Here is a 121,896-nt window from a genome sequence, read left to right on the forward strand (position 1 = left end):
AGCAGTCATAAGAAGGAAGTATATAGCAATGCAGGTCTACCTCAAGAAGCAAGAAAAGTCTCAAATACACACTTAACCTTACACCTAAAGGAGCTAGAAAAAGAACAGCAAATGAAGCCGAAAGCTACCAGAAGAAGGGAAATTATCGATAAAGATTAGAGCAGAAATAAATGATATAGAAACAAAGAAAACCCCCAATAGAACAGGTCCATGAAACTAGGAGTTGTTTCTTTGAAAGAATTCATAAGATTGATAAACCCCTAGCCAGACTTACCAAAAAAAAAAAAAAAAAAAAAAAAGGAAAAGGACCCAAATAAATAAAACTACTAATGAGAGAGGACAGATGACAACCAACACCACAAAAATACAATTATAAGAGAATATTATGAAAAAATTATATGTCAACAAATTGGGCAATCTAGAAGAAATGGATAAATTCCTAGACACATAAAAACTACCAATACTGAAACAGGAAGACATAGAAAACTTGAATAGACCTATAGCCAGATAAGAAATTGAATCGCTAATGAAAAAAGTCCCAATAAACAAAAGTCCAGGACCAGATGGATTCCCAGGAGGATTCTGCCAATAATTTATCTTTTTAAAGCTTATTAATTTTTTTTTTGAGAGAGCATGAGCAGAGAAAGAGGGAGAGAGAGAATCCCAAGCAGGCTCTGTGCTGTTAGCCTGATGCAGGGCTTGATCCTATGAACTATGGGATCATGAACTGAGTCAAAACCCAGACGCCCCTCTACCAAACATTACAGAAGAGTTAATACCTGTTCTTCTCAAACTATTCCAAAAAAATAGAAGTGGAAGGGAAACTTTCAAATTCATTCTATGGCTAGCATTACCTTGATTCCAAAACCAGACAAAGACTTCACCAAAAAGGAGAACTACAAGCCAATGTCCCTGATGAACATGGATGCAAAAATTCTCAACAAAATAATAGCAAATCCAATCCAACGGTACCTTAAAAGAATCATTCAGCATGATCAAATGGGATTTATTCCTGGGCTGCAAGAGTGGTTCCATATTCACAAATTAATCAACATGATGTACCACATCAATGAAAGAAAGGATAAGTACCACATGATCCTCTCAATAGATCAGAAAAAGCATTTGACAAAATACAGCATCCATTCTCAATAAAAATCCTCAACAAAGTAGGGATTGAGGGAACATACCTCAAAATCATAAAGGTCATATATGAAAGACCCACAACTAATGTCATCCTCTATTTTTTTTCTATTTTTTTTTGAGAGAGAATACAAACAGGGGAGGGGCAAAGAGGGAGAGAGAATTCCAAGCAAGCTCCACGCTGTCAGCATGGAACCTGGTGTGGGGCTTAATCCCACAAACCATGACATCATGACCTGAGCCAAAATCAAGTGACAGACACTCAACTGACTGAGCTATCCAAGCACCCCTCTGGGTGTTATGTAAGTGATGAATCACTAAATTCTACTCCTAAAACTAAAAAAGAAATTTTTGTGCAGTGAAAATAATGTGTACGACCATGAGAAATAGTTTAATAGTAGATCAACTATCAGATTTAATGACAATGAATTTATTTGCAAATGAGTTATCCGATTGGGATGCAGTTGCAACAGGTTGGCTACAGATACAAGAATTTGGCAAAGGTGAATGAAAGAATGTCATTCTTTCAGATAATGAATTGGCTATACAATATTTACAATGAAGAGTATTGTATATTTAATAATCCACCATAATATGAGTGCTACAATCCTTTATATTGGCAAAATGTATAATAAGCTCAGATCTATAATATACTTTTCCCTGGAGAGCTGGTTGTTAAATATCTTCCAGCACACACACACACACACACACACACACACACACACACACAGCTCCTGTCATTATTCCTACAGAACTGGCTGCAGCCCCTGAGCCCATGGAGTCTTTTTGTGCCCCCAGGACCCAGCTTCTCCCCTGTGAACACCATCCCTCACATGTCCTATGACCACTTACTGTGCCCACTCAGCCTGGCCCATGCCTCTCCCACTGCATAGAGCCTGTTTGCGATTCTCTCCCCCTCTTTGCACCTCCACACACTCGATGTTCCAACCCCTAGGCGAATTCCTAATTTGGGGGCCCATTTCTCCAAGTCTTCAAACTACCCAGGACAAGGGATTTATCTTATTACCCTCCCAAACCATCAACTTGCTCTGATCATGTGGGGTGGAGTCGCTAAAATGGTGTCCCCCCAGGCCCCAAGTTTTGTAAAAGATGAAGAATGATGTATAGCAAGTAGCAGGACACATTTCAGTGACATTTTCAAAGTAAACTTTATATATTTAAAAAAAATTTTTTAATGTTTATTTATTTTTGAGAGAGACAGAGATAGAGCATGAGCAGGGGAGGGGGAGGGAGAGAGGGAGACACAGAATCCAAAGCAGGCTCCAGGTTCTGAGCCGTCAGCACAGAGCCTTATGCGGGGCTCGAACCCACAAGCTGTGAGATCATGACCTGAGCTGAAGTTGGACGCTTAACCGACTGAGCCACCCAGGCGCCCCAAGGTAAACTTTATATTAAGAAAACACACAGTAAAGTGCACAAATCCTAATCCCAGTGAGACTTGACAAATGTATTCACTTATGTAACAAGCACCGACAAGACACAGACATTTTTAGCCACCCCGGAAAGCTCCCTCATGCCCCTATGAATGCAAGAAAGCCTTCGCAGGAAATCAGAACTCACCATTCCTCAGAGGATTCATACTTGTGAGAAGCTCTATGAATGTAATGAATGCAAGGAAGCCTTCTCCTGTAACACATCCTTTATGAGACATCAAAGAATTCGTGCTGGGCAGAAATGCTATGAATGTACTGAATGTGGCCAAGCCTTCTTCTGGAAGTCAGAACTAATTGTACACTCTAGAACTCACACAAGGAAGAAATCTTATAAATGTACAGAATGTGGGGACGTTTTTGGCACAAAGTCACATCTCATCATATATCACAGAACTCATACTGGGGAGAAGCCCTGTGTATGTCCTGAATGTGGGAATTACTTAAGTCCTGACTCCAGACTTCTGAAGCATCAGAGAATTCCCTCACAGGAGAAATCATCAATTTTAGGAGTTTAGGAAAGCATTTGTATTTTTAAAATATAATATAAGGGGCCACCTGGCTGGCTCAGTCAGTGGAACATGCAACTCTTGATCTTGGGGTTGTGAGTTTGAGGCTCACGTTGGGTGTAGAGATGACATAATGAAATTTTTTTTGAGTTTATTTATTTATTTTGAGAGGAGGGGAGGGACAGAGAGAGAGGGAGACACAGAATCCGAAGCAGGCTCCAGGCTCCGAGCTGTCAGCACAGAGCTCGATGCAGGGGTTGAACCCACGAACCGCGAGATCATGACCTGAGCCGAAGTCAGACACTTAACCGACTGAGCCACCCAGGCGCCCCCCAGAGACAGATTTTATAAGAGTGTTGTTTACCTAAAATATGCAAAAGTGGAAACTTCTATTCACAAGGCAAGAGTGGGCGAAAGAATGAAGATATGGGCTGTCTTTCTCCAAGTAGTAATCATATGACAACAGCAACAAAAATAGTCTTATAAAACGTCCAGTAATTCTACTACTGAGTATTTACCCAAAGAATATGAAAACACTAATTCTAAAAGATATATGTCCCCCTAAGTTTATTGAAACATTATTTACAATAGCCAATATATGGGAGCAACCCAAGTATCCATCCATAGATGAATGGATAAAGAAGATGTATATGTGTATATACACAATGGAATATTATTCAGCCATAAAGAGTGAAATCTTGCCATTTGCAATAACGTGGGTGGTTCTAGAGAATATAATGCTAAGTGAAATAAGCCAGTCAGAGAAAGATAAATCCCATACGATTCCACTCATATGTGGAATTTAAGAAACAAAACAAATGAACAAAGAAAAACAGAGACAAACAAAAAAAACCCCGACTCTTAACTATAGAGAACAAACTGATAGTTACCAGAAGGGAGGTAGGTGGGGGGTGGGGGGTGGGAATGGCTGAAATAGATTATGTGGATTAACCAGTATATTTATCATGGTGAGCACTGTATAACGTACAGAATCAGGGGCACCTGGGTGGCTCAGTCTATTAAGGACCACTATCCCTTCTATTTAACATGACCCTGAGATGAAGAGTTGCATGCTCGACCAATTGAGCCAGCTAGGTGCCCCTATTTAACAGTTTGGGTAGGGAGTTAGCCAATACAATTAGATAAGAAAAAGCCATCAGAGGCATAAAAATTGAAAATGAAGGGATGAAACTAAATCTATGTGCTGATGACATAATTATACAATCATATCTTTTTTTATTAAATTTTTTTAATGTTTATTTATTTTTGAGACAGAGAGAGACAGAGCATGAACGGGAGAGGGTCAGAGAGAGAGACACAGAATCTGGAACAGGCTCCAGGCTCTGAGCTGTCAGCACAGAGCCCGACGTGGGGCTTGAACTCACAAACCGCGAGCTCATGACCTGAGCCGAAGTCAGACGCTTAACCGACTGAGCCACCCAGGCGCCCCTACAATCATATCTTTAAAAAAGAATCAATGGAAAAATATTACTACTATAAAAAGAAAACTTGGTAAGGGTACCTGGGTGGTTTAGTCGGTTAAGCGTCTGACTCTTGGTTTCAGCTCAGGTCCTGATCTCATGGTTTGTGAGTTCAAGCCCCACGTCAGGCTCCATGCTGATAGTGTAGAGCCTGCTTAGGATTCTCTCTCCCTCTCTCTGCCCCTCTTCTGCTCTCTCTCTCTCTCTCTCTTTTGCTCTCTTTCAAAATAAATAAATAAACTTTTAAAACAAAAGAGAACTTTGTGAAGCAGCAGAATAAAAAATTAACATGCAAAACCCAGTAACTTTCATATATAGAGACAAAACCAGTTAGAAGATATAATGGAAGCAAAACCTCCATACACAACAAAAAAACAAAACTAACATGAAAATAAAATGCTAGGCATATATTTAATAAGAAAACTACAAAACACTCCTGAAAAACACACAACACAGACTTGAACAAATGAAAATACAAATGAAAAGAATGAGTAACATCATAAGGATTTCATTGTCTTTGACATCATTTTATTTAATTTTTGAAGATTTTATCTTTAAGTAATGTCTACACCTAATGTGGGGCTTGAACTCACAACTCTGGAATCAAGAGTTGCACTTTCTATGCCTCCTGGGTGGCTCCGTTGGTTGAGCTTCTGGCTCTTGATTTTGGCTCAGGTCATGATCCCAGGGTCATGGGATCGAGCCCCACATCGGGCTCTGTGCTGAGTGTGGAGCCTGCTTGAGATTCTCTCTCTCTTCCTCTGCCTCTCTCCCCGACTTTCTCTCTGTCCCCAAGAAAAAAAAAATAGAGTCACATGCTGTACCAACTGAGCCAGCTGGGCACTCTTCTTTGGGTTCATTTTATTTATTTATTTGTTTATTTATTTATTTATTTATTTTTAAACATTTTTTTTTTAACATTTTATTTCTTTTTGAGACAGAGACAGAGCGTGAACAGGGGAGGGGCAGAGAGAGAGGGAGACACAGAATCGGAAGCAGGCTCCAGGCTCTGAGCCATCAGCCCAGAGCCCAACGCGGGGCTCGAACTCACAAACCGCGAGATCGTGACCTGAGCTGAAGTCGGACGCTTAAACGACTGAGCCACTCAGGTGCCCCTTTGGGTTCATTTTAAATTTAAGATGATCCCAATTAAATATTTCTTTATATATTTCTTTATTTATTTGTAAAATGTTTACTTATTTTTGAGAGAGAAAGAGAGCGCAGGGTGGGAGGGGCAGAGAGACAGGGACAAAGGATCTGAAACGGGCTCTGGGCTGACAGCAGCGAGCCCAATGTAGGTCTCGAACTCACCAACCTCAAGATCATGACCTGGGCCAAAGTTGGATGCTCAACCGAGCCAGACATCCAGGCGTTCCATAAGGTGATCCCAATTAAAGTATTATCGTATGTTTTTCTGGAGCTAGATAAGTTGATTATAAAGTTAATATAAAAGAATATATAAATGGGGTGCCTGGGTGGCTCTGTCGGTTAAGCGTCCAACTTCAGCTCAGGTCATGATTTCACAGTTCGTGTGTCTGAGCCTCGCATCGGGCTCTGTGCTGACAGCTCAGAGCCTGGAGCCTGTTTCAGATTCTGTGTCTCCCTCTCTCTCTGCCCCTCTCCTGCTCATGCTCTCTCTCTCTCTCTCTCAAAAATAAACATTTTAAAAAAGGAAAAAGAAAATCTAGAAATAGACCCAAGCGCACTAGAGAAATTTAGTACAGTAGAACTATTACCTTAAATTAGTGGTGAAAAAGATGAACACTGTTGAAAAATGATATTAGGCAAAAGATAGCAAAATGGAAATGAAAATTAAACTAGACCTATTATTCATATTGTATATTAATACAGATCCTATAAGGATCAAAGATTTAAATGTATAAAATAAAATCATACACACGCACACATGCAGAAGGCGGTGAATTCCTTTATAACCTGGGAGTTGGGAAAACTTTCTTAACAGTGACTCAAAATCTAGAAACAGTATAGAGAAAGACATATTCAGCTACATATAAGAATTTATTTTTTTTTTAACTTTTTTAACGTTTGCTTATTTTTGAGAGACGGAGAGAGAAAGAGGGAAATGGTGGATACAAAGCAAGCTCTGCGCTGTGAGCACAGAGCGTGATGTGGGGCTTGAACTCACGAACTGTGAGATCATGACCCGAGCCGAAACCAAGAGTCGCCCATTTAACTGACTGAGCCACCCAGGTTCCCCACTACATAAAAGAATTTAATGGTATATGGTAGAAACACCATAGCAAAGACACAGTCCTCAAGGATGAGGAGAAGAGAGAAAAGAGGAAGAAAAACAAAGTTGGGGGACTTACATTACTGGATTTCAAGACTTGTTATACAGCCACCATATCTAATGCAATGTGGCATAGGTGTAAGGATAAACAAGTAGACTAAAGAACAGAATGGAGAGGGGCGCCTGGGTGGCTCAGTTGGTTGAGCGGCCGACTTCAGCTCAGGTCATGATCTCACGGTCCGTGAGTTCGAGCCCCGCGTCAGGCTCTGTGCTGACAGCTCAGAGCCTGGGGCCTGTTTCAGATTCTGTGTCTCCCTCTCTCTGACCCTCCCCCGTTCATGCTCTGTCTCAAAAATAAATAAACGTTAAAAAAAATTGAAAAAAAAAGAACAGAATGGAGAGTCCAGAAACACACACACACACACACACACACACACACACCTGATCAATGTCAACGGTCACAGTACAGTATGGTGGGAAAGGTTAGTGTTTCAATCAGTGTAGCTGCCTCAATTAAATAGCCAATATGGAGAGTTCCACTTCTGAGATGGTAGGGTGAGCTGTTCCATAGAACCACAACCCAACAAAACTAACAAACCTGGAAAAAACTTTTTTTTTTTTTTTTTAAAGCAACCAGTTGAAGTCCCTGGAGATTGTCCAGGCAAACTTTCCATACAGCAAATGTAGAAATATTCATTCAAGAAAATCTAATAAAACTGAGTAAGAACAGTGAGAGTCTGTGATATTCAAGCTAAGATCTATCCCCTTCCTCTGCCCCTTTCCAGCTCAGAGAGATGAAAGCTCCACTCTGGGCAAGTGTGGCCAAGAAAATGGGGGTCCTTCCCCCTCACTAGGAAAGGCAGGTCGCCAGCATTTCCCATTTTCTCCAACTCTCAAGCTGAAGAGGCTGAATTCCTGGTGAGTGCAGCCAAGAGGTCAGGGGCACCCTTCCTTTGCCCACGCCCTACCTGTAGGACAGAGGCTCTACCCCAGGTGTGGCAGGCCAAAGATACCGGTGCCCAAGTGGCTCATTCCTGTTCGTAGCTCTGAAGTTCCAAGCCAGGAGAGGCAAGCTCAGAAGACCAGAGGCTACCACCCCATCCAGGGGGAGACAGTCCATAAGACAAAAAAAAAAAAAAAAAAAAAAATGCTCCAGGGGCGCCTGGGTGGCTCATCGGTTAAGCATCCAACTCTCGATCTCAGGTCATGATCTTGCGGTTCGTGAGATCGAGCCCCTGGTTGGGCTACACGCTGTGAGCGTGAAGGTTCTCTTGGGAACCTTGGGAACCCCTGCTTAAGGTTCTCCCACTCCCTCTGTCTCTGCCCCTCCCTCGAGCACACTTGGCACAACGTGCTCTCTCTCTCTCTCTCTCATAAATAAATAAATGAATAAATACAAAAGGAAAGGGAAAAAAAAGAGCCCCTAAGCTCTCTCCAAACAAACTGACTTTATTTGCAATAAAGGGTGGAGAAAGTCAGGCTTCAGGATGCTCTCAAAAACCACAGCTCACGTGAAGTTAGGAAAAGGTCCACAAGACTGTCTTCACTTCTAACATCAACTGCAGAGTTCATGGGTCCCCAAGACCAACCTCAGGCTCTATAATTCACTAGAAGGACTCACAGAACACACTGCAAGCTGTTACACTCAGGATGAAGGCTTATTACAAAGAAAGGATACAAATTAAAATCAGCCAAGGGAAGAGAAACACAGGGCAGCGACTAGGAGGGTGCCAACTACAGAGTTTCAGTTGTCCTCTTTCTTTTCCTTTTGTAAGTTTATTTATTTATTTTGAGAGAGAGAGAGAGAGCAAACAGGGGAGGGGTGGAGAGAGAGGGAAATAGAGAACCCCAAGCAGGCTCCATGCTGTCAGCACAGAGCCCGATGCGGGACTCGATCTCACGCACCACGAGATCATGACCTGAGCCAAAATCAAGAGTTGGATGCTTAACCGATGAGCCACCCAGGTGCCCTCAATGGAGTCACGGACAGGCCTACTTTTCCCAGCAACAATGTGTGACAATATGCACTGTGTTGCCACCCCAGAAAGTTGAGCTGGGCCTTGATGCCCAGAGTTTCTAAAGGGGGTTGGTCATGGTTGGCCGCATACCTGGCTGCCCTCAGTCTCTAGGCCTTCCAAAGTTTGAGCTGGCACCACATGATCCGAATGTCCCATCCTAAATCACACCAGGTACCCAAAGAGACTCTTATGAGGCATGACGATTCAAGGGCTTAAAGATTACTTCCCAAAAACCAAGAGCAAAGGCCAGACCTCTCTTCAAGCCACCTGGGTGGCTCAGTCAAGTGTCCGACTTCAGCTCAGGTCATGATCTCACGGTTCATGAGTTCGAGCCCCTCGTCAAGCTCTGTGCTGACAGCTTGGAGCCTGGAGCCTGCTTCAGATTCTCTCTCTCTCTCTCTCTCTCTCTCTCTCTCTCTCTCTCTCCCTCCCCTATTCACATTCTGTCTCTCTCTGAAAAATAAATAAACATTAAAAAAATTGTAAAAACCCCGTAAGACAGGCTTCAAAAACCATTCCTGCCTAAGCTTAATTCGATCAAGCTGCTGAGCAATTTATGCCCCAGGGCATTGTCAAAAACAATAGAGCAATCGATGGGTAATTAGTGGAACCTATTGGTCTAGGAGTAACAGCAGATGAGGAAGACAGTTCAATCCAGGGATCAGGGAAAGAGTCTAAGAGCGCCCTGGTAAAACCATTGCCATGCAACGTGACTCTGTGCATACCCAAGGCTGCCCGAGCAACACCAAAAGCTTTATGCAGCAGCGAAAACAAACTCCACCGAAATATCTACACGGAAAAGTATTCAACTGGACCCTCATTTCTCATCAAATGCAATAATCAATTTCAGGTTCTTACATACCTAAATATGAAAGGCAAATAAAATTAACATTTTTAGAAGATAACCCAAGAGAATATTTTAATGACTTTGGGAGAGGTGGTTTCTTTTTTAAAAATTTTTTTCATGTTTATTTATTTTTGAACAAGAGAAAGAGAGACAGGGAGCGCCCATGAGTGGGGCAAGGGCAGGGAGAGAGGGGACAGAGGATCCGAAGCAGGCCCTGTGCTGACAGAGCCCGACGTCGGGCTCGAACTCGCAAACCGTGAGATCATGACCTGAGCCCAAGTCGGGCGCTTAACTGACTGAGCCACCCAGGCATGCCAGGTGAGGGTTTCTTAAACAAGAATGTACACACACAAACATACACAAATTAACCATAAAAGAAATATTGGTAAGTTTGACTAAATTAAATTAAGAACTTTCTTGCATGGGGCGCCTGGGTGTCTCAGTCGGTTAAGTGTCCGACTTCGGCTCAGGTCATGATCTTGTGGTTCACGAGTTCGAGCCCCACATCGGGCTCTGTGCTGACAGCTCGGAGCCTGGAGCCTGCTTCTGATTCTGTGTCTCCCTCTCTCTCTGACCCTCCCCCCATTCATGCTCTGTCTCTCTCTGTCTCAAAAATAAATGAACGTTAAAAAAAAATTAAAAAAAAAAGAACTTTCTTGCATCAAAGGACACCATTTAAAAATTTTTTTAATGTTTATTTATTTTTGAGAGAGAGACAGAATGCAAGTGGGGGAGGGGCAGACAGGGAGGGAGCTGCCAGCACGGAGTCCATGCAGGGCTCGAACCCATGAACTGTGAGATCATGACCTGAGCCGAAGTTGGATGCTTAACCGACCGAGCCACCCAGGAGCCCCTCAAAGGACACCATTTAAAGAGTGCAAAGGCAAGTCACAGACTGGGAGACTATACTAAACCATAGATAGATGATAGATAGATAGATAGATAGATAGATGATAGATTGATCAATAGATAGGTTGATCAATTGATAGATGAGAGACAGACACAGGGCTCATAACAAGAATATGTAAAGAACTAAAAATCAGTAAGAAAAAGACAACCCAATAGAAAAAAAATTGGCAAAAAGTCCTCAGCGTTTACTTCAAAAAAGAGGATTTCCAACCGTCCATAAACCTATGAAAAGGTGTTCAACATCATTAGTCATGAGAAAAGTACAGAATTAAACCACAGTGAGTTACCAACACACTCACTAGCATAGCTCAAAATTAAAAAGCCGGACAATGCCAAGTCATGGTGAGGATGTGGAACAACTAACTGGGTCTCTCAAACTTGCTGGACAAAATGCAAAAGGGTACAGCAACTTTGGAAAGCAGTTTGGGGATAGCTACTAAGTCTGAAATCCACCTTCGTTGCGTGACCTTTAGGGCACCAGGAGAATGACGAGCTCTGAGACACATGAGAGCAGGGCTTCCTCTTTTTTTTTTTAAATGTTTTTCAATGTTTATTTATTTTTGAGAGACAGAGCACGAGCAGGGGAAGGGCAGAGAGAGAGGGAGACACAGAGTCCGAAGCAGGCTCCAGGCTCTGAGCTGTCAGCACAGAGCCCGATGTGGGGTTCGAGCCCATGAACCGTGAGATCATGACCTGAGCCGAAGTCAGACACTTCACCCACTGAGCCACTCAGGTGCCCCGGGAGGGGGGCTTCTAAGACCTTCATTTTTTAGCCTGGATGGCGAGTCCATGGTCGTTTACGTTTTTTTAAAGTTTATTTATTTTGAGAGAGAGAGAGAGAGAGAGAGAGAGAGAGAATTCCAAGCAGGCTCTGCACTGTCAGCACAGAGCCCAATGCAGGGCTCGAACCCATGAACCGTGAGATGATGATCTGAGCTGAAACCAAGAGTCAGAAGCTTAAATGACTGAGCCACCCAGGCACCCCCACGATCGTTCACTTTATTAGACTTCTTTAAATCGTTCATAAATGTCATAGATGGTCTTCTGTGTGTACAGTACATTTTACAATAAAACTAATGAAATGATTAGTGCTCAGGTTAAGAAATTAAAATACAGGGGCACCTGGGTGACTCAGTCGGTTAAGCTTCCCACTTTGGCTCAGGTCACGATCTCACAGTTTGTGGGTTCGAGCCCTGTGTCGCGCTCTGTGCTGACAGCTCGGAGTCTGGAGCCTGCTTCGGATTCTGTGTCCGTCTCTCTCTGCTCCTCCCCCGCTCGTGCTCTGTCCCTCAAAAATTAATAAACATTTAAAAAAATAAAAAAAAAGAAATTCAAATACATAAGGGAAAATTACTAATTACCTGAAATCCCACCACTATACAATAAACACTATATATAACCACACACACACACACACACACACACACACACACACACACACTCAGTTCTACCAAATCAGATCATAATAGTTATGCTATTATACTGATTTTTTTCATATCTGTTTTAGCTTTAAAAAAAAAAAAAACCTTTCCTCCTTTCCCTTGGTAACCAGTTTCTGCATCCCGGTGTGTGTGTTTTCCATCCCTGTCTCTAAATATTGCTGACATTTATTGAACACTGCAGTGCAAGCATCAGACCTCACAAAACCCTAATAAACAGGGAAGCCAGGTACATTTCTCAAGGACACACAGCCAGTAAATATCAGAACTGGTTTTGGTTGTTTGTTTTTGCTTGTTTTACAAAGATGATATCACGTTGTACATCCTTCTCTGCACGTTGCTTTTCTCACCTCTTGAAATTTTCAAGTCACCTGGTATAGCTCTAACTCATTCTTTTTTTTTTTAATGTTTATTTGTTTTGGGAGAGAGAGAGAGAGAGAGAGTGAGAGCACGAGCAGGGGAGGTGCAAAGAGGGGGAGAGAATCGCAAGCAGGCTCTATGCTGTTGGTCCAGAATCTGGTGCAAGGCTTGAACCCATGAACCGTGAGATCATGTTGGATGCTTAACCGACTGAGCCACCCAGGCGCCCCTCTAAGTCATTCCTTTTAAAAGCTGCATACCATTCTGTGGTGTCGATCTTCCAAAACTTACTCATCCTGCAATAAACATCCTTGTGTATATTCCAGGATTTTTTTTAATGTTTATTTATTTTTGAGAGAGAGAGAGAGAGCACAAGCAGGGGAGGGGCAGAGAGGGAGACACAAAATCCGAAGCAGGCTCCAGGCTCTGAGCTGTCAGCACAGAACCTGACGCGGGGCTCGAACCCACAAACCCCGAGATCATGACCCGAGCCGAAGTTGGATGCTCAACCGACTGAGCCACCCAGGTGCCCTTCCAGGAGTTTTTAAATTGAAAGTTGTGTTTTTGCCATTGCAAATCGGGGTTAAAATTCCTATCTCTGCCAGCAGATGTCTGAGCTCCCCAGCCCCATGCATCTACCAGAGGATATTATCAGTCTTCCCAAGTTTTGCTGAGGTGATATATTAATGTTACATTATTTTGCCCTCATGTTCATAGAGAAGTGTGTGGCATAGTAAGTGGGCCTCAGTTTCCTCTCTTGTAAAGTGGGGATAATAATAGCAACTATCTGATACTATTCTTTTAAAGATTAAATGGACACGTGTCAAGTGCTGAGAAGGCAGTGTGTTATTATTTAGATACCAATGCGAGGCTGGATCCCACAACCCTGGGATCGTGACCTGAGCCAGAATCAAGAGTTGGACACTCAACCGACTCAGCCACCCAGGTGCCCCAATTTAACCATGTTCTTAAAACTAACACAACCATATTTTTAATTTTTTTTAACGTTTATTTAGTTTCGAAAGAGAGAGAGATAAGAGTGTGAGCAAGGAGGGGCAGAGAGAGAGGGAGACAGATATGAAGCAGGCTCCAGCCTCTGAGCTGCCAGCACAGAGCCCATCGTGGGACTCGAACTCATGAATCACAAGATCATGACCTGAGCCGAAGTTGGACGCTCGACCAACTGAGCCACCCAGGTGCCCCAACCTAACACAACAATCTTAATCCCTTTAGGCTCCATCTGGGAAGCTGACAGTCTTCTAGAGTCCTCACTGAGGATTTAAGGTTGTAGAAGGGTGCTTTAAACCTACAGAGCAGGCTCCATAGCTCTGCTGTGCACCGTTGAGCATCCTTTATCCCTAAACTTCAAGGAAGCAGGCTGCCCCCACTCTGCGGCTTCGACTTGGGTGCAGCCATCTTGGATTATGTGTCAGCCCTCCAGAGAGGTGGTTACATTTAGCCATGCCCACTTCAACTAAAACAAACTCCTCCTCCCCTTCTGTGTCTGAATCCCGTCTTCCTCACATCACCCTGCCAGGCCTTGGTACCAGCCCTAGTCTCCAGGACACCCCTTCTCTTCCAAGCATTCCAATCTCTGGGCATGATGTCCAGGCCTCAGTGATACTTGCCAAAAATTCCAAGGGGAGGTCCCAGGCCAGAATTACTAGTGCCCTCCCTCTAGCTAAGGGGCTAGCTTGTCACTAGGACTTTTGCTACAGCTAAATTCCAGCCTGGGGACTTGAGTTGCCTTAGGCCAAACAAGGCCGTACATCCCAGGCCTAGATGCAATGTCAGTTCCCAAACTGATCACCAAGCCCGGACTTGTGCACCTCAACCCACCAGGAGTCCACACACCAATGGGAATCTCTCACTTGACTCCACTTTCAGAGGTCAAGGTTAGTCTCAGTGTGATACTCTCCACTAAGTCCGACTCTCCATTGGCCATCTGGTCCCATTCTGAAGTGAATAGCAAGGCAACATGACACAAAAGAGTTTATTCTGGCCCCTTGCCCCCTGCTCGGTAGCTTTGTCTTGAAGCTTCCCAGGACTCCGAGCTATGTCCCTTGTCCCTGTTCCTGCATGTCAAGTCAGGTTCAGGAAGACCTTGTGGTGAGCAGTGTTGTTGTAGGAGAGGTAGGTACTGGTCTCCTCCTCTAGCCTGCCCAGACAGATTGTACACACTGAGGGGAAAGACGCAGTACCTTGGGGACAGAGAGTCGGTTGTGAGGAAGGTAGCTGGGGGCTGGCTGAGGGGGAAGGGAAAACAATATGAGGGACAGAAGGATCTGCACAGAAATGCCTTTAGGCCCTTTCCCTCAGACTGTTCCCTTCACCTTTAGACACTGTCCTTCCCTTCCTCTCCCTCCTCAGCCTCCCAGGTATCCCATCTTGCTCCTGCAGGACCCTCAGGGCACGACCTCACCAACCTGTTCTGACTGTGGTTCACATGGCGGGCCCTAGAGGGATGTGAGTTTTAGCTCTTAAACATGAACAAACACCTCTCATGGCTGGTCCAGAAATGAACGAGTAGGTCTCTGCCTGAATGGCCAGCATTCGTCACCATCACCCAGGACCTTCACAAAGACCTTGAGGCAGGAATCAGAGTTTCAGGAGGTGGGGGTCATGACCCTGGAGTCCTTGACACCCGTCCATTGATATTTGTCATTTATGAGACTGTGAACACCCACCGAGGACACAGGGAGGGAGGACTTGAGATCATCTTCCGCAGCAAGAAGTTAATTCCGGGCTAGTGGCCCATCTTGAACCCCGGAAATTCTGCTAATGCCCAAAGGAGACAAACTCCATGCCTTCCCCAAATCCTTACAGTATTTGTAATATTTGTTTTCATTTGCTAGATAAATGAATATAATATTTTGGGGTTAATTGTAATTGCTAGGCGCTGATGATACAATAGCGAAAAAGAACACACAAAAATCCTTGCCCACGTAAACATTATATTTTATTTTATTTATTTATTTACTTAATGTTTATTTATTTTTGAGAGAGAGACAGTGAGAGGGCAAGCGGGGGAGGGGGAGAGAGAGAGACAGAGAGAGAGACAGAATCCAAAGCAGGCTCCAGGCTCCGAGCTGTCAGCACAGAGCCCGACGCGGGGCTTGAACTCACGAACCGCGAGACCACGACCTGAGCCAAAGCCGGACGCTCAACCGACTGAGCCACCTAGATGCCCCTTATTTTTTAAAGTCTACTTATTTATTTTGAGAGAGACAGACTGAGTGTGAGCAGGGGAGGGGTGGACAGAGAGGGAGAGAGAATCCCAAGCAGGCTCTGAGCTGAGTGCACGAACTCATGAACTGTGAGATCTGTGACCTGAGCCAAAATCAGGAGCGGGATCCTTAACTGACTGAAAAACCCAGGTGCCCCATCAACATTATATTTTAATGGGGAAGACAAGCAAACAGATAAACAAATAAGTGGTGGACAGGAAGTAATTGAAGGATATATATATATGTGTATATATATATATATATACACACACATATATATACATATATACACATATATACATATATATACACATATATACACATATATATACATAATATGACATATATACATATATATAATACGATATATATATAGTATTTATTTTTAAAAATTTATATTTACTTACATATTTTTTATATTTATTTTTTCTATTTCTTACATATTTTTTTAAAATCCCGGATGCCGGTTTCCTGACTTGGGAAAAGAAGGCCAAGGAAGGTCTCTCCTTTGAGCAGAGCAGGGGGAAGCAGCAAGCCACGTGGGCACCTGGAGGAAGAGTGTACCAAGCAGAAGGAAAAGGAAACACAAGGCTTGAAGAGGGAAATCACCGGGTAGTAGGGGCCCATCCATGGCAAAAAGGCCAGCATGGCTTGAGAGTGAGTGGCAGTGGGGAGGGGGCAGGGATTGGAAGGAGAGATGTCAATAAGGTGACAGGGAGTCAGACCTCAGGGGCAGGGACACACACGCGGCACATCTTCTCTGTAGGCATTATCACACTCAGAGGCCCCTGTAAGGCCTGGGCCTCCTTGTAAAGCCTGACGCTTGGCCGGGCAGGGTTGCTGCCGGCAGGGCTGTGAGTGAGCCTGGCGTGACATGTGCACCTTCTGGCTGAAGGCAGGATTCAAAGTTAGAATAAAGGCTGTGTATAAAACATTAGGTCTTGGGGTGTCTGGGCGGCGCAGTCGGTTAAGCGTCCTACTCTTGACCTCGACTCGGGTCACGATCTCGCGGTTTGTGAGTTCCAGCCCCGCATCGGGCTCTGTGCTGACAGCTCGGAGCCTGGAGCCTGCTTCCGATTCTGTGTCTCCCTCTGTCTCTGCCCCTCCCCTGCTTTCTCTCTTACTCTCTCTTGCTCTCTCTCTCAAAAATAAATAAATATTAAAAAAATTATAAAACAAACAAAGAACTCTTCCAAAATGCTTGTTGCAAGTTCCAGGGAGACAAGTATGGAATAGCACCACGGGAGTGCTCTGTGTTAACATGGCAACTGAAGGCATGGAAACGATGAGATCACTACAGGGCATGTGGAATGAAAAGAAATGTTGGCTGAGGACAAACCTTGAAGGCAAAAGAAAGAACCTTTGAAAGGACACCAAGAACTAGTCAGGGCTTGTGGCTGGTTAGGCTTATCTACAATAATGCATAGTTTTCCATGATATTTCCCTCTTAATATTTTATTCTTCCAGTTGATTTTTAAACCTTTCATTGATGCTTTTATTAGAGAAACACACAAATCATCGGATGCCTGGGTGGTTCAGTCGGTTAAGCATCCGACTTCCGCTCAGGTCACGATCTCGTGGTACGTGAGTTCGAGCCCTGCATCAGGCTCTGCACTGACAGTGTGGAGCCTGCTTGGGATTCTTTCTCTCCCTCTCTCTCTGCCCCTGTCGCTCTCTCTCTCTCTCTCTCTCAAAATAAATAAATAAACTTAAAAAAAGAAAAATGCATGAATCCTAAGTACACAGCAAACTGGATTATTCCAAAGTGAATACACCACTCTGGTAATGACCCCTAGGTCAGAAAACAGAACCTTGCCAGCCCCCCAGAAACTTCCTTTGGGCCCCTCCCAAGCATCTTCTCCCATCTCCTCAAAGTAAGTAACCATTATGCTGACTTGTTATACCACACCTTAGTTTTTTTTTTAATGTTTATTTTTGAGACAGAGCATGAGCAGAGGAGGGGAGAGAGAGAGGGAGACACAGAATCCAAAGCAGGCTTCGGGCTCCGAGCTGTCAGCACAGAGCCCGACGAGGGGCTCGAGCTCACGAGCTGTGAGATCATGACCTGAGCCGAAGTCAGACGCCCAACCAACTGAGCCACCCAGGCGCCCCTATACCACACCTTAGTTTTATCCGTGTTTGAACTTTCCAAGTTGGAATCATTACAGGATGTACTGTTTGGTGTCTGGCTTCTTTCACTCAACGTCATGTTAGGAAAGTCACCTATGTTGTTGCATAGACTTGCAATTTGTTATTTTATTTTTGCTTTTTTTAAGAAATCCCTTTGCCCAGTGTGAGGCTCGAACTCCTGACCCCGAGATCAAGAGTCCCGGGCTCTATCGACTGAGCCAGCCAGGCTCAGCTTGTTCCTTTAGTGTGAATATACCACAATCTATCCATTCTGTTATTGGTAGACACTGGTGGTGTTGTTTCCGAGTTCTTACCTTAATAGGGAACATTGATACAAACATTGGCATCGTTAAGTATATTTGTAAATTTATTTGTAAAAGCGTCTTTTACATTTCTCTAAGTATTGGCAATAAACGACCCTTTCTGAAACATCAGGGGAAGTCATGGCTAGAGATTACACTTGAATGACATCATGTTTCTGTAAAAGCTGGAGGTAAAGGGGCACCTGGGTGGCTCAGTCGGTGAAGCGTCTGACTTCGGCTCAGGTCATGATCTCATGGTTCGTGAGTTCAAGCCTGCTTCAGATTCTGTGTTTCCTTCTCTCTCTGTCCCTCCCCTGCTCATGTTCTGTCTCTCTTTCAAAAATAAAATAAACATTAAAATTTTTTTTTAAAAAAGAAAAAAGCTGGAGGTAAAAAGGTGACCCCCACCCAGATCACTGTGATTCTACAGGTTTATATGGACTAAGTTTTTCATGACTGGCTTTTTTTTTTTTTAATTTACATCCAAATTAGTTAGCATATAGTGCAACAATGATTTCAGGAGTAGATTCCTTAGTGCCCCTTACCCATTTAGCCCATCCCCCCTCCCACACCCCCTCCAGTAACCCTCAGTTTGTTCTCCATATTTATGAGTCTCTTCTGTTTTGTCCCCCTCCCTGTTTTTATATTATTTTTGTTTCCCTTCCCTTATGTTCATCTGTTTTGTCTCTTAAAGTCTTCATATGAGTGAAGTCATATGATTTTTGTCTCTCTCTGACTAATTTCACTCAGCATAATACCCTCCAGTTCCATCCACGTAGCTGCACATGGCAAGATTTCATTCTTTTGGATTGCCGAGTAATACTCCATTGTATATATATATACCACATTTTCTTTATCCATTCATCCATCGATGGACATTGGGCTCTTTCCATACTTTGGCTATTGTTGATAGTGCTGCTATAAACATGGGGGTGCATGTGTCCCTTCGAAACAGCACACCTGTATCCCGTGGATAAATGCCTAGTAGTGCAATTGCTGGGTCGTAGGGTCGTTCTATTTTTAGTTTTTTGAGGAACCTCCATACTGTTTTCCAGAGTGGCTGCACCAGCTTGCATTCCCATCATTACTGGCTTTTCTTACTAATAGTGTTCATTACCCCTATAACTATCATAGACTCCTGTCTCTAAGTCAAGTCTCAGGAATAAGGCCACTGCTTCTATTTGGGGCTTTATATCACGGTATGGGAGATTCACGTGCTTTAACCCGCGTGGAAAGGGTATGATCCCCATCTACTTACCTACCCCCATTAATTGAAACTTTCGTATACATGGTTTTCCAAAACACTATTTGGCTGAAATCATATCTTACTTTTAAATATTTGACTACTGTTAAAAAAGAGACAACAGGCCCCAAATGGAGTCACTTGTGCTAAGCCCCCATCACCAAACCAAGTGTTATTATGTAACCTAATTGCAGTTTCGACCTTTCCTGGGAATGTAATCTTAAACCAATAAATCTGGAATTTCCTGGTCAGTATTAGTGAGGCAGTCTGCCTTATGGACGGCCTCTGTCCCCCAAAGAAACATGAGGTCAATTCACTCTTTCCTTGTCTCTTCAGAGCTCCTTTTTTTTCCCCTCCCAGATGGGATGCTGCCTGATTCACGGATTGCTGAATAAAGCCAATAAAATCTTTCAGGTTTACTCCGTTGAATTTTGTCTATTAACAGATTTCTACTTTGATCCCAAACATTATAGACTCTGCATATCTGATGACCCTTCAAACACAAGCAGGGTCCTGCCTGACACCGATAGGAAGAGCTTTGAACAATCTTCTTCCTGGGGCAGTAGGAGGAGGAGGTCGAGGGCTCAATGCTGACAGGACTCCAGCTTCTCTAGGAGCCTCAGTGAGAGCTGAGGCTGGTGAAGTGCAGTGTACCTCTTGTTTCAAGTTGGGCCAGACCCCAAACAAGTGCCCACCCCTATCCACCTCTCACTATTTCCCCTACAGCAGGGGAGTTTCTTTTTAATTTTTCAATTTTCAAGTGAAATATATTTGACATGTAACAGTTTGTGTCCCCTATAGTTTTATACATCAAGTTTAAACTTAAGTTGAACAGGGGCACCTGGGTGGCTCAGTCGGTTAAGCATCAGACTTCCACTCAGGTCATGATCTCATGGTTCGTGAGTTCAAGCCCCGCTTCAGATTCTGTGTCTCCCTCTCTCTCTTCCCCTTTCTGCTCACACTCTGTCTCTCAGAAATAAATGAATGTCAAAACATTTTTAAAAATAAACTTAAGGGGCGCCTGGGTGGCACAGTCGGTTAAGCGTCCGACTTCAGCCAGGTCACGATCTCGCGGTCCATGAGTTCGAGCCCCGCGTCAGGCTCTGGGCTGATGGCTCGGAGCCTGGAGCCTGTTTCCGATTCTGTGTCTCCCTCTCTCTCTGCCCCTCCCCCATTCATGCTCTGTCTCTCTGTCCCAAAAATAAATAAAAAACGTTGAAAAAAAAATTTAAAAAAATAAAATAAAATAAACTTAAGTTGAACAAAGTATCGTTACTGCTTCTTAATGTAATTCTCATAACTTCATTGTGTGTACAGGTGGTGTATTTTCAAGTTTATTTAAGAGAGAGAGAAAGAATGAGCCGGAGAGGGGCAGAGAGAGAGGGAGAGAAATACCAAGCAGGCTCCACACTCAGTGTGCAAGCCTATGTGGGGTTCAATCTCACGACCATGAGATCACGACTGGAGCTGATATCAAGAGTCAGATGCTTAACCGACTAATGAAATCTTGCCATTTGCAACTACATGGATGGAACTGGAGGGTATTATGCTGAGTGAAATTAGAGAAAGACAAAAATCATATGACTTCACTCATATGAGGACTTTAAGAGATAAAACAGATGAACATAAGGGAAGGGAAACAAAAATAATATAAAAACAGGGAGGGGGACAAAACAGAAGAGACTCATAAATATGGAGAACAAACTGAGGGTTACGGGAGGGGTTGTGGGAGGGGGGATGGGCTAAATGGGTAAGGGGCCCTAAGGAATCTACTCCTGAAATCATGGTTGCACTAGATACTAATGTGGATGTAAATTTAAAAAATAAAATATACAACAAGTTAAAAATAAATAAATAAAAACTTAAAAAAAAAGAAAAACCTTTTGCTCTTAGGCTACTCCAGACTCAGAGAAAGTTACATTCTGTGCTAAAAAATGAATAAAGAATTTAAAAGTAAAAAAAAATTTTTTTTTTAATTAAATAAAAAGTGGTTTAGGGTCGCCTGGGTGGCTCGGTTGGTTGAGCATCCAACTCTTGATTTCGGCTCAGGTCATGATCCCAAGGTTGTAGGATTAAGCCCTGAGTTGGCCTCCACACGAGGCATGGAACCTGCTTGGGACTCTCTTTCCCTCTGCCTCTGTCTCCGGTTGTCTCTCTCTCTCTCAAAAAAAAAAAAAAAAATGGCTTAGAAGGATTTATAGCATCTCATAGCCAAAAGAAAGATGTCTATAATGAATGCACACCATGCATGATATTATCTCTAGAAAGGTCTCCAGCATTTGACAATAATTTTTACAGGAAACTATATTAGTTAGGAATAAAAATTTCAATTAAAAGTATGATTTTTTTTCTTCCTGAATCTTGTAATTTTTCCAATGGTGATTTCACTATTGGAAATTACAAAGGTTAAGATTCATATAGATTAATTGTCCTAACATTTTTTGGAAATAGTAAAGTCTAGGGCCACTTGGCTGACCCAGTCAGTGGAGCATATGACTCTTGATCTCAGGGTTGTAAGCCTGAGCCTCACGTTGGATGTAGAGATTACTTAAAAATAAAATCTTAAGGGGCGCCTGGGTGGCTTGGTCGGTTGAGCATCCAACTTCGGCTCAGGTCATGATCTCACGGTCCCTTGAGTTCGAGCCCGTGTCGGGCTCTGTGCTGACAGCTCGGAGCCTGGAGCCTGTTTCAGATTCTGTGTCTCCCTCTCTCTCTGCTCCTCCCCTGTTCATGCTCTGTCTCTCTCTGTCTCAAAAATAAAATAAACGTTAAAAAAAATAAATAAATAAAAATAAAATCTTAAAAAAAAAAGAATAGTAAAGTCTAAAAAATTGGCATATTCCTTCTCAAAATATAAAAAAATAAAACACATTTCTTCTTCCTTTCTTCTTTTTACCTTTACCTTCTTCTCTCATTTTTCCCATTTACTCCCATAACATTTACCTTCCTTCTGCTTTCTGATGTATCGTTATAAGAAATTTCACTTTAAAGGGGCACCTGGGTGGCTCAGTCAGTTAAGCACCCGACTTCAGCTCAGGTCATGATCTCATGGTCAGTGAGTTCGAGCCCCGCATTAGGCTTTGTGCTGACAGCTCAGAGCCTGGAGCCTGTTTCGGATTCTGTCTCTCTCTCTCTCTCAGCCCCTCCCCCACTCACACTCTGTCTCTCTCTCTCTCTCTTTCTCAAAAATAAAATAAAAACATTAAAAAAATTTTTAAAAAAGGACTGAGCTGAGATCAAGAGTCAGATCCTTAACTGACTGAACCACCCAGGTGCCCCAAAGGACTTTTAAATTTAAATGCATAAGATTATTCTGCCCATAAGCATAAAGACTTTGTCTTAGCCTTATCCTCTTATCAGAACTCTGGAGCTAAATTTGGAGATGTTATTTAGCTTCTAATTCTGATTTTATATATTTGCTTCTACAGGGGTGCCTGGGTGGCTCAGTCGGTTGGGCGTCCGACTTCAGCTCAGGTCATGATCTCGCAGTCCATGAGTTCGAGTCCCGCGTCAGGCTCTGTGCTGACAGCTTGGAGCCTGGAGCCTGCTTCTGATTCTGTGTCTCCCTCTCTCTGACCCTCCCCTGCTCCACACTCTGTCTCTCTCTCTCAAAAATAAACACTAAAAAAATTTATATATTTGTTTCTACATTTTTATTAGGTGAATTACAAAGTTATAATAATGGCACATAAATAATAAGAAAATATTTATCTTTGCATTCTAATATTTTTAACAAAATATTTTCTATTTAAACCATATGAGCCAATATGTAATAAGACAAAATTGCAACTCATGGTACAACTTAAAATTCTCTATTCACTGATTATTCACACCGAGACTGTCATTTCCTATGAAATGCTAATAAGATTAGAAGCTACTGGGCCTGCATGATCATTTATAAATTGTAAGTGAACAGCTTCAAAACCCATCTTGCTTTTCTGGCCATCTTGCTTTTCTCCACGTAGGTCACGTAGTTGAGTTTTGACCACAGTCACCCAAGTCCTGGCAGAACACCCTGTGATCCTCCCCTGGGACATTATGGTCTTGCTTGAAGCTGTCACGTGGCCGTTTCTCATCTGCCCACCCCCATCTCCCAGAAACCGTGCTATCTTGCCAGAGGCTCTCGAGAAGCATTTTTTTTTCACCTGCATCTCTGGTTCAAGTGAGGCACGGGACTTTCTGCTTTGATGCCCCCTTTAGGGTACAGTTGCAGACGTCTGTGGAAGTCTGTAAAACTGCTTGGTCACAGTTTATAGGAGGGCTCTCAATGACATGTATGCTTTCTGCCATCTGGTTCCTCTGGTCCAGTGTCATCCTGTGGGACTAGGCACGTGGGGAGTGGCACAACACTGACCTTGTTTTTATTGGCTATCTAAACAGTAAATCCTTATGGCAGCCAAATAACACAAGATCCAGTCTCTTACAGAATAGAGGACTCTGTGTTTCTAATAAGAAACCACTACAGCATGCCAGACTTGACTTCTGGCAAAGTCTTGTTACCAAAAAGTCCCCATTACACTGGGCACTAGCCCCACTCTCTCCTCATAGATCAATATCAGATCTGTGACACCCTTTCAGGTTATCACCGGAACTCACCACAGGTTGTTGTGGTTGTAACAGATGCTGCTGAAAGTACTGGAATAACAGAGGGTTTAAGTAGGAGTAATACTTCTTCTGATTGTGAAGGATGCTTCCAGTGGAGAAACACCAACAATTAAAACAGTAGCAGTAGGATAAGATAACAGCCGGGACCCCATATGGCTTCCCCAGGCCAATCATATGGGCTAACTAAAATAACACAAGATGGGGGAGGGGTGGCTGAGCATTGTATTAAACAATAACCTAACAGAGACAGAAGGGCTTTAAAAAATATCCAGGATGTGAGGACACTCTGGCTCTGACATCTGTCACCCCATTGGTCTCCAGGGTTGATTTGGCCAATCTGGTTGGCTAGGCAGGTGCCCCCTTCCCCCATCATCACTCCATGTGTGTCCCTCCCAAAGCTCCATACTTGGTCAAAGAGGACGACCTTCCCAGATAGAGGAGGACTGTTCTTTGGTCAAGGGTATACGAGTAGCTGCGCTCCGCTGCTAAAACCTCCAAATAAGCTCTCAAGGTTCATTTGTAGGAGAACATAGGGCAGTCAAGGACTCCAGACCCATCCAAATGAGGTGCTGCATGTGGCACTCTGCCTTTCTTTAAAATAATAGTAATAGTGGTAATAATAATAATAATAAAGTAAAATAAAATGAAATTTAAAAATAGAAAAAATATCCTGCTTAGGCCAGTCAGGCCTAATAAACCTTCTGAACTACAAGTGTCAATAGCTGATGATTATGCAGACTGGAGCCTGTAGCAAAAATGAGTTGCCACTAAGGCCATAATCTCTGCTGCGGTTTTGCACGTGGCATTTGCTTTGGTACATCAAGATCCCTGAGGAGAACTGGACCTGATTCATGGACAGATCAACAAAGCTAAAGCCTGATGGGGCACTCTGGCCCACTTGCAGCAGTCCAACCACCAAAAAACAAAAGCAAACTATTTAAAGCTTTGCCTGAGTGGGGCACCTGTGCTGACAGTGTGGAGTCTGCTTGAAATTCTCTCTCTCCCCCTCTTTTTGCCTCTCTCCCACTTGAACTCTCTCAAAATAAATAAATAAACTTTAAAAAATAAGGCTTGGGGTGCCTGGGTGGCTCAGTCGGTTAAGCGTCTGACTTCAGCCTGGGTCATGATATCACGGTTCATGATTTCGAGCCCCGCATCAGGGTCTGTGCTGATGGCTCAGAGTCTGGAGCCTGCTTCAGATTCTGTGTCTCCCTCTCTCTCTACCCCTCCCCTGCTCACACTCTGTCTCTCTGTCTGTCTCTCTCTCTCTCTCTCAAATAAGTGAACATTTCAAAATAATTTCAACCAATTTGACAATAAATTACATATTAAAAAAAATTTTTTTTTCAAAAAATTAAAGCGTTGCATGGAGCATGCAGACCCAGGAGAGGGCTACACTCCTGAAGGCAGCACCAGCACAGATGGAACAGGAAGCACTGGAAAACTGAAAAAAGTGCTCCCACCTCCCAAACCCACATCTTCCATCCCACATCTACGGGCATCAGATGGGACCAGGAACCCAAGATCCACCCCTGGCACCAACAAAGACTGCGATGGTGCTCCAGTGGCACCAGGCAAATAAAGCAGACCCAAATGACGTTGCAAGGTCTGTGAAAACTAAATTGTCGTTGGAACCACATCCCCAAAACAGTCTAGACCTCCATGCTAAACCTAAACAGGATGATTGACTGCTAAAAGAGAAGACTCAACTAGCATTCAGACTCTTGTAACATAATAGACAGAATGTCTGGGATACAATAAAAATCAGATTTCATAGCAAAATCTATTTTAAAAATCATAATATGAATGAAAAGATATCAACAGAAGCCAATACCAAGATTAATTGGATGTTGGAACTGCCTGACAAGGATTTTAAAGTAATTATCATAAAAATGATTCAACATGGAATTACAAATGAACTCAAAACAAATGAAGAGAGAGACATTCTCACCAAATATAAGATACAAAAAAAAGAACCAAATGGAAATGACAGGATTGAAAAATATAAGCGAAATTTAAAACTCAGGGAAAAGATGGGGTTCTTGGGTGGCTCAGTCGGTTAAGCGTCTGACTTCGGCTCAGCTCGTGGTTTCACAGTTCTTGGGTTGGAGTCCCTTGTCGGGCTCTGTAGTGACAGCTCAGAGCCTGGAGTCTGCATCAGATACCGTATCCATGTCTTTCTGCCCCCCTCTCTCTCTCAAAAATAAATAAACATTTAAAAATTTTTAAAAACTCATGCAAAAGGATCAATGGCAGATAAATTTGACAGAGAATAAATGATCTTAAAGATAAAACAATAGGGTGCCTGGGTGGTTATGTCAGTTAAACCTCCAACTCTTGGTTTTGGCTCAGGTCATGACTTCATGGTTCATGAGTTCAAGCCCCTCATCGAGCTCTGTGCTGACAGCACAGAGCCCACTGGGGGTTCTCTGTCTCCCTCTCTCTCTGCCCCTCCCCTGCTCTCTCTCTCTCTCTCTCTCTCTCTCTCTCAAAATAAATAAATAAATAAACTTAAACAAAATAGAACAATAAAACTTACCCAATCTGAATAACAGAAAGAAAATACACTGGAAAAAAAAAAGATTAACAGAGACTCAGGGACATATAAGACAATAACGAAGATCTAAGATTCTTATCATCGGACTACCAGAAGTAGAAGGGCAAGAGAGTGGCAGTGAAAAAGTATTAAAAGAAACAGTTGTTGAAACCTCCTCAAGTTTGGAAAAGATCTAAACCTGCAGATTGAAGAAGCTGGGGAAACCCTAGTAGAATTAATCAAAAGAAATCCATGCCAATACATCATAATTAAATTTCTGAAAACTAGGGGTGCCTGGCTGGCTCAGTTGAAAGAGCATGTGACTCTTGGTCTAAAGGTCATGAGTTCAAGCCCCACGTTGGGTATAGACATCACTAAAATAAAGTAAATTTCTGAAAACTAAAAAACGAAAAGCCTTGAAAGCAGTTAGAGAAAGATGACATATTATGTATAAGGAAACACTGAAAAATGACACCTTATGTATAAGGGATCACTGATTTTTATTTTATTTTATTTTATTTTATTTTATTTTATTTTATTTTGAGAGAGAGTGAGTGTGTGTGTGTGTGCGTGCACACACGTGCTCATAAGTGGGAGGGGGGGAAGGACAGAAGGAGAGGGAGAGAGGGAGAGAATCTCAAGCAGGCTCCACACCCAACATGGAGTCCAACGCAGGGCTTGATCCCACAACCCTGGGATCATGACCTGGACTGAAACCAAGAGTCGAATGCTCAACTGACTGAGCCACCCAGGTGCCCCTAGGAAGTATGAAAACATGCAGACTAAAAGGAAGTGGCGGGGCGCCTGGTTGGCTCAGTCGGTTGGGTTTCCGACTTCGGCTCAGGTCATGATCTCACGGTTGGTGAGTTCGAGCCCCGCATCGGGCTCTGTGCTGACAGCTCGGAGCCTGGAGCCTGCTTCAGATTCTGTGTCTCCCTCTCTCTCTGCCGCTCTTCCACTTGCACTCTGTGTGTGTCTCTCTCTCAAGAATAAATAAACATTTAAAAATTTAAAAAAAAAGAATTAAGTTTTCTCCATTTCAAAGTGGCAAAACCCTGCTATAAGTAGACTGTAATAAGTTACATCTGCACGTTGTAATACTACAGCAACCACTAAGAAAACTATACAAAAAGATTGGGGCGCCCGGGTGGCTCAGTCGGTTAAGTGTCCGACTTCGGCTCAGGTCATGATCTCACGGTTCATGAGTTTGAGCCCCACATCGGGCTCTGTGCTGACAGCTCAGGGCCTGGAGCCTGCTTCAGAATCTGTGTCTCCCTCTCTCTCTGGCCCTTCCCCTCTCAAGCCCTGTCTCTCTCTCTCTCTCTCTCAAAAATAAATAAACATTTAAAAAAATTTAAAAAGAAACAAAACTAGGGGTGCCTGGGTGGCTCAGTTGGTTGAGCCACCGACTTCAACTCAGGACATGATCTCATAGTTCATGAGTTCAAGGCCCGCATTGGGCTCTGTGCTGACAGCTCAGGGCCTGGAGCCTGCTTCGGATTCTGTGTCTCCCTCTCTGCTCTTCCCCTGCTCACACTCTGTCTCTCTCTCAAAATTCAATAAAGATTTTAAAAAAACTATAGAAAAAGACATACTCAAAATTACATAAATATACAAAAATGGCATTCTAAAATTTGTTTATGGATCCAAAGGAAGGGAAAAGGAGAGGAGCAGAAGAATGAGAATTAGAGGGAATAAATAGAAAACAAATAATAAAATGGCAGACATAAGTCCAAACATATCTTAGTAATTATTTTTAGTGTAAATGGTCCAAATATGCCAATTTAAAGATGGAGATTAGCAGAGTAGATACAAAACACAATCCAACTATATATTGTCTACAAGAAATTCACTTCAAATATGGTGACATAGGTAGGTTGAAAGGAAAGGAAAGGAAAAAAGATATGCAATGAAAACATGAAATAAAAAATTTTTTAACGTTTATTCATTTTTGAGAGACGGAGATAGAGCACAAGCAGGGGAGGGGCAGAGCGAGAGGGAGACAGAATCCGAAGAAGGCTCCAGGCTCTGAGCTGTCAGCACAGAGCCCGATACGGGGCTTGAACTCACGAACAGTGAGATCGTGACCTGAGCCAAAGTCAGACGCTCAACCGACTGAGCCAATCAGGTGCCCCAACAACACATTATGTTCAAGTGCCCATGGAACATTCACAAGGTAGACAACTATCTTGGCCATAAAAAATACCTCAACAGGGGCACCTGTGTGGTTCAGTCAGTTAAGCGTCCAACTTGGCTTAACATGACTCAGTTCATGATTTTGGGGTTCGTGAGTTTGGGCCCCATGTCAGGCTCCTCACTGGTGGTGCGGAGCCTGCTTGGGTTTCTCACGCTCTCCTCTCTCTCTGCCCCTCTCCTGCTTGTGCTATCTCTCTCTCTAACTAAATAAATAAATAAAAACTTAAGAGGAAAAAAAACTCAACAAAGTCAGAAGAATTGGAATCATACAGTGTATATTCTCTGACCATATGGAATCAAACTAGACATCAATAACAGAAAGACAATAGTAAGATCCCAAGGCACTTATTTCAAAACATGCTTCTCAATAATCCATGGGTCAAGGTGGAAGTCAAAAAGAAATTTTACAAATACATAGAACTGGGAGCGCCTGGCTGGCTCAGTCGGTAGAACACGTGACTCTTGATCTTGGGGCCATAGGTTGGAACCTCACCTTGGGTGTAGAGATTAGTCAAAGAGAAATTTTTAAAGGGGAGACAAGCTAAGATGACAGAATAGTAGGGGGGCCCTAGACCTGCCTCATTCCGCGAACACAGCTAGATGAATATCAAATCATTCTGAAAACCAAAGAAACCAATCTGAGGACTGACAGAACAAACTGCACAACTAACAGGGAGAGGAGAGGCCACATCATAAAAGGTAGGAGGTGCAGAGACGTAGCTTGGGAGAGAAACAGATCGTGGGTACTATGGAGGGGAGGGAGACCTGGTGACAGAGAGAGGAGTGAGTGCACAGGGGAATCACACAAGGAAAACAGTTCCCCAAAGCCACTGACTGGGAAAATGAGGGTGGATGATTTTTTGTGAGGTTTTACAACCAGCGGAACCCAAAGACTGGAGTTTTAGAGGTGAACGGAGTGGCGGGTGTGCAGGGCTGAGTGTGGAGAAGGAGGGCAGAAGCCTGGGGGCAGACAGTACAATCTGAGAGTCCCCTGGGAGAGATGGTTCCCCCTTCTTGGAGCGCATCTGGGAGAAGCGGCATTGCCTCTCTGGGGACAAAAGAGTCAGCGGGCACCGTTACCTTCCCCTACCCCTCAACGTAGACACAGAGACACCTGCTGACGGTAGCTAACCTGGGTGCCAGCTCTTTGCTGCTCTTTACTCCTCGACTTCTTACGACTGCTCTTCTGCACAAAACTGCATCACTCCCAGTGCGGCGAGGCCGTCACCCAGAGGACCAGAACAGGTCCCCGCCATGCCGGGTTCCTAAAGCTAGGAGATTTAAAACTCAGCCAGCCTGCCTGGGGTAGAGGCCAAGGTGCACTGCACTGCTGGGTGGGGAGACAGCGGGGACACAGACAGGGACACCTGAGACACATGAGGGGAGATCGCTTGCTCTTCTGGGGGGGCTTCCCAGACAGCGGCAGATGCAAAATCCCCTCTCCAAGGATGAAAGACCTGTCTGGATCCATTTCCCTTCCCCACCCCTCAGCATAAACTGACTTCAGTAAGCAGCCCAGCACCGACACTTGTGGCCTAAGCCGTTTGCACCAAGCCCCACCACCTTGCGACCTGCAGGTGCTGCTTTTCTGGGGCAAGTGTGACTGGGAATCAGTGCACTGGGCCACTGCCCCCAGAAGACTAGCACAATCCCCACCCCACCCACCACTGCCCCCTCCACATCCACTGACCATGGGATGCCGCAAAGCTTCAGCACCAGCGGAAATGCTATCAGGTCTCTTTTAACAAGCAGACCAGAGCGCACCTAGTTGAAACCACACTCTGGCCAAGGCCCAAACACTCCACACTGCAGGCAAGGAGAAATCCTGCAGAGGACTGACCTGAGGGAAAGAGTAGCCCAAACACAGCAGCAGAGTGCACACACCATACACCAGGAACACTTCCTAAAGCTTCAGGCCCTGGACAGTATATGACCTCTTCTTAATAAAGCCAGTACTCTCGGGAGCAGGAAACATAACAGGCTTTCCTAACACACAGAAGACAGAGACCTAGACAAACGCCAAGACGAAGGAATTCATCCCAGAAGAAAGAACAAGAAAAGGTCACGGCCAGGGATCCAATCGAAACAGACATTAGTTACGTGCCTGATTCAGAATTTAAAGCAGCAATCGTAAGGATACTCAATGGGCTAGAGAAAAGTATAGGAGACGCCAGGGAATCCCTTAAATGAAAAATGCTATAAAGGAGATGTGAAACCAACTGCATGTAATGACCACAAGGATGGAAGAAACAGAGGAATGAATAAGTTATATAGAAGATAAAAGTACAGGAAAAAATGAAACCAAAGAGAAGATGAAAAGGAAAATATGGGATCATGAGCCGAGCCTTAGGGTACTAAAGGATTCATACAGCATAATAACATATGTATCATAGGAGTCCCAGAAGAAAAAGAGAGGGAAAAGGGAGCAGAAGGTTTATTTGAGGAAATTATAACTAAAAAGTTCCATAATATGGGGGAGGAAACAGATATTCAAATCCAGGAGGCACAGAGACTTCCCATGAAAAACAGCAAAAGCAGGCCAACACCAAGACATATTGTAGTTAAATTTGCAAAATACAGAGATAAGAACAAAAAATTCTAAAAGCAGCAAGAAAAAAGAAGTCCCTAACTTACAAGAGAAGACAAATAAGGTTAGCAGCAGAAACTTGGCAGGCCAGAAGAGAATGGCATGATACTTTCAATGTGCTGAATGGGAAAAACTTGCAGCCAAGAATACTCTATCCAGCAAAGCTATCATTCAAAATACAAGGAGAGATGAAGAGCTTCCCAGAAAAACAAAATCTAAAGGACTTCAGGACCACTAAACCATCCCTGCAAGAAATGTTAAAGGGAGTGGGAAAGACTAAACGCAACAAAGACTAAAAAGGAACAAAGAAAATCTCCAGAAAAATATGACAAAACAAGGAATAAAATGGCACTAAATTAATCTATCAATAATTAGCACCTGGCTGTCTCAGTTGATGGAGCACATGACTCTTGATCGCAGGATTGTAAATTTGAGCCCCACATTTGGTATAGAGATTACTTAAAAATAAAATCTTAGGGGCACCTGGGTGGCTCTGTCATTTGAGCATCTGACGTTGGCTCAGATCATGATCTCATGGTTCGTGAGTTCGAGCCCCACATCAGGGCTCTCTTCTGTCAATGCTGAGCCTGCTTCAGATCCTCTGTCCTCCTTTCTCTCTGCCCCTACTCCTGCTCATGCTCCCCCCCCCCTCAAAAATAAACATTAAAAAATAAAATAAAATTTTTAAAACAATTGCTCTGAATGTAAATGGTCTACAAGCTTCAATCAAAAGACATAGGGTGTCAGAATGGATTAAAAAAAAAAACAAGACCTATCAATATGTTTCCTACAAGAAACTCCTGTGACCTAAAGACACCTGTAGAATGAAAGTGAGGGAATGGAGAAATATTTATCATGCAAATGGATGTCAAAAGAAAACAGGACTAGCAATACTTCTATCAGACAAATTAGATTTTAAACCAAAGACTGTAACAAGAGATGAAGAAGAGTACTACATCATAACAAAAGGGTCTATAAAACAAGAAGATCTAACAATTATAACTATGCTCTCAACTTAGAAGCACCCAAATATATAAAACAACGAATAACAAGCATAAAGAAACTCATTGATAATAATACAATAATAGTAGGGGACGATAACACTCCACTTATAGCAATGGACAGATCATCTAAGCAGAAAACCAACAAGGAAATAATGGCTTTGAATGACACACTGGACCAGATGGACTTAACATATATTCAGAACATTTCATGCTCAAGCAGCAGAATACACATTGTTTTCAATTGCACGTGGGACATTCTCCAGAATAGATTACATACAAGGTCACAAATCAGGCCTCAACAAGTACAAAAAGTTTGGGATCATACCATGTGTATTTTCTGACCATGATGCTATGAAACTTGAAGTCAATCACAAGAAAAAAATTTAGAAAGATCACAAATGCATGGAGGTTAAAGAACATCCTACTACTAAAGAATGAATGGGTCAACCAGGAAATTAAAGAAGAAATTAAAAAATACATAGAAACAAATGATAATGAAAACACAATGGTCCAAAACCTTTGGGTTGCTGCAAAAATAGTCATAAGAAGGAAGTATACAGCAATACAGCTCTACCTCAAAAAGCAAAAAAAATCTGAAACACACAGCCTAACCTTACACCTAAAGGAGCTATATAAAGAACAACAAATGAAGCCTAAAACCAGCAGAAGGAAATAAAAATAATAAAAATATTAAAGCACAAATAAATGACAGAAAAACGAACAAAACCCCCCAAAAACCCCAATAGAACAGATCCATAAAACCAGGAGCTGGTTCTTTGAAAAAAATTAATAAAATTGATAAACCCCTAGCCAGACTTATTAAAAAAAAAAACAGGAGGGGAAGGACCCAAATAAACAAAATCACGAATGAAAGAGGAGAGATCACAACCAACACCATGGAAATGCAAACAGTAATAAGAGAATATTATGAAAAATTAAATGTCAACAAATTGGGCAATCTGGAAGAAGTGGATAAATTCCTGGAAACATATAAACTACCAAAACTGAAGCAGGAAGAAATAGAAAATTTGAACAGACCCATAACTAGCAAAGAAATTGAATCAAATCAAAAATCAAAAATCTCCTAAAAAACAAAAGTCCAGGACCAGGTGACTTCCCAGGCGAATTCTACCAAACATTTAAAGAAGAGTTAATAACCCATTCTTCTCAAGCTATCTCAACAAATAGAAATGGAAGGAAAACTTTCAAACTCATTCTATGACACCAGCATTGCCTTGATTCCAAAACCAGACAAAGACCTCACTGAAAAAGAGAACTACGGGCCAATGTCCCTGATGAACATGGATGCAAAAATTCTCAACAAAATACTAGCAAATCCAATCCAGCAGTATATTAGAAGAATCACTTACCACAATCAAGTGAGATTTATTCCTGGGTTGCAAAGGTGGTTCAATATTCACAAATCAATCTACATGGCACACCACATTAATAAAAGAATGGATAAGAACCACAGGATCCTCCTAATAGATGCAGAAAAAAGCATTTGACAAAGTACAGTATCCATTCTTGATAAAAACCCTCAACAAAGTAGGGATAGTGGGAACATATCTCAACATATACGAAAGACCCACACCTAATATCATCCTCAATGGGGAAAAACTGAGAACTTTTCCTCTACAGCCAGGAACAAGACAGGGATGTCCGCTCTCACCACTGTTATTTAACATAGTACTGGAAGTCCTAGCCTCAGCAATCAGATAACAAAAAAGAAATAAAAGGCATCCAAATGGGCAAGGAAGGAGTCAAACTTTCACTGTTTGCAGACAACCTGATACTCTATGTAAAAAACCCAAAGGACTCCACCAAATAACCCAGTTAAAAAATGGGCAGAAGACCTGAACTGATACATGAATTCAGTAAAGTTGCAGGATGCAAAATCAATGTATAGAAATCTAGGTATAAGATACCTAGGAATAAATCTAACCAAAGAGGTAAAATTTCTGTACTCTGAAAACTATAGAAAGCTTATGAAAGAAACTGAAGACAACACAAAGAAATGGGAAAACATTCCCTGCTCATGGATTGGAAGAAAAATTAGTTAAAATGTCTATACTACCTGAAGCTATCTACATATTTAATGCAATCCCTCTCAAAATACCACCAGCATTTTTCATAGAGCTAGAACAAACAATCAAAATTTGTATGGAACCACAAAAGACCCTAATAGCCAAAGCAATCTTGAAAAAGAAAACCAAAGTTGGAGGTATTACAATTCCAGACTTCAAATTATATTACAAGGCTGTAGCGATCAAGACAGTATGGTACTGGCACAAAAACAGACACATAGATCAGTGGAACAGAATAGAGATCCTAGAAGTGGACCCACAACTATATGGTCAACTAATTTTCAACAAAGCAAGAAAGAATATACAATGGGAAAAAGACAGTCTCTTCAAGAAATGGACTTGGAAAAACTGGACAGCAACATGCAAAAGAATGAAACTGGACCACTTTCTTCCACCATACACAAAAGTAAAATCAAAATGGATGAAAGACCTAAATGTGAGACAGGAAACCATCAAAATCCTAGAGGAAAACACAGGCAGTAACCTCTTTGACATTGGCAATAGCAACTTCTTACTGGATACATCTCTGGAGGCAAGGGAAACAAAAACAGTAATGAGCTATTGGGACTTCATCAAGATAAAAAGCTTCTGAGCAGTGAATCAACAAAACTAAAAGGCAACCTTCAGAATGGGAGAAGATATTTACAAACGACATATCTGATAAAGGGCTAGTATCCAAAATCTATAAAGAACTTATCAAACTCAACACCCAAAGAACAAATGATCCAGTGAAGAAATGGGCAAAAGACATGAATAGACACTTCTCCAAAGAAGACATCCAGATGGCTAACAGACACATGAAAAGATGCTCAACATCATTCATCATCAGGGAAATGCAAATCAAAACTAAAATGAGTTACCACCTCACACCTGTCAGAATTCCTAAACTTACAACACAGGAAACAACAGATGTTGGCAAGGATGTAGAAAAAAAGGAATGCTCATGCACTGTTGGGGGGAATGTAAACTGTGCAGCCGCTCTGGAAAACAGAATGGAGGTTCCTCAAAAAGTTGAAAATAGAAATACCCTACCACCCAGCATTTGCACTACTAGGTATTTACCCAAAAAATACTAAAATACTAACATGAAGGGATACATGCACCCCAATGTTTATAGCAGCATTGTCCACAATAGCCAAATTATGGAAAGAGCCCACATGTCCATTGACTGATGAATGGATAGAGAAGATGTGGGGGCCCCTGGGTGGCTCAGTCAGTTGAGTGTCCAACTTTGGCTCAGGTCATGATCTCACAGCTCGTGAGTTGGAGCCCTGCGTTGAGCTCTGTGCTGACAGCTCAGAGCCTGGAGCCTGCTTTGGATTCTGTATCCTCTGTCTCTGACCCTCCCTCCCCTCTGTCAAAAATAAATAAACATTAAAAGTTTTTTAAAAAGAAGATGTGGTATATATATACATATAATGGAATATTACTCAGCCATAAAAATGAATGAAATCTTACCATTTGCAACAATGTGGATGGAGGTAGAGAGTATTATGCTAAGTGAAATAAGTCAGAGAAAGACAAATATGTGATTTCACTCATATGTGGAATTTATGAAACAAAACAGATGAACATAGGGGCGCCTGGGTGGCTCAGTCGGTTGGGCGTCCGACTTCGGCTCAGGTCATGATCTCGCGGTCCGTGGGTTCGAGCTCCGCGTCGGGCTCTGTGCTGACAGCTCAGAGCCTGGAGCCTGTTTCAGATTCTGTGTCTCCCTCTTTCTCTGACCCTCCCTTGTTCATGCTTTCTCTCTGTCTCAAAAATAAATAAATGTTAAAAAAAATAAATAAAAATAAAATAAAATAAAACAGATGAACATAGGGGAAGAAAGAGAGAGAGGAAAGCAAACCATAAGACACTCTTAATTACAGAGAACAAACTGCGGGTTGCTGGAGGGGAGGTGGGAGGGGGAAGGGCTAAACGGTAGATGGGGATTAAGGAAGGCACTTGTTGGGATGGGCACTGGGTGCTGTATGCAAGTAATGAGTGGCTAAATTCTACACCTGAATATTACACTGTATGTTAACTGGAATTTAACTAAAAATTTGAAACTACAGAAAAACGGTTTTTAATAAAAATATTTTAAAAAGCAAATACATACAAATGAAAGAAAAGAGAGAATAAATAATGTGTGCAATGCACTAGGGCAGTACCTAGAGGGAAATTTGTAGCACTAAATGCTTACATTAAAAAAGACGAGGGGCACAGTGGCTCAGTCGGTTAAGCACCTGACTTTGGCTCAGGTCATGATTTCATGGTTTACAGGTTTGAGCCCTGCGTCGGGCTCTGTGCTGACAACTCGGAGCCTGGAGGCTGCTTCAGATTCTGTGTCTCCCTCTCTCCTTGCCCCTACCTTACTCGTACTCTCTCTCTCTCTTGAAAATAAAACATTAAAAAAAAATTTTTTTTAAAGAAAAGAGGAAAGCTTGGGAGTCCTTGGTGGTCCATCAATTAAGCATCTCACTCTTGATTTTGACTCAGGTCACAATCTCAAATTTTTGAGGATTCAAGCCCATGTTAGGCTCTGTGCTGGTGACACAGAGCCTGCTTGGGATTCTCCCTCTTTCTCTGCCCCTCCCCCACTCATGCTCTCTCTGTCTCTCAAAATAAATAAGTAAAAGAAAAAGAAAAGAAGAAAGTTCTTTTAAATTCATGTAACATTGTGTGCCAACTCTACTCCAATTTAAAAAATAAATAAGAAAAAAGAAAAGAAAGAAAGAAAGTTCTCAAATCAATAATCTGGTTCCTACCCCCAAGAAACTAAGAAAAAATAGAGTGAAATAGACCCAAAGCAAGCAGAAGGAGGGAAACAATAAAAAGCAAAAACCAATAAAATGGAAAATGGAAAAACAATAGGTAAAATCAATGAAGTTAAAGGCTAAATCTTTGAAAAGATCAATAAAACTGAAAACCTCTGGCAAGACAAAGATAAAAAGAGTGAAAATACAAATCACGAACATCAGTAATGAAACATGGGATACCTCTGCAAATCCTGCAGCTATTAAAAAGATAGTAAGGGGGCGCCTGGGTGGCTCAGTCTGTTAGGCGTCCGACTTCGGCTCAGGTCATGATCTCAGGGTCTGTGGGTTCCAGCCCCGCGTTGGGCTCTGTGCTGACAGCTCGGAGCCTGGAGCCTGCTTTGGCTCCTGCGTCTGCCTCTCTCTCTGACCTTCCCCCACTTGTGCTGTGCTCTCTCTCCGCCTCTCAAAAATAAATAAATGTTAAAAAAAAATTTTTAGGGGCGCCTGGGTGGCTCAGTCGGTTAAGTGTCCGACTTCAGCTCAGGTCATGATTTCGAGGTTCATGAGTTCAAGCCCGGCATCGGGCTCTGTGCTGGCAGTGTGGAGCCTGCTTGGGATTCTTTCTCTCCCCCTCTCTCTGCTTCTGTCCTGCTGTCTCTCTGTCTCTCTCTGTCTCTCTCAAAATAAATAAATAAAGTTTAAAAAATAGGATAATACTATGAACAACTTTATGCTCATAAACTCAACAACTTAGAAGAAATCAGCCAAGTGCTCTAAAAGTACAAACTATCAAACTCATCCAAATAGCCCTGTAACGATTACAGAGATTAGATATGTTATTTTGCCCTCAAAAAAGGAATCTCCAGATCCAGATGTTTTCACTGGAGAATTCTACCAAACATTTATTTATTTATCTATTTTACACTTATTTGTTTTTGAGAAACAGAATGAGACAAAGTGGGAGTGGGGGAGGGCCAGAGAGAGGGAGACAGAATCCGAAGCAGGCTCCAGGCTCCGAGCTGTCAGCACAGAGCCCGACGCGAGGCTCGAACCCACGAGCTGTGAGATCATGACCTGAGCCAAAGTCGGACGCTCAACCGACTGAGCCACCCAGGCACCCCTCTACCAAACATTTAAAGAGAAATTAGCACCAATTTTACAGAATCTCTTCCAGATAAGAAAACATTTCCCACCTCATTTTGTGAGGCCTGTTTTGCTTTGCTACCAAAATCAGGGAAAAAGGCACAAAAAGAAAAAAAGAAAACTGCAGACTGAGAGATCTCATGACCTCAGCCACAGAAAAATTCAACACAATATTGGCAAATCAAATCCAGCAATGTTTGTTTTTTTAAGTTTGTTTATTGAACTTATTTTTGAGAGAGGACGAGCGAGCAGGGGAGGCACTGAGAGATGGAGAGAGCGAGAATCCCAAGCAGGTTCCGCACTGTGAGTGCAGAATCCGATGTAGGGCTCAATCTCACAGACCGAGAGATCATGACCCAAGCCGAAGTCCAGAGTCTGACATGTAACCAACTGAGCCACCCAGGTGCCCCGCCCCCAGCAATGTTTAAAAAGAATTATACCATAATACTTAAAAAGAAGTGTACCATAACCAAGTGGGATTTATTCTAAGTATGAAAGACCGGTTTGATATTCAAAACTCAATGTAATCCGCCATTATCAACAGAAGACAAATCATACGATCATATCAATTGATGCAAAAAAAAAAAAAAAAAACCATAAAACCCCAACATTTGACAAACTCCAACAGCCAGACTTCTGGTTCCTGGAGACGATGCAGTGGACACCCCTCTCCCTATTTCTACCACTAATTAGGGAATCCAGGGCAAAGATCAAATAAATAGTATTTCTTATTATAAATCACAATATCAGTATCATAGTAACAGACAGAAAAGCTACTTAATTCTTGGCCATGTGTGATCTTCTGTCTAAATATGTCATCCAGAGGATAAAAACATCAGTGAGATTATTTTCATTTGATTAGGAAAACTACAAGAGACATTCAGGATTCAGGCAACTTAGCCATGGGGATATGCATTAGCTTATGCGCCTGTGGCCTATGAGTAGCTATAATATTACACTTGGGAATTGTACGTTAGAAATTTTCAAAATGGAAAAGGCAGTTGATTGCCTTTTTTGTTGTTTATTTGGTAATAATGGATATTTGCCTTTGAGAGGGAACTCGGAATATTATCTGTTGTAAGTTATTTTTGTGTTCTCTTAGAATAAGGACCAGAAAACTATGGCCCATGACCAACTGTGGACCACTGTCTATTTTTGTAAGTAAAGTTTTATCGCAACACACACACAAAACCAATAGCATTTCTGCATACTAACAATCAAATGTAAAAACACAATGCCGTATAGGGGCGCCTGGGTGGCTCAGTCGGTCAAGTATCCAATTCTTGACTTCGGCTCAGGCCATGATCTCGGTTGTGGGTTCAAGTCCCGCATCAGTATCTGTGCTGACATCTCCAAGCCTGCTTAGGATTCTCTCTCTCTCCCTCTCTCTGCTTCTCCCTACCTTTCTCAAAATAAATAAATAAGCATTAAAAAAACAAAACAAAACAAAATACCATATATGATTGCTCCAAAAGAATAAAATACTTAGATATACAGGGGCACCTGGATGGCTCACTCAGTTGAGTGTCGGACTCGTGATTTCAGCTCAGGTCATGATCCCAGGGTCTTGGGATGGAGCCTCACATTGGGCTCTGTGCTGAGCGTGGAGCCTGCTTAAGATTATCTCTCTCTTGTTCTGCCCCTCTCCCCCACTTGCACTCTTTAAAACATAAAAAAAAATGGGACGCATGGGTGGCTCAGTCCGTTAAGCATCCGACTTCAGTTCAGGTCATGATCTCACGGTTCATGAGTTCGAGGCCCTCATCGAGCTCTGTGCTGACAGCTCAGAACCTGAAACCTGCTTCGGATTCTGTGTCTCCCTCTCTCTGTCATCCACTCGCGCTGTCTCTCTCTCTCTCTCTCTCTCTCACAAATAAATAAAACAAAAAAAAAATTTAAGAAAATTAAAAAGAAAAAGAAAACAGGAGAAAATCTTCAAGACACCAGGCTAGACAAAGAGTTCTTATACATGACACTGAAAGCACAATCTACAGAAGGGGGATGTGGCACATTGGGCATCATCCAAACTAAAAAATTTTGCCTTTAAAGAGATGAAAAGATGAGCTACAGACTGGGAAAAAAATTTGCAAAACATATATCCAACACAGAACTTGCATCTAAGATATATTGTTTTAATTTTTTAGAGTTTTATTTATTTATTTTGAGAGAGAGAGAGAGAGTGCAGGGGAGGAGAGAGAGGGGGGAGAGAGGATCCCAAGCAGGCTCCATACTGTCAGCACAGAGCCCCACACGGGGCTCGCTCCCACAAACCATGGGATCATGACCTGAGCCTAAACCAAGAGCCGGCCACCCGACCTACTGAGCCACCCCGGCACCCCATATCTAAAACACAATTTTAAACTCTCAGAACTCAACCACACAAGCCAATTAGAAAACCAAACAATCATCATTAGCAAATGGGGCCCGAAGACACGACAAAACATTTCACCCAAAAGATACATAGATGGCAAATAATGACGTCGACATCATTAGCCACCAGGGAAATGTATTTGAAAACCACAATGAGATATCCCTACCCGACTATCAAAATGGCTAAAATAAAAAGTAGTGACAATACTAAATGCTGGAGAGGATGCAGAGAAACTGGACCACCTCTACAGTTGACCCTTGAACAACGCAGAGCTTAGGGGCACTGACCACCCCCCTACACAGTCAAAAATCCATGTATAACTCGTGACTCCCCCAAAACTTAACTACTAATAGCCTACTGTTGACCAAAAGTCTTACTGGTAACCTAAACCGTCGATGAACACATATTTTGTCTATGTATCGTATACTGTACTCTTGCGATCAAGTAAGCGAGAGAAAAGGAAATGTTATTAAGAGAATCATAAAGCAGAGAAAATACTTTCATAGTACCCTACTGTATTTATGGGGGGGGGAATCCACCGGTAAGTGGACCCACGCAGTTCCAACCTGTGTTCTATGTTGTTCAAGGGTTAACTCTGCGTTGCTAGGGAGATTGCAAAATGATCCAGCTAGTCTGGAAAACAGTTCGGCAGTTCCTTATAAAAGTAAACACGCAACCACCATACGGTCCTGCATTGCCTTCCTGGGCATGTATCCGAGAGAAATGAAAACTCATATTCACACAGAAACCTGTACATGAGTGGTCTTAGCAGCTTTGTTCATAAGGGGCCAACAGTGGAATTAACCCAGACATCCTTCAGTGGGTGACTGGTTAAAACAAACAGCAGGCACATCCATAGGATGGGCTGCGCCCGGGGATGAAATCCAAGACCTTAGTCGGATCTCAAAGGAATCACGCTGAGTGGAAAAAGCCAATCTCAAAAGGTTTCATATTGTACGGTTCCATTTATGTAACATTCTTGAAATAACACAATTATAGAGATGGAGAATGGATTAGTGGTTGCCAAGGGGACGGGGAGGGGGGAGGGGGACTGTAAAGGCATAGTGCAGGGCTCTCTGTGCTGATGGAACAATTGTGTCTTGACTGCAGTGGCTGTTCCATGAATCCACACATGTGACAGAATTGCACAGCACGACACACACACACACACACACACACACGCGCGCACACACACAGATGAGTGCACGCAAACTGGCGAAATCTGAACAAAGTTGGTGGATGGTACCAATGTCAATTTCCTCTTTTCGATACTGGACTATAGTCACGCAAAGGCTGCATAAAGGGTCCGGGGAATCTCTTTGTATCCCTTTTGGGGGGCAACTTCGTGTGGAGTTATTATTTCAAAATGAAAAACGAAAACAAAAAACAATGGGCATGGAGAAGGGGACTGTGTTCCGCAGGCAGGGTCTGCGGCCCTGAACTCACGGACAGTAGCCTGGTGGCGAGGCCACTGGCTGATGGAGTGTCGGCCTCTGTGGGGGATTGCACAAGACCCACGGCCCCGTTTGTGACCCATGTGAACTGATGCCGCGGAACAGGACCCTTTCAGGATGTGTCAGGGGACCCTGTCCCTCCCCTGCTTGTGCTCTCTCTCTCTCCATAAATAAATAAATTTTAAAAATAATAAATAAAAAATAAGATGGATTCCTGAAAGAAAAAATTGAAGATAATAGGTCACCAAGGCACTCCTCCTAGGAGGGCACACATTAATTTTTTTTTTAATTTTAAGTAAACTCTACACCACGTGTGAGGCTCAACTCATGACCCTGAGATCAAGAGTCGCATGTTCCATGGCCTGAGCCATCCAGGTGCCCCAAAGGAGCACACATTTTAAACAGGCAGTATGGACTCGAGACATGGCAATTCTCCACAGGAGAACCCCCCATTTGAAGAAAATGTTTAACCCCAAAGTTGGGGGTAAGAGGCAGCAGCCCAGACTGGCCCTAAGAGATTCTGACCACAGGTCAACTGGTTGGCTCAGTCGGTTTTGAGCATCCAACTTAGACTCAGGTCATGATCTCAGAGTTCGTGAGTTCAAGCCCCACGTCGGGCTCTCTACTGTCAGCATAGAGGCCACTTCGGATCCTCTGTCCCCCTGCCTCTCTGCCCCTCCCCCACTCGCCATCTCCCTCAAAAATAAGTAAACACTTAAAAAAACCAAGAGACTCTGGTCCTTTTCATGTTACCTCTTCCCCTCCCACACCTACAGCAGGAAGGCAGCCATGCAACTGGACATGTTGAGTGGCTGAGAAGAGATGGGGGGTAGGAGACACTAACCTAGTGTTTCTCTTCCCATCCTGTTGGCCAGCGGGTCAGAGTGGTTATAGACTGATGGCACTGGCAATAGGTATGAGGGGATGATCCCAACTCGGCCCTGGAGGGGTACACATGTCCCTAGGAAGACACAAGCTACACAAAGACATCTCAAGATGAGTCTAGACGCCTCAGTGGGGCAGATACGGGGGGAGATGAGTAGGCGTGGGTGCTTCAGACACCGGGCATACCCATCACGTGGCCACAATAGGACGGTGATATCTTGGGCTGGTGGGGAAGGAACACCTCAGACCCAGGGGTTTGGGTGTAGAGGGGAGCGGGCGGGACCATTAGGCTTTCTTGGCTCTTGCCTGCAGGACCCTTGACTTCTCCTGTCGTCTCAGAATGCTGTGGACACCTTGTCCTGGACCCCAGGTCAACAAAATGCCGCTGCTGACATGGTTAGAAACATACCAGCAGAACCAACGGGTGCCTGGGCGGCCCAGTCGGTTAAGCGTCAGACTTTGGCTCAGGTCATGATCTCACACTTTGTGAGTTTGAGCCCCGCATCGGGCTGTCTGCTGTCAGCACAGAGCCTGTTTCAGATCCTCTGTCTGCAGCCCCCTTCTCTCTCTGCCCTTCCCTTGCTTGTGCTCTCTCTCTGTCTCCGTCTGTCTCTCTCAAAAATAAATAAACATTAAAAAAAAAAAACAAAAACAGTTCCCTGTGAGCAGGCCGTGGGCAGGGGCTGGGCCGGCTGGGGTAGCCTAATTGTTCTCTGTAGAAACACGCTGGCCTGCTTTGCGGGACATGCTGAACTCCACTCAAAGGGTTCGTCTGCATAACAGAGGCAAAGTTGGCGTTTTCCAGTTATAATGAATGTGATAAATGATTCTATCCTGCTACAGTTTCTGCCCCGGTAGGGTACGCCTTCTTTTTTTTTTTTTTTTCCATTTATTTTTTTTTATTTTGAGATAGAGCACAAGCCGAGGGACGGGCAGAGAGAGGGAGAGAGAGAATCCCAAGCAGGCTCTGAACTGTCAGCACGGAGCCTGATGCGGGGCTGGAACTCACAAACCGTGAGATCATGACCTGAGCTGAAATGGAGTCAGATGCTTAACCGACTGGCTCACCCGGGCGCCCCAAGGGTATCACTTCTAACACGGACATCAGGCCTCTACTTGCCTGCCACACACAGACCAGTCTAAGCTCGTTGGTCTGACTGGAGATACACGATCCCGTTGCCCTGGACTTCTGGCCGGCCACCATAAGGCAGAGGGTGTGCCATTGGGAAAACCTCTTGCCGAACCAGGATTAATGACATATTCAGCTGGCTCAGCTCTGGACCAGGAGCCTGGCTGTGGTCTGTCTGGGATCGTCAGACCAGGTCTGATCATTCTACCGGGAGTCAAAGCCATGGTTACCACCATCTGATTTGACTCAAGACAAATAGAAAGGATTTCGTCCAAGCCCCTATCAGTACAATTACTTGGGGCATCCGATCGGGTGGCCTGCGCTTCTAAAAAAGAGTTCTTAGCTGGGGGCGCCTGGGTGGCTCAGTCGGTTAACCGTCCAACTTCGGCTCAGGTGATGGTCTCCGTTCGTGGGTTCGAGCCCCGCATTGGGCTCTCTGCTGTCAGCACAGAACCAGAATCAGGTCTTCTGTCTTCCTCTCTCTCTCTGCCCTTCCCTGCTTCACACACCCTGCTCAAAGTAAATAAATAAACATTAAAAAAAAAAAAAAGAATTCTGAGCTGAATACATGAGGCATCGGGCAGTGCAGTTGTAGGGAAACAGCTGTGTCCGTCATGGTGGTGACTTTGCACAGCCTTACATAGGCCACCAGGGGAAGGCTTGACTCAAGTGTGACAGCGGTCTTGGCGGAAGGTCCCGCGATCTTCCCCGGGACGTGGCAAGACAAGCAGCCCGGTGGGGAGCCTGGTGAGGACTTTCCCTCACCCCCCTGGCTCTGGGGCAGATGGGACTCCCCACCATGACCACACGGAGGGTCCGGCTGCAGGCTTCCGTGTAAGTCTACAAAACTGCTTGGCTGCCCTTTTGAGTTGGCTGCTCAATGACAGAGCGACTCACTACCTGTGCCATCTGGCTTCTCTGGTTGACTGTCAGCCTGTGGCACTAGGGACGTGGCAGCTGGCAGCACGCTGGGCTTACTTTTGCCGGCTCTGTAAGAAGCATTTGGGCTTCCTGTCTCTTTCCTGGCTGAATCTGTGGACATGTGACGAGCCAGCCTAGCAACGGCCACCACAGGGCCGCTGAAGAACTGCTTGCCCGAGCGACAGGAATGTGCGGAAATGCGAGGGAGGGTAGGCTCTCTCACACTGTGGCATTTTGATGAAACACCTTCCCGGTGTCACCTTATCTTACAATTGCCCGCGTCAGCTCCCTGAGTCACATTGACCCAGATGCATTGCCACCTGTGAGGAAGGCAGAACTCTGTGGCATGTTAGCCTTTGTGAACCCCCTGGGGGCTTGGGCGTCGCTTAAGCGATTCTAAAAGGCAAGGCAGGAAACCATAACTGCCATTTTTCTAGAAGAAAACCCCAATGGAAAGAAATCAGTTCATCGGTGTAATCTTAGAACACAGATCACAGACATTTTATTTTTAAGTTTATTTATTTATTTTGAGAGGGAGAGAGCATACACACAGGAGGGGCAGAGAGAGAGAGAGAGAGAGAGAGAGAGAGAGAGAATCCCAAGCAGGCTCTGCACTGCCAGTGCAGAGCCCGACGTGGGGCTCGAACTCACAAACCGTGACATCATGACCTGAGCCAAACCCAGGCGCCCCAAGATCACAGACATTTTGCAGCAAAAAGGGTATTCGGAGATTAGTTAGACCAACAACAGCCAAAATCAAACGGGCACAGAGTTTTGAACCTGTCATACAGGTCAGAAATGGAGACACCTCAGGGCGCCTGGGTGTGGCTGGTCGGTTAAGCGTCCAACTCTTGATGTCGGCTCAGGTCATGTTCTCATGGTTCATGGGATCGAACCCCACATCAGATTCTATGCTGACAGCCAGGATCCTGCTTGGGATTCTTTCTCTTTCCCTCTCTCTCTGCCCTTGCCCTGCTCACTTGCTCTCTCACTCAAAATAAATAACAACAACAACAACAAAAAAACACTAAAAAAAAAAAAAAAAAAAGAGGGCACCTGGGTGTCTCAGTCTGTAAGTGTCCAATTTCAATTCAGCTCAGGTCATGATCTCACAGTTCATGGGTTCAAGCCCTGTGTCGGGCTCTGTGCTGACGGCTCGGAGCCTGGAGCCTGCTTCAGATTCAGTGTCTCCCTCTCTCTCTGCCCCTCCCCTGCTCCCACTCTGTCTCTCTCTGTCTCAAAAATAAACATTAAAAAAAATTTTTTTAAGTGAAAGCTGGGGCACCTGGGTGGCTCAATCAGTTAAGTGTCCAACTTCGGCTCAGGTCATGATCTCGCAGTTCATGGGTTCGAGCCCGGCGTCGGGCTCTGTGCTGATGGCTCGGAGCCTGGAGCCTGCCTCAGATTCTGTCTCCTTCTCTCTCTCTCCGCCCCTCCTACCACTCTCAAAAATAAGTAAAGTTTAAAAAAAAATTTTTTTAAGTCAAAGCTTAGGGGTGCCGTGGTGGCTCAGTCGGTTAAGTGTCAGATTCTGTGTCTCTTCTCTCTGCCCCTCCTCTGCTTGCGTTCTGTCTCTCTCTCAAAAAAAATAATAAACATTAATTTTTGTTTTAAATAAAACATTTAAAAAATGCACAGACACATAGAGGACAATTTTCACTCTTGGGGAAAATGCCCACCCAACAAAGGGTACTACATGACGTGCTCAGGTAACGTCAGCAACGCTAATCCACAGCACCAGCCTTCGGCCTGCACACTGGCGTTCCTGTGTTGCGAACGATTTCTACTTGGCACCTGGCTGCCCTCTTGATCCCAATCTCTGTTCTGAGGCTGTCGCCCCACCCCCGCCTGTTGCCTTGTGACATGTACTTTTGGGCTTGGAGGAGGGTGATTAGCAAGTGAACCAAAAGCTTGTTTGTTTCACTTGCAGCGTTTGGTCAAATGCATGAATCCAACTTATACTTGCGCCGTAGTTATACAGCTGCCCTTTAAACAAAGCAAAGGGGGGCGCCTGGGTGGCTCAGTCGGTTAAGCGTCCGACTTCGGCTCAGGTCATGATCTTGCGGTCCGTGAGTTCGAGCCCCGCTTCGGGCTCTGTGCTGACAGCTCAGAGCCGGGAGCCTGTTTCAGATTCTGTGTCTCCCTCTCTCTCTGCCCCTCCCCCGTTCATGCTCTGTCTCTCTCTGTCTCAAAAATAAATAAACGTTAAAAAAAAATTTAAACAAAGCAAAGGTTAGAAGTGCTGACCTCCACCCCATACAGTCAAACATCAGCGTGTAACTTCTGACTCCCTAAACGCCTAACTACTCATAGCCTACTGATAATCGATGGACGCATATTTCTTTCATGTTCCATCTACTATATACTGTATTCATACAATCAAGTAAGCTAGAGAAAAAGGAAAAGGTATTCAGAAAGCTATAAGAAAGAGAAGATACGTGTACCGCACTGTGCCACGTTTATAAAAACAAATCTGTGTATATAGTTCATACCTGTGTTGTTCAAGGGTTACCTGTATAACAATTCAAGTTAGTTATATAACAGGGTCTCAGATATTTTAGAAAGAAGCAAAATACTAAAAAGATCTGGCTTCTTTATCTGGCATTTTATTGCTTTTCTGAGTTTCTGTGTGGCTCTTTGAAAAATCCCAACAATAATTGTGAATTGCTTTGATTTAATTAAAGAGGCACCTGGGTGGCTCAGTCTGTTAAGTGTCCGACTTTAACACAGGTCATGATCTCATGGTACGTGGGTTCGAGCCCCAGGCAGGTCGGACTCTGTGCCGACAGCTCAGAGCTTGGAGCCTGCTTTGGATTTTGTGTCTCCCTCTGTCTCTGACCCTTCCCCGCTCACACTCTCTCTCTCTCAAAAATAAATAAACATTTAAAAAAGAATACCAATAAAAGAGTAGTGACATGTCAATTCTAACACGTTCGCTTACATCTTCCTAAATAAGATTAACTGTATTTAACAATTTATATTCTTTTTTTTTTAATTTTGTAATGTTTATTTTTATTTTTGAGAGAGAGAAACTGAGCATGAGCAGGGAAGGGGCAGGGAGAGAGGGAGACACAGAATCTGAAGCAGGTTCCAGGCTCTGAGCTGTCAGCACAGAATCCGATGTGGGGCTTGAACTCACGAACCACAAGATCATGACCTGAGCTGAAGTCGGACACTCAACCGACTGAGCCACACAGTCGCCCCCCCCCCCTTTTTATTTAAAAGTAGGCTCCACGAGCCCAATGCAGGGCTCAAACTCATGACCCTGAGATCAAGACCTGAGCTGAGGTCAAGAGTTGGACGCTTAACTAAGCCAGCCAGGTGTCCCAACAATTTATGTTCTTTTAAGAAAATTTTTTTTACATGTATTCATTTTTGAGAGACAGAGACAGAGCATGAGCAGGGAAGGGGCAGAGAGAGGAGACACGGAATCCGAAGCAGGCTCCGAGCTGTCAGCACAGAGCCCGACTCGGGGCTTGAACTCACGAACCGCGAGATCGTGGCCTGAGCCAGAGTCGGATGTTCAACCGACTGAGCCACCCAGGCGCCCCCCAACAATTTACGTTCTTAAAGGAGAATGTTAATGTGATCACAAAATTTGTTGTAAGTTATTTGGTTTCTCCCCCTTTATATACTGGGCGTCAGTACAATGAAAACTAGTCTTATTGAATTTTAGCTAAATCCTACTGTTTGTTGAAGGCTTTCAGCCCAAGGGCTGTTCTTCTGTCATCACACGTTCCAGACCGAGACACAGAAGCTGAAGGAGCCCGGGAAAGGCACTGTCTCTTTCACCTGTGATTCGCTGATATTTAACGCTGTGTCCATACTTACCACCAGTGATAAATGCACCCTGCACTTAGGACTGAACATCGTTTCATTTAACCTTCAAAATGTGCATCAGTTTAGGGGCACCTGGCTGGCTCAGTCAGTAGAGTGTGTGACTCTTGATCTCGGGGTTGTGAGTTCAAGCCCCACGTTGGGCACAGAGCTAACCTAAAGAAAAATAATAATAAAGCATTTTCAAAATGTGCGTTAGTTAAGGGAAACATAGGAAGTAAATACTGCTCATTTGGTAGTGAAGGTTGTACATGAATTACTGAAGTCGGTACTGCACCATTTTATTGTTTTTTAAATGTATTTATTTTTGAGAGACAGCATGAGCAGCGGAGGGGCAGAGAGAGAGGGAAGAGAGAGAGAGAGAGAGAGAGAGAGAGAGAGAGAGAGAGAGAGAATCCCGAGCAGCTCCACGCTGTCAGCATAGAGCCCGATGCAGGGCTCAATCCCATGAACTGTGAGATCATGACCTGAGCTAGAATCAAGAGTTGGACGTTCAATCGACTGAGCCACCCAGGAGCCCCTCAAATATCTAGTTTATATATATATATATATATATATATATATATATATATATATATCTTACATGTTTTTTTTTTTAATGTTTATTTACTTTTGAGAGAGAGAGGCAGAGTGCAAGCCGGGGAGGGGCAGAGAGAGAGGGAGACACAGGATCTGAAGCAGGCTCCAGGCTCCGAGCTGTCCGCACAGAGCCCGACGCGGGGCTTGAACTCATGAGCCATGAGATCATGACCTGAGCCAAAGTCAGACACTTAACCGACTGAGCCACCCAGGCGCCCCTATATACACCCTACATGTTAAAACTCTGGAAATTATGAAGAAAGTATCAGTCTCTGGATTTCTTTTTTTCTTCCAAAGATTCCAGTTACAGCTAGAATCTTTATGACAGACTGAATTGAGAAGTCAAGAAGAAGAATATTAGGCTATAAATGAACATATACACCGACTTCAGAGAATGGACTTCTTTGACCCTTTGCCATGGTGATTTGAGCACCACTTGATTAGTAAGCTGGACCTCAAACCAGTTCTCCTGACTCCAATGCACGACTGGTTTCTACTATGCTATGTGTGTAGCAACTGGAAAAATCATAAACAATAAGAAAAGCACATGGTAATGGCAGTGGAAATTGACACATCCCACAGTGTTCACGCAATATAAACGTGTCAAAGGAAGGACTTATTCTGAACACAGTTCCATTATTACATACTGGTACACGGTTACAGGAGAATTTTTAATTTTTAAAAAATTTAAAAATATATATTTATTTATTTTGAGTGAGAGAGGGCGCGCGTGAGCAGGGGAGGGGCAGAGAGAGGAGGGGAGAGAGAGAATCCCAAGCAGGCTCCACACTCAGCGAGGAGCCAATACACATGTCCGTCTCACAGCCATGAGATCATGATCTGAGCCCAGATCAAGAGTCAGACGCTTAACTGAGCCACCCTGGCGCCCATGGGTGAGTTTTTAATAAAGAGGCGGGCATTATGGGACATTTCGATTCAAAATATTCAAAATATTGCCTTGTAGTGTCAAAAATAGGGTGGGGGGGGTGGCTATTTCCTCTACAAAGTTTAAAAGAGATCAATCCTGTAATTGTAATGTATCCTCTGAAATCCAAATGTTCTCAAAGGCCAACCTTAAAATTTATAAGAATGTTGCAACTATACTTTAACACCCATTCCATAAATAATATTCACTCTTTGCTCAAAGCCTAGCAAATGAGGGCTGTAACCCAATTCTGCCTCCTTTCTCTGGCCACCTCTCAAGCAGCTGAATCACTCAATCTAGAAGGCAAAATAGTACTCAGAGAGAGAGAGGCTGTTTTGGCCTCGCAGCATTCTACAGAAAGCTCTTATATTTAGTAAACAGGAGAATGTTGGGATCCGGCAGTCCACTAATCTGATTAGCGAAATGCTACCCTCCATACCACACCCGGATTATTACTTTTCCAAGGAATTGGAATGCAAACCCTTTGCCACTAAATCTGAATATAAGTTACACTTCACCCATTGAGCTGCAGGGGCCCGTGTTTTATCACTCGGCTAAGAAACAAAGATACACTTTCTGTGGCACGGACTGTCCCCTGGCCATTCCACAATCTTCCTTGGAAGCATTAGGACTTTGGGGGCGATAAAATGAGAGGGTTTTTTTGTTTGCTTTTTAATCACTGTGGTCTTTACAAAAGTAGCAACTTGAAGGTACCGTGCTTCCAAAAAAAAAAAAAAAAAAGTCGCTGGGAATAACCATATAGCAGAACAAAAGCTGAAGATTATTTTCAAGGACTAAGGAAAGGAATGCGTGGTACATGCAACATGTTATCCGTTCAAATCACCAACCGTGGTGAAATATCTTTGAGAAGAAAACTAGACAGTTTTACCAATGCAGAAGAAAATGTTACTTGTCTGGGTCTAAGTAGAATAACAAAGACAAGGAGAGAAATGTCCAAACAAGCAGGAAAATCGGGTTCTATGTTTTGAGAATTGAAGCCCTTTAGGATTCTCACCAAGAGAATCACCGTAAACAAGGGGCGCCTGGGTGACTCAGTCCGTTAAGTGTCCAACGTTGGCTCATGTCATGGCCTCCCAGTTCATGGGTTCGAGCCCCATGTCGGGCTCTGTGCTGACAGCTCAGAACCTGGAGCCTGCTTCGGATTCTGTGTTTCCCTCTCTCTCTGCCCCTCCCCCACTTGTGTTCTGTCCCTCTCCCACTCAAAAATAAACGTGAAAAAAAATTTTTTTTAAAAAGAGAGAATCACGGTAAACAAGAAGCTGGCTTTGACAGCAGCCAGAAAACCAGACAGGGGATGAGAAAGACAGGAAGCAAATTCAAATAGGCACAGGAGCGGCTTTGACCGTGGGCATGGATGGGGTCGGAATTTCAGGAGGGACAGGAAAAGCAGGCAGGCAGAGATTTGCTGGAAGCTTCAAGCCATAAGCAAGAGTTCTGAATGTAATTGCTTTTGAAAAAAATTTTTTTAACGTTTATTTATTTTTGAGACAGAGAGAGACAGAGCATGAATGGGGGAGGGTCACAGAGAGAGGGAGACACAGAATCTGAAACAGGCTCCAGGCTCTGAGCTGTCAGCACAGAGCCCGACGCGGGGCTCAAACTCACGGACCGCGAGATCATGACCTGAGCCGAAGTCGGACGCTTAACCGACCGAGCCACCCAGGCGCCCCTGAATGTAATTGCTTTTGAATGTGTTAGCAGCCATAACCCTGTGTGAGAAAAAGCTCTGCTAACTTTTGAGACTGATGAAGACTGGCTGGGAAATACAGGAGGTTTAAAAATGGAAAAGCCTAGGGTTTCTTGATGGGAAGAAATCCGTGGTGGGACATTCAAATCCCAAGCCTCAGGGTCACAATGTTACACTTTGTTCAGCCATCCGGTTTAACGAGGGTGAGGAAGCACTTCCGTTTATTTTTTTTTTTTTAATGTTTATTTATTTACTTTGAGAGGGAGAGAGATAGAGCACGGGCGGGGGAGGGACAGAGACTCCCAAGCAGGCTCCACACTGTCCATACAGAGCCCGACACGGGGCTCGAACCCATGAACCGCGGTGATCATGACCTGAGCCGAAACCAAGAGTCGGACGCTTAACTGGCTGAGCCACCCAGGCTCCCCTGCTCTGAAGCACTTCTTAAATTCTCACGGGGAGACTTTACCAAATGAGGACCTCAGAGGATTGTCCCCACCAGGCATAAGACAACTTAAATGCAAAGTGTTCTCAAGTCTAGGCAGCACTTGAAAAGAAGCCCCAGCCTGACCGCCACAGCTGAAGGACAAAGTCAATGCAGAAAGACGTTACATCACTGGGAAAGGTTTCCGGGGGTGGATGGTGGCAGGAAATAGATAAAGTCATTTTTTTCTCCCCTGAAGTAATTACCTGTTTGTTTCAGAAAAGGTTAAAATGAATCATCTCTCTCCCTGTGTCTCTTCTACCCACCTCCTCCACAGCTTTTATGATTCCGGAGCAGAAATAATCACTGCACTCACAAGTAAATGATGATCACAAATGCGTGATTATGAGCAAACCAAAATCATTTCTATTTTAAAATGCGAATTACCGCAATGAGTCAAATATGCATACGCACAGTTAATGGAGGTTACCATAGAGACAGTCAGCTATATTATTCCCAATTTTGTTGTTTATCGTTGCTCGCGAATGCATCCACCATAACTATATTCTTCCTAGAGCATCATCCAACCTATTACATTTACAGATGTAGAGAATGAGGTCAAGGCCAGGGATGGGAGCTAGGAGCAGGCTTCTGACCAGACCTAGAGTAAGAAACCCTTGGAAAATGCTAACAAAGGAGGCACCTTTGGCATTATTGAATGAGGTCTATCATACCTAAAGCTGTTTTGAGGACATTGCAGAGCTCTGGAAATGTGAATTATTCCTTTATCTCACATTGTATCATCTAAAATGCTTTAAAAGTGCAAATATCAACTTTTTAAAAAATGTTTATTTTTGAGAGAGAGAGAGAGGAGTTCTAGAAGGGGCAGACAGAGACAGAGACAGAGACAGAGGATCTGAAGCGGACTCTGTGCCGACAGCAGAGAGCCTGACGCGGGGCTTGAACTCACGAACTGTGAGATCATGACCTGAGCTGAAGTCGGACGCTTCACTCACCGAACCACCCAGGCACCCAGCAACTATCACTTTTTGATGGTATACTTTCAGTGAAATTAATAAGTGACTACTGCAGTTTTAAAAATTGTACTTCCTAGGAGCTCCTGGGTGGCTCAGTCGGTTGAGCGTTCGACTCTCGGTTCCAGCTCAGGTCATGATCCCAGGGTCACGGGATCAAGTGTCGTGTTGGACTTCACACTGGGTGAGGGTTGAGATTGTCTCTCCCTCTTTCCCTGCTTGTGCACGAGTGCGTGCACACACACACACACTCACTCACTCTCTCAAAATAAAATAAAATAAAATAAAATAAAATTGTATTTCCAAAATACAGACATAACTCCTGATTTCTTGGGAATACTATCACATAAAGGACTGGCTCATAAAATTCCAACTTTAAAACAAACACAGGTTTCCCACAAATTCTACTTTAGAAAACTGTTGGAAGAAACGTGGATGAAGGAAGAAGGAGGACACACGGGGAAAAATAAGAAACAAAGAAACATCACAGCGTTCCAATTAAAATTAAAGATGTCTGGGGGCACCTGGGTGGCTCAGTCGGTTAAGCGGCCGACTTCGGCTCAGGTCATGATCTCACGGTCCGTGAGTTCGAGCCCCGCGTCGGGCTCTGTGCTGACAGCTCAGAGCCTGGAGCCTGTTTCAGATTCTGTGTCTCCCTCTCTCTGACCCTCCCCCATTCATGCTCTGTCTCTCTCTGTCTCAAAAATAAATAAACGTTAAAAAAAAAAAATTAAAGATGTCTTTTCTTCCTCCCAAAAGACCTTGGTATGTGATGTGATGGGAGTTTACTAAATTTATTGTGGTGATCATCTCAGTATACGCATACCATATTATCTGTCAGACACTGAAAACGAATACAATGTCAATTATATCTCTAGAAACTGGAAAAACAAAAAAAATGTAAAATAACTTTAAAAATAAAGATTTCAGGAGGGGGCACCTGGGTGGCTCAGTTGGTTAAGGGTCCGAGTTCAGCTCAGGTCATGATCTCGCGGTTCGTGGGTTCGAGCCCCGAGTCGGACTCTGTGCTGACAGCTCAGAGCCTGGAGCCTGCTTCGGATTCTGTGTCTCCCTCTCTCTCTGCCCCTTCCTCGCTTGCACTCTGCCCTTCTCTCTGTCTCAAAAATAAATAAATATTTTTTTTTAAAAATTTTAAATAAAGATTTCAGGAGCACACACACCCCTGTAGGATCGACATTCACTTTCCCGCTGGCTCACACCTTTTTGCTAAGAGATTTAGGGCTTCAGATGTAGTCAACAAATACCACAGGCACCTAATATATTTCCTTGTCATCGACTTAATTCAGTAAACCCAATAAAAGTTAGCTGCTTGATGTATCTAACCCTATAGGGTGGTTCCCTGACCTATTGCCAACAAAACAATTTCTGTAAGTTTTCTTTTTTAATGTTTATTTTTGAGAGAGAGACAGAGCGTGAGCAGGGGAGGGGCAGAGAGGGGGAGACACAGAATCCGAAGGAGGTCCCAAGCTCCAAGCTGTCAGCACAGAGCCCAACGCGGGGCTTGAACCCACGAACCGTGAGATCGTGACCTGAGCCGAAGTCGGATGCTTAACCGACTGAGCCACCCAGGCACCCCTCTGCTGAGTTTTAATATCAGAAAAGATGTAAGCTTTCGGCTATGATTATATTATAAACTCTTCGTTTTCCAAAACCACAAAATAATCTTCTTTATTATCTTTAACTTGTTTTCTTGTAAATAAGATTGTCTCAGCTGAGGGGCCCCTGGCTGGCTGGCTCGGTCTGAAGAGCATGTGACTCTTGATCTCAGGGTCATGAGTTCGAGCCCCAAGTTGGGTGTAGAGATTACTTAAATGAATTTTAATAGATGTTTTTAATGTTTATTTATTTTGAGAAAGAGAGAGAGAGCACAAGCAGGGAAGGTGCAGAGAGAGAAGGAGAGAGACAATCTCAAGCAGCCTCCCCGCTGTCAGCACAGAGCCCAATGTGGGGTTCAAACTCACAGACCGCAAGATCATGACCTGAGCTGATATCAAGAGTCGGACACTCAACCGACTGAGCCACCCAGGTGCCCCTTTTATATGTATATATATATATATTTTAATGTTTAATAAATATTTTTTTTAAAAAAAGATTTTTAAAATTCAACTGAATACAAGGGCACCACCTGAAGCTTCTGGTATTTCTGTGTCTTGCAAAGATAGAGAAGGAACTCTGTGCTCTTCCATTATGGGAGTTCTGAGAACATGGTGGAGATAGGCATGGAACCATGGAGGAATTTCACGGTAGCAGTCAAAGCAGGTGATGTTCTCTCTGGTTGGAAAATAACCACCTCCGCTTTTTTGACCCTGGGGTAAAACAAAGAGCTACACGAATTGCTGAAATTTGGGCAGGGGGGGTGGGGAGGGAGGGCGGGCAAATTCTTAGAGAAGGCCAGCTTTGTTAAACTGCTTCTTTTTTTTTTTTAATTTTTTTTAACGTTTATTCATTTTTGAGGGACAGAGACAGAATGCAAGTGGGGGAGGGGCAGAGAGAGAGGGAGACACAGGGTCCGAAGCAGGCTCCAGGCTCTGAGCTGTCAGCACAGAGCCCAACACGGGGCTCGAACTCACAAGCCGTGAGATCATGATCTGAGCCGAAGTCGGACGCTTAACCGACTGAGCCACACAGGCACCCCTAAGCTGCTTGTTTTCAAACCTCATGCCAGAACCGCTGAGCGCATAGCCATCCCAGAGACATCCCTCCCTCAACCATCCTGTGATGAAGAGCCTGTCACAGACTAAAACGGCATTAATCCCACCATGGCAGGGTGCAAAGAGAGAAAGCTAGGAAATGAGATGATCTAACATAATGAACTAGGGGCGCCTGGGTGGCTCAGTCGGTTAAGTGTCCGACTTCAGTTCAGGTCATGATCTCACAGTTCGTGAGTTCAAGCCCTGCGTCGGGCTCTGTGCTGACAGCTCGGAGCCTGGGGCCTGCTTTGGATTCTGTGTCTCCCTCCCTTTCTGCGCCTCCTCTGCTTGTGCTCTCTCTCAAAAATACATAAATAAACACTAAAAAAATGTTATAGGACTACATTTCCCTGTTTTTTGAGCTTACGCACGAACAAAATCAGTAGGAGGACTGAAAATGCTTTCTTTCTCTTTAAACAAATAAAATTGCGTTTTAGCACGTTAGAAGGAATAGAGTAGTAGAAAGAGTTGGGGCTTCAAAGAGAAGACCTGGCTAAAAGATACTGCTTATTTGTTACATGACCTTGGGCAAGGGCATCTGTTCATATGGCAACAATAACACCACATTCCATCGCGTTACCACGACGGCAAGTGAGAATGTATTTGGAATTTCTGAATTCCCATCTACGTTATTGTTTTCATGACAGAACAGTACAGTTTTTAATAATTATTAAAGGGTTTTTTTTGTTTCCAGGATAGATCCAAAAGCATATTTTATTTTGAAACACATGCTAACTTCACTGAAACTCACAGCCCTATTCATACGTTGCGAAAAGAAAGGGTTGACTGAAAGCCAAGGGCAGGAGCTTGGGAAAAGGCAGCAGTGTTTCCAAATGGATCTAAAACCTGCTGCTTGCAGCATGGTCTCCTTTTGGAAGGCGGATAGATCCTCTCTACCCCTGCCCCACTTCCAACTGGGCACAGAAAAGCCTACTGGCTGAGGGAGGGAGGGAGGGAAGGAGAGAAGTCCCTTAGTGAGTATCTGCTAGAGCAAACCCAAACCAAACTTTTGTTAGCATCTAGAATGGAAGGAATCAGGATTCTAGAGCTGCTCAGAGATTAGGACGTGGATCTTCTATGGGGGAGAGGGGGGAGGATGGTCCCTTAAAACCCTGGTTTCCGGGGCACCTGGGTGGCTCAGTCGATCAAGCACCTGACTCTTGGTTTCAGCTCAGGTCATGATCTCATGGTTTGTGAGATCGAGCCCCGAATCGGGCTCTGCACGGACAGCAGGGAGTCTGCTTGGAATTCTCACTCTCCCTGTCTCTCTCTGCCCCTCTCTCACTCACACTCTTTCTCTCTCTCTCAAAATAAATAAACATAGATAGATAGATGATAGATAGATACTCATGTTTATATCCATTTTTGTCCAGTTGTTAAAGAAACTTTTTTTTCTTTATGTTTATTTATTTGTTTTGAGAGAAAGAGGGAGTGTACCAGTGAGGAAGGGGCAGAGAGAGGGAGACAGAATTCCAAGCAGGCTCCACAATGTCAGTGCAAAGCCCAACACAGGGCTCGAACTCATGACCGTGAGATCATGACCTGAGCTGAAATCAAGAGTTGGACCCTTAACCAACTGAGCCACCCAAGCGCCCCAAGGAAACTTTTTTCAATACAAAGACTACGATGTATTATAATCACACAATTATATATATATATATATACACACACACACACACACACACACACACACATATATGTGTGTATATATATGTATATATAAATATATATAATAAATATATATAATATATATAAAATATATATAATATATATATATAAGCATTTCATGAATGTATCACTTTTTCTTTCAGATTTAAAGAATTTGAAGAATCCAACAGTGTTAAAAATAATAATTCAGTGTATATGAGGTTTTTACAATCCGTGTTTCCACATCTTTTAGTACCTAAGATTACAAATATATCAAGACACAAAGTTGGAATAATTAATGGGCTAAACCTCATCTCAAGAAGTGAGAAAAAAAAAAAGAGCTAAGTCGATTTAACAAAGTTGAGGAAAAGTACTTCTGCTTCCAGCCATGATGGAGCCACAGGGACAAGACTTACTTTCCTGTCCCAAACGACAATAGAATCAGAAATAGTTTTCAAAATACTGGACCTCAGGAAATGAAGGACAGTGATCCCTAAGAAGCAGGAAACGAATGAGCTGTGCCCTACGAATTTCTCAGCTTACTGCCTGGAGGGATTGTCCTCAGCTTAGGGAGGGGAACCCAGACAGAGCCCAGCAGACCCCTCGACTTGAGGAGCCAGAGCACAGAGTCCGTGGAGACCAGGATGGCTAGAGTCCATAGGCCAGAGTAGCAGAGAGGAGGGTTCTCTTCGAACAGTCAGCGAAGTATCAGTCAGAGCACGTGTGTGTGTGGAAACTGCCCGAGATGGGGGAAGGGGCCATCCAAAAGGGTTATTAGAGGGAACAGTGCCTGGCATTCACCCAGGGTGGGGAACAGTGGCTAATCCAACCAGCAAGGCTGGAAACACTCATAACGCACAGGTCATGGGCTAGAGGACTCAGTGGCGGGGAATGGAACAAACACGTCTAGAACAAACACGTCTTTGGAACTGCATAAGAGGCCATAAAAGCAAGACGTGAGACTAAGAAAATCAGATGCATTCCAGAACAAAGCTGCAGGATATTTAAAGGAAGATGAAAATATCCAGCAACTAGTGAGATAAAATTCACAATGCCTACGATCCAACCAAAGATTACCAGAAATGTCTTTGCAGGGAAAGACCCATTATAAGGACAATCCTCAACTAATCAAAACCGACTTAGAACTGGCCCTGATAAATCAGCAGAGAAAGTCATTAATGGTTATTAGTATGACTGTAGTCATATGTTCAAAAAGTTAAACAGATACACTGAGGATATAAAAAAGACCCAAACTGAGCAGGTACAATGCCCTGGTGGAAAAATCGGGGTGCCTGGGTGGCTCAGTCGGTTAAGCGTCCGACTTTGGCTCAGGTCATGAGCTCACCGGTTGTGAGTTCGAGCCCCGCATCAGGCTCTGTGCTGACAGCTCAGAGCCTGGAGCCTGTTTCAGATTCTGTGTCTCCCTCTCTCTCTGCCCCTTCCCTGCTCGTGTTCTCTCTCTCTCTCTCTCTCTCTCTCTCTCAAAAATAAAATAAACGTTAACAATTAAAAAAAAAGAAAAATACACTAAGATGGGATTAACAGCACATTAGGCATTGCAGAAGAAAATATTAATCACCTCGAAGGCACAGCAATAGAAACCACCGAAAATGAGACACATGGGTGTGCCTGGCTGGCTCAGTGGGTAGAGCACGCAACTCTTGATCTTAGGGTCATGAGTTCAAGCCCCACATCAGGCAGAGAGGTTACATACATACATACATACATACATAAGATTTTCTATATGAAAAAGGGAAAGAAAAAAGCATCCAACTTCGGCTCAGGTCATGATCTCAGGGTTCATGAGTTCGAGCCCTGTGTCGGGCTCAGTGCTGACACCTCAGAGCCTGGAGCCTGCTTCAGATTCTGTGTCTCCCTCCCTCTCTGCCCTTCCCCCACTTATGCTCTGTCTCTCTCTCAAAAATAAACAAACATTAAAAAATTTTTTTAATGAAAATTGCATCAGTGAAGGAGAAGAGAGAGGGGAACTTCAGAAAAAAACATTTGAAGAAATACTGGCCAAAATGTTTCCAGATTTGACAGGCACTAGAAATCCAGAGATCCAAGGATCTCAAAGAAACCCAAACACAAGAAACGTGAAGAAACTACGCCAAGGCCCATCATAATCAAACTGCTCCAAACCAGGGCTAAAGAGAAAATCTTCAAAGCAGCCAGGGAAAAAAAGGACATGCTAGGTACACAGGCACAAGGAAAAGGACGGCAGCAGCCGAGTAACGGCAGACAGCGGAGTAAGGTCTTTAAAGTACTGAAAGAACTAGAAACTGTACCTAGAATTCTATACCCATGAAAACCTGTTTCAAAAAAATAAGGTGAGGGGCGCCTGGGTGGCTCAGTCGGTTAGGTGAGCGTCCCACTCTTGATTTCCGCTCAGGTCATGATGTCACGGTTTGTGACATCAAGCCCTGCATCAGGCTCTGCGCTGACAGTGTGGAACCTGCTTGGGATTCTCTCTCTCTCCCTGTCTCTTTCTGCTCCTCCCCTGCTCTCTCTCTCTCTCTCTTAAAATAAACGAATAAGCATTAAAAACCAAAAAGAAAATTTAAAGGATGTCCTTCGGGCAGAAGGCAAGTAAGTGACAAGTGACAAGTGACACCAGATGGAAATCAGGACCGTCAGAAAGGAATGAAAAGCACTGGAAATGGTAACTACGGTAAGTATGGCATGGCAAATATATTCAACTCCTTTTCTTACTATTTAAATCTCTTTTTTGTTTTCAATTTTAAGTAGGCTCCATGCCCAACGTGGGACTTGAACTCACAACCCTGAGATTAAGAGTCGCATGCTCTACCGGCTGAGCCAGCCAGGCACCCCTATTTAAATCTCTTGAAGGCAACCGACTGCTTAAAGGAAAAAAACCAAGGCATCTTGGGGTGTATAACATATGCAAAAGTAAAATGCGCGGTAACAACATAAAGGCTGAGCAGGGAGAAATGGACACACTATGGAAAAGTTCTTATATTAAATGCGAAGTGGGATCCATCACTTGAGGGTAGACTTTGCTATGTTAAACATGTATACTATAAACCATATACATCAACACACACACACACACACACACACACACATACCCCAAGCAGGATTGACAGAACAAACCATGTCAGAGCTCTGGAAAACAGAGGATTCCAGGGACACTTTAACTTCTATCCGTTATATGTTCTATTTATTTAAGCTCTATGCCCATCGTGGGGCTTGAACTCACAACCCCAGCATCAAGAGTCACATGCTCTACCAACTGAGCCAGCCAGGAGCCCCTGTTTTAAACTCTATCCAATTCACCAATTCCCTCCTCGGCTACATGTAATGTGTTGTTGTTCAACTCATCCACTCGTTTCTTAAATTTAGTTATTATCTATTTCAGGCCTATCACTTCTACCTGGTTCTTTTTCAACTCGTTTTCATTTTTAAAATGTTCACATTTCTTGTTCACTTGTAATCATCTTTATTTCCATGACCAGAGTATGCACAACAGTTTTACATTGACCCCTGAGAATTCTTTTTTTTTATCAAAAAAAAATTTTTTTAATGTTTATTTTTGAGACAGAGAGAGACAGAGCATGATCAGGGGAGGGGCAGAGAAAGTGGGAGACATAGAATCGGAAGCAGGCTCCAGGCTCCGAGCTGTTAGCACAGAGCCCGACTCGGGGCTTGAACTCACAGACCATGAGATCATGACCTGAGCTGAAGTCGGACGCTCAACCGACTGAGCCACCCAGGCGCCCCTGACCCCTGACAATTCTTGATGCGAGGCATCTCTGTGAAACTGTCTGTTGTCTCTCACTTCTCCTGATTCCTTTTCTTTAAAATAATTTTTTAAATTTTACTTATTTTGAGAGAGAGAGAGAGAGCATAAGCAGGGGTGGGGCAGACAGAGAGAGACAGAGAATCCCAAGCAGACTCTGCAGGGTCAGCGCAGAGCCCAACATGGGGCTCGAACCCACAAAACCATGAGATAAGAACCGGAGCCAGAATCGACTGTTGGATGCCCAACCGCCTGAGCCACCCAGGCGCCCCTCACTTCTTCCTGATTCTTATGCATGGTGTCATTTCAAGACATTTTTGGTTAAATCTGGGAAATTATTTGAAACGGATTCACTTTAGGAGGGCTTTGTCCGGGACTGATTATGCATAGGTAAGGACGTCTTCCGGTACGGAAAGCCCATTCTGAGCTAGGTCTTTATGCCTGCTTCCTCATCTGCAAAACGGGGTCATAGTGTTCAAATCACATGGTGTCCGTGAGGATTAAATGACAACATTTTTGAGTTCCCGGATCCGGTCGTACCCAGAACTAGTTATTTGTTTTTGCCTAAGTCAGGTCGAGTCGGGTTTCTCACAGCGACTACCTTGATTCTCACCTGTGTCGACAGCGCAACTGGGAGGTCTGCGGGTGGTAATGCCGAGCGACCCTTGCCAGGGCGGGTGTTGAGGCGGTTACTGTGGGAATGGTCCATTGAGCGCCACCGTGCAGGTCCCTCCCTTGGTGTGAAGGGCTTGGGGCTTTTGTTTAAGTCCACATACCACACATCCGTCCACACCGCCCCACCCCACAGCCCAGTCCACAGCTGCTCCTTAGAGGAGCCAGTTCTTAGAGGAGATGGCGGGCGCCTGAGTGGGGGGGTCAGGTGGGGGGCATCCCGTGTTTAAGTGGTGTCTGTCCCCCAGACACGCCATGCTGCTCCCATTCTGGGGCACGGTGTTCCACTTCCCTCTTTGGGTGCAGCCGGAGGGCCCCTGCCTGGTGGGGGAGCTGCGGTCATGGTGGGGTGCGGGGAGCGGGGAGGCTGAGTGGAGGGACAACAGAGACAAGGCACGGTTGTCCTGCTGGGTTAGCTGATCTGGGTCAGGTGTGCCACCTCTGTGGTTCTCGGAAGACACTGCTGGGGGGGGGGGTCTGTGGTCTGGTCAGTATCTTTGTGTCCAGAAAGCACACAGTGGCCCACACGGATGCCCGTGTGTTCTAGGCGCGCCTTTCCCACATCGGCCGTGGGGCGGGCTGCGTCCAGAGATTTCGGTCTCGCGTCCAGAGAGGTCAAACGCCCCCCTCCAGGGACCAACACCAGCGTGACTAACCACGCGTGCCAATTCCTGACAGCCTGAACGATGACTCAAGCTGTGCCTCAGTTTCCCCATCTGAAACTGGAGACAAGCCCCGCCCACCCCGAGACCGGCGTGAGGACTGCGAGTCAGTGTGTGAAACGCCCTGGGAAACACTGGGCGTGCGGCTGGTGCTGGGAATCGTGCGTGGCGTCCAGATGGTGCCGGGAACTCCCCCAAAGTCGTTGCGCGACACGCAGTCAGAGCATCACTCGTCACACCCCCCGCACCCAGTGAGCACGCGTCAGCACACAGACACCCGGCTGGCACTTGGTACGCAGCAAAAAAAGCACATTGTCACGGAACACACTGGCACTTTATATATACACAGCGGAAGGTACAGGGTCTCGATAAGAAAATACACTCTGTGTTCAGGTGCACCCCACCACCACCCCCTCGAAACACCCCAGGTGGAGGACGGAGGGAAGGGGACAACCATAAATAGAGAATAGAAGGGAAGGTTACTGCTCTAAGGGGCAAACACAGGCGGGGGACACACGGCCGGGGCGAGACACCACCTCTTCTTCCCCGGGAGAGAGCAATATAGCGGCACAGGAGAACAGCAGCCACGACTAAAGCCTGCGACACCTGGCACGGGGCACCTAACACGGGGCTGGGGGGCAGGGGCGGGAAGGAAGAGAGCAGAGATGGCTTCCTTCCCTGTGGCGGGGCCGGGGGCCCCTCAGTTTACATCCATGAACTCAGAGTTGGGTGGGGAACCGCAGGCAGGGGACGCTGGGGAGTCACGTAAGCCGGGCTGGGGCTGCTGGCGACGTGCCACATCCTGGCGTTGGTAGAAGAGGACATAGGCTGCCTTGGACTGCGGGGAGAGGACAGGCGTCGGCACGGACCTGGGGCGCGGTGGGGGGGGGGGAGGGAGGAGCGAGGAGGGAGGGAGGGCACACCTCGATCTGATTCTCGGTTACGGGCGACACGCTGTTGTCGTCGAAGTAGTGCCACTGGCCGCTGTCCTTGTTGCAGGCAAACGTCGTGTCTGTAAGAGAGGGGCGCCGTCCGCACCTGCCCTGCCTCCCCGAAGAGCTTCCCGGGTCCACCGCCCACCCCTGCTCACTTATCTTAGTCGCACGCTGAGGACATCCTGCCCCCCGACCCCGGGCAAGCCCTGCCACAGCCCCGCACATACAGTGTCCGTCACGCAGGCCCCCGTAATGGTTGGAAACCGCGATGAGATCGTATTTGTACAGCTCCGGAGCCGACTCGTTCTGTGGCTTGATGACAAACTCGGAGAAGTCCAGGTCCCTGTGGGGGAGGACAAGGTCACTCCCAGAACGCCTCTTCCCCTCTCCCTGTGCCTCCCCCCTACACCTTCCTGCCCAGGCCAAGGCCCCAGCCCAGACCGGATGGGAAACTCCACAAGGGTATCCAGCTTCTCGCGGGAGAACTTGGTGTAAGAGAAACGCTTCAGGTGGATAATGAGAGTCTCAGGCAGCATCCACAGGTCCAGCTTCTTGGTGGCCAGCTGGTGCTGCTTGCAGGTGGGACAGTACCTACAAACACAAGAGCACGAGTAGGCACATGCGTGCGCACACACACACATGCTTAATGAGCACCTACTGCATACTCTTTTTGCACTGCGTGGCCCCCACGGGCCACGTCTGGTCCACAGAGATGTTGCCCAGCCCTTCCTTCCGGCCCGCCCGTCACTCTAGCGTGCCCTCTTCACATCTTACAATCCTGTCATTCGTCAAGTACTGTCGGGCTCTTACGCTAGTGTGCGCTTTTGTTTGGTTTCTGGTCCGTGGGACGTTCGTCTCATTCTAGAGCCTGTGTCCCTCTAACTTCTCCGAGTCACCCATTCGCTCACTCGCCAGGTGTCTGCTGACAGCCTGCTGCTGAGTCCTTTGGCCGCTACTTTGTATTTCTGTTCCCTTCCTGCTCCACCGAGATGCCGCTCTAATGTTTGAGACTGGCTTCATCTTTTTGGTTGTCCCTTTATGTTTTGTTTGCTTATTCTCTAAGGATCTACCGAGTGCCTCCTGCACCCCCCACACCATTATGATCGTGAGAACAGACACACAGCACAAACTTAAGATCAGAAATCTTCATTCTCGAGGGTCTACTCCAACGGAGAAGACAAATCATGACACAAAAGGGGATCTAGGATATGACGTCAGGTGGTGTTATGGAACCGCAAAGAAAGTGATGCTGGCCTAGGCAGAAACAGAGTGGGGAGGGAGCGGGGTGGGGGGCGGAGGCACGGGCTGGGGGGCCTGGCTCCTAACAGGGTAGTAAGAGATCTCTGATGAACTGACATTTGGTCAGAGACCTGAGCAAAGTGAAGGGGTCAGGTCCCGCAGCTATAACTGGGGGGGAGAGCATTCCCTCCCGGGAGAAGGAACAGCCAGGCAAAGGCTCTGACGTGCGACTAAGCCTGGGTATTGGGGGTCAGAGTGGCAGGAGGGCCTGAGTGAGGGGCGAAGGATGAACATTTACAGGTAGGAGGCATCTGGGCAGGTCACACCCCCCCACTACGTCCCCAGAGGCCCCGTTCTGGCCGCTCACCAGGGGTTTTCCTTCTCCAGAGTCTCCACGGTGGTGAACAGCTCAATGCACTCCTGCAGCCGCACCGGCGCCTTCTTCAGCACGTACCCCACGCAGTCGTGCTTCACGTAGCCCTGGGCCAGGGGAGCGGGCGACGGGTGAAGGGGACGGGAGGTGGAAGACACGTGCCCGTGGCTAAGGGCATGGACTCTGAGGCCCTGGGAGCTCTGTGGTCACGACTTGGAGGAATTTGGGGGGGGGGGGGAGGCGTGGGTGTGAAGGGTTGCGGGGGCACAAGTGGAAAGCGGCCCCTCCCACCCCCGGGATCTCGTTTACCTCAGCCTCCACCTCGTCATAGTAACGCTTCTTCATCTCTGGCTCCCAGTCGATGGCGATGTACGGCTGGGCTGGGGGCGAGGGGAGGTGGTCATGGGCCCTGCTGCCAAGGAAACCCCCTCCCGCATCCCCCACCCTGGCTCACAGCTGAAGGAGACACCATGGGTATCCTCGTTGAAGGTTGAGCGGTCGCTGGTCCCGTTGGAGTTCACCGTCTGCAGGGTGAACAGGTGCTTGCGCCGTGCCCTCTGGGGCCAGTGAGATGGTCCAGGGGAGTTGTCCACAGGGGCGCGGCTCCCGCCTGCCACTCCACAGCTAGGCCCTGCCTGCTCCGGCCCGGAATCCTGGGAGCTGCCCCCAGCCACACGTCCGGGCTTGGGGATGCTGTCCTTGTCCTCCATATCTGCCAGGATGGGGTAGGGCAGCAGACGGGTCCGTGTGAGCCGGGGTGCCGGAGCGGTAAGGCGCATCCAGACAGAAATACCCCAGACCCCCCAGCCGCTGACCCTCCCTCGTGCCCGGCTTGTACAGACCCTCATCCTTGTCGATGCTCTCTCCTGCCTCTTCCTCACCTTTCTCGTCCCCGTCGTCTTCGTCATCCGAGCTGGGTCTGGTCACGTAGCGCCTGCCAAGAGAGCAGAGGAGACTCTGGAGGAAGGGCACGAAGGCAGGCCAGCCAGGGCCCAGGATTCCACTTCGCTTATGATGGGAAACCACCGGCAGGCCCACACACAAGCAGTTGTTCGTGGTGAGCCCAGATGGGCTCAGGAGAGGATACAGAAACGCCCGAAGAGGCGGCTCGACAAGGTGGTTGCCTGCCTAAGGACTCTAGATTTTAGGCACAATGGCAATCCACCAGTGAGGACACAAATCACCACGCCTCTCCAAGGAGAGAGTAACGAAGTACCAAAATTGTGTGTATTTTGTCCATTTTGTTGACTCCCGTTATCTCCAACACCCAGGAAAGACTGTGGCAGAGCCAGAAGTTTAGACAAAGAGGAAAAGAAAAAAAACCTAAGAGTTGCTCTCTGGCCATGTTAAACTTAGCTGTCTCCTGCAAGTGGCAAGGGGTGGCAACTCTGAACAGCTCGACACCCGGTTCTGAGTTCAGACCCACCTTCCCCCTGCCCCCCAAAAGGCAGACTCACGAGAGGCGGTACAGCAGGATGTGATACAGGGCGTCCCAAGAGAGCCGGTCACGGGGCACCGACACCAGGAGCGGGTGCCCGAAGAGCATCAGGCCGTAGTAGGAGTTGTTGTAATCCCGGGCTGGCGTGCGCTCCCGCAGGTAGATGGGGAGCACCACGTCCTCTCTCGAGTTGTCACCAATAGCAGACCTGCCCGACACCTCGTATCTGTGGGGGGGGTGAACATGAGGCCACACCTGCTCAGGACACTCAAGAGGGGCCCGTGGGGGTGCCTGGGTGGCTCAGGTGGTTGAGCGTCTGACTTCAGCCCAGGTCATGACCTCACGGTTCATGGGTTCGAGCCCTGCGGTGGGCTCTGGGCTGACAGCTTGGAGCCTGGAGCCTGTTTCAGCTTCTGTGTCTCCCTCTCTCTCTGCCCCTCCTCTGCATTCATGTGTGCTCGCTCTCTCTCAAAAATAAACATTAAAAAAAAAAAAAAGAGGGGCCTGGGGACTCTGCCCCACGTGCTCCCACCACTCACCCCTAATAGCCTGAAAATATTTTTTTTAAAGAGCCACCCAGTGTTTTGTGCTTTACAAACTGTTAGATGACACAGCACTTTGTTGGTGAGACGGTTCATAAAGCACTCTGGCGTTCTGAAAGTGCTGAGGAGACTAACAAAATTTTAGCAACAAAGGGATCTAAAATCGTTTTTTGTTGGCAAACACTCTTTGGTTAAAAAACACCTTTTCTACTCATGACCCCCTTTCTCTTTCAGTAACCCAGAGATTTCAGATTTGTTCTGAGTGCTCTTATGCTCAGAAAGTGTCTTAGGTGCTCCCTGTTTCAAGCATCGCTTGTGGCTTCCGAGGACCGCAATGTGACTGCAGTGTAAGAAACGCAGACCAAGCGTGAGGTACTACTCAGTGACTGCTGAACAGAACACAGAATAAAGAAGAAACAGGAACCTCCATCACATCACAAGGAAGAAAATACCCAAGAACAACCCGGATAAGGACCTGTCGTTCACCCTGCTGACGGCCCAAGCCTCCCGGCCTGCTAAGGCACGTGGCCAAAGCCCTGCACAAGGCAGGTGCCCTGCAAGTCAGGCCAATGGGGGACAGGGAAGTTGGTTAAAGAGGAGATTCCTGGGGAACCCCTAGCTCCCCTGGTGCCCTCACTCACATGAAGATATCATCTCGGTCCAAGATGCTGCTCAGAGACTCCTCCAGCTGGTAGATCTTATAGAAACGGTGACTGAAGACATCGGCCACCATCATCTGGGAATGGAAATGCAGACAGGAGGCCGGGCAGCCGACAAGGTCATCCCAGGCCCTCACCTCCCTGCCCCTAAATCCCACCCTCCCTGCGCCTGCAGAGCCTCACCCTTTCTGGCGACACGCCGGTGTGTTTGGCCAGAGCCACACACAGATCCGAGATCTTGCCTTTCTTGGGGACCACGAGCCGATGCTGAGGGAGAAACGGTACCCACAAAAGAGCAGAAAGGCGTGTGGGGAGTTAGTGAGGGCAGCGTCAAGGTGTGGCGGGGTCATCAAACAAACTGGCTACTCGGCCCGTTATGTCCCCGCATCACCATTACCCCGTACCTGCTCTGGCTTGCGGCGAGGGTCCATGGAGACAAAGAAGACCTCCATGACCCTCTTGTGGCTGACAGGCAGAGGGACACTGAGGTAGCAGAAGGGGTCGAAGGTCACAGACACATTGCCACAATCGGGGCACACCAGCGTGGACTTGAAGAGACCGTGGAAGGTGTCCACAATCACAGAATCGTTCCGCCGTTTGTGGTTCTGCCAGGCCTCCTGAGCCACCTCCTGTTGACAGTGTCATGGAGGGTGGCAAGGTTTGCCCGGGGCAGGGGAAACCATAGTTTGGGGTGGATGTGCATGTGGGTGAGGTCAAGGTTAGCGCCATGGCGAAGTCCAGAGACAGAGTTACAGCTAGAGCTATCTGGAGGCTGTGCCCAGTCAGGCTGCAGCTTATATAGGCTTATTTAACTCTGGGCTGGAGCCAAGGCTGGGAATGGGCTTGGAGAGGAGGTCGGCGGGGGGGGGGGGGGGATCCCCCAGGGAGGCCAGAGAATCCCTGAAGCAGAGGCCCTGGAGGTTTTAACGGGGCTCTCAGGATGGGGGTCTCTGACGACTGCCTACCTGATCTGGCCGGCCAGCCGCGTCGCACAGCTCCACATATTCCTTCTTCTTGACACGATTGAGGTCCTCATGCAGCCCATCCAGGAGGAATGACAGCAGCTCCTGTGAGTCATGCTGCTGGTAGCCCAGAAACTGGGACGCGAAGTGGCCGACCTTGGTCTGAGAAGATGGGGCAGGGCCGTCAGAGCGAGAGGGAGTCAGGAGCGGGGGTTGGGAGGGCGGGCAGGGGCAGCCTGGGGCCGAGTCATACCTTGAACACATGGGGCACGATGGACCGGTGGTGGCCGGACCAGGCCTGCTTCACCAGGTCTGCGTAGGCCTCTGCGATCTCCCCCTTCATGCCCAGTGGGTTGCAGAAGTTGAGTTCCTCCAGGTAGCGGTTTTTGAGGAAGTAGTCGGTGAGCTGCGGCACGTTGCTGAGGCACTGTAGGACACAGGGCCCGGGAGAAAGAGGCAGAGAAAAGGAGGGAGGAGTGACCACGGTGGAGACAGAGAGAAGGAAGAGAGGAGGAAGGAGAGAGAAGGGCCAGGGAGGTGGGGAAGAGAAGGTAGCAGCATTTCAAGAGGAAAGAATATGGCGACAAAGGAGGGAAGATCCAGCAAAGTAGGGGCCAGCGGAGGGAGAGGGTACTAATGCTTGGGGGAGGGCTGTGGGCACGTCAAGTCAGACTTGTGGGGCCCCAGCTTGCAACCTGACCCATTGCCCTGCAGCCTCCCCCCCCCGCCCCCCGACAAATCCTGGTCACTTGCAGCCCACCCCTGTGGCTCTGCCAGACACAGGCCTAATCGCCCAACCTGCAGGGCCGAGTTCATGAAGCACGTGTTGCCCAGGTTGGTGAGACCACAGATGCCTGGCTGGCCCTGGAATTCTTCATCCTCCTCCGATGCAGTGCTCCTGGGGTGGGTGAGAATCTCTTATCAGCCAAGGGCCAATGACGTGCAGGTGAAATGGGCTCATGAGCTCAGCCATTCTACCTGCCGTGGGACCCCACCCCGGGCCAGACCCCCCGCTGGGCTTACACAGCCTGTTGCTGGGCACTGGGCCAAGTGCCGTCCTTGTTTCGGGTCTCCATGATGATCAACTGGGTTGAGAAAGAGAAAGAAAAGCAGGACAGGCCTTCACGGAGGGCCTGCGGGCACCGAGCCCTCACTTGCCCCAACCCGAGCACAGCCGGTGAGCAGAAAGGCCCTCCCCACCCTTACCTGCCCAGTCTGAAGGGCAGCCTCGAGCAGTGTGACGCGGGTGTTGCACAACCTCTCAAAAGAGCCCTCCGCGTTCTTGATCCACAGCCTTGTCTCTTCCTGGGGATTCACCAGAAATTGCTCTCGGGCGGTGCGCAAAACTAGGTCTGTGGAGGGTAATGGAGCACGTTCGAGGTCTTCCTGGAACCCCGAATGACCCATCTCAGCATCACACCCTGACTCCTCCTCACAGACCCTGCACACTCGGTCAATACCTTGTGTCCTCGAGGGGTCTCCAAATGACTGATCCACACTCAGGACTTGAGACCCCCAGCCAGTATCATCTGGCGTACCATCTAAGTCACTGGGACGCGGCTCGCATACCCTGAGGACTCCAGGGCACTCGCTCAGGGCCTCTGCCCAACTTGACGGATACCTTCTTGGTCCTCCGAAGTCTGACCAATGCCTTCTCAGTCTGTCACAGCCAAACCCCACACATTCTTAGATCCCTGACCTGTGGGCACGCCCACTCACGCCGCAGCCCTCAGACTCACCAACGGAATCTGTATGGCTGAATTGAGCCGTGTAAGGTGTGTCCATATCACTGTGCCGGACAAGCAGCAGTTCTACTGGATACACCTCGATCTTCTGGACGCCGAGCAGCTCCACGACCTGGAAGGTGGAAAGGTGCAGACACAGGTGTCCCCACACAGCACACACACACAGACACAGGCACGGTGACCTCGGAGATGGGAGGAGCGTGCCCAACAGACGAGTGCACGCTTGGGACACACTGAGATACCTGAGGGCAGAGGAGTGCAGACAAGGTGTGTCCACACAGTGCGTACGCGCGCACACGCGCAGACACACGCGCACACACACACACACACACACACACACACACACGGGTCTAGACCCCTCTTGGGTCTACAAGGACTTTCTCCTACCCTGACCCCCAAGAATCTCCCCTGAGCACCTCCCCATCCGCCGTACCTTGCGTTCAATGGGGGGCTGGCCATGCTCTAGACCATACCAGTTGACCAGGCAATGCCAAGCATCCGCTGGGAGCAGCACATAGTCCTCACTTTCCACTAGTCCCCTCTTGAGGCGCCAGTTTACCTGGTCTGCAGGGGGCGGGGTGTCAGGGGGAGGCGGCAAAGGAAGAACCAGGGAAGGAAAGTGGTAAGTCACTCTGGCCATCTCACCAGTGACGTCCCTCGGACGGAGAGTTTTCTGATTATTGGCAGGGACAGAGGGGACAAGAAACTTGTTTCCCAGCCCAGGGCTGGGCTGCAGGGGGGAGGAAGGAGGGAGGGGCCTGGTACCTTCAAAGAGGTCAGCATTATTGATGCAGCCAGGGAAGGCGGTGGAGTCCTTGTCTCCTCCCTGCACATACACTTCCCACTGCTTGTACCAGTGCTGCTCCACGAGGAACCTGCACAAGACATGGAACACGAGTGATGCACGTTTACCCGGGCTTAGCGGTACCAGGTCCCATGGATATTAGACCAGAAAGATCAACACATCGGAAGTCAAGATGCCAAGTTTCACGTACACCTACAACTGATACGTCGTGTGTTGATTCTATCTCAACAGAAAAAGGAAATTCCTCCCAGAATTCAACATGAAAGATAAAAGTTTCACCATCATGTAAAAATAATTAGAAGCAAAATTTATTCAGTGAAACCCAGATTTGGATAGATTACCTACCTGCTTAGGATACTAAAAGATTCCATTAAAAACAGAAAAGGGCAAAAATAAATAAATAAATTAATTAATTAAAAAAAAAAAACCAGAAAAGGGCAAAACCCAAAACAAACCACAAATCCATACTCAGTGCCAGGAAATATGAGGTTTTATTATAGAATAATTAGGCTGAATATTATGTTATTTACAGCTAATTTTATAAGGCTTTAGCCATTCATTAAGTGTGGAGTGTTTGTAAAGGACAGATAAATAGAGGATAAGAAATAATCACTAAATTCTGGAAACCTGCTCAGAAATTAAGAAGAATCTAAAATGTTAAAAGAATCAGGTTTTCCTTCAAAAACTACATATCACCATTTTTCATCATTTTTGTGTTTAGGATTTATTTTGGCTTTATAATAGATTTCTTTGTTTTAACGTTTATTTATTTTTGAGAGAGAGAGCGAGAGCGAGTGCACGAGCAGGGGAGGGGCAGAGAGAGGGGGGGAAGAGAGGATCCAAAGCGGGCGCAGCACTGACAGTAGAGTCCGAAGTGGGGCTTGAACTCACAAACTGCAAGATCATGACCTGAGCCAAAGTCAGGTACTTAACTGACAGAGCCACCCAGGCACCCCTGTAATAGATTTCTAAGCTTACAGTGACTAGCTTGTCCTTTTTTAAAAATTGTGGCAAGTGTACAGCTGGGCCAGCTCTCTTTTTAAAAGAGAAACTGTTATATCACTACACCTATGATAAACATTTAGGACTGCTGAAGCCTGCCTGTGTAAAATGTCATGAGCGATTCTCAAGTCTGGAAAAGACAACCTAGAGTAAATGCTAACTGAATGTTTAGCAGTTAACTGTTCCGACCCCAGGGCTTGGACCTCAAAGCTTACATACACTGACACACAACCCTGGTCCCACGCTCACCCACAAACCCACGCTGCTATGGGATTTTTGACACATTAAAAAGGCTGTCTCAAATAGGTACTTTTTAAAATATTACAAAATTGATGAAAAACATCTAACACTGTATTGATTCGTTTTCCAGCAATTTAACCCTATACACGGGATTCTTTAAAATGGCAACTTTCCTGCGCTTATGAAAGGATGAGGGAGGTGGGAAAATGGAGGGCTACCAAAACCTTGCAATGGTCACAAGTCACCCGAATAGGCACACATTTCTGTGCGATTTCACTGTTTTTGCTACACCGACCCCCACAGACCTGCACATCTCACTCATGCCAGGAACACGCACCCCCCACCCCCGCCCCAGTGGCTCATGCCACAAACCTCCCACTGCTATTCTGGAATACCCCATCACTGGCCCTACCCCTCCACCACTCATACCTGTAAACCCGCCGCCCCCCAACCCCCGTGGCTTTCACTGCCTCCACAGACGGTCTATGAGGTTAATTTCTTTGGAAAAGATCCATGCAAAGGGAGGCACCCCTTGACTGTTCTTTAAGAGCTCTTTAAGGAGAATTAACATTAAAATTGCTCTGTGCATACACCTGAAACTAACATAACACTGTGTACCAACTGTACTTCTATTAAAAAAAATCACTCTGCAGTGGTAAGCAAAACCCCCATACCTGACAACATCCTTGATTTCTAAAGGTTTCACAGAAGACCGAAGCTTTATGCCAATTTTAACAAAATAAGACTATCTCGCTTCTTCAATTCAAGGACACTTTACAAATGTTTAACATCTCTGAAACTGGGATGCCTCATAATCTGTCAGCCCAGATGGCAGTCATGACAGAGTTGCCACTGTCTGATGGGAAGGCACCCACAATGTTATATTCACCCCTAGGTAGTGGATTCAGGAGGATGCTATACGTGTTGGAAATTTCAATTCTCTAATTTCTTGTTGCTAGTATCTAGAAATACAACCCATCTTGCTAAAGTCACATGTATTTGTGTTTCCTCACATTTTTTGAAGTGATTATGAAATAGATGCTTATGGGAAAAAATTTAGTTACGAAACAGTATTTTCTGTCCTCTGGTTTTCTCGCGTCTGGAGAAAAGGAAATTAGTCATTTTGGTTAAGATAGCAATTTACCTAACAGGTTAATTACACTAGATACAATAATTACACAGAGAGGGACGCCTGGGTGGCTCCGTCGGTTAAGCGTCAGACTCTTGATTTCGGCTCAGGTGGCAATCTCTGGGTTGTGAGATGGAACCCAAAGTCGGGCTTTGCCCTGAGCATGGAGCCTGCTTAAGATTCTCTCTCTCCCCCTCCCTCTCCCCTGCTTGTGCTCGCTCTCAAAAAAATATGGATATAAATTAAGAGAGGATATCCTACCTGTTTATTAAAAGCTTTCTTATGCAGATGGAAAATGTAATACTACGTTGTTCTAAGTTTATTATTTATGTGTCTGTGCAAGCCTAAATAGATGTATATAAAGGCATATAAATTAATCCTTTAACCACACGCTGTTACATGAATGACATACCAAAGGAGAAAAATTAGAATTTGGGCCTTTTCTGTAAAATGACATTTTTTTAAATTAAAACTTTTATTTTATCTATCCTGGGGGGGAGGGGCAGAGACTCCCACGCAGGCTCTGCAATGGCAACGCAGAGTCCGATGCGGGGCTCAAACTCATGAACCGTGAGATCATGACCTGAGCCGAAACCAAGAGTCAGGTGCTTAACTGACTGAGCCACTCAGGCGCCCCTGTAAAATGACATTATTTTATGCCCAGATTAGAAGTTCCTTTTGTATCACCAAATTATTAGCTCTTGGTGTATTCTGACATTCTCTTAACTCATTTAAAAAATACTTTAGCTCATTTTTAGAAGAGATCCCTTACTTAAAAAAACGTTAAGCTTCTAATAATCTTTGTTACTTATCACTGCAGTTTTTACAAAGTTGACTGTAAGTATTTTTTTTGTCCTTACTTCAATTTATATCTTTTCTTTTCTAACAACTATTCTTGATTTGTCTTTGCCAAATTCAGAATAATAATGTTAAAATGTTCTTTTATGGCTAAACTGTCTCTGGGACACAACACAAAGATTTGCTCCTTTGCCCTATGAAAGGAATGACAACAGGTATAATTAGGTTTAATTAAAATTCTCCAAGTTTCAATGACCCTAACATTTTTATAAAAGTTCTTTCATTTTCCAAACTTAGTATTTTTTAAATTTTATTAAGTTTGTTATTTTAATTCTAGTATAGTTAACATACAGCATTATATAAGTTTCAGGTGTACAATACGGTGATTCAACAATTCTATACGACTCAGTGCTCATGATGATAAGTGTACTCTTCAGCAAAGAGTATTTTTAAAAACGACAAATCGAAAAATATATCTTCCTAGCTTATAATTATGTTAATTATAGTTAGGCCCGCTAATATACATATCTTTTGATAACTGCATACTTTTCAAGCTAAAAAGCATCCTCCTGTTCAAGCAACAAAGACTGGTACAGTAACTGTCTACCAAAAGATTCGCTACTCCAGGATTGTAAATGCACAAACCCTTTCCCCCTGGTTCATGAAAAGTCTGAACAAGTACTAGAGGCACGGACTCAATGAAAAGGGAATTACCAGAGGCCTATTGTTTATTTCAGTCTTTCATTAGCTCCAGAAGTCAAGGCACAGCCACATTGTTTAAGAGCTATAGCAGCAATCACCAACCAAACGTGTGAAGAAGCACTGATCTAGTTCGAGGGTCTTCATTAAACTTAATGGCCCCTTGGGCCGTGCAGACTTGTCCATTGACAGAAAACCCTCAACATTTCTAGGCTAAGTCCTTAACCTCTAACAGAACACTATTACTTGCCCTCCACACATCACTATCCATTCCGCAACACTCAACCCAGCCACACTCCTTCCTTTACCTGAACAAAGAGCCCATTCCTTGCCTGCTTAACTGTTAGACTACCCACACCCTGCACAGACCTTCTAGAGACTCTCTCAGCTCTCCCTGATTTAATTATGTTTGCAGATGGTTCGTCCTCAAAAAGAAAGGTTGGAATTTGCCAAGGAAGCTATACTACCATAAATTTGAATTTACTCTTAGAATATAAGTTTCTATGGAGAAATCAAATCGGTTCAGATAGCCAAATTAATTAATTGCCCTTGCCCAGATCTGCCAGCTGACAAAAAGGCACAAAATATTAATAATGGTATTAGATATATGATTTGGGGATTAGTCCATGACTTTGAAATGCTTTACACATAAATTTCCTGACCACTACAGCAAATCTCTGTAAAATGAACGGCACATTAAAGAACTTTGAGATGCTTTGCTCTTACCTAAGTAGATAAACATTTAAAGAATGGAGTTAAGGAAAAATGCTTCATGATATCAGCCACAATAGCAGAGATAAACTGGCTTCAATACTGAACCACCATTTGGTGGGGGGTAATTTTTTTTTATGGACAGGATGTAATTTTTAAAATCCACATAAAATTAACCATTTTCAAGTGATCAGTTCAGTGGCATTTAGTACATACACACTATTGTCCAGCCACACCTCTACCTAGTTCCAAAACATTTTCAACACCCCAAAAGGAAACCCACACATGGGGGGGGGGGTGGAATTTAAAGGGTACTGTCAGAAGGAGGCTGTAAAGGCAGGATGCAGCAGGAACCAAAGTCCCCACGCCTTTCTGAACACATCCAAATGAACTATAAAAAACATTCCAGTTATTGTTTATTCTCAGGATGAAATGAGGCTTTTCCTTGCTGGAGAGCTACAGCGTAAGGGTTAAGAAAAAAAAAGATTTCGTCTTCTCTATTTGGGGAATCTCAACTTGTCTCTGTACTCTCCAGCAACAGGGATATACATTCACTAGCACTGTGATTAAAGAACTCTGCAAAATGAGCAAACCTCACTTAGAAAAACCCTCAGGTGTGACCATGCTTGCGATGTTTGAGGAATATCCAATATGGCCGGATGGAGAGAGTGAGGGGGTGGGGGGGGCAGGAATCAGAAGCGAAATCAGAAAAGCAATCAGAGCTGGGGACCAGCCTCACTGCAAGTCACTGTAAGAATTTCTGCATTTACACTGCAGGAGAGGGGAAGCTACTGAAACGTTTTTGAGGAATAGATGGGCATAAATAGGTTTTTAAAAGAATTACTGTGTACGGAAAGAGAAAAATAGTTCCTTCACAGCGAACAAACAAGGCAGATACCACCTTCACCGAATGATCAAGGCTAACGTCACCAATGACGTCATGTGGATACCATATACCACCTGATATGATGCGAAGGGCACAAGGTACGCATCCAGTACGATTTCATATATATCCTCCTAAAATAAAAGCTTAGACCACAAATGCGATTTAGGAATGCATACAGAAGTGGAAAACGTTGACAAATTTAAAAATTCACGATAACAGTTTCCCGTGGCACAGGAAGGGGGATTTTCATCTGGGAAGGGCACAGGATTTCTTAAGGTAACGGTCTGAATCTTAATCTGAATAGTGAATTCACAAATTTTTGTTTTATTATTCTCTATTTTTTTTTTACTTTGAAACAGACTTGAGAAAAAAAAATGCAAAAACAGTTTTTATAGAGAATTCCCATATGTCCTTCATCCAGATTCCCCAAATGTAACATTTTCACCATTTGCCCGATCATTGTTTCTTTAAATACATCTTTACATACACTAGTTTTTTCCCAGCCTTTGCGAGTAAACGGCTTACACGATGGTTCATTATCCGTAAATATTTCGATACGTATGCCCTTAAAAAAAAAAAAAGATACTCCCTTTCATAACCACAATACAATCATCCAAAGCAAGAAATGATCAGTACTAATAGCTAATCTGCAAACCTCAGTCAAATTTCACCAATTTTCCCATTAACATCTTTTACAGTAAAAAAGAGAAAATTAATTTTATGGGGAAAAAATCCCCTGATTTCTGAGTAATTTATTTTTTCTGCTCCGGGATCCAATCCAGGATCACACGTTGCATTTAGTTATCATGACTCTTTAAATCCCATTAATTCCTTCAATCTGGAACAGTTCTTCATCCTTTGTCTTTCACGACCTTGAAATTTTTTAGGACCACAGGCCGTTTACTTTTACAGAATGTCCATCAATCTGGGCTACGTAAACGCTTTCTGCAACCGTTTTAGGTCTTACGTATTTCACAATTTAACAAATGAGATGTAACTCGGCGAGCAAGAAATTAAACCCAGAAACAGTACATTACATGCACTGGTTAGCCAAGAAATCAGTAAAACAAACCGATTTATCAAGATACGCATAGACATTTTTCTAAATAGCTATTTCTCCGGATTACAAAAACAAGACAGTACTAAGACAGAAAACAAATGTAACATCGAAGGCCCCTCCCGTGCCAATCACCTGCACTTTCTCCCGTCCTGGGAAGAGGGCCTCGGCCAGAGGCAAAAACCTCGCCGCGTCACAAACTTTGCTCATTCGCAGGCGCCATTTTCTGCTTCACAGGCACCACCTCCCCTCTGCAGTCTTTCCTCGGCCTCAGGACACGCCCCTCGGCCCACGTCACAAGCCTCGTTCCCAGGCGCCAGCTCCCTCACCGCGCAGGCTCCGACTTTCTTCCCCCCGCCCACAGCCCTAAGGTTTGGATTCCGCTCTCCTGCCTGACGTCACCCGCTCTGCCTAGCTCTCAGACGCCGCCAAAAAACCGCAGGCCGCCCCAGCCGCCAGAAGCTACTTTAAGCCACGGAGACCACACACCACCCCCCCAGGCCCCCGCCGCCAACACCGCCCCCTTCCCAGGTTCCGAGTTCCACCTCGCAGGCCCGGCTCCACCCCCATGGCCGTTTCCTCTCAGGCCCCTCCCCTGCCTCCCCACAACAAACCCTCTCCTGTTCTCAGGCCTCAGGCGCCACCGTGCAGGCCCCGCCTCTTTCCCAGACAAGGCGATCCACTCTCAGGCACTTCCCCGCCCCCATGGCAATTATTCGCCACGTCCCCCACCGCCGCCAACGCCCCCCACCGTCCCTTCTGCGGAGGCTCCGCTTGCAGCCCTGCCTCACCAGCTTTCCCCGGCCCGCAGTGGACGATCTCGCCCACTCTCCTTATTCTCGATCTGGAGCCACTGGCTCTCCAGGCCCGGCACTGCTTCGTGTTGTGGCTCTTGGTCCTCGGCCGCAGCCGCTACATTCGCTGCGACCGCCGCCATCACCGTTCGCCCTCCTCTCCCAACCACCGCAGCTGAAGATAGGAAGAGGCCCCTCAATTGCCACTTCCGGATTCTGGTCCCGGAAACGGAAACAGAGCCCCCCAAATAGCCGGGGGTCTACTGCCATCTTGGAAAGGGACCCCGCGCTCGGACGCGTGGAGTGGCTAGGCGGGTATCGGGACTGAGTGGGCGGTGACCTCTGCGGCCAATAGGCGGGGTAAAACCTCCAGTTGGGAACTAATAAAGACAAAGGTGTCTTGTAGGATTCTAACGCCATGTTGAGTCGGGGCAAAAGGTTGTGTGGAAAGGTGGAGGCAGTGGTCCCCGATATGAACGAGGACATTTTGGGGAGTACTTAGGGGCGCAAAGGTTCCAGGCTTTCTCGGTCCCGTGCTCTGCTGGGGACCGCGGCCCCTACCCTGAGAGTTTTTTTTTATCCTGACCAGAATGCCCTTCTTTCATTGCACTACTCTTCCCGTCCATCAAAACCTAATGCAAGAAAGGTCACCACCCAGGCCTGCGGGCCACCTAATGCAAAAAAAAAAAAAGGTCACCACCCAGGCCTGAGGGCCGCTTCCCTGCCTGAACTAGATTTATTCTCTAGACAAACGTGTTGAAGGCAAGTCAGCCTCAGGCTCAGTGTATTTGTTGGCATTATGGCAATGATAACTAATGATAGTTGGCCCTGTTTAAGTGCTTTATTGCACGGTAAATAGTAGCGTTAGGCAACAGATAAATATCACTGTCCCCTATGGGCATCAATGGGTCAAGCTGAGGACTGGAAACGTTAATTCATTTTGCCCCAGGTAGTAAACTGCTGAGCTGTAGTTCAAACTCAGCTATGATCTTAAGCACCAGGCCAGAGATTCTCAACCTGTGGTTCTAGGATTCCTGCTGGTTCAGGAGACCTTCTCAGGGGGTTCACAAAGTCAAAACTATTTTCACAGTACTTCATTGTTGTTCTCTCTTGCGTGTGCGGTGGAATATCCTGAGAGGCTACATAAGCAAAAGCTCTTTAGAGGTCTTCAGTTTTTAAGGCTATAAAGGAATCGTGACCGCAAAGTTTAGAACCTTTGCACCAGGCCAGGGACTTCTCGATCTAGGCACTATTGACATTTCTCTGTTGTAGGAAGCATTGTACAAGGAAGCATTAGTTGCATCCTTGCCCTCTACCCACTGGATAGCAGTATCATCCCCTAATTTGTCTCATCCCCAAAAGTGTCTCCAGAGATTGCCAGTGTTCCCTGGGGGGTGGAGATGATCTCTGGTTGAGAACCACTGCACTAGGCTCTGGCATCTGCTAGGGCTCCCAGCCCTACCTCTAGATAACTTTAATATTTCACTCTCTGGCTCCCTGCATCTGCCTGCCTATTGGCTGTCTCCACCTGGCCATCCCACAAACTCCCCAAGACAGGCTCATGATTCTGGCTCTGGTTCAGCGACTTCCTTATTATCATTCATTCCCACAACCAAGACCACAGCTCGCCTCCCCCCACCTCTAGCTTGCTGCACATAGCTCACTGGGTCTGGCATGTCCAGAACACCCTTCTCCTGCACAATTGCAACCCCCACCCACCCATACACATCACAATTCACCTCTATCGTCGGTTAACCTCTACAGGGCAGGGATTGTGTCTTTATTACTGTGATTCCAGCCCCTAGCCCAGACCTGGCACAGATGAGGGTTTGCAACTCAGTTGTGCAAACTGAGGGAGAAAAGGGAGCAACCCTTTCACCTGGGGGGTGGGGGGTGTCTCTAAAATGGCATGGAGTTGGGTCCGGCACTTGGCAAGTAGCTGCTCTTCAAGCCTAGCTGAATCTTGTCAGATTCTCTGAACTGCCTCTCCTCTCCTCGTTGCCCCTCTACAGACCACCCCACCCCACCGCATTTACCAGGTAGCCTGCCCTTCCTACAATCCAACAAGAGGCCTCCCTCCCCAGGCCTAGACCGTTTGGTTTCCAAAGGCCAACCACCTCTGCACACACCAATGACCCCACCACTTCCCAGAGCAGTTGGGTGAATTCTAGTCCTTCTAAGTTTGGCCTGGCAATCCTGTCTCCTTTTGCAAGGCCCTCATCTTCCCAGCCTCCCTTGTTGCCAGAGGTGACCATATCATCTTATTCTAGCCACAGAATGGCACAGGAAGCCTGCTGAGGGGCTTGTGGAAGGTTCAGCTCTGTTACAAGGAAACAGGGAGGGTGTCCTGTTTTCCTTGCTTGCTTCCCCATCTCTGGGAACATGGAGAACCCTTACAGTTTTAAGGCTGCAAGCGGAGAGCTCACCAAAGTGCTTACAGGGACACAGTGGAATGATCCTTGGGCCACCACTGCTGAACTTCAGTAACCAGCCTCAGTTAGGCTTATTCTCTGCAGTATTTGCCTGGCCCTGCCCATGCTCCTCTCTTCTGCTTGCAGTCTATCCTTGGCTGTGCCCAGAGGTTGGGACAGAGGCTAGAGCTCCAAGGATGGAGAAAATCAAAGCCGCAACTATCCTCACACTTGAGGCCAAGTCCCACGGTGCCATTTGACCTCTGGTCTCTCACAAGCCATTGCATCCTTCTCGGGTTCTCTCACCCATGCCCATGGTTTGTTACTTCCTGGACACCAACAATCCAAACTTCCAGCTCCATCCATCCACCGATGGCCCCAATCCTGACTTTGACCCATGTATGAAGATCCCCCTACCTACTCAGCAATCCAAAATCTACCCTCCTCTCATATTCCCTCTCCAACTGGCCTGCCTCATGGTGTCCAGGTCTGACGCATGGTGGTCATACTGGGCCTGCCTCACCTCCCCACCTCCTGGTTGTATGGGGCCTTGCAAGTCTTTCAAACAAACAGCCTCTCTACATACACCTGTCTCCCATCTATCTGGCTTCCTCATATTCTTGGGTACATCTCACTCTTCCCTCTGCTTCTTAGTTCATCCTCTATTCAGCCTGCCCTGTTTCAACTTGACGTTCTACTATTGCATGTGCAGCCCCTCCAATGCCTTCCATAGTCGTGACATGTCCCTGGCGAGGTATGAATTCTCCAAAGTCCCAGGACTCACCTTGGACTGAGCCCACCCCCACCCTTGCAGGGACTTGCAATCAGGTTTTTCACTTTAGACTTTTTAATATTTCATACAGCGATTATGGTGCATTCAGGAACCCAACCCTCCAAACCCCACTAGGAGGGCCCCCACCCCAGCCCTCCCACCCCATTTGAGGGCCCCAGGGTTTAGAGTGGAGGACGGGGAGGTAACCACCCATCTGAGACTGACCCCAGAGACTGCCCCTGCCCTGCCTCACCCTCCCCAGGGGTTAGGGGCTAACACTTGGGCACAGACCCCCATGCGCCCCTCTGCCCCTGCTTGTGCACATATATACACTATGGCTCCTTGAAGAGTTGGTCAGTTCCTGGCAGGGCCCCTACTCAACAGCACCGAGTGGGATGGGGGCAGGAGGGTTGGGCTAGGGAGACCCTGAGAAGGAAGGAGGCCCCAGCTATGGGACTGTAGGAGGAAAGAGTGGGGGCCCCCCCACCTCGTCCACCTCCCAGAGAGTCTCCAGTAGTCCCCAGGTCCCCCTGCAGCTGAGGATGGCAGGCGGGGGGTAGGAAGGCGAATGGTCGAGGCATGCTTTCCCTTAGCCGACCCCAGGGTCTGGTGATGGTCAGGGTTCCAAATAGGGGCTGTGTCCCTGCCTTGGAAAGGCTGGGAGCGGGGCTTCATTGCACAAAATACTGTGGGAGGGCCACACGCAGGGGGTGGGGCCCATCCATTCTGTATACAGAGATATTGCATTTAAAAAATGAAAACCTCATTTAAAATAATTAAAAAACAACAATGAATGAAACAAACAAAAAAAGGCCCACACAACATGAGGCAGGTGGGGCAGGCAGGAAAGCAGGCAGGGGAAGCCTCAGACCCAAGGCATTGTCATGTCTTGTCTGAGTCGAGATCCCCAGCCTGGGCTAGCTCCGGACCCCTGGCTGGCCATGGGGTAGTGGTCCTGGGGGAGGGGATGATGGGAAGGGGGATAGGCCTGGCCTCAGTGTGGGAGGCTGACACGGCCATGCTGTCCGCCGGCAACTACCGAGACAGAGAGAGACAGACATACAGACAGACAGACAAACCAGGCGAAGGAGCGATGAGAGCTTTGTTAGCACCCAGCAGACAGGCCAATGGGTGGGTTGACAGGCCAATGGTCGGGTGTTTGGACAGGCAGCAGGGGACATGTGGGCAGGCGAGCATGAGTCAGGCAGGTAGGCAGGCAGCAAGCAAGGAGGATACAGTTGGGGGCTGCCCTGTGAGGGGGAGTGGCATCCCTCCAGCTGCTGCCTGCTGGGGCCTCGGTCTCTGGCTTAGAACTCGGTGTCCACCACGCGGAAAGCTGGCCTGCCTGCAGGGGAAAGCAGAGCGGATGGCTGTTGGTGGGTAAGCAGGTAGGTGGCCAGGGTGGGGAAGAGGGCAAGGGCCACACCTACCTGAGTCAGGCATTGACGAAGACCGAAGGCCGGCCTCCTTTTGTAGCTGGATCTCCTTTAGTGCAAATATGGAAGTAGCTGTGGGTGGAGGACAGACAGTGGGAAATGACCCATGGGGCCAGCCAAGGACCACCTCCCACATGGCCCCATTGGGGGAATTACAAAAAGCTGTCTTGTCTTTGAGAAGTTTGACTTTCTCATCTGTCATATAATCCTTATACACAAACCAGCTACAACTAGAGAAAATGGAATATGGGCTATTACACGAAGAAGTCAGTAATTCTGTCAAGTGTGATAATGGTATTGCAATTACCATCTGTTGAGTCTAGGTGATGGATGGTGTTTGGGATTTGATTTAGATTAATCCAGTGGGGAGATTCAGGCAGTGGGCCAACATTTTGAAGGTAGGATAATGATAGTTATTAAAAAACCTCTTAAAGATACATGCTGAAATTTATAGGTGAATGATATATCCAGGATTTGATTCAAAATAATCAGAGGGAATACAGATAAAACCAGATTGGCCCAGGTGACTCACTCAGTCGAGCGTCCGACTTTGGTTCAGGTCATGATTGCACGGTTCGTGAGTTTGAGCCCCCCATCAGGCTCGCTGCTGTCAGCACAGAGCCCACTTTGGATCCTCTGTCCCCCTCTCTGTGCCCCTGCCCTGCTTGCACGCTCTCTCTCAAAAATAAAGAAGCATTAAAAAACAAAACAAAACCAGATTGGCCACGAGTTGATGACCTGCTAGAGTGCTTAGGGACTTGTTATTGGATCTAATTTTATTTATTTAATAATTACTCATTATTGACAGCGCGCACGACCAAGTGGAGGAAGGGGCAGAGAGAGAAGGAGGGAGACAATCCCTGGGCCACTGAGGTGCCCCTATGTATTTATTTTTTAAAGTAACCTCTACACCCAATGTGGGACTCAAACTCACAACGCCAAGATCAAGAGTCCCATACTCCACCGACTGAGCCAGCCAGGCACCCCTAAACATATATAATTTTAAAGTGTCCATATGAAAAAGTTTTTTAATCAGGTATAAAAGGAGAACACCACGTGTGATTCTGTTTCTGTACAGTACAAGGATGGGGAAGACTTACCTATGCTGTGAGAAGTCAAACTAGTAGTAACCCTTGGCAAGGGGCTGGGAATAACTAAAGGAAATAAGAGGGCACTTCGGGGGAGCTTCTCTCATCCTATTTCTTGACCTGTATGCCAGTTACATGGGTGTGGTTAGTTTCTAAAAATTCACTATGCCGTACACTCATGACCTGTGCATTTCTCGGTATATATTTTACAAGGAAACGTTTGCTTTAAAAAAAAAAAAAAAGAGGAAAATGATGTTACGTCTATTTTCACGTATGTTAGAAAATTCCCGTGAAAGGTAAAAAGGAACTGAAAACTAAATAACTTGTAATACACATAACATGTCATATGTGTGAACAAGGGTGTGCCCCGCACAGCCCACCCAGCATCCTGTTCCCCACAGGTCCCGCCAGCTGCACTCACTGTCAGGAAGTTTGTGGATCCGCTCCCCCAGACTGAGGAAGAATGGATGTTTCATGGCATCCTCTGCGGAGATCCGATTGCGACCTTCAAACTGAGTGGGAGGACAGGCAGGGGTCGGGGGGGTGGGGGGGGTGTATTGACCCCTTCAACAAGTAGACCTCTCTTTTGCCCCATCCCAGACCGTACCCCAGGAGCTCCCTGTCCCCCTATACCTAGAATCCCCTAGCCCCCAAGGCTGGTCCGGGAGGGTGGTCTCACCTGCAGCAGCTTAGTGAGGAGGTCAGCCCCGTCGCTGTCAAGTCTACCGCAAGGACAAGAGGATCTGCTTTAAGTTGAGTTTGGGCACTCCGGCCCCTAACACCCACCTACCCTCCCACCCACCAGCCTCACCGGGGTGCATGGCTCAAAAGGGCCTCGGCTCGATACTTGGGGTAGTTGTATGTCTTAAATTCTTCGTTGGACAGAATGCCTGGCCACGTCTCCTCAGTTGGGGTTCCTGGCAGGGAAGGAGAATTACCCTAAGCATCCACAGGGCATCCCTAAATGTCCCCACAGTTCCTAGGGCTCGTTCCTCCTCACCTAAGATACGGAAGATGAAATGCAGCTGTTCTTCCACCGTGGAGCCTGGGAAGAGGGGCCGGCCTGTGGCCATCTCATAGAAGATGCAGCCCACACCCCTAGGCAGGGAGGGCACAGTGAATAGAGAGGCAGTTGGCTGGTTGGCCATTGTGACCAAGCCACCCGCTTCACCACATGGCTCCTGCCACACTTCCACCTGTCCTCACCACATGTCAATCTGGGTAGAGTAGTCCGTGGACCCAAGCAGGATGTCGGGGGGCCGGTACCACAGTGTCACCACCTCATTGGAGTAGGTCTTCGTTGGAATTGACTTGGCCCGGGCCAGGCCTGGTAGGTTGAGAGAAGGGGCAGCTGGAATTGAGGAGGTCCCGGGCAGCCTCGGGGAGAGCACAGCTGGGACTGAGGGTGTCCTAAGCAAAGCCTGTAGAAGCTGAAGGGGACTGAGATAAGGCGGTCATGAGGAAGGGGGAGTCTGAGAGGGTAAGGCGGGGCGATCACTGGGAAGAAGGGGGAGGCCAGGGTACCAAAGTCGGCCAGCTTGAGCTCTCCTCTCTCGTTGATGAGCAGGTTTTGGGGCTTGAGGTCTCGGTGTAGCACCTTCTGCCGGTGGCAGTAGGCCAGGCCACGAAGCAGCTGGAACAGGAACAGCTGGGGACCCAGGAAGGGCAGGCAGAGGTCAGGGAGCATCCAGCAGCCTGACCCCCAGCAGACACTGTTGCCCCTCCCAAACACAGACACTGAGCCCAGAGCTTTATCTCACAAAAGAGGACAAGGTCCCAATGCCCTCCAAGGGCTCCCAGCAAAAAAGCCAAACGGGAAAAGTCTGTTTCAGGGAGATTTGTGGGGTGGAGTGGGTGAGTGGGGGCCCCCTTGTGCCCCTGCTTCCTGCCCCACACCCACTTTCACGTTGTGCATGTTGATGACGTTCCCACAGTCATCCAGGTACTGCTTCAGGTCCTTGTCCTGAGGACAGAAGAGGAGATGGGAGGAAAGAGGGCCACATCCCGTGGCTCCTGGCCCTCTCCCCACTCCCCACCCCCACTGCCCCCCAACCTTACCAGGTACTCAAAGACAAGGGTGAGGGACTTCTCCGTGTGGATAATGTCATGTAGCGTGACGATGTTGGCATGTTTGAGGTCCTTGAGCAGGGACACTGCAGGGAGCATGGGGAGGAGGGGATGGGGGAAGAGTCAGGGCCCCACCCACCCTCAGGGTAGAGGCGAGGAGGACCAGACAGGTACAAGCCCAGGATTTCCTTCTTTCCCTGTGCAGCCTGAGGTGGTGGCTCATAGCCACTGGCTCTATCCCACCCAATGCCAGGAAGGGGTGGCTCCATGTTCCGGATGTGGACACTAAGGCTCAGAGAAGAGTATGGAGCAAGGACCTGGGATTGCCACCCCAGGCTTACAGGACACTAGATCTTCACAACCTGTTTTTGCTTTCCGGAAAGGGGTTTTGCGTCAACCCTCAGTACAGAGGCCTGCAACTTGGTGCGAAATTCACTTTGCACACATAACTTCTACACAATTCACATTCATCCCGCGTGATATTCTGACTAGAAATTGTTGTCAAGTAAACCGGTGAGCACTTTCTCGGGTGCTCTCAGACCCAAAGCGAACACCCTGCTGTCTAATTCTTGGTCTTTTCTCCAAACGGGAACAGATTCTTGGTTACCTTGATTATCATCTAGATATGTGCATGATGGGCACTTTCGCGTGAAGCCCAGAGTGTCAGGAGGGAATGCCCCAACCCCCAGTCCCTGTTCCTACTACAGAGCGTGTGTGTATGTGTCAAGAGGTGAGCCTGGGAAGCCTGGGACAGCCTTCCTGTGTGTCTGTACCTTCCCGGATGGCGGTGCAGGGTGCCCCTTCTTCATGTTCCAGTCTGATCTCCTTGAGTGCCACAAGGTTGTCCGTGAGCTTGCTTTTGCCTTTGTAGACGGTGGCATAGGTACCCTGGTGTGTGAGGACGAGTGACAGGAGAGGAAGCTGCAGGAAGTTCTCACTGACCCCCATCCCCACCATGTGCCTGACGATGGTCTCTCACCTCTCCCAGCTTGTCTAGCTTGATGTAGGTCTCCAGTTTCCCAAAGCCAATCTCAGACTGTGGGGTAAAGGGGCAGGTTGAAGAAGGCTCATAGGAGGGGACAGAGGCGGGTGGGCAGTGAAAGGAGGAGAGGACAGGCACAGAAGACACTCACCAGGCTGACACGGCGGAGGCGGCGGCTGAGGGGCTTGTCGAAGATGGGGCTATTGAGGGTCAGCTTCTCAAGGTAGCCCTCAGGCAGCCGGATGTCGGCTGGTAGTGATAGGCGCTTGTTGATGTCCTAACAGGCAAGATGGGTGAGAAACGGGACCATGAGCTCCACCTCCCCACATTTAACCCTCTTTTCTAGCCCCACCACCAGCCAGACAGGGAGTTAAGCACCTCAGTGGAGATCTTGCGTGGGGGATGGTTGCGCATGCGCACCCTCACTGGCGACTGCACCTCATCGGAGGACGTGGCTGAAGCCTGGTCACTTTCCCCATCAGACCCCATCTTCAAGTCCTCGTGTACAATTTCTGGTAGTGAGGACAGGGGGAGGGCAGACCAGTTGAGGGCTGAAGCCCCAGGACACCCCCTCCTCAACGTAACACAATCCCCTGATCACACACGTACACACAAACCCCCAGAGCAGCCTAGAGTCCCTCAGGGAGAGGGTGGCAAGGCCCAAGGAGGTTCAGACAGGTCAGGACAGGTTGAACGGGGGATGGGGGGGGGGGCAATAGTCACCCAGTGGAGCACCCTGTTTCAGGGGTGAGCTGAGACTGGGGCTGGCCCAGGACCAGGAGGCAGGCAGCGGCACAGTAGCCAAAGGCCCTGAGAAGGCAGGCCCAGGGTAGGCAGGCACCAGTAGGCCTGAGGGGGGCCATGGCAGAGCGCAGGAGAAGGGCAAAGGGAAGGTTGGGGGCAGCTGCAGCAGGCAGGGCACTCTTCCTCCCCGAGGCCTGGGCACAAAGCCAAGGAAAGGGGCACAGATAGAGAGAGTGTGTGCGGAGAGGATAGCAGGGAAGGGGGAGAAAACGGGAGAAAGGAAAATGGAAATAACACAAATCTAAGGGGAACTCGGCTGGGAGGTGGCACCGGGGACCAGTCTGGGGGCAGAAGTGGTCAGTGGACCCACCTGGTGCAGAACTGAGAGGGCCCCGTCCAGAGCGAGGTTCCCCAGGAGCGGCACGAGTGGGTACCTCTCCGAGGTCATTGCCGCCACCACCCCCACTCTCATCCAGGCCTATCTGTTCAGGGGCACCATTGGTCTTGTCCACACCTCGGCCCCCTCGGAGTGTCATCGACAGCTGCCGCTTGATCTTCTTCATCCGATCCATGGCGACCTGAGCAGGGGGTATAGATGGCAATGGATCCCACATTAGCACTTGGCCTGACCACCACAGGCCCCCTAAAACCCAAGGTTTACTGAGGTATACTGACATGAACTTGTGTCAGTATCCACCCAACCACTGTGGAGCCCTGGAACCACTCAGGATTCCTGTAAACCTGGCATAAATACGGACCTTTGTCAGTGCTTGCCCACCTACAGCCAGCCCCTGGGTACCCTCTTCCTAAGTAGCACACCTGGGTATTGAGGCCTGGGTGGCTGGCTGAGGGTAAGGGACCAACTGGTGAAGTGCTGGCCCGTATGGGGGCAGCCTCACTGTGGGAGCAGAGGCCTCCACAGCAGGCACTTGCAGGTGCGGCGGCAGAGATGTACCCATCTGTAGATGGGGCTCGGGGCTTGCCCAGGACCGCAGGGCCACTGATACGGCCCCGGGCATGCCCGTAGAATGGCATATTCCGCCGGCACCAGCCCCACATTACCCCCAACTGCCTAGGCAGAATGCTCCCCACAGCCACAAGGACCTTTGCGGCGTGCCCAGCAACCATCGTCACGGTGATTGGTGGACCACCCCACTGGTCTCCCCAAGTGAGGGGTGCAGGAGAAGGGAGTCCTACCCAGACCCAACCACTGGCTAGGGTTGTGTTTGGGGGGGGGGGGGCTCAATGCACACCAGCTGTCCTGAGGACTGCTCGCAAGGTTCGATCAGGTTGGGACCCTATGGGTCCCACCCACATTTTTACAAGCCAGGTCTCATTTCTCCTCTAGTTGAGAGTGCTCATCTCCCTTACCACCCTGAATAAATGTCCCAGTCCTCAAGGGTGGCCCATAAAGTCTTACCCTACTCATCCCTATTATCTCTCTGGCCTCATCTCCCCTTCAATCATTGCTATTTGCTGTTCTGCAACCACACCCAGCAGTCTCACCTCAGGGCCATTGCACAGGCTGTTGTTCCTGGTACCTGGAAAACCCTTCAAAATAGGTCATTCCCTCACCCTCTTCAGACCATTGCTCCAATATCACCTTTTTCATGGATAACCCTCCACAAACAACCCTATTTAAAATCTCAACCATACCGAGCTCCCTCACTTTGTCAAATCATCCCCCCAGCACTATCACCTCCTCAGAAATGACACCATCTACTTATTGGTTTCTTTATTCTTAACTGTCTGTCTCCTCACCGCCATAACTAGAAGATCAGCTCCGCCAGGGTAGATTTCTGTCTGTTTAGGTCACGGCTAGATCCTGAGGACCTGGAACAGTGACTGACACAGAGTAGATGCTCAAAAAGTGCTTATGGCAGATATTAATGAATGGGGGGCTGAGGGCCTAAGACCAATCTCTACCAGAATGGGCAGGGTAAGTCTCTGCTATTCGTGAATAACTCCAGAAAAGGTGGCCCAGGGACGCTGGCATCGGCAAGATGACCTAGATGGGGCTGCTGGAGGGAACAGGGCCACCAAAACGCTTAAGCTGGCCTTCTTCTGCTTCCTCCTGGGCTCTAGGCCAGCAAGGTGGGGGAAAGACCTGGCCTAGGAACCATCTGGACTCGCAGCAGGGCCTAAGATGGCCCTGGGCCCAAGGGAAGTGGAGCTAGATAGGAGGTGGGAGGATGAGGCTGGGGCTGGATTCGAGGAGAGAAGTGGGTCATCTGTTACCTTGAAATCAGGTGCTTACCCCAGTGGTCCCTATACCCTACTTCCACCTGCCTGACCTCACCACCACCCCCAGGAGGGGAAGAGGAACCAGTGTAGCAGAAAGACCCCAGTAAAGAGGATGAGGTCCGTTCAGAGAACCCAAGATAACAACAAAAATCCTGAACCAGTAGGCCAAACACTGGACCTGAAGCTGAAGAAGAAGCATGGCCAGCCCCCAAAGGCAGTCTTGCCTCCATGGTACAAATACCCAGTTGCTTTGCCTGTTGTGGCAGGAAATGGGGGATCTAGGGGCAGGGGTAAGCAGGACTGGACGGAAGATGAAGAGGGAGCCACAAGGAGCCATGGGTCCATGACCTCTAACTGGAAATTCCAAGGGCTGGACATGTTCCAGAGTTCAGTTGTTTTGAGGATTTGAGGAAGACAGGACACAAAGTCTGTCTATCATGCAATATTCCCATCAGGGGTGCCCTGGGCAGACCTTTGTGAACAGAGACACTTGAACGTTAATATACAGTAAAACTTTTAAAGATTATTATTTCCATTTTCTGAGCTTTTTAGATCCCAGAAGAGTGAGGGATGGAGCGAGAAACTAGACACACAAGTCCACTCAAAAAAGGGCATTTTGTCCTTCCTGACCTCCGAGGTCACACACCCATCCTCGGAATACTCTCACACCCAAGGACACTCATCAGCGCACACCACACTGACCACTGAGGACACAATCATTACACTCTACTAACTCCCACAGAAACACACCATCCTCATCTGGTTCAGACCCCCATAAGCACACACTGGACCCTCAAGAAGGCCTCTCAGCATTTTAACTATCAGCACCTGCAATTTCCCCACTCATTTCTAACCCCCATCAGCATACGAAGCCCCAACAGAGCACAAAACTCTTAGCATACGCTCAGACCCCTCTAAGTTAACTCTTACTGCCACATTCTTGGGCGCCTCCCAGGTCCAGCTGCCTGTTAGCTTCTCCAAAGCACTCACCCCCATTAACACACTGTTCCCCGTGCATGATTCTGACCCCTATTAACATGCACTTGGGACCCTCTGTGGCTGACCCACATTAGCACTCACTGGACTTTCACACTGCCCTGAATCTCATTAACACAAAGTGAAACTTGCCAATCCCTGACCTGTTTTTGCCCACACTCAGACCCCTCCACAGCTAGAACCATCATTAAACACACATTCTGGTCCTCCCACTACCCTGTGCCCACCACCTCCCATCAGCACAAGCTGGACGTTCACTTCACCCTGACCTCTATTAGCACACACTGAGCCTCACACACTGTGTGTCCCCATTAGCACACCCTAAACCCTCACTCAGCCCCATTCTCCAGGGATACACAAACACACTGCTCTATAATGGCCTGACCCTCATTAGTGCACACAGGTCTTCATTCAGCCTGGAGCCTCATTAGGACACAGCCCTACATGGTTCTAATCCACTTCAGCACACCTAGACCGTCACATATCCCTACTCATTTCTCTTTGCTTGAATTCCCGCACAGCTATAATGCCTGTTGGTTCACACTTGAATCCCTTCACAACCTTCCCTGATCCTCCTCATTGCACCCCACGGACCCTCAACACACCCCAGTCCCCTGTGGACACAAGCACACACTGTCTTCACAAGGTTCTGATGCTCACCAGCATTTTCCGGACCCCGTACTGCCCCGACTCTTCCCCCCAGTGGCACACGTTTAAGCGCCTCCAAGGCTCTAAGCCCATTTTAACGGTCACTAGAATTTCACATATACCTGTCCCTGAGCGCATCCAGTAGTCTCACATCCCCTGTCCTCACGGACATGGACACAAACACACACCCACACACACTGATCTCACACCATCTTGATCCTTAATATACTGGACCTCTTACAGTGCTAAGGCACTTCCCTCACCACCGTGCCCTCCCACCCCACATATATCCACAACTTCTGATACCCAGTAGCACGGACTCGGGTCTTCCACCACTCTGTCCCCATTAGCATATACTGGGCCTCATCCTACCCAGACCTTTATTACCACATGCATGTACCCTCTACAGCTATGATTCCCATTAGCACGTTCTCAACACTGGACTTCTTCCACTACCCTGACCTCCACGAGCGCTCTCTGGACCCTCACACACCGCAGTCCCTCATGGACAAATACACAGAATTACCACCACCCTGACGCTCATTACCACACACAGGACTTCAGAGCCCTGATCCTATGAGCACACCTCCTGCTATCTCTACCACCCTATCCCCCATTAACACACACGGGGTCTCTCCACACCTATAACCCCGTTTGCACACCTCAGCATTCCTCTGGCATGCTCTCCCCTATCACACACCCTTGGGGTCCTACACACACACACACACACACACACACACACACACACACCCCATTAGCACACGTTGGGCTTCAAGCCCTACACAGCGGTTAAGACTTATTATCACATGCTCCGACCCCTCCACAGCTCAGGCCACTAGCAAACCTCGAGCCTTTCACCACCCATTTCCACACTCTCTGGTCCCTTGATCACCCTGCTCCCAATTAGCACCCACAGGACTGCCCATCCCCAGCTCCCAGACCGGGCCCAGGGCGGGGCCAAGGTCAGGGAGGCCCAGAATGACCCCCCGCCCCGGTGCACTCTGGGAAATTCGCTGGGGGAGGGGGCACATGCCAGCGGTGCAGCCCAGACCCCTAGGCACCGCCCGGGGTCTGAGTTGGTTCTGCAGGAAAAGGGCAGCCCCCACCCCTTGTCTCGGAAACGCGCTCACCGGCGGGGGCGCGCGAGCAACCTCAGCGCCGCGGGGCCGGCGCGGCGGCGCCTGGGGCGGCGGCCCGGGCTGAGGCCGCGCGACCTCCTTCTCCTCCTGTTCGCCGCAGGCGCCCGTCCCAGTAGTCTTCGGCCATGGCTGCTGGGCCCGGGCCGCCGCCGGCTGAGGAGGAGGAGGCGGCGGCGGCGGCGGCGGTGGCTGAGGCGGAGGCGGCGTCCCGCTCAGCCGGCCATGAGCTTGGCCGCTGCGGGCGATGCCCCCGGGCTCGCTGGTGCCGGCTCGAATCCGAGAGCTCACGGCGGCTCGCGGCTCAGAGCCGACCGCTTGCGGAGACGCGGCGGATCCCAGGGCCGAACGCCCAATGGCCCAACCGCCGCGCGCGCCGCGCTCCGCGCATGCGCACGCACGCGCAGCAAAGGCTGAAGTGGGAAGGAGGGGACTCACCTCGGACTGCCTGTACCAAAAGACCCGTCCGCAGCGGGAGGGGGCGCAGCCATTGCGCGCCCACCGGGGAATGTGGCGCCAGCCCTGGAACGGCGCCAGGGGGACGTGCAGAGGTTGTTTAGTACTCAGTTCCGATCTTGCTAGAAGTTTGCTAGCGCCGAAGTGGGCAGCATTCAGTAACCAGCGTGCCGATCACCACTTGGTCCCCCTGCTTGGTCTCATTTGGTACATCCCCATGGTAGCAAACGGGACTTTTGCAAGGAAGAAAAAGACAGATGAGGCAGTCTGAGTCCCTTGAGGTGCCTCAGCAGGCAGGAATTTTAAATGCTCGCGAGAAGATGACTTTTCTAGGAGAGGCGGCCTGGAGAATCATTGGCCTTTTACCACCTTAGATAGGACACAGTCTAGCCCCGCCCAGATGTGCTCCCCCACCTCCCCGCTCCCTCCGCTAGCTCATTCTCAGTGTGAACGTGTGCGGCCCCGCCCTTTGAGGTTGTCGCACAGCCAATCAGATTTGCCCCCTGGGGTGAGGCTGAGCAAGAATGAAGGGCGTGGCCGAGCTGAAGAGGCGTGATTTCACTGTTCTCCTACCACGCCTCTGCCCGGTGTTCATTGGTTCTCACCGCAGGGGGGCGGGCACTTCTTTTTGTTCTGAGTTCCTCTCTCACTATAGGCCGAATATTCCGCAAGGTGATTGGTCAAAGGAATGTTCACTCGCCTTCGTCCCGCCTCTAGCCCCTCCCATCTCCCTCAGCAAGACTCACGGAGGTGGAGCCTAGGCTGAGAAAAGAAAGGCGGACCTTTAGAGGGAAGGGTGCATTACTGCGCATGCTTGGGACTTTGGGTCGAAGAAGATCTCTTTGCCGCCTCACGCGAGCATTTGCGTATGCATCCTGGATTGGGTTTTCTTTCTTGCCACCTCTCAACTACCTCTTGCCTGCCAGAGCCCCGCCCGTGGCTCTCCCCAGGTCTGCGGTTTTCTGTTTTATTTATTGGGCATCTGTTGTGTGTCAAGCACTGCCAACAAAACTAATCCCTCAATTCCTCTATGCCTGAAAAACTCCTACACTATCACCTGGCCCAGCTCAAATGGCGGCAGCTTTTGGCAGGCCTTTCTGGGATATCTTTACACTGCACCCCAGTCCAAAGCCAGCTTCCCCGCCTCTTCTGGGCTTCCTTTTATAGCAGCATTGGTCACACTGGTTAGAGTTTTCAGTAAGTTTCATACTAGCGAGAATTTACAAGAGCATGATGGGAGTGGAAATACTTGACAGAGGCAAAAGTGCACCTCGGGCTATAGGATCAGGTCCCTCACTTCTCTGACCTCATCCTCATCTACCCTTCTTCCTCGCACTCCACTCCAGACGTATTTCTTTCCTTCTGTTTCTGAATAAAACAGGCATAATCCAGCCTCAGGGACTTTGCACTTGTTTCCTTTGCCTGGAACATTCTTCTAGATATCCACGTTTCATCCCTTAATTCCTTCCAAGTCCCTGCTTCAGTGTCACCTTCATGAAGCCTTCCCTGACTACCCTATTTACAAATGCCTACCTGCACCCCCATCTTTCTAGATCCCCAGACCTGGCTGTACGGACCTTTTTAATGGCACGGGTCAACCTCTTACAATCTACTTGTTGGTCTATTCTGGGTCTCACCCCAGCAGAACAGAACCCCTCCCCCCACGCACATACCCACACCCCTCAAGACAGGAACTTTTAGTTTCTTAAACTTTATTTAGTTTGACAGAGAGAGAGAGCGAGCGAGCAGGGGAGGGGTAGAGAGTTAAGAGAGAAGAATCCCAAGCAGGCTCCGCACTGTCAACACAGAGCCCGATGTAGGGCTCGAACTCACAGACCGTGAGATCATGACCTGAGCCATACCAAGAGTTGGTCGCTTAACTAAGCCACCCAGGTGCCCCAAGACAGGGACGTTTTGATCCATTGCTGTCTCCAATGCCTACAATAGTGCCTGGCACACAGTAAGCACTCAACAAATGTGGCAAATGTTTGATGGCAAAGCTCTAGGCTGAGACAAGAGACAACCATGTATGTACCACTACATGGTGCCTGCTGGGTGCAGGGGACTCGATGAAGTGACCCAAACCCTGCCCACTGAACCCTGGTCTTCTGTCTTGGTGGTATTATAAAGGTAGACAAACATGACAAAAGTAAAATAGCATTTGGGGAAACGAGGATGCAACCAAGACTCATGGGTTCTTGATGAAGTGTTGCAGGGGCGAATTAAGGTAGCAAGGGATCTGGGAGCTGGGGTGGGTGGTGAAGAAAGAGACAGAAGTGTCCAGACTCAGGAGCTATAATGGGGAAGATAGCAAACAAAGAGCTGGGATAGTGGAGAAAGGGGGCAGAGGAAATTTGTGTTTAAGTCTCAGATGCTGTAACATAGCAACAGTGGACAGGAGGTATGGTGTTTGATGTACTCTTGAGCAACAATAATGGAAAAAGTATCCCTGGTGAGAAAACCTCTCTGCTTGACCTAAAACAGGTAGCATCACCATTAAATAGATGCCACAGGTAAAGCACTCAGTCCCTAATGTCCTGGAGGGAGATAAAAAGGAAGCATGGAAGGATGAGGTCACCCAAGAAGAGCAGGCCAAGAGTCACGAGACGGGGTGGACAAGGGCATACACTGTGCCTGGGGTCTGGAGCTGGCCCAGGAGGCAGCAGATGTCAGGACACTCTGTGAGGAGTGTCAGGTCCAGTTCAGGGATAGGTTGTGCTATTCCCAATACCCAGGGTTGAGGGTTGAGTGAAGGAATGAGGGGTCTGTTTCTAAGAGGGAGAGAGAAGTTGGCCTTCTGGTTGGGTGACGGAGAGGCGGGAGTGGCATCCTCACACACCAGGTGGCCAGTCTGCCTGTCCGACCAGTGCTTTCAATTGTCTACAGCGCTCAGCCATGAGCCACGGATGAGTGTGGGGAGCTTTGTGGTCCTGTGGTGAGCCTGCTATAACCAACAACCCACAGCTGGCTCTCTTCTGTAAGGTAGGAGGCCTCCTGACAAGCAGACCAGGCCCAAAGGAGAACAGGGTGGAATGGGAAAGGGACTTTTCCTCCACAGATGTTCTAAGCCAACTATTTGCATGAAAACTGCAAAGTCTGCACAGTCACGGGCATTCCTCAGTCCAACAGAGTTGTTTAGGCCCTCGTGCAGCTGGGAAGTTCAACCAGGGCACCACAGGCATTCCTGGCACTGGGAACCATGACGGTAAAGACTTGTCCAGGGTCTTGGGGCTTTGAACCAGGTGGGAAGGGATCAGCCCCAAGGACATTATCCACGTTGACCAAGCCCTGGCCGACCAGTCGCAGTAACTTTCCTCTTCACAGAGGGGGAACAAGGTTAGAGAAGTCACAGGACTTGCTCAAACACTACTCTATACTACCTCTCAAAATCAACATGGCAGGGAGTTAGGAGTTAGGAGCTGGAGCCGATGAAATCTGAACCCCCGCTCAAATATAGTCACATGGGCCTAGGTACCCACATTCTAATTTCTTCCTAAGCAGGGAGGGCAGGAGGAAGAGGTGGCAATTGCCACGTTTTCTCTGCCCAGGCAACTGGCAGCTGGGGGGGGGGGGGGGGCGGGGGCGGGCGCTGAGCCCTTTGGGCTACCACCTGAACCAGACAGCTCCAGGAAGTCTCTTCCTTCCCTGGAACCAGCAGGGCATGCCACATCTGGGTTAATTCTTTATTAGGATTCAGGTTCCAAACAAGGTAGAAAGCAGCGGCAAGAGGGGTGCAGGTAGGGGGATGAAGAGGGAACACCAAGTGTGGCTAACTGGGCCACTGCCAGAGGCCAAATGGGAGCCCTGGGCTGGAGGGGGTGGGGCTGGGGCCAGTCTACGGGCATGGACAGGGTCAGCGGATGGCGTATCGGACGTAGGGGACCTCGACGTCCTCGCCGCTCTCGTCGTTGCAGCACAGCTCAAGCACCAGCGCCCGCACGTGGCGGCCCAGCTTTCGCTTCGACACGCGGCTCACGATCTCAGTCATCCTGGGCGCGGGGGGAGGGGCAGGTCAGAGAGGCAAAAGGCGAGGAGGGGGGGCAGGGAGGCAGAAGCAGAGGGTGGTGAACAGGGGTGGAGTAGCTCCAAGTGGAGGCCCCCCGCCATCCAACTCACGGCTGATCCAACCGTTCCTTGAGCTTGGCGGCTGGCATGAAGAAGGAGTAGAGCATGGACACGCCCTGAGACAGCATGGTGATCTCCAACTTATGCTCTGTCTGGAGCAGGGAGAAGGGGACATCAGTGTCATGGGGATTGACAGACCAGTGAGTCACCTGCAGCGCTGCCGGCAGGTCGGGGGAGAGTGCGGGAGGGACCTCACCTTAAAGTAGTCGAGGAACTGTTTGAGCGTCATCTCTTCCCCGTTAGGCTGCAGTCCTTGTACCTCAAAGCGATCCCACAACGTCCACTCCTGGTTATAGTACTGCGGGACAAGGAGCGGTCCCACGGGATGGGGGCCACCAAAGGGTCAGTCCTATCTTCGGCCTCCGCCCCACTCACCACCGCTCATGCTAACACGCTAAGTCAGACTGCAAGCTTCTTTTGTCAAAAACGTGTGGCTTCCGTCAAACCCCGAGTTAAGCACGGAAACCCTTCGATGACCTATGACCCACATGGCCTAATCACTGGGATCCTGTTCTGTTCTCATCTTCTACCCCCTCAACCTCTCACTCCTGCTCTAACGACTTAGTCTTCCTCAACCGTGCCAGGCATGCTCCTACCTCAGAACCCTTGGAGACTGATCCCACTGCCCGGAATGCCCTCCCCCCAGGAGACTGCCTGGTCTCCTCTCCTCCAAGTCTGGGCTCAAATGTCATCTGTCCAGCAAGGCCTTTCCTGACCATCTCACATTTAAAATCCCTGACCCATCCCCTTGTCACCTGGTACTCAAGTCCTCCTTACCCTGCCCTTTTTTGGGGGTTCTAAAACCACTTATCATGTCATTTATACACTCTATTTCACAATAGAGTTTCTTGGCACCTATTCTGGCACACAGGTGCTCAATTAAACTTTGAAGTGAATTAATGAATGAAACATGTAAAAGTAATTAGAATAAGCACCCAATGGACGTTGGTTGCTCTTTTTGTGTCATTAATAACCTCCTTGGGTACAATTAAAATATCCCATTGGGGCACCTGGGTGGCTCAGTCCGTTAAGCGTCCGATTTCGGCTCAGGTCACGATCTCACAGCTCTGAGTTCGAGCCCTACATCAGACTCTATGCTGACAGCTTAGAGCCTGGAGCCTGCTTCAAATTCCATGTCTCCCTCTCTCTGCTCCTCCCCAACTCATGCTCTCTCTCTCCTTCAAAAATAAATAAAAACATTAAAAAAATTTTTTAAAAAATCCCATCTTTTCTAAGGGCTTCCATTGGCAGATTCAGACCAGTACTTAGCACAAAATATGGTAAGTGAATAAATGAATACGGATGCACAAAAGAAGGTACACACTGACAGAAACTCTCACCTGGTGACAAGCTATGAAGCAAACTAAAGCCAGCTCTACAGAAAAACACCCCACTCACAAACCCACCTGCCCTGACGTAGGCCCTCACCTGGTGACGGGGTGCTGCAAGGGGTTCAGAGAAGCCAAAGAAGGGCAGGGCCAAGTTGAGGAAACCATTCTTGTAGGAGTCAAGTTGTCGGTGCCCCTGCACCACCTTATACAACTCCAGACACACAAGGCCAACCACAGCTGCCGTGGTCGTGGCAATGGCTGGGATGATCTTCCCTGCAATCAGCTTGCTCTGTGAGGCAGAAGGATCAAAAAAGGTGGTAGTCAAGGTAGAAGAAGCTCAGAGCCCACACACAGTGAATGGGATGTGGAGAACTCAAGTCTGGGAGGTTTGGGGGAGGAGGCAGGAAATCAGGTCCAGACTCCCCTCACCTTGTGCCGGTCCGCAGGGGGAATGTCATAGTTCTCTGCCCGGAGGTTGGATGCAGCCACAATGAAATCCATATGGAAATTGCTGTCATCATCCTTTTACGATGGGGGGACGGAGAAGGGGAAGGGTGGGGAAATGATGAGAGGATCAGAGGAGAAAGAGGATTCCTGGACTTTAGGGACACAAGTATCCTCCACTGCAATTACCTGCTGGGCTCTCTCAGATCACAAACGCATGGCTAGGAACGTCTTTTCTTTCAGGGCCTGTGGCAGGCCCATGATCCAATCCCCATAAAGGCCTGGGGCTGCCTCCAGATCCCCACAGACCTGTTCTGTCTAGCCCATCCCCCTGCCTGCCCAGGGCCCCCACCCAGCACCTTCTCAAAGTCGATGGGGTACATCTTGAATCCAGGGAGCTTTTCTGGGCTGGGCAGTGTGGCCTTGAGCTCCTCTAGACGGCTGTCATCTGCAGGAAGAAAGGGATACCATCAGCCATTTAGATCCCAGGCCAGCGTCTGAGGGGGAAACAGGAGCCCAGGGTGGGGGGCAGGGGTGGCAAAATATGTTCAGGTAGAGAAAAGATGTGAAAAGGAAAACTATCCTGGGAGAGAGGAGGCGCAAGGGGAAGAGGTAGGGCAGGGCAAGAGAGCATAAACCTGAAGGAGACAGAAAGGGGAATGGGTATATCAAGAGGGAGATCTCCAGAGACACTAAGCTAGACATCAGGAGGAAGTGGACGTGGACAGACCCAGATGGGAGAGCTATACGTCTTGGGGAGAATGTTACAAAAGAAGTGGGGAGACATGGAGAAGACTATGGGGAGGGGACAGGGGGGCGACAAAGATATACAGAGGGAATACTGGGGGGAACATGCAGACATGGAGATAGAGAAAAGATATGGCAGAGGGGCAGAAGATATAAAAAGGGGAAAATTGGGGGCATTTGACAAGTAGGAAATTTTATGTATGTTGTATATTTCTTTTCTTTTATTTTTTTTAAGTTTATTTATTTCTGAGAGAGAGAAAGAGCATGAGTGGGGGAGGGGCAGAGAGAGAGAGGGAGACACAGAATCCAAAGCAGGCTCCAGGCTCTGAGCTGTCAGCACAGAGCCTGACGCGGGGCTCGAACCCACGGACTGTGAGATCATGACCTGAGCTGAAGTCGGTCGCTCAACCGACTGAGCCACCCAGGCGCCCCTGTATGTTGTATATTTCATACACGCCTTACATATTGCTTATATACACTTTACATATACCATATGTACATTATACAGGTGTAATATGCACTATTACATCTTGTGTCCACTTACACAACTATACATACATACCTACATATGTGTATGAGGAGAAAAATGGAGCAAATACAGGGATAAGACGAAAGGAGATGTGGAAGAAAAGATGAAAATAAACATACAGAGAGGAATATGAGGGGGTAGATATGTGGGAAGGGAGATGGGGAGATGACAGGAGAAGGGAGATCTGTGGAGAAGATGGGGGGGGTGGTGATGGTAAATGCGGGGGGGCGGGTCACAAAGCTATAGATGCAGTATCTATTCTATGGACAGGGACAGGGACAGGGACAGGTACAGAAGGAAGGAGATAAATACATAGAAACCAGGGGTCAGCAAACTATAGCCCCTGAACCAAATTCAGCCTGCCACCTGTTGTATGTGTAAAATTTTCCTGGAAAACATCCACACTCATTCATTTACATGTTGTGTATGGCTGCTTTCGTGCTTCAACTGTGACAGGTGATTAGCCACAGACACTATGTGGCCTGTAAAGCCTAAGAGTTCTTATCCGGCCCCTCACCTGATATTCAGCATGAGCTGGAGGAAAAGAGATGGAGAGACAGGGAGTTGAGGGGAAGAGACATGGAGAGGGAGACGGTGCAGGGGTGGGGGAGTGCTGAGGGGGACGAGGAAAGATATATGGAGGGCAATACTAAGATGAAGACACAGAGGAACGCAGGGGGCAGATATCAGGGAAAGAGACCATTGGTGGAGTTCATGCCCCCCAGAGAAACATAAAAAAACAGAAAAGTTTTTCTTTCCAAGGCAAATACACACGGAGCACGAGAAACAAACAGCTAGTTCTCTTAAAGGCAAAACATCGGGGAGGAGAAGGAAGGAGGGAGAGAGAGGGGGGGGGAGAGAGGGAGAGAGAGAGAGAGAGAGAGAGAGAGAGAGAGAGAGAGAGAGAGAGAGAGAATTTGCCCAAATGAACTTCATCATTTCAGAGGAAGGATCAAAGGAAGGTGTGGGGAAGCCTCAGGCCTGGGGTCGCAGAGCAGAGCCACGGGCTGAGGACCAGTGGGGAGGCTGGCCCAGGCCAGGCACAAGGTAGGTGGGGACTCCGGGCCGACTGGCCAAACACCCTTACCAACTGAGGCATTGGCGCTCTGCAGCTCCTGGTCAGAGACGTGGATCTTGACGCCAGACTTGGGGGTAAACTCGGGGACTTGCACAGACCGTAGGAGTGTGGCGACGGCAGCTCGGTCCTGAGAGCCTGTCAGCCCGTAGGTCTGGGCAAACAGGTTGGCGGCAGCCACCACATAGTCCAGATGCAGGGGCTGTGAGAAGGCAGGGCCCGGAAGGGTAAACCCATCAGCTCTCACCTGATGTGCCTCAGCCTCCTTCCCCCCCACCCGACCTGAGGAGACCCCAGGGAGGAGACTTACATTGCTGACATCAAAGGTAAGCGGGTGTGGACAGCGCTTGGGCCCAGACCAGAATGGAGCTCCCGAGCTTGTGAGCTAGAGGAGTAAAGAGATTTTTGAGGGGCAGGACCTGAGAGGAGAGGCCTAACAGGCCTGCCTCCTCGCACTGGCCCCAGATGTGCCCTGACTCGCTGGGCACACATAGGGCGCTGGAGTCAGTCACGCAAGACCCCCGACTGCAGGGTCCTGGAGGTGGAAGCTCCGATGCCAGGTTGAACCAGGGACCTCACTGAGGCGGGCGCTCACTTTGTGCAAGATACACAGCCATTTCACCAACTCTTACAGACGGCCAGGCACCGTACTAACTTACTATTAGTAAGTACCAACGAATCGTCACAAAAACCCCCACGAGGTAAATTACTACCATGTCTACTTCACACAAGAGGAAACTGAGGTGCAGGGAGAACTTAGTGACTCCCCCAAGTGCAAATGGAGCTGGGATTCGAACCCATATGGATTCCCATGCTCTCAACTATGAAACTTCTCCCCCATAATCGTATAGCCCTGGGAATCCAGTGTGACTCAGAATGCCACAGGTAAAGCAGACAGAAACGAAGTCTCTGGCTCAAAGGCAATGCAACGGGAGAAACAGGTCAGACTTAATCATTCTTCTGAGATCCCCGAGCTGTGCCTCGGGGCACCTGCCACAGCTGGACTGGTGACTGGGAAGAGCACGTGGAGAGCCCACAGCAGGTTCCTATCTCAGGAAAACGCACTGCGCCAAACGGACCTGGCAAGCGGGCATTACCTGGTCGGGAGGGAAGTTATGCAGCAGCTGCCGGATGTTGTTAGAGTACTGGGTGTGCCAGTGGTGGCAGGCCCAGGTCACACAGTCGGCCCAGGTCTGTGGCCGCTGCAGCACCAGGCTGCGCTGCACGGCCTCCAGCACCTCCAGGGGTTGGGTGCCCGCCAGCCGCAGGGTCCGCTCCACAAACTTGGGGTCTCTATCAGGAATTGGAGGGGTCAAAGGGGCAGGATTACACAGCGGCCCCAGGAGTGGGCTCCAGGGCAACCCCACTTTCTCCACGGGAAGCTAGTCCTGACCCCCAGGATTCACGGATTCATTTGACAAGTGTGCCTGGTGCTGGGTGTTACTGGTGAGGAAAGCAGACGGGACGCCTTGGCTGGCAGGCAGGGGTGGCACGGGGGTGGCGTTTGGGTACTTACGTGAGGTACTGGTTGACATTTTCTGCCGGCTGCTTGAAGAGGCCTTCAAACTCGTCCCGAGCCCACTGCAAGACAGACCAAATGGACTACATGGAGTGATGGTTGACAAATGGGTGTACGTCATTAGAAAGACCATCAGTTGAGGGGCTCCTGGGCGGCTCAGTCGGTTAAGCATCCGACTTCGGCTCAAGTCATGATCTCGCGGTCCGTGGGTTCGAGCCCCACGCTGGGCTCTGTGCTGACAGTTGGAGCCTGGAGCCTGCTCTGGATTCTGTGTCTTCCTCTCTCTCTCTGCCCCTCCCCCACTCACACTGTCTCTCCCTCTCTCCCTCTCTAAGATAAACATTAAGAAACAAGTTTAAAAAAGAAAGTGAATAAATCCAATCGGAAGAAACACAGCTGCTCTGGGAAAAGAGAAGCCCCCCACCACGGGTCCCCAACCTTCCACCCCCCCCCCCACGGCCCCTCAATTTAAAAACCAATGAACTTGAACTGACCAGCGGCTATGCTAGTGTTCGTGTGAAAACAAAGTCATTCTTAAGGATCTGTGCACCTTACTAGAGATACGTTACATCTTGATTAAAAACCAAAAACAATTCGGTCATGTATTTTTCACCACAATTTAAAAAAAGAAAGAAAAAACCAAAACTTCAGACCCAAACCTAAACGGTCGCTCTATAGGACCCAGGGGCTTGGCAGCAAACAAGACAGCCACTCAGCACGGTGAAAAGTCCTAGGACAATAAACGCACTCACTGGCGAGGGGGTTTGGAGAGTAAGACATCTAGGTTCAAACCCCAGCTCCACTACCTAGTATATGGTTTTGTGACTTCAGGAGCATATAGTAACACTTACCTTTACACCCTCCTTTCTAAAACAGATGCTGTAACAATAATACCTGTGTGGTGAGGTTGCAAAGAAAAAACGAGCAAGTGTGTATATACTGAGTTTCCTAAAACAGCACCAGATACACAGTAAACACTAAAGGCTTTACAACTGTGAAGCAGACACGCGGTCAGCCCCATTTCACAGAAGAGGAATCCGGCACAGAGAGGCGGAGTCCAAAGTCACACGTGGCTTAGTGAGCCCGAGGTGGGTGCTCAAATATGAACACACCCACTTGAACCATAGGTCAGAAGGGAAGGTGACCGAGGAAACCAGTTTTTCTCTATTTCCCTATTCCCGGTCTCGCCCCCACACCCCTAACTAAACATCCTGAATGGTTTGCTCTCAAAGACCACAGGGCCATTCTGATTGCACGACGGTTATCCTCGGGTTGCCGTTAGGCTCTGGTTTGTGGCCCCAGGGCCGGTCACCCAGGTGTGTTCACTTTGTCATAACTCAGCCTGGTGATAGGCTCACTGTGCCGTATTCTATTCGCACATGCATCACACAAACAGAATCATCCTGAGAAACTTGCTGTTAAAGCCACTCTGAGCTACAGCTGGGGACACCTGAATAGGGACTAAGCATTAGAGACAAATAACTGGAGGAGGCAGTAAGAAAATACTGTTAATTGTTCTGCGTGAAAGTGGGGTTTTGGCTGGATAGGAGTGGTCACTTGGGAGCGCTTTTGTCCCCCGAAGTTGGCGGGGGGGGGGGGGGCATGTGGCAATGTGTGCAGACATCCTGAGTTGTCGCAACTGCAAAAGGATGCTAGTGGCATCTAGTGAGCAGAAGCCAGGGATGCTGCCAAGCACTGGACAGTGCAGAGGATGTCCCCGCAACCCTCACAAAGAAATATCTGGTCCCACGTGTCAGTAATGCCAAGGCTGAGAGACCGTGTTATGCAGAACATACTAGAGGTATGAAGGAGTGAAGTGCTGTGCGGTCCGTGATAACAGTCCAGCCCAAACAAGGAAAAATACAGGAAACAAAAAAGAAAATGCACTTAAAAAAAGGGTCCCAACGTTAACAGTTACTATTACATCTAGGCAAGGAACGATATTTGAGTATTCGTCATGCCACTCTCTGCAGTTCTCTACACGTTGAAAACTTTTCAAAATAAAAGAAAAAGAATGAATGAACCGCTCTAGAAACCCAGGCTGCTGGATGGGAAGTGAGGGAGGCCAGTGTAGAGAAAAAGCACATCTTGAGCTTAGGAGGCTTGGGACCCCTGAGGGGGCCCAGTGGCTGCTCCCTCCCCTCCCCACAAAGCTGATCACCTGCAGGGTGTGCTCAATGGCGTTGGGGAAGTTCTTCAGCGTGCAGATGGGGATGGACTTTTCAGGCGGATCCTGGCTAGAGCTGTAGGACTCTGTCAGGAAGGGGATCACCACCTGCACGTTGCCTTTGGTGCCCAGTGTGCCAGACTCCAGCAGCGGCTTACGGTAGTACACGCAACGGCGGTCCATGTACATGCCTATGGGGGAGAGGTGGGGAGACAACAGGAGTGCCAGGAATGTCAACAGAGAATGGGAAGACAGGCCCCCCTGACACGCACGCACGCACGCACGCCTTTGCCCTGACCACCTCACCCGCCTCCAAACTCACGGGCATCCACGTTGTCCAGGGCATTGGCCACACCATCCAGGTTTTGGAAAAAATCGTCGTCATAGATGCGCTCCGTGTCAGGGCCCACACGGTTCTGATGGCTCGTCACCTGGATGTGCGGATTCATCTGGCGTACAGCTGCAGCGGCCGTGTCAGACTTTAACTTCTAGGGGGCCGAGGGTGGGACGGGAAAACGGAGCTCAGTTATTCACGCACTCATCCAACAAACCTCGAAAGGGCTGTCTTCCTAAAAGTAGATTTATTTAACGCCTGGGAAGAACCAGGCCCTGAGTTCAGAAAGCTCCCCGATTTAGGAGACAGTCTGTGATAGTGCCACACGGCTAGGGCTGGAACAGAGATGGCAGGGGCTCAGTGGAAAGAGAAGCAGTTGGACAAATGCAGACTGGAGACAAGAGGCCAGGCATCTGTGTTTATGCCTACCCAATACCTACCGCTCTTTCAGGGAATGGCACCCAGGGCTGGGGCACATTCTCTCCAACAAAACAGGATCCTTTCAAAGCCCGGGTCAGGTCATGTCCCTCCTCCACTGAGGGGAAAATGAATTGGCCCCCACTTCCTCTAGCTCATCTCCTACCCACCGCCACACCATCAAGATCCTGGCCTGGAACACTCTTACCCAGAAAAAGGGGCCCTACTCCCTTCTACCCTCCAGGTCTGCAGAAACAAATCCTTCCTTAGCCGTTGTAATGCAAAACTGCCAACCCATCTCCTGGGCACGCCTGACTTTCCTTAGCCTGACTTCCCTTAGCTTGCTTTCGTTGTTTCCTTTGCACAGCACTTACCAACATTAACTACAAACTGCACCGCTTTGCTGTGTTGATTGCTTATGGCCTGTCCTCCCTCTCCAGAGCCTTTGTTTCCTTGGCGTATCCCAAGTGCAAGAGCAGCACCTACGCCCACGACTACCTAGTGACTAAGTCAATAAATGGAAGGGGAACAGATCCTGGGCAGGCAAACATGGCACTGTCCCTTATAGAAGGCTTCCCAGCTCAATCCCTGAACAGCCCGGGCTCCATCTGGCAGAAAAGTGTGAATGTAGCACAGATGTTCTCCTAAGGGAAGGCTTGCTGGCAAGGTCGGCCCTTGGTTGGCCGGTCTAGGAACCTGGATTTCAGGACGGTTCTCACCATTCCTTATCTGATTAGGATGGCTCACTGTGCCTAGACTGCTTATGCAAACAGTGTGATGTGTGCCGAACTCCTGCTTTCCTTCTAGGAGGCTGGAATTTGGGTATGTGCCCAGCAGACGGTGCCTATGTGACCAGCCCATAGTACAAACCCTGGGTGCTGGGGCTCTAGTGAGCTTCCCTGGTTGGCAACATTTCACGTGTGTGGTCACAACTCGCTAGTGAGGGAAGTAAGGGTGTCCCGTGCGACTCCACTGGGAGAGGAGTCTCGGAAGCTTGTGTCTGGTCTCCCCTAGACTTCGCCCCGGGTGCCTTTTCCCTTTGCTGATTTTGCTCTGCATCCTTTTGCTGGAAGAAATCATAGCCGTGAAAATGGCCACAAACTGTCCTGAGTCCTCCTAGTCCAGCATTGGACCCGGGTGTGGTTTGGGGGACCCCTACACACTGTCCCAACCAGCACTGATAAGAGATCAAGGAAAAAGAAAACATAAAAAATAAAAAAAGATGAAACACGGCAGATTCAATGGAAGGATACTCGATAAATGCTGAACGAGAGACACAAGAGAAGCTGAGAGAAAGAACTGAATGAAAAAGGTGGAAAGGCCTCCTTTCCAGAAAGAACGGAAGCGAAAGACAGGAGGAAAAGAGAGATGACAAAATCTCACCCCCTCTCCCCAGCCCACTCACCGTGACGTCCCAGGGCCGGAACAGAAACTGTCGGTTCAGATTTGACTTCTCGATAGTGTCCATGTCTGTGACCACAATCTCTCCACCTTCTCCACAGCCCAGCCCAATCATGGCGAAGTTTTTGAGCAGCTCACAGCCGATGGCTCCTGCACCCACCTAGGAGGCAGTCGAGGAGAGACAGGCTGGTTAGGGTGGCACAGGTGAGCGTGACACCACATATTACTCCTCACTCTCCCCAAAGACAGCAGGAGAGGTGAAGCGGGTCTAGGGGCCACATCCTCAAGTCTCAGGGCTAGAAAAAACAACCCATAGCCGTCTGAGGAAAGGCAGAGCCAGGGTGGGGGGAAACAGGACACGCCAGGCTTTCCCTCGAGATAAAGAACATGGCAAAAGGCACGCGACAGAGGTACAAAAACCGCAAGACTCTCCCTTGAGATGTGGGAGACTCTAGAAGAGATAGCCGAAGGCCCGGGGAGGTGAAGATTCCAGGTGTCTAAGGGGATTACTCACTAGAAAGTACTTCTGCTTGCCCAACTTCTCTTGCAGGTCTGAGCCAAACACGGCCACCTGCCCATCATAACGGTTCTGGCGCTGAGGAACACAAAGGGACGAGGGCCGGGTCAGAGGGAGCCTGGCCAGAAATGCACCCAATGATGTCTTCCCCATGGGCCCCCCCCATGGGCCACACACACATACCGGGTGGCACTTGTCCTCCGTGAGGGCCTCTTTGTCCTCAGGGAGACACTCCAGGGCATCAAAGTACAACCACTGCATGATGGGCATAAACTTCCCTGAGCAGGCCTGGGGATTGGGGAGGGGAGGGAAAGCGGTCAGTGGTTACTTGGGGACTGACACAGATGGACAATAAATGACGGGACTCAGGGAGGTGCCTGGCCTGCCCCTGTCCCTCTCTACCCATCCTGACCTTCATGACCTCCTGGGCAGCCAAGCCCCCAATGAAAGCGTTTATAGGCGCCAGATCCCCAGCAGCCACATATGCCAGCTTCCGGATGAGGTCCTCATCCAGGCTGTCCTGCTGCACTGCTCGCAGGGCTCGAGCATTCACGGCCCGCGCTAGGGTCACCAGCTCTGTTGCATCCTCCTGGTGAGGCAGAAGGAACCAAAAAGGCACCTGTCAGGCCACTGGTGGAAGAGGGATGGGGAGGGAGGAAGGGGAGGGGGAAGAGTAGACCGGTAGAGGCACGGTGCGCCCTCAGTGCCGAGGTCATCTGCCCTGGTTGGCCCACTGAGTCACCCACCTCATTACGGGGCCGAGGGGGCCGGCCATGCTGAGCACAGAACTGGTGTAGGGCCTGGAAGCCAATGTGCAGCTGGGCAGGGCGGGAATACTTGGCGAAGTCCGTCATCACAAAGTCAGGCTCTGCCAGTGAGGCCAGCAAGGATTTCTGTGGGGGGCAGGGCATCATCAGAGCCTAGAAATGCCCAGAACCACCCCCCACAGCCCACTCACTACCCCCCACACTCACAAAGCTGATCTTCTTAGGTACTTTGACCTGACTGACAATGCCTCCACGGATATAATCGGAGAAGTTGGAGGTGTCACAGATGCTAAAGGTGTAAGGACCTAGGTAGACGGGGAAACTGTCAGGCTACCCGCCCTCCCTAAAACCCACAACACCCCCAAGATAAGGGAAAATCCATCCCCGATCCAGCTCAGTCATCATGAGCCATCTCTCCACCCCGGATTCTACTTGGACGTTAGAAATTATCTCTCCTCTCCCCAAGACCCAGGCTCAGAGCCCACGAGAGCCTGTGTCCTTGGACCCAAGTCCATACTAGAAGACGTTTTCTGCTCCTTGTCCAAATCGGCTCAGACACGAGTGGATCCTCTGATCTGCTCTGTTCAAACACCAGAGAACTTCTCCCCCTCCACACAGATACTAGGGACCTAGTCTAGGAACAGCTCAAACATGAGATAGCGCCTCTACCCCATGCCCACCAGCAGGGGACTCTGTCTCTGGTTTACCTCAGACACCCAGGATGGGTCTCCCCTCACTCAGAGCCCAGGGACATATCTCCTATCTTCCCTGATTCCTCCAAGGCCCTAGCTCACCCAAGACTTTGATCTCCATGGGCTGACTTCCGTTGAGTTCAACCATGCCCTGTACTTCTGAAAAGGAGACAAAGTCGCCACTCTCAAATCCATGCCGGGCCTCATCCAGGCAGGTGACCACACCGGGACTGTCCTGGTTAAAGGCAGAGTGAGCCTCAGAGGCAGACTCAGGGTACCAGGAGCAGACGGAAGGCCTGCTGCTGCCCACCTGCCTGCCAGGGCCCCCAAGGCTGATCTCACCTTGGTGACCATAGAAACCATAGCGCTGAGTGGCTGCTCCCCGTTGGAATCTGTGAGGATCATTTCCTCTCCAAAGTCACAGAACAGCTGCCTGTAGAGGGAGGCAACAGGGCTAATGCTCGAGAGTCCCATGTTCACGGGGACCCGTGTGTCCCTCAAGGTGCAGCGAATACTTGCTGAGCAAATTCAGCCCATCGCTGCTGGGAATTGCACAGTGCCCATGCCACGTGGGGAGAGTTGGACACACAGAATCCAAAACCTGGGCGGCTGAGCGGGGTGCTGAGGGCAGTGAGAGCTTGGGGGTCTTGACCTGGACCTGGCAGGGGTCGGGGGACAAGGCCGGGGGCACTCACCCGAATAGGCCCCGTGTGTCTGCCACCACCAGCTTGATGCCACGGCTGTGACAGAACTCACCCACCCGCAGCTGGTCCTCCAGGGGGGTGTTGGTGAGGACCACCACCTGTAGAGAGGTGGAAGCTCAGGGAAAGGGCCCAGGACTGGGGCAGAGAAGAGAGAATAATGGAGGAAGGCTGGTGCCGGGGGGGGGGGGGGGGGGGGGGGGGTGGCGGCTCAGAGAGAAGGATCCTTAAAGCTCTGCCCGTTCAACTGCCTTTCACAAAGTATCTACGATGTAGCAGATGCAGCCAGGGTGAGACCCAGCGAAGAGAAATGCCAATCCTTACGCCAGGGCGGGCAAGGTAGCAGGCAAGGTGATGAGGCAGCCAGGAGGACGGAGTGCGGAGAACAGCTGATTCATTTACACACCAACGCCTGCTGCTGCCTGCCCACAACCCTACCTTGGCCCGGGAGACACAGCAGTAAAACTCCCTCCGCAGCCAAAGTCTGAGCTCACTCCTACCACACCCACGTGCTCCCAGTTTTTGAGACAATGCCTGCTCAGCCGTGTTCCTTGGGACTTTGCTTTCTGCCCGAAAGCCCGCCTGCCCTTCCCCGCCAGGGCGAGCTCCTACGACCGCCTCAGGCTCAGCGGCAGTGCCCTGGCCCACGGGGACACCCAGGGCACAAATTTCCGCTCCCATAGCTCCTCTTTCCGGCTCAGAGTTTTTATTTAACGAATAACCAGATGGCCTTTATCATGTGCCAGCTGCTATTCTAAGCCCTTAGCCCTCACAAAAACTCTACGAAGTAGGTACTACTATCGGTCCCAGGTCCACAAATGAGAAAAAGTAAAGCCGAGATGAAGTGACCTGCTTGAGGCCACACTAGTAGACTAGAGGCTCGTACCACAGCAGCATGGCGCCGGCCCGTGCTCACAACCATTACGCCACAGGTCTTGCTCATTCACACGCCCCGCTCCCCAAAAAGGCAGGCCCAGGGTCCAAATCCCACCTGCATCCCCAGCATGAAACCTGGCACACAGCCCAGCCCACTTAATAGAGAACTAACGAACAAAGCAGAGATGTACTCTGAGAAAACCGGGAACCCAACCCCCAACCCCAGGTACCTGAAAGCCACTAAGGAAGTCCTCGACCAGGGGCCCGGTGTAGGCACTGACAGGCACATAGCTGTTGAGCTCGGCGAGGCGGGGCTGTGAGACTTCAGCCCGGTTTTTCCCGATGTCCTCTTCCCGCAGGTAGAACTGCAAAAGGGAGCCAGGGAAGGAGGGAGTGGCGGCGGAGCCCGGGGGACCGGCACATCAGCAGGGAAGAAGGGCCAGGGAGAGATACCTGGGAGGAGAGGTCAGCCCACTGGGCGGTGCCCTGGTCATGTAGGGTGACAGCCTTAACCCCACCAAGGATGATGTTCTTGGCGATCTCCACACCTAGGCCCCGCAGGCCTGACACCAGGACGCTCGATGTCTGGAGCCGCTTCATTGCCTCATGGCCCAACACATACCTGCCAGGTCAGGGGGTAATTCCAGGTCAAGGCCTGGCCCTCCTGACCCTATCCTCCCGGCGCCCCTCCCACCGCTTGGCCCAACCTAGGCCCCACTTACAGCTGCCGGGAGTAAAGGCCCTCATCTATGTCTGCTTCACTGCCGTTCTTTGCCATTCCCTAGGGACAAAGAAGAACAGGTTGGGGGAGAAATGGAGGAGGGCGTGGACAGATGCACAGTGATACAGAAGGCTCTCCCACCCACCACCGCCACCACCCTGCCTGCCAGGGTCCAGGGAGAAGACACTTACGTTGGTTGGCACCGAGGGCACTTCGGATAATACGGAGTGGGCAGGGGAACAGTTAGAACCCGGCTTTGGATCAGGCCCGGACACGCGACGTTTCTTGGACAGCGGCGAGCTGGACATCTGGAAGGGAAAAGGAGGGTCAGAGGTGAGCCTGGGGCACATGGGCGTTTCAGTTGGTTAGCGGTGACTGCGGGGGAAGGGAAGACTTAAGGGCTAGTGTCTCCATTTTACAGAAGAGGAGGCGGGTACAGAGAGGTGAGGTGACTTGCCCAGGGTCACACAGCTGTCAGAGCTAAGATCTGAACCCAGGTGGTCTGGCTTGCAATCCATGTTGCTGACCACTAGGCCATTCGCCTTTCTCCCCAGCCCAGCATGAGGGAGAGACTCCAGTCCTGCAGGGTGAGAGGAGTGACAAGAAGAATGTCCTTGTGGGAAAGTCAGAGGAGGGTGTAGGCTCAGGTCAGACCCTGCTGCTCCTTGACAGGCGTCATTTAACCCCTGTGGGCTCAGGTCCCTCACCTGTGCAACAGGGCTGACAATGCAACTTACCTACCCCACGGAGTTGCTGAAGTGATGAAATAGAGCCCAGACCATAGAGCCTGGCACAGAGCGGACACACAACAACAAGCAGCTGTTCTCCTCACCCTTAACCCCGGCGACAGGGGCGCAGGAGGGAAACATGGCTTAGACTTCCATCAGGGGAACGTGATGGCAGGAGACACCTTGCCGAAAACCCAGTCCCCCCAGAAGGGCTCGGGAGGCAGAGTTTTACAAAGCCCACTCCACCCCTCCCCCCAGCTCCGGGAGGGGAAAGGCCCAGGCCAACAAAAGAGGTCACAGTGAGAGATAAAACACATACTTCCCAAGCCCTGTCTGCATACGGAGCCCCTTACACAGGTGGACAATTACAGTGGATGAATATTTATTAGAGATCTTCTTTGCGCCAGATGTCGCACTGAGCACTTCATCAGCCTTGCCTCACTTTGTCCTTAGAGCACCCCCATAGGGTTTGGGCTACTATTGGCGACATCTCTCAACTAACAGAGGAGGAAAAAAAACTCACTCGGGGACATCTGGCGACCTGACTGAGGTTCCCACAAACACAGTGGCCAAGCGGGGCCCAGAACAGATCTGCTGACCCTGAAGTCCAGGCGGCCGCCCGGTGTTCTCACATTTCATCCCCTCAATGGTCCTGACCCTGCAAGGCAGGGTTGAGTGTCCTTGCCAGACAAATGAGAAAACCTGAGCTCACGAGGTCAAATTAACTCGCCAAGCATCACACACCAGGTCTCAGAGACAGAACAATACAGCCTGCTGTGGGAGTGAAAGCTGCGTGTGGCTGGATCCAGATGCTGGAGACAACAGGACCCTGAATCATTTCCCCTCACCCCACAGTGCTCTTCTAAGCCCCTGTTCTCCTCCAATGAGCCATTTCTGCCTCCCCCCACCATCACACCGAGCACCCCCACTGTACCTAAGATTTCATCTTGGCACCTGTCATACTCTGACACTAAGCAAGTGGACAGGAGCTCCCTACCATTTACCAGAAGCTTACCGCCTGTCAATCACAGGGCTTTGTCTAATCCTAACAATGCCCACGAACCAGATAACCTCATTCCCACATCACACATAAGAAAACAAAGGCTCAGAGAACTCCAATCACTTGCCCACAGTCAGGCAACTGGTGCAGGCCTGTTTGCCAAACGCCCCCTGGAAGAAGAGAGTCAGGACCAAGCTCAGGGCCCAGCCCACAGGGCTAAGGGATGAGCCGTGAGGGAGGAGGACCCAGAAGGCAGGACGCTGGCTAGGGCCCTGGAGCCAACCAACCTAATTAGTTGGAATGCAAAGCACCAACCTAGACAAGAAAAAGTTGGTGAATTAGTATGCCAAGTAAACCATATTTTTCCATTTACAGACTCTCTGACCTGGGGAAGGGATCTCATTTACTCTGAGCCCCATTTTCTCCAAAAGTAGGGACAAATGGGACTGTCCTCAAGGGGCTGCTGAGAAGGTTAAAAATGTCTACTCCTGTGGTCAGAACTCAGCAACTTGAAGACATAACTAAGCTCCTCCCTGGGCACCTGCAGTGGCCTCCATTACTTAGTTATCTCCTTGCCTTGTCACCCGTTTCCTTGTCTGGGACACACCATCTCCCTTGCTTCCTAAATCTGAGAGAAGATCCAGAACCAAAGAGATCTTTAATATGTGCACTTTTTACCTCTGGATTCCTGTTGCCGCCAGCAAGGGTCTAATCAGGCTTTGGGTGATTGTTCCAGAGAGGATGTCCATTGCTAAGACTTGGAACAGCCCAGTGCTAAGACTTGGAACAGACCAGTGTCAAGGCAAGCAGAAGGATTCTGGGGCAGAAACTCCAGAGAGGAGTTAAAGATTCCCCACCCCCAGTACAAAATTGATACCTTTTCTCCCTCAACATATGCTCAGGCCCCAATTAGGACGCATGTACTATCCATTGTTTAGCAAAGCTGAACTGGGGCTTAGAGAGTTTCAGAACTTGCCTGAGGTCTCCAAACTGGTGATTTTGAAGGCTGAGCATTCTCTACCACCCAAACCAGAGAAGAAGGTTTGAGGTAGGAGTCCTGGAGCAGGTTTGAGAGGGGGCAGGCACAGGGTCAGGTTATCAGGATGGGGAAGCTAGGGCACAGGATGCTGGGGCCTGTCAAGCCTCCTGGGAAGGATTAACTGAGAAGTCCCTGGGAACATAAAAGAGAGGAGTCAAGAGGTGGTTGTCTGAGCCCATAGAGGCTCAGAGGGAGATGGGATAGGGGATTAGAAGCCCTAGGGGGCAGGCAGAGCAGAGCCAGGCCAGGCTGTTAAGACTCATATCTGGGTCTTTGGAAAGGATCTTTCAGAGAAGGACCAGGAAATTACACTAGAGGTCCCCAGAGGCTGCAAGGAGGCGGGCAGTAGCCAGGTCCCCTGGAAGTGGCACAGGGAATGGGTGGGGGATTCTGTGGCCCAAGGAGGCTGTAGGAAGATGCTGGGGTCTGGGGGGAGGTGTGCTCTCCATCAGGAGGATGCTGGGGACCTAGAGGTCTCATCGGGCAGATGCTGGTGGCACAGAAAAATCTTTGACCAAAAATAACAGGGACTTGTAGGGAGAGAGATCTCTGACATCAACATTAGAGTCCCAGGAGGCTACGGAGATGAATGTAAGTCCTCAGGTAGGGTTGGGGAGGGATTTCTAATGGAGCACAAAGGCTTGGTCTTATCTCTGATTGATACATGCTAAGTACAGCAACTGCTCTGAGAGCGAGGAGAGGGGAAGCTGAGCCCAGACAGGTCTGGCCCTAAAAAGTTCAGTAAGCAGATACTGACTAGGTCTCCAAGCAGGGTTGGGTTTCTCTGACCAATTATGTGGAATCCCATGGAGGCTCTGCGAATAGATGCCGAGAAGGGGGTTTTCTACTCTGACTGAGGACAGACAACTGGGCCTGTTGGGGAAAGGGACATCTGACAACGATGTTGGGGTCCTATGAACCTGAAAACAGAAGCCGGGGGCCTCTGACTGATGCTGGGAATCTTCAAAGGCTCTGAGGGCAGATCCTGAGGCTTGATGTGAGGTTAAGGGAGCTGTGAGAGAAGCTGGAACCCTGGTTGGCTTTTGAAGGCAGAGGCTGAGTGAAGGGTGGGGTTTGAGAGGAGTCTGATGGACCGGCCAGGAGGCAATAGGGTCTGCCAAGGCAGGTGGATCTGTGATGGACAAATTATGTGTCCAAACAGTTCTGCCCTGGCTTCTGGTCCTCTGGGAGGCTCTGAGGGAACATCCTGGGAGTTAGGAACCTATGATCAGGGATACGCCAAGACCCGCAAGAGGCAGTCTCTAAAAAGAACACTGAGCATGAAAAAGAAAGCATTCTCTTAAAGTACAGAAAGTCTCTAAAGGCAGATACTAGGAATCAGAGGAGCCTCTAAAGGTAAATGTTGAGAACCTCGGATTAGAAATGCTGGGCTTTCTGATGGAAGACGTTAGGGCCAGGTTGGGGTTGAAGTCGTGAATGGGTCTCTGACATGGAGGCCAGGCCCAAATCGTCTTTCACAGGGTCTAGTCTCCCTGGAAGCTCTGAGGGCAGATAATGCGTGTGTGAGTTGGGGGAGGGGGGTGGCCTGAAGGAAGATGCTAGGGAAGATTTTCAGAAATGAAGGCCATTCCCGGCGGTCTAGCCCCTCTTGGAAGGTGCAAGAGCAAATACTGAGAAACTAGAAGTGTCTGAAAGAAGATTCTGGGGTAGGTCTTTAATGGCTTGCATTGTGTGGGGGGCTTCGACCAGGAATGTCAATCCCGTAAGTCTCTATTGGTTACTGGGGGGCGTTCTGATCTGCGATACAAGGTTCGGGACAGGGTCCCGGACCCTGACTAAGGATATTGAGCCTGAGTCTCTAAAAGCAGATCCTGGGGGCGGGGGGGTCCTGACCCCAAGGTCAGATTTCAGAGCCCGAGGGACTGGGCTGGTCCAGGATGGGAAATGTGGACCCCGCCCCACGATCTGTCCCCCCCCACCCCCAAAGATCCCTAGCATCCGAATCACCACCGCTAAGTCACCACCACCAATCCCGACACCAGCCTGGCCCAGCGCCGACCCAGGCCCCTCCAATGCCTCCCGAAACCCCTGCCCCGGCCAAGGCGCTGAGAAAGGCCGTTTGTTACCAATGCCGGTTCCCCGGGTCGCGCCGCCGCCAACTCCTCTAGGAGCCGAAGCCAAGCCCGGCCGCCACCCTCCTCCTCCTTCTCCTCCTCCTCCTCCTCCCCGCCGCCTGGGCCGCCTAGAATCGCCTCTGCCTGGGCCGCCTTCTCCTCCCCCGGCCGTAGTGGTTGCGCTCGCCCCGGCCACCTCCTTCACCTCCGCCGCCGACACAAGATGGCGGCTGCGGAGTCTGAGGCCGGAACAAAACCTTGAGCCCCACCCCCCAGGAACCCGGATGCAGGCAGGCCGCGCCCATTTCATGAATCATGTATGGTGGTCCCTGACTCATTCGAAGAGGAAGAGCTCCACCTGGTGGTGAAGGTGGCAGTAACTGGGAAAACAGGTAAAACAACATAAAGGCTACGCCCCATGGAACTGTGAATAATGAATACATTGTTGCAGCCAGGAGGCTAAGGAAAAGAAGGACCTCAAGGCCACACTTCCCAATCATGAATTATGCATGACGCCTGGTGGCTGGTGGACTAACACCCGGCAACCAGAAAGCCAATGTTAAACATGGAAGCCACGCCCCGTCGCTCATGAATAATTAATGACCCTACAGCAGCCCGGAAGCCAAGGAGATCAAGGCTACATCTTTCATGAATAATGCCTGAGGCCCGGTGGGCTGGAACAAAAGGTACCGGTCCGCCTATTGCTGCATCTAATAATACCCCGTAAGCACAAGTAAGGAAGTAGGGCTACCAAAGGGAAAACACACTCCCCTTCCCCCCCCCCCCCCGCCCCGGCTCATGAATAATGAATAATGATGCTGCCGCAGCTCAACCTGGAAACTCAGAGGGGTCAAGAAAGGCCCCACCTAGTTACTTATGAATTATGTATGAGGCTGGATGAACGGAAACACTCAAGACAGCCCTGCCCAGCTAGTAGGGATTGTGGTACTCCAGCCAAGGCAACACAGCCACACACCTTCCTGTTCATGAATAATGAAAGGTGATGCTGCACAACCAAAGGGGAAACCCAGGGGAAGTGCAGCTGCCTCCTCCCCACCCCTGACTTAACTGAACAGGAACCAGGGCTGCCTTGGTCCAACCAAATCTAGACTCATTATATGCCTTTGGCAGGTGCATCAGCTGCCACGACTGTAACATGGGGATAGTAACAGAACCCATCTACCTCATAAAGGCAAAATGTGCTATTAGGGAAATGAGAGAATATGGATTACGGTGTGAGCTCGGAGCAGCACTGACACAGGGCACTATTAACTTTAAGTATTATACATTAACATAAAAGAACTATGTAAATATATACCTCTATGAATATAAAATTAGTAAATAAATACATAAATAAATAAATAAAATAACATAAATTAGTTATGGGTAAAAAAAAAAAATTAGTTATGGGTGACGGTATACCCAGTTGCGAGAGAAACTTCCAACGTGGGGCATTATTTAAAAAACAATGCCTTGGGGCCCCTGGCTGGCTCAGTCGGCGGAGTGCACAACTCTGGATCTCGGGGTTGTGAGTTCGAGCCCCACGTTGGGTGTAGAGATTACACAAAAATAAAAATTTTTTAAAATAATAAAAAATTGGGGCGCCTGGGTGGCTCAGTCGGTTGAGCGTCCGACTTCAGCTCAGGTCATGATCTGACAGCTTGTGAGTTCAAGCCCCGCGTCAGGCTCTGTGCTGACAGCTTGGAACCTGGAGCCTGCTTCAGATTCTGTGCCTCCCTCTCTCTCTGCCCCAACCCACTCGCATTCTGTCTCTGTCTCTCTCAAAAATAAATAAACATTAAAAAATTTTTTTAATTAAAAAAATAAACACAAAAAACAATGCCTTGAGACAACCGTCCAGAAGGACGCTGGAAAACAGAATGCTAAAGCCACCACAATGTCCACTGAATAGGTAGGATAGAGTAACAGGTCACCAGAGATACAACTGTCGGATACACAATAAGCACCCGAGAGACATTTCTCTCAAATAATAACAGATCACATTAACAGGCGGCATATTATGGTGATGGGTCCTTTCCATGCATTGTGTCACTGGTCTCAGGAATGCAGAGCAGGAAATTGGTTCCTTCCTGGCCTTCAGGTCTTAGCTCGAAGGTGACCTCCTTAGAGAGCTCTTGAACCCTCACAAAAATCATTTCTACCCACCGATGACTAGCTGTGTGACCTGGGGCCAGACACTTCACTTCTCTGGGCTACTGTTTCCTGCTCCCCACCCCCCCCCCCCCCCCCCGCCATAAAATGAGAACAATAGTAACCTACCTTGAGATGGAGTTTAAATGAGTAAATAGGCAGAAAGGGCTTAGAACAGTGCCTGGCACAAAATGCTGTGTGACCAACATTATTAGTAGTACCTGCCACTAAACTGGTGGTGGTGGTGGGGACACATTATGGCATCTGATTAAGACTACAGACTCTGGAACTAGATTAACTGGGTTTGAATCCTGGCTCAGCCACTCACTGACTGTAAGTAACTTTAGGCAAATTAGCCTCCCGGTGTCCCAGTTTCCTCATCTATAAAATGGGATAATAATAACCTACCTCCTAGGATTGTTGTGGGGATTAAATGGGCTAATAAAGTGTGAAATGACCTGACCATCATCATGCCCATACCCATTTTCAGGCTCACAGAAAGATTTGCCAAAGACCACACAGCTGACAAGGATGGATGAGATTGGAGTCTAGAGCCTTTGTTGATAATCTGGAATTACTGAGCTATGAGGAATGAACAATGCAGGAGGCCTCGTCCCTTTGCTTAGATTTAAGGCTTAAATCTGGAACCCGTAAAGGGAAAGCTAACAGCCGGTCATGCAGATGAGACCGTAAGAGCTACGCCCCTCATGAATTATGCGCAACGCCCCTAGAAAAGCCACGGAAAACGGGGGGGGGGGGGGCGCTACTCACCTTTACGATTAATCAATGAGTTCTAGTTTGCCCGGCAGACGGCAGAACGCCCCTTCAGCACACCCCTCCAGCACGCTGATCCGCCCTCTCGTGAATAATTCACAAGCCGATACTTCCCGCGGACCAGGTGCGAAGGAGGCAAAAATAGGCTTCCTCAACAGCCCCACCTCCTCATGAATAATGAAAAGAGCCGCGGCCAACGAAGGCCCGGCAGCACGCTGTCCCCTCGGGAAGAGCCTGGCACACTGGGTTCCAGTGTCCCTTCCACAGCCTGGTCTGGGGGCTCCTCTCCTTAAAAGCATATGGACCGCGACGTGTCCACTCTCCTCGCCCCGAGTACCCAAGCGCGGGGGGACCTCATCATACAGCCTGAGGTCACAAAGGCCACAGATACATCCACAATGCCACGTCGGTCCCGAACGTTCTCACTGTCACCAAGACCTCTCCTGAAACAAGCTCTCCCCAAATTCCGCCCTGACTTCGGGATGCTCAAACTTCGCCTCTCTCTTTGGGGAGCACCCCGAAACCCTGCCCCATGGACAGAGTACTAACACACGGACCTTAAGGTCTCCTCAAACATCCCCTTAAACCCTGTCTCCGAGGGGTATAAAAACCCTGCCTCCCGGTGATACTCCCAAAAACAGACTCAAAAATCCCACCCGGGCGTCCCCAAACGCCACTTCCTAAGGGACCCCTCGAAAACAGCCACCCCTAAGCGCCACCCCGGGCCCAGAGCCTCCCAATGTGCCCATTAGGGGATCCCCCCAGTAGAGCCCCCTCCCCCAAATGCTGTCCAGGGTTTGGGGGCACCGTGCTCCAGCTCACCCCCTGCGCCGGGCGGAAGCCTCGCCTTCCTGCTGGAGATGAGCCGAAGCCACGGGGCAACGGAAGAGCAAACCACCTCCGTCGTACAAGAGCCAGAGTTTGCGCGGAGCTCGGAAGCGCGGGGCCTTGGAGGGCGCTCGGTTTGGGACGTACCATAGATGCTTAGCAAGAGGGAAGCTGGCCCCTGCTCCCGCGCCGTCGGCGCCCGTGTCAGACCCAGACACCCCTACGAGTTGTGGTACTTCCTAAACGCGCGAGGCATGCTGGGGGTGGTAGTCCTGTCTGGCCAGTGCCTGGTGCACGTGGTGGGCTACAGCTCCCAGAGTATGGGAAAATGTAAACCTGGGCTGTGGAATTGCAGGAGCTATAGGCTCCGGGGGATGGGAAGGGGGAGTGGAATATGGGGTGCCTCCAGATGGAAAGGCACACCCATCCTACAGATGGGAAGGCTGAGGCTCAGATGGCCAAATGAGTTCATTCATTTGACATTTATGGAGCTCAGGCTGTGGGCCAGGCGCTAGGGATTCTTCCCTTTGCCCTCACGGAGCTGACATTCTAGCGAGAGAGATAGACGATACATATAACAAATAAGTCAAAATTATTGTTTTGCATATATTTATTGTAACAGATATATATGACTGTATAATACAAATTATATGTAATAAAATAGACATATAAATGCTACTTAGTGGACATAACGTGATAACTAGTGTTAATATGTAACTAATTTACCTTTACATACATATAATAAATGTCTTGAATACGTTGTGTCTATTCTATATTCATATGTGAATGTATAATTAAATATATACGTGTGTTGTATATATGTGTGTGATAACTGCCAAATGCTATGGAGAGAGATAGAACAAGGTAAGGGGAAACCTGTGGGGTCAGGTTGCATTTTTAGTGTGGTCAAAGAAAGCTTTGCAGAGAAGGTGATGCTTGAATGTTTGTGTTTACCAGAAAATTCTTTTGTCACCTCATCCCAAATTCTGGATCTCATATCCTGTCAACAACCTCCAAAT

General features: G+C 48.2%; 3 protein-coding genes and 1 non-coding gene across 11 annotated transcripts; all 4 read right to left on the reverse strand.

Moving 5' to 3' along the window:
• Positions 1-60,585: 60,585 nt before the first annotated feature.
• Positions 60,586-60,658, reverse strand: TRNAK-CUU (transfer RNA lysine (anticodon CUU)). Its single transcript has one exon. It is a non-coding gene; the product is annotated as a tRNA-Lys (tRNA).
• Positions 60,659-63,245: 2,587 nt separating this feature from the next.
• USP11 (ubiquitin specific peptidase 11) lies at positions 63,246-79,237 on the reverse strand. 2 transcript variants are annotated; one of them, XM_053891672.1, is made up of 21 exons: positions 78,937-79,237; positions 71,584-71,693; positions 71,252-71,382; positions 70,813-70,930; positions 70,280-70,425; positions 70,097-70,158; positions 69,872-69,971; positions 69,327-69,500; positions 69,077-69,235; positions 68,516-68,740; positions 68,295-68,378; positions 68,094-68,188; positions 66,930-67,136; positions 66,354-66,406; positions 65,927-66,184; positions 65,782-65,852; positions 65,467-65,579; positions 64,302-64,451; positions 64,088-64,203; positions 63,849-63,937; positions 63,246-63,763 (listed from the first exon to the last, which is right to left on the reverse strand). In XM_053891672.1, exons 1-21 carry the CDS (start codon positions 79,080-79,082, stop codon positions 63,626-63,628), a joined length of 2,745 nt encoding a protein of 914 aa, XP_053747647.1. In that variant the 5' UTR covers positions 79,083-79,237; the 3' UTR covers positions 63,246-63,625. The 2 variants fall into 2 exon arrangements, with proteins under 2 accessions (XP_053747647.1, XP_053747648.1); XM_053891673.1 differs by having other exon boundaries at positions 65,942-66,184; positions 78,937-79,236.
• A 3,969-nt stretch (positions 79,238-83,206) lies between these two features.
• CDK16 (cyclin dependent kinase 16) lies at positions 83,207-94,193 on the reverse strand. 5 transcript variants are annotated; one of them, XM_053891675.1, is made up of 17 exons: positions 93,458-93,840; positions 90,201-90,284; positions 88,810-89,017; positions 88,074-88,207; positions 87,847-87,972; positions 87,693-87,749; positions 87,487-87,601; positions 86,705-86,799; positions 86,547-86,609; positions 86,171-86,294; positions 85,853-85,973; positions 85,647-85,744; positions 85,458-85,563; positions 85,326-85,389; positions 85,068-85,158; positions 83,553-83,630; positions 83,207-83,467 (listed from the first exon to the last, which is right to left on the reverse strand). In XM_053891675.1, the coding sequence occupies exons 2-17, from the start codon at positions 90,204-90,206 to the stop codon at positions 83,430-83,432; spliced, it is 1,524 nt and encodes a 507-aa protein (XP_053747650.1). In that variant the 5' UTR covers positions 90,207-90,284; positions 93,458-93,840; the 3' UTR covers positions 83,207-83,429. The 5 variants fall into 5 exon arrangements, with proteins under 5 accessions (XP_053747650.1, XP_019273128.1, XP_019273127.1 ...); XM_019417583.2 differs by lacking the exons at positions 90,201-90,284; positions 93,458-93,840 and adding an exon at positions 93,902-94,193; XM_019417582.2 differs by lacking the exon at positions 90,201-90,284.
• Positions 94,194-97,588: 3,395 nt separating this feature from the next.
• Positions 97,589-120,997, reverse strand: UBA1 (ubiquitin like modifier activating enzyme 1). Of its 3 annotated transcripts, XM_019417525.2 has the most exons (27): positions 117,137-117,344; positions 112,740-112,862; positions 112,474-112,590; positions 112,284-112,342; positions 112,015-112,183; positions 111,792-111,926; positions 110,680-110,786; positions 110,327-110,417; positions 110,087-110,219; positions 109,500-109,597; positions 109,272-109,418; positions 108,938-109,114; positions 108,709-108,813; positions 108,523-108,603; positions 108,013-108,168; positions 106,179-106,344; positions 105,851-106,047; positions 103,687-103,751; positions 103,268-103,463; positions 102,481-102,555; positions 102,183-102,372; positions 100,179-100,267; positions 99,805-99,897; positions 99,473-99,664; positions 98,241-98,342; positions 98,036-98,136; positions 97,589-97,908 (listed from the first exon to the last, which is right to left on the reverse strand). In XM_019417525.2, the coding sequence occupies exons 3-27, from the start codon at positions 112,588-112,590 to the stop codon at positions 97,773-97,775; spliced, it is 3,177 nt and encodes a 1,058-aa protein (XP_019273070.2). In that variant the 5' UTR covers positions 112,740-112,862; positions 117,137-117,344; the 3' UTR covers positions 97,589-97,772. The 3 variants fall into 3 exon arrangements, with proteins under 3 accessions (XP_019273070.2, XP_019273068.2, XP_019273069.2); XM_019417523.2 differs by lacking the exons at positions 112,740-112,862; positions 117,137-117,344 and adding an exon at positions 120,872-120,997; XM_019417524.2 differs by lacking the exon at positions 112,740-112,862.
• Between the last annotated feature and the right edge of the window lie 899 nt (positions 120,998-121,896).

Source organism: Panthera pardus, unplaced genomic scaffold, assembly GCF_024362965.1.
Source record: "Panthera pardus isolate Hobbes unplaced genomic scaffold, ASM2436296v1 HiC_scaffold_27, whole genome shotgun sequence".
Lineage (NCBI taxonomy): Eukaryota > Metazoa > Chordata > Mammalia > Carnivora > Felidae > Panthera > Panthera pardus.

What these genes read in the sequence shown, in the direction of transcription:
- CDK16 (XM_019417579.2), bottom strand. Translation starts at nt 89,474, where the DNA reads ATGCCATTCTACGGGCATGCCCGGGGCCGTATCAGTGGCCCTGCGGTC. An exon ending in CACGCAAGATCTCCACTGAG is followed by an intron (nt 87,973 to 88,073) that starts GTGCTTAACTCC and finishes CTTGCCTGTTAG; the next exon opens with GACATCAACAAGCGCCTATC. An exon ending in TTCGTCAATGCCTGACTCAG is followed by an intron (nt 83,468 to 83,552) that starts GTAGGTGTGGCC and finishes TTTCCCCTGCAG; the next exon opens with GCAGGCCAGCTTTCCGCGTG.
- UBA1 (XM_019417523.2), bottom strand. Translation starts at nt 112,590, where the DNA reads ATGTCCAGCTCGCCGCTGTCCAAGAAACGTCGCGTGTCCGGGCCTGAT. An exon ending in TGGTTTCTATGGTCACCAAG is followed by an intron (nt 110,220 to 110,326) that starts GTGAGATCAGCC and finishes GCCTTTAACCAG; the next exon opens with GACAGTCCCGGTGTGGTCAC. An exon ending in TTGCAGCACCCCGTCACCAG is followed by an intron (nt 98,343 to 99,472) that starts GTGAGGGCCTAC and finishes CTTGTCCCGCAG; the next exon opens with TACTATAACCAGGAGTGGAC.
- USP11 (XM_053891672.1), bottom strand. Translation starts at nt 79,082, where the DNA reads ATGGCGGCGGTCGCAGCGAATGTAGCGGCTGCGGCCGAGGACCAAGAG. An exon ending in TCGTGCCCCATGTGTTCAAG is followed by an intron (nt 69,236 to 69,326) that starts GTATGACTCGGC and finishes CCATCTTCTCAG; the next exon opens with ACCAAGGTCGGCCACTTCGC. An exon ending in GACCGAGATGATATCTTCAT is followed by an intron (nt 67,137 to 68,093) that starts GTGAGTGAGGGC and finishes CCCCCCCCACAG; the next exon opens with ATACGAGGTGTCGGGCAGGT.